Raw genomic sequence first — 144,179 nt, 5'->3', positions numbered from 1 at the left:
ACCAGCTGCCAACTCCTTCCTGACTCCAGACCAGAAGGGGAGCTTCCCTATAAGTTCTGGCCTGGGGGAGGGGTTAGTGAGGGGAAGAATGGAGGAGTAGGGAGAGAGACCAGCCTGACGTCCTGAGGACCGGAGTCACTGAAGGACTCACTCCAGTGAAGTGGAAGGCAAGTGAAAGGGAAGAGGAGAGTGAGAAGTTGAGAAAAGCCTGGGAAGCAGAGCGGTGACTGAGCTCACCCCAGAGCAGAGCGCTAAAGACAGGACCCCGGAGTCCTTGGTTGCGCTGGTACTGAAGTCCCGGTAGCTGAATCCGGAAGGTAGGAGACTGCATGTCTTCTGGCCACACAAGAGCAAATACAAAGAGCAGTCCAGCTCACCTGTTATAGTTCACTGGAGACCAGCAATTTTTGATCGTTCACGGACCAGAAGGAGAAAGCCAACTCCAAGCAAATAAGGAGATACATTTGTAGGATTGTCCAGCAAATGGGTCCAAAATTTAAAAGTAAAAATATGTATTCTTTATTTCATCGTAGATAAAATTCCATCATGTCAAGTACAAAAACTATAGAGCAGGATGACGCGTTTCGGATATAACATCCTTATTCTGTCTCCATAGGATGGAGACAGAATAAGGATGTGATGTGATATCCGAAACGCGTCCCCCTGCTCTATAATTTTTGTACTTGACATGATGGAATTTTATCTACGATGAAATAAAGAATAATTGTTTTTACTTTTAAATTTTGGACCTGTTTGCTGGATAATTCTACAAATTTATGTCTTCTGGCCACACCAGACGTCCGGCGGCGCAGCAGCATACTAGAGCCCGCGCCGCTAGCAGAGGAGCGTCACCTGTAAAATTCTTGCGCTGCCTGCTATACGAATGGGAAACAATGCAACACCAGGAAGAGGGTCGCAGCATAGCTTTAAGCAGCAGGGACCTACACGGCACAGCGCAGAAGGAAGGCCTCCGAACCCACCTGGCTAGGTGGATCCCCAATTGCTTCCCGGCTGCCCGTACCTCCGATACCATCTGAACTAGTTTCCCTGGCCTGCACCATCCACTACCAAGTAAAAAAGGTAAAGGAAACTACAGTCCCTGTGTGATCCAGTTATTGGCTGTATCTTCGTTACTGCACCCCAATGATAATTCCTCCATCATAGACTATACTGATTGCCCTGGGGCCTTGCTCCACCTGTGGGGAGCTGTTCTATCATTGCTGCATCACCATCTGCCCCAACGGTCCCATCCAGCAGCGTTGGCCATACATTGCCGAATACCACAGGTGGCGTCACAACTCATCCCATGTAATTATCCCTTATTTAATGACAATGCCAGGATCACAGAGTCGGGCCCTGCTGCCGTGACTTCCCAACAGAACTGGCCCGGACCTGAGTGCCCCACGACCCTGGTGGGCATGTCATATGTAGTTTTCTAGATTGCTGTATATAAAAGCTCACTGGTAGGGGCCAAATCTGGGGACAGGTTCCTTTTAAAAAATCTCAAATGCTGAATCAGGGCCAAAGTTTATTGGAAAGTTGCAAAGTTTTCATCATATAAAAGTCCAGTACGTCTCTTGGATATTTAGTCGACAGAGTCAAAATGCCGTGGCGTGCTTACAACACTTCCTATTTCGTACAGGCATTCCTGTATAACTGAAAGCCGGCGGCTGCTGGGAAGAATAAAGATGCTTTTCTTCCAGCAGCTGAACTTTCGGAACAACGGGCAGGAACCTTTTTACCTGTATTAAACTGCAGATTAACCCTTTATTTTTGAGTTAAGCTTCTGACCTGACCAGTTCCCTTTAAAAGTAGATGAACCTCTCATCATTAGAAATAAATTGTGAACCCTCGGTATTATAACTGTCCAACAATTTTTTTTTCTCCATTCATTGCCATAAAAGTGTTTTTGCACATGTCATCAGTTTACAATTGGCTTATTTCGATAAAACACAGTTGTCTCTATTACGAGAATGAAAGGTGTGATAAGATTTAAGGGGAAATATCACCAAAACCTTCATGGCAGCTGTATGCAAAATATTCCTCCATGGTTCAAAGTTCTTGTAACTCGAGCAGCTATTTTTAACTAGCGGGGCTACAGTACCTTTTATTGCTGTCAAGCCTGTCTTTTTTACTTAGCTGCTTTCCTGGTGTCAGACATACTGACTCCACTTAATAAACCCGCGCGCAGCACAGCAATGCTTAAAGGAACAGCGACGAGCAAACAAGGCATTTTAGTGGATTGGAACATGGTGGATTTTAGGGCCAAAAGGTGCTCACTGTGGTCAACAGTTTGGCATCGATGTCCCCATTTGCAGATGGAAATATTACTGGTACGTAATTGGATATGTCACAGTAATCATCGCCGGCAGCTGCGGTGAGCCGGCGGAGATCAGCACACGTCTGCTGATTTGAATATTGGACATGTGGGGCTAACAGGCGCAGGTGGATCCACGATCCACCTGTACCTGCTTGCCACTTAGATAGTGCAGTCAAAATGTGACAGAGCAATTTAAATGGCTGTAGCGGGGATCGCACCGTTCCCCTCTGCATCTGAGGTCCCATGAGGTGATCACGGGTAGCTGATGGTTGCCATGTGATGATCCCTGTTGTTATCATGATGTATTTCCTGTAAGAACCGACAGAGCAGTTACTCTTAAAGGAACAGTGGATTTTTGCTGATCAGAGCTGTGCAGCTCTGATCAACAGAAATGCACAAGTGATCAGACTGCTGATGCTTATAGTCCCTAGGGGGACTAGTAAAATAAAGAAAAATGTAAAAAAAAAGTTTTTTAAAATATGACAAGATAAAAAAAACTCTAAAATCACACCACATTTGTCCCATTGAAAATAAAACAGTTTAAAAAAATAAAAAATATACACATATTTGGTATCATCGCGTTCAGAAATGCCCGATCTATCAAATACAAAATCAGCTAATATGATCGGTACACGGTGTGGCGATAAAAAAAATTCCAATCCCCAAAATTACGTATTTTGGACGCAATAATTTTTATTTTAAATGCAATAACAGGCGATCAAAATGTAGCATCTGCTCAAAAATGGTATCATTAAAAACGTCAGCTCAAGACGCAAAAAATAAGGCATCACTGAGCCCCAGATCGCTAAAATTGAGAACGTAACAGGTCTCAGAAAATGGTGCCAAAAGTGTTATTCTTTTTTTGTACAAAATTCAGAATTTTTATTAATCCCTTAGATAAAAGTAAACCTATACATGTTTGGTATCTACGAACTCGCACCGACCTGACGCATCACAGCGACACATCAGTTTTACCATATAGTGAACACTGGGAATAAAATGTCCCCAAAACAATTGTGCAATTACACTTTTTTTGGAATTTCAACACACTTTGAATTTTTTTTCCTGTTTTGCAGTACACTATATGGTAAAACTTATGGTTTCATTCAAAAGGTCAATTCGATTTTCAAAAAATAAGCCCTTATATGGCAAGGTTGACGGAAAAATAAGAAAGTTACGGCTCTTGGAAGAAGGGGAGGAAAAAACAAAAATAAAAAAACGTAAAATCGCCCGGGGGTGAAGGGGTGTGCACTTGTCTGGAAAGAATAGAAAAGAATCAATGTTCTCCGCGTTTCACGTCAAGTGTAGGACATCGGTGAAGCGAGTACATTAGCGATACTGATACATGTGCGTGAATAGGTTTTTCTTCTTTCTTCGAAACACTCGGAAACAAAGTGTTTGCTTATTGCCATGATATATTAGCTCACAGTTAATGACAATGTAACTACCGCAGTGGATGCGAGCAGCACAATAGTGCCGCCCTCCCCTTATCCATGGAGAATTTGGCAGTGTACTCAGTTCAGGAGAACATTAAATCAGGAGCTGGGTGTCATTGATTAACACCGTGATTATAGAATAGAGGGTCAGCTCAGGTGCGTCGGGTTCAGAGAATTTGGCAACGCGTTTCGGTGATTTAAAAGGTATCAATAGTGTTTATTTGTAGAGGGTTGAAATATGACGCAGCTTTGTGATGAGACTATTTCATGAACTTGGTCCAAAACATAAAAACAGGCACAGTTCTTACGTTTGTCACTATAATGTAGTGCCTGCAAATACAGCGGAGCGGGATACATGTCAGAATACATTTAAAGGAACATTTCCCATTTTTAACTTAAAGGGAAACTGTCACACTGGATAATGCTGTTTGCTTTTATCCTGCAGATATGGGATTAAAGGGAATCTGTCATCAGGTTTTTGCTACCTAATCTGAGAGCAGCAGTCGCTAATGTAGAGACAGAGACCCTGATTTCAGCGATGTGTCACTTAGTTTACTCAGTGTAGCAGTTGTGACACAATCAGAGTTCTTAGATGTACGATGAAGTAGAGCTCAGATAGCTAACCCTATACACACCATCCCAGTGGTATCCATTTTTTACATAAACATTACCATTCTGTAGCACAGGATTGTCATGAGAGTATCTCGCTCGAGGGAGACCCCTGGGGAATCTGGTTCAGAAGGTCACAGCGCCTTGCCGCTGGCAGGTTCAACACTCTTATTTAATAACATCTCCTTGCTTGGCTGCTTGCTGTAGCTGCCAATCTCAGTTGCGTCTCTTTGGGATCACTCCCCTTCCCTATTTAAGATATGGGATCTGATCACATGATGCCTGTGATATTAACTGAATCCTCATTTCTATGTGGTCCACTTTGGAAGGAGCCTGCTCTGGAAGAGGTTTGTCTTGTTGTGTGCCGCTGTGGTATTTGCTGCACTGAAGCCGCCTGGAATGTTTTTTCCTTTTCATGTCTATTTCCCCTGTTTGTATTCCTGCCCTTGTGTTTCTCTATTGTAGTGGCGAGTCTAGTGATCTCTTGCGACAGGTTGCAAGAACCTGTATGGGGACCTTAGAGAGCTCAGGAGTCAGCTTGAGGTGAGTTCAGGAGGTGCCCCCTCACCCCTCTCCCTAGCGGGAGGGACCTCCGTTGAAACGTGAACCCTGTGTTCCCTGTGTGTTGTAATATCGTCTGGGGGTTTATCAGGTACTAGGTAAACCCTGCTAGTCACATGCGTGACAAAGACACTATAAAATGGTCTTGTAAATAAATAGCTGCCGAGAAAAAAAATGGATGGCATACAGATGCTAGATGAGAAAATAATTGCCAACTTGTATTGTACTCGCATTGTATATGGAATACTAAACATATTTCACTCGTCCCACTTTTCTAGATCAGAATAGGACTGATTTTTTTATACGTCAGTGTGAGCAAATCTTTAGATTGGCAGTCTTGTAGAAACCCTGCAGAGAACCAGGGGTTAATGTCCTATTAATCGAATCCATCTTAGGCTGGCAGCAAGCAGAAGCTAGGGGTGTATGGCTTGACTTTCTGCAGACAGGGCTGTGGGGGGAGGCTCCTGCTGCAGACAGTTGTCTTACAGCTATATACTGTAGAGGACCGTGAAAAGAAAAAGTGAACACAAATTGTAATTGGAGAAGAATAATAATAATAGTAAAGGAAATTAAGGGAAGAAGTAAAGCTCCAGATAGATAACTTAATTTCTATCTATCCAGAATTCTGTTTTTGGGATCAAAATGGCTCCCAATGGTTAGTTTTGTAGCAATCAGTAAATTATTCCCTTTTGTGCATAGGGAAAAATGTACAATGTTGGTACAACCCCTTTAGCAAGGCTGCTCATAGAGAAGGGTCTTGAGTCTGAGCAAATAACCTGATCTATGGCATCAATATACTCTATGAACAGGTGATGCCTTCATTAACATCGACATCTGGATTTGCCAATTATTGCAACTTTTTTGGGTCTTCTAGAAAGCAACAAAGGTCTTTGTTGAAAAGGTAACTTGTCATGCCGACGTCTCGCACTCCTCATCAGTACCGCTCTACTTACTGCAGTCAGACCAGCTTCCTGTGCTGCCCTGGAGTGGTACCTAGTGTCTACCGGCAGTCCAGCCTATCCTCACCATCACAGACACTAGTGAAGACCTGGTAGACATTTGGTCATGCCCCTCCAGAGTAAGCCCTGCCTATCCTCATAATCAGAAGCTCTAGTGAAGACCTGGTAGACACTTAGTCACGCCCCTCCAGGGTAAGCCCAGCCAATACTCACCATCAGTGGCCCTAGTGAAGACCCAGTAGACACTTAGTCACGCCCCTCCAGGGTAAGCCCAGCCAATCTTCACCATCAGTGGCACTAGTGAAGACCTGGTAGACACTTAGTCACGCCCCTCCAGGGTAAGCCCAGCCAATACTCACCATCAGTGGCCCTAGTGAAGACCCGGTAGACACTTAGTCACGCCCCTCCAGGGTAAGCCCAGCCAATACTCACCATCAGTGGCCCTAGTGAAGACCCAGTAGACACTTAGTCACGCCCCTCCAGGGTAAGCCCAGCCAATCTTCACCATCAGTGGCACTAGTGAAGACCTGGTAGACACTTAGTCACGCCCCTCCAGGGTAAGCCCAGCCAATACTCACCATCAGTGGCCCTAGTGAAGACCCGGTAGACACTTAGTCAGCCCCTCAAGGGAAAGTCCGGTCCGTGGCGCACTCGATCCACACCCACCTGCATTGCCAAAGTTACAAAACGTCATTCTAGTCTTTTTTAAAAAAAAAAAAGAGAAGGATTTTACTATTCCTCTCGGGATCCAGGAAATAGAAATAAATATATCCCTAGACTGCGACTAGTAAGTGAACAGCCCGGCTTCTTTACTTCAATTCTGAATATGTTTCTTTCCCCGGGACGCGCATCAAAATGTTGATTTCAAGAGAAGGACAGTTTCAACAAGTTACTTCTGGGACATGCCTTCCGGACAGGACAATTTAATCTTTAATTAATCTCCCCTGTACCATGGGCCAAAATGGTTTACAAAGGAGCTTCTAAAGGCTGAGCAAGGGGAAATGGAGCATGAAGGAATTGAAAGGCTGCTAACACCTCAATGTACAATTCGCACAATCCAAGCTTTTACCTATGAAAAAATAAAATGGAATAATAACAAACCATAAAATTGATTCAACATCTTGAACATGACAAAGTACTTGCACTTTGCACTCACGATTCCGATGGTGCCCAAGAGTAATGTTCAATGTTGGGATGGCCATGAAGTTCTTGGATGACCAAGGTCCCACGAGCAGAAGGTCAAATGATGAACAATGTTCTCCTGGACAATGCAGAATATTGCTAAATGTCTTCATGGAAAATTATACTATTATCGATCAGTTATAAAAAATGCCTTCATTCTTCAGCTATAATCCCTAATCCCAGATCCCGACTGCTGTTAGGTCAATTTCTGGTTTGTATACAACGTAGACTGTTTCGAGGTGTGCCGTCCCTGCAGCAGTCGGACTGCTCGGATCCGGGGGTTTTTGCTGTGGCTCGAGGGTCCCCGGACCCGGGGCTCAGCCGCCACTCGAATAAAAGGGGGAAATATTTACAAGGGGACAGTTTGTGATGCCACCAGTGGTGTGCGGTAAGGGAGTACCGCCACTGGCGATGGGAGTATCTGGGTTGGATGGAGCGGGGCAGCAAGATGTTGGTCCCTCCACTGGTAGGGAAAGCCCCAGGGCTCTGTAGGGATAGTGACTGGGATAATGGAGGTGATTTGGGCAGGTCAGGACCCAGGGAGGCAAGTGTACTCACTCAGGCGCTGCAGTTGTTAGTGCAGCCAATAAGCAGACTCTGACACAGAAGTAAACCAAGTCTCTGGGTGCCGCTGCCACACTAGGGAGCCCGTCCAGGTTTAGTGGTCCGGAGCCTACCTCCATGCACAATTGTGTAGATGTTCCTGAGTGACCCTTCGGCCTGAAGCTGTCAGGGTCCTGCTCCCTATAGTGAAATAGTGGAGCTGTGCTCTCGATGGCTGACACTTGAGATTTCAATGGGCTGCATAAGCTGGAAAGCCCTATCCCCCTCGTTGTGTTGATGCCTTCGATCTCTGAGCTCTTGGGGAAAGTTCATAAAGAGACTATCCTCCACAGGTGAATTATCAGGTTGCGTGAAGCTACTCCCTGATCTAGGGTCCTGTACCCCGCCGTGCTCGGTACCGGTCCGGTTACTGGACTTCTGGTGCCGACCATTCTCCAAAACTAAGTCTGCTACACCTCCTCCAATACCCTGCGACCGGGTCTCTGACTCCTCTGGTCCCAGACCACCGTCTGCGACCCAACCAAGGTCACACAGGGAGCTACAACTCCTTCAGCTCCTCACTCTTTGAGGTCTACTACTCTACTCCAGGGAGCTGCTACTCCCAGCTCCTCACTCTTTGGGAGCTACTGCTGAACTCTCCATGTCCCTCCCACCAGTCTGCATGACCCCTAGGCGGGTGGCCCTTTTCCAGCTAGACCACCCACTGGTGTGCCTGACAGGGTGTGGTGTGAGGTGTGGTTAGGATTTGAGTGCTGATGGAAGCAATACCAGTAGTTAGGATCCCAGAGCCATGAGGGTGAGTTCTGCACCAAGAGAAAGGAGAGTGCAGTTCCCTGTGACACCCTGATAGAGTCAGGGGCGTCACATAGACCAAGTGATTCCTGTGTCAGAATGAGAGGGGGGGATGGTTGATTGACTTATCCATGCCAATTGTTATACAGGGCAATCACTGTATTAGTGGGTCCACTGAACCAAAGGTACCGTTCACTTGCCTGGGGGAGCAAATTGGACCGGCCACCAAGTCTTCACTACTGCCACTGGAGGTGGCAGCAGGTACACACACTGGTAAGCAGCCAGCAGAGGGCAACCCATGAGATCTGTGGTACCTTGGCAGCTGGCACCATGGACACTGTGCAGTCTCTGGTAGTAGCGATAGCAGCAGCAGACAGAGTTGAAGATCCGTCCAGGATGGATGGTTACAGTAGCAGTAACCGACATGGATACTTGCAGCAGCTGGTATCACAGCAGACAGATGGCGCAGGTGATCATAGAAGCAGCAGATAAGGAGTGCTCTGAAACAGAGTTACAAATCAGCAATAGAACTCAGCACAATGACAGCAGCAGCACAATTGGATCTGAAAACTAGCAGCGTTGGGAACTCATTGCCCAGGCACCTTTCTTAAGGGGAAGGAGCCTTAAATACATGAAACCTCTCAACTGACCTGAGAGGCACTTCCAGGTCAGTATGCTGGCCTTTAAGAAAAGGGGCGTGGCCATGTGCACCCTTCGGGCAGTACCAGGAAGCCAGCGAGGTGTACACAGGGTCTGGGAGACAGCAGCAAGGATTGGGGATGGGGCAGCCACCACAGGATGGCTGGGCAGCTGACAGAATCGGTGTCTCTGCCAGAGGAGGAGGACAGGACAGCGCGGGGACTCTTGTATGAGCGTTATATAAATGTATAGACAGAGAAGGGAGCTGACTTATCAATTGAAAAAAGCAGTCAGCCAGACAAAGCTCCGGTTAAGTGTCGGCACAGAAACCGCTATCTTGAAAAAGGACCACCCGGTACTTGAGTTAGCAGCTAAAGAAAAGGGCACCTTCTGAATTATATTAGTACTGTAAATTGGATAATTTACTGATTTAAGCACACTTAAGCAGGTTTTACATGCTGCGACATCACTAGCCGATGCTAGCGATGCCGAGCGCGATAGCACCCGCCCCCGTTGTACGGCCGTTATGCGGTGCTCGCTGCCGTAGCAAACATTATCGCTATGGCAGCGTCACATGCACTTACCTGCCCTGCGACGTCACTGTGACCGGCGATCCGCCTCCTTTCCAAGGGGGCGGTTCGTTCAGTGTCACAGCGACGTCACAGCAGCGTCACTGAACCGCCGCCCAATAAAAAAGGAGGGGCGGAGATGAGCGACCGGAACATGCCACCCACCTCCTTCCTCCTCCTTTTCCGATGGAGGCAGGTAAGGAGATGTTTGTCGCTCCTGCGGTGTCACACACAGCGATGTGTGCTGCCGCAGGAACGTCAAACAACATCGTACCTGTCGCTGCAGCGATATTATGGAAATGAGCAACGTGACAACGAGCAACGATTTTTGACGTTTTTGTGCTCGTTGATCGTCGCTCATTTGCGTTACACGCTGCGATTTCGGTAACAGCGCCGGATGTGCGTCACTAACGACGTGACCCCGACGATATCTCGTTGCCGATGTCGCAACGTGTAAAGCCCGCTTTAGACAATTATTTTTTAGCTGGAAAACTTCTTTAAGGTCAAGGCTTGAATAACAAAGAACGGTTGCTTTTAGAAACTTTCTTTCATGAGTAGCCATGTTTGGTAAAAGATTGGCTTTGACCCACCTAAATCCTTCCACGTAACCAAAATGTAAAGGAATCTAACTCTTTGGAATAGTTCAAGAGACAAGAAGACTATAATGACTAGAAGGACTTTATATACATAGAAGAGTGAGATTTTTAACATACCAGATGTTAAACACCTGTCCCAGATTGGTGCTTTGTTCCCCTCACTCTGGTTTGCTGGAGTTTTGTGCTTCACAGTGGGTTTTGCTTGTGGCCTGGCATGCTCCCATGTCATCATCTCCCTGGGCCTATATAGGGTTCAGCAAAACACACACCTGAGTCTTGGTATTAAGACTTTAGTGTTCTTGAGTCCTGTCTGTCTGCCGGTCATCTCCAGGACCTCTGCTACCTGTCTGCAGTCTCCAGGACCTCTGCTACCTGTCTGCAGTCTCCAGGACCTCTGCTACCTGTCTGCAGTCTCTAGGACCTCTGCTACCTGTCTGCGGTTTTCAGGACCTTTGCTACCTGTCTGCATTCTCCAGGACCTCTGGTACCTGTCTGTGGTCTTAAGGACCTCTACTACCTTTCTGCATTCTCCAGGATCTCTGCTACCTGTCTGAAGTCTCCAAGATTCCTGCTACTTGTGTACAGGCTCCAGGACCCTTGCTACTTATCTGCATTCTCAAGGACCTCTGCTACCTGTCGGCGGTCTCCAGGATCTCTGCTACCTGTCTGCGGTCTCCAGGACCTCTGTTACCTGTCTGCGGTCTCCAGGACCTCTGCTACCTGTCTGCGGTTTCCAGGACCTCTGCTACCTGTCTGCGGTCTCCAGGACCTCTGCTACCAGTCTGCGGTCTCCAGGACCTCTGCTACCAGTCTGCGGTCTCCAGGATCTCTGCTACCTGTCTGCGGTCTCCAGGGTCCCTGCTGCTTGTGTACAGGCTCCAGGACTTCTACTACTTGTCTGCGGTCTCCAAGACCTCTGCCACCTGTCTGCGGTCTCCAGGACCTCTGCCACCTGTCTGCAGTCTCCAGGACCTCTGCTACCTGTCTGCAGTCTCCAGTACCTGTGCCACCTGTCTGCGGTCTCCAGGAACTCTGCTACCTGTCTGCGGTCTCCAGGACCTGTGCCACCTGTCTGCGTTCTCCAGGACCTCTGCTACCTATCTGTTACCTCTGTCTGTGAGCATATGATGGAGGAGCACCGATCGGTCAATCTGTTTTGCCATTGAATTGAACTACAGAGCTAAGGCAGCAAACAAAATCCTTTTCCCCAGGTAAAATAAAACTAAACCTAATTATAACTTTACTTATCAACAATAATGCTTTCCATTCCATTATTACGGTGCTTTGATATTTTTCATCATCAGGCCAATCCATGCCGCTATGGAGAAGTGTCAATCATTAGGAGCACATCATCCTAAGCAAACAGGAAGCTCAGAAACAGGGGAGTGTGTGCTCCTATTGGCTTCTGTGCAAAGAGGTGGGCGGGATTATAAGCTTGGGGAGCAGTGAATATTCATATCCTTAAGCAGAGGCTGGCAATGCATTTCAGCTGGATGCACACCATTGGACGCACATCCAGCTGAAAAAAGGTGCTAGGGTTGGCGGGCCCCTGTACCCCTGGACCCGGTTGCTGCTCAACAGAGGGTGCCGAATCTTACGCTGCACAGCATGTCCCTAAATTTCCTGTAAGCAAAGTCTATGGCGCAGCAGAATGAAGCTCTACACACTTTGTTAGTCAGAATTCCTGGACTACGTAGGACCAGCTAGAATTTTTTTTAGAATAATATGGTGAATGAGGGTAAGTATCTCAAAATGATATCAGCCCCCAGCTGTCTGCTTTACCTTTGCTGGTTATTAAAAATGCGGTACCATTAATGGCCACCACACATCATTTACTCTGGGTGCTTCTGTCGCGGGCAGAGGAGGGGACGCTGCGCTCTCCCACTGCTCGGTTCCCCGGCTGCTGCTGCCGCTGCTGCTCGGTGGTGGCTCGAGCGGTGGGCCGGATCCCGGGGACTCAAGCGGCGTTCCTCACCCGTGAGTGAAAAGGGGATTTGATTGTGGGGATTTGGTTATTGTCCGTAACGCCACCCACGGTTGTGGTGATATTGGTGACACCACCGCTGCTCTGTACGGGGATCCCGGGAGCGATGACAGGGAGCAGCCTGGATGTTAGTTCTCCCCTCCGTGGGTAGGGGGTTGGTTGTCCCGGGGCCCAGTGATGGGGTAGGGATGGATGGCAGGCGGGTTACGGGGCCTGGTGAGGTGCAGGGTCGCGGGGGCAGCGCTGTGCCGCACGGCACGGTGGTACTCACTCAGCCAATGATAAGGACACAGTTCTCGGTAAAACACACGGCTGGATGTGTGGCGCCCTGGACAAGCCAGGGGCCACAGAGCACAACACCCACAACACCCCACACTCCCAGCAGGCACACCGAGGTCAGACACAAAACCCTTGTTGCCTTCCTCCAGGGGCTGATGATCACACCAGGGGGTGGGCCAGGCGGTTGGTCCCGCCCACCGAGGAGTTCACAGTCCTGGAGGTGGAAAAAACAGGCAGATGAGTTGTGGAGTTTGAAGTGGAAGGAGGAAAGTAGTAAGAGAGCAGCCTGAAGTTGGTCCGGGTGTGTGACCCGGACAGATCAGCAAGGTTGGCAGACGGTGGTGACCGTCTGCAGGAGTGGCCTATCCGAGTTACCGTAAGGACCGTGGACGGGCGGTGGCCCGGCGGTACCGGACCGGTACACAAAGAGAAGCCAGCACCATCTGGCAGGGGCTTTTCGGACCCCGGCAAGGCTAGGAGTCGCCGTGAATTTGCCGAATCCGTTAGTGAAGGGGACCTCCTGGGTTTCCAAACAGTCAAGTCCTGACAGAAGGCAACAGTCCAACCAACAGAGGGAGACACCGCCACCGCCAAGGCAACCGTTTCTCAGGGCCAGCGCCTGCGGGCAAAGAGGGGCTCCTCCAGCCCATATCCAAGCTGGGGAGCAGGTTACCGGTGGGAACCCATCGGAACCATCAACCGTACTTAGGTGCAGGGAAAGGCAGTCACCATCAACCTGTCGGGAGAAACAACACCGCAGCCGTCTGTGGGACCCGTCCATCCAGCCGAGTGTTTTACCGAGAACTGTGTCTTCATCCTTGGGCTGAGTGAGTACCACCATGCCGTGCGGCACAGCACTGCCCCTGCGACCCTGCACCTCGCCAGGCCCCGTAACCCGCCTGCCATCCATCCCTACCCCATCACCGGGCCCCGGGACAACCAACCCCCTACCCACGGAGGGGAGAACTAACAGCAAAGCTGCTCCCTGTCACCGCTCCTGGAATCCCTGTCCAGAGCAGCGGTGGTGTCACCATTATCACCACAGCCGTGGGTGGCGTCACGGACAATAAATCCCCACAATCAATCTAATCCCCCCCCTTTTCACTCACGGTCGAGGAGCGCCGCTCGAGTCCCCGGGATCCAGGCCCACCGCTCGAGCCACCACTGAGCAGCAGCACCAGCGGCCGGACCCGAGCAGTGGGAGAGCGCAGCATCCCCTCCTCCGCCTGCGACAACTTGGCGTCATGAACAGGATCTTACCGCTCTGCCATTGAGTAGAGGTGCGCCTTGTTATTGCCGGAGGTGTCCGGCTGAAAATGTGCCGAAGCCGCTATCTTGGGCGCGAAGAGTTCCCGCTCGAGCGTCTCCTCGAGTAGTAGAGGCGCAAAGGCCAAAACCCCGCCCCGATAGAGGAGGAGCTGGAAAGAGGCTAAGGGGGACGCGGATGGAGAAATGGCGGCGTCCTCGAATTGGAGCGCGGGAATACCCGCCACCGGGGCATCCAAGCTCTGGGGGAAACGAGGAGGAGTAGCCTTTGAGGACTGCGGCCCGGGTGAGCTCCCCGCCGGGACAGCTGCGTGGCTGGAGCGAGAATTGGGCCGGTTCTGCTTGAAGGTGAGGGCGCAGAGCCTGCAGCAGTTGATGGAATGGAAAGCGGAGATGCGCAGAATGGTTGCCGTAGTAGGGGCCCGTGAGCAAGGGGCCGCTGCAGCCGTGCCGCGTCGTGATCAGTCCACCCAAACCCCAGAACCAACCCTGATTGAGTGGGAGACAGAGGCCAGCACCGTAGCCGGGGGTCCGGAGAGAATGCCGTTGATGGAGGAGGAGGTCCCAAGTATGCTGCCTCCACCGCCGTTCCTAACGGCTGTCAGTGGTTCGGGGTTGAACTGCCAATGGAGGGAGAACCCCATGTACCGCTCAGTCCCTGAGTGGGCCGACCCCCTGCGGTGGTAGCCGCCTCAAGGTCAGCGAAGTCCCACTGCAGTTGTCCCCGTTGGGACCACCTGAGTTAAAAGTACTGTTTAAAGTTTTGAAAGTTTTGTAAAAATGATAAGTAAATGACACCGTGAAGATTCACCTGATTACTGCTGATTGAAACCGGTTGTTGCCGGCACCGTTGTCCCCGTGGTGACCGTTCAAAAAGTTGCATAAAGAACTCTTTATGAACAGGCCCGAGAACTAGCAGGGCAACCACAAACTAGTGGCATGTAAATAATGTTGTTGTGGCTTCTACCGTTGCCACCTCCGGAGAGGCAGATTGGAGGAAGGGCACGCAGTGGAGCAGGCTGGGGCCCAGCCACCACCGGATCCGGTGGCAATCCTCTGGGGGTTTCAGGGGTTCCCCATGGACGTGGGTCCCCTGAAAAGGACAGAACCCGCTCGGGCAACTTGTGCAGGACTGGGGTCAAGGGGTGCTGCCTGTTTGCTTAGGGGCAGCATCAGGGCCAGGTTGCTTGGGTGGGAGAGAGCGGAAGCCGTAACCGTTTGCAACCGTAACGTTTAAGTAAGAGTACCTCCCGATGTGGGAAGATGTTATTATAATTGTATGTCTGTTACCGTTTTCTATCTTTTTCAGTTGGTGAAAATAAAACCGGTGATGGACGGGCAGCCCGCGGACGGTCTGCATTTAACTAAGGGGGAATGTGGCGCCTTGGACAAACCAGGTGCCACAGAGCACAACACTCACAACACCCCACACTCCCAGCAGGCACACCGAGGTCAGACACAAAACCCTTGTTGCCTTCCTCCAGGGGCTGATGATCACACCAGGGGGTGGGCCAGGCGGTTGGTCCCGCCCACCGAGGAGTTCACAGTCCTGGAGGTGGGAAAACCAGGCAGATGAGTTGTGGAGTTTGAAGTGGAAGGAGGAAAGTAGTAAGAGAGCAGCCTGAAGTTGGTCCGGGTGTGTGACCCGGACAGATTAGCAAGGTTGGCAGACGGTGGTGACCGTCTGCAGGAGTGGCCGTAAGGACCGTGGACGGGCGGTGGCCCGGCGGTACCGGACCGGTACACAAAGAGAAGCCAGCACCATCTGGCAGGGGCTTTTCGGACCCTGGCAAGGCTAGGAGTCGCCGTGAATTTGCCGAATCCGTTAGTGAAGGGGACCTCCTGGGTTTCCAAACAGTCAAGTCCCGACAGAAGGCAACAGTCCAACCAACAGAGGGAGACACCGCCACCGCCAAGGCAACCGTTTCTCAGGGCCAGCGCCTGCGGGCAAAGAGGGGCTCCTCCAGCCCATATCCAAACAGGGGAGCGGGTTACCGGTGGGAACCCATCGGAACCATCAACCGTACTTAGGTGCAGGGAAAAGCAGTCACCATCAACCTGCCGGGAGAAACAACACCGCAGCCGTGTAAACGGTCCCAATAGGTTCCCACCAGTAACCCGCTCCCCAGCTTGGATGGGAGCTGAAGGAGCCCCTTTTGCCCGCAGGCTCTGGCCCTGGGAACTTTAGCCTTGGCGGTGACTGTGTTTCCCTCTCTCGGTTGGACTGTTGCCTTCTGTCGGGACTTGGCTGCTGGGAAACCCAGGAGGTTCCCTTCGCTAACGAATTTGGCAAATTCACGGCGACTCCTAGCCTTGCCGGGGTCCGAAAAGCCCCTGCCAGGCGGTGGCCCTTTGCATACCGGTCCGGTACCATCGGGCCACCGCCCGTCCACGGTCCTTACGGTAGACTCCGATAGGCCACTCCTGCAGACGGTCACCACCGTCTGCCAACCTTGCTGATCCGTTTGGGCCACACACCCGGACCAACTTCAAGCTTCTCTACTGCCACTTTCCTCCTTCCACTTTCACTTCCAACTCTAATCTGCCTGCTTTTCCTGCCTCCAGGACTGTGAACTCCTCGGTGGGCGGGGCCAACCGCCTGGCCCACCCCCCTGGTGTGAACATCAGTCCCTGGAGGAAGGCAACAAGGGTTTTTGTCTGGCTTAGGTGTGCCTGACCGGAAGTGTGGGGTGTGTAGGTGTTGTTCTTTGTGGCCCCTGGCTTGTCCAGGGCGCCCCATTCCCCCTTAGTAAAATGCAGACCGTCCGCGGGCTGCCCGTCCATCACCGGTTTTATTTTCACAACTGAAAAGATAAACGGTAAAACAGGGATTACAAGTATAATAACATCTTCCCACATCGGGAGGTACTCTTACTTAAAACGTTGCAAATGGTTACGGCGTTCGCTCTCTCCCACCCAAGCAACCTGGCCCTGATGCTGCCCCTAAGCAAACAGCCAGCACCCCTTGACCCCAGTCCAGCACAAGTTGCCCGAGCGGGTTCTGTCTTTTTCAGGGGACCCACGTCCATGGGGAACCCCTGAAACCCCCAGAGGATCGCCACCGGTTCCGGTGGTGGCTGGGCCCCAGCCTGCTCCACTGCGGGCCCTTCCTCCAATCTGCCTCTCCGGAGGCGGCAACGGTGAAAGCCATAAACATAATTATTTACAAGCCACAAGTTCGTGGTTGCCTTGCTAGTTCTCTGGCTCATCCATAAGGAGTCCCTTACGCAAAACTTGAAAGCAGTCCCCACGGGGACAATGGTGCCGGCAACGACCGGTTTCAATCAGGCTGACAATCAGGTAACTTTCTTCTGTTAATTGGCTTATCATTCATAAAACTTTAAACAGCACTCTGGTGGTCCCAACGGGGACAACTGCAACGGGACTCCGCTGCCGTTATTCGGATTCCTCGGCATCGGTCGGGGGAGGGGGCGCGGTATACACACGGGCCTCTTGGCTGCCCCTCAACTTTGCATCTAGCGCAAACCACCCCCTCTCCCCGCAGTGACGGGTGTACTGTACCAGGTCTCCGGGCATTAGATTGCGGCCTGGATGCTCCTCTGGCAGGTGGGCATTAACATCCCGCCGGGCTATAAAGACCTCGGCCTCCAGGCCCGGTTCGTAGATGAAACCATAGCCCCGGCGGACATCAAACCGCCTCACCTGCCCTTCATACAGGGGGCCCCGGACACGGAAGGTCGCTTGCCTCAGACTCTCCTTTTCCCGGATCGTACGGGCCACCATCTCCGCCTTCTTCCTCTCCCTCTCGGCAATCTCTGGGCCCAGCGGTGTCGGCTCCCTGTCCCAATACGGAGCTGCTGCGAGCTCCGGCGCACAGGTTGGGCCCAGCGAGACCTTCTGGACACTACCCACCACTGGTGATCTGGGTGGAAGGTCCCATGGTGACTTGGCCTGGGGTGCTGCCTTGCAGCGGCAACCCGACGCAACCTCAGCCGAGGTGTGGGGGATGGGCACAGGGGTCCTCTTCCACCGGGCCTCCTGCACGGAGCGGCCTGTCGGCTCCGGCTCGGGAAGTTTTTCGGGGGATGCCTCCGGCTCAGGCTTCTGCACCTTCCAAGGTAGCACTTCCGGTCGGTCACGGGCTCCGGCTACAAGTCGATCTGCCTGGGCGGACATGAAGGGTACCGCTACCGGTTGCGGGGGTAGCGGGCCTAGTGGCGGGGCCGCGGCGGCCAGTATGGGTAGCGAGGGAGGTAGCAGGGCGAGCGGGTTCAGACCGGGTCCCGCAGCCTCAATGACCAACCCACTAGGGGTACCGGGGAGTGGGTCACTCACCCTCCCTTCCGAAGCTCCCTCTTCCTCGCGTCTCCGCACGGTCGCGACAACCTCCGCCATGTCGGTCTCCCACTCCTCCAAGAGGAGCTGCATCTTGACCTGCAGCCGTTGTTGGAACTGCGCGGTCCGGCTCTCCACCCACGCCGCGGTTCCAGGTGCGGGGGCTACGGTGCTACGGGACGGCATAAACATCTTTCTGGCGGCCTCTTCCAGGAACCAGCAACAAGATTGCCGCAGGGTCCTGGCGTCCCTGCTTTTATAGCCGCGAGCTACATGCAGCCAGACGCCATCAGTCCCCCTTAGTCTCTTTCCGGCTCCTCCTCTACAGGGGCGGGGTTTTGACCTTTGCGCCTCCACTACTCGAGGAGATGCTCAAGCGGGAATTCTTCGCGCCCAAGATGGCGGCTTAACAAATTTTTCGGCCGGACACCTCCAGCGGTTACACAAGGCGCACTTCCACCAGTTGGTAGAATGGTAGGATCGTGTTCGTGACGCCAAGTTGTCGCGGACGGAGGAGGGGACGCTGCGCTCTCCCACTGCTCGGGTCCAGCTGCTGCTGCCGCTGCTGCTCAGTGGTGGCTCGAGCGGTGGCCCGGATCCCGGGGACTCGAGCGGCGTTCCTCGCCCGTGAGTGAAAAGGGAATTTGATTGTGGGGATTTGGTTATTGTCCGTGACGCCACCCACGGTTGTGGTGATATTGGTGACACCACCGCTGCTCTGGACTGGGATCCCGGCAGCGATGACAGGGAGCAGCCTGGATGTTAGTTCTCCCCTCCGTGGGTAGGGGGTTGGTTGTCCCGGGGCCCGGTGATGGGGTAGGGATGGATGGCAGGCGGGTTACGGGGCCTGGTGAGGTGCAGGGTCGCGGGGGCAGCGCTGTGCCACACGGCACGGTGGTACTCACTCAGCCAATGATGAGGACACAGTTCTCGGTAAAACACACGGCTGGATGGACGGGTCCCACAGACGGCTGCGGTGTTGTTTCTCCCAGCAGGTTGGTGGTGACTGCCTTTCCCTGCACCTGTGTACTGTAAACGGTCCCAATGGGTTCCCACCGGTAACCCGTTCCCCAGCTTGGATGGGAGCTGAAGGAGCCCCTTTTGCCCGCAGGCTCTGGCCCTGGGAACTTTAGCCTTGGTGGTGACTGTGTTTCCCTCTCTTGGTTGGACTGTTGCCTTCTGTCGGGACTTGGCTGCTGGGAAACCCAGGAGGTTCCCTTCGCTAACGAATTTGGCAAATTCACGGCGACTCCTAGCCTTGCTGGGGTCCGTAAGCCCCTGCCAGATGGTGCTGACTTCTCTTTGCGTACCGGTCCGGTACCGCCGGGCCACTGCCCGTCCACGGTCCTTACGGTAGACTCCGATAGGCCACTCCTGCAGACGGTCACCACCGTCTGCCAACCTTGCTGATCCGCCCGGGCCACACAGCCGGACCAACTTCAGGCTTCTCTACTGCCACTTTCCTCCTTCCACTTTCACTTCCAACTCTAATCTGCCTTCTTTTCCCGCCTCCAGGACTGTGAACTCCTCGGTGGGCGGGGCCAACCGCCTGGCCCACCCCCCTGGTGTGAACATCAGCCCCTGGAGGAAGGCAACAAGGGTTTTTGTCTGGCTTAGGTGTGCCTGACCGGGAGTGTGGGGTGTGTAGGTGTTGTTCTCTGTGGCCCCTGGCTTGTCCAGGGCGCCACACTTCAATCAGTTGATCGATGGGATTGATGGGAGTAGAATCTTCACAAGTTTCTCTCCTTTGGCTAAGTCATCAATCATAAAGTGCAACCCCGGCCACCGAAGTCAATGAACTTTTCCCAATGAGTAGTGCTCCAGGCTATAGGTTTCTGTTAAATTAGATTTCTAATCAACACGAACAAACCAACTACAGCAAAATCACATACATCAACTAAGTTATTATGGCACTTTTACGGTACAATGAATGTAAATGTCAAGTGCGAAATACAACAATAATCTCCTCCTGGCAACGCTGTGTTATCCTGGAAGTAGCTGTGCGGTCGGCGTTACATAATTACAAGCTTTGCGCTACAAGGTAGAAATTGTTAATACATTTTCAGCACGGGTTTACATTACCCACACAGATCTTCAATTTGTAATAACATCCCCTGCGCTGAACATTATTGACTTGTGTGTCTTGCAGAAAGAAAAAAGGTCTTTGTTCATTGTTTGGCGAGAAAATGCCTAAAGCTTTCAATAGAAAACCGCACAATCATTAGCCAAGCCACTTTCAGCTTCTCCATGGTGGCTATTTGCCAACATTCCCCAGCAGGTGTCAAATAGCACCAGATAGGAATAATGACACGCGGGAGACATGCTGCCCAGCTGCCTGCCTTGGCCAAAGTCCCCTGTGGTATTCTTCACTTTGGCTAAAGCATCGCTTAACGCTCATTTATTAGAGATGGGTATTGTGAATGAAAGCATTAGTACAAATACGTTTCATTAAATGGCTTTCAGCTCAATCTTGGTCTATGGCGACTTGATGGAAAAATGCTCTGTAGGAAGATGGATCTTCCTACAGAGCATTCTAAATAGGTCGACCAGTGTTTTCTCTGCCTAGATAGGTCCACCAGGGTCTTCTCTGTTTAGATAGGTCTACCAAGGTCTTCTCCACCTAAATAGATCCACTAGTGTCTTCTCCACCTTGATAGGTCCACCAGGGTCTTCTCTGCCTAGATAGGTCAGGTCAACCAGGATTTTCTCCGCCTAGATAGGTCCACCAGTGTCTTTTCCACCTAGATAGGTCCACTAAGGTCTTCTACACCTAGATAGGTCCACCAAGGTCTTCTACACCTAGATAGGTCCACCAAGGTGTTCTCCACCTAAATAGGGCCACCAGGGTCTTCTCCGCCTAGATAGGTCCACCAGGGTCTTTTCTGCCTAGATAGGTCCACTAAGGTCTTCTCCACCTAAATAGATCCACCAGGGTCTTCTCTGCCTAGATAGGTCCACCAGTGTCTTCTCCACCCTGATAGGTCCACCAGGGTCTTCTCCACCTTGATAGGTCCACCAGGGTCTTCTCTGCCTAGATAGGTCCACCAGGGTCTTCTCTGCCTAGATAGGTCCACCATTGTCTTCTCCACTTGGATAGGTCCACCAGGGTCTTCTCCGCCTATATAGGTCCACTAAGGTCTTCTCCGCCTATATAGGTCCACTAAGGTCTTCTCCGCCTAAATAGATCCACCAGGGTCTTCTCCACCTAAATAGGTCCACCATGGTCTTCTCCGCCTAGATATGTCCACCAGTGTCGTCTCCGCCTAGATATGACCACCAGAATCTCCTCCGCTATTATCTTCATAGTATCAAGCCATCAGGTTGCTGGTCTTCCTCTTTGCCTTTTCTTCTATTCTTCCAACCATGGTGTCCTTCTCCAGTGATTGCGCGCTTCGTATGATGTGTCCAAGCTAAGCAAGTCGTAGTTTGGTGATCCTTGCTCCGAGTGACATTCCTGGCTTGATTTGTTACAGAATTGATTTGTTTGTTCTTCTTGCCAGCCATGGTATTGATAACATCCTTCTCCTGCACCACATTTCGAAGGCGTTGATTCTTCATCTGTCTTGTTTCTTTATCGTCCACACGCTCTATCTATCAGTGTGCTGCAATCATTCATACCCTACAATACACTTAGTATGGTAAAAAGAGAAGCCATAAACTTTAGGATTAAGCCTGGCTTACCCATATAGTACATGTTAGATGGCTGGTTCAGCTGAACGATGTTTTTGAGCAATCATTCAGCAGGCATCTATCGTGCCCGACTCTCTCAGACACAGGAGTGTTAAGGCCCCGTCACACACAGAGATAAATCTGTGGCAGATCTGTGGTAGATCTGTGGTTGCAGTGAAATTGTGGACAATCAGTGCTAGGTTTGTGGCTGTGTACAAATGGAATAATATGTCCATGATTTCACTGCAACCACAGATCTGCCAAAGATTTATCTCTGTCTGTGACGGGGCCTTTAGTTTGGCTGAGTGCTCCTGTGTTCTTCACGAGAGAGCTGTGGTTCCAAATATGTCAATACAATTGACAGTCCAAAATTGGACATGCTCGACCAACATCTACCTTGAGAAAGGTACAGGGCTCACATACACTTTAGACTGTTGGGTGAACCCATCGATAACAGCAAGTTGGGCTAATATCATTATAATGTATATAGTGAGGGCTTCATACTGAGAGTAATTGACTACTCTTTAAAGGCTCATATATGCACTAAATATCCACGCTGATGTGGACACTTCCACTAATTTAGTTCAGGGGTTTTAACCACACCATAAAATCAAGCACACAGTAATCTCCATAGACAAACACTGGTAATAGTGAGGGTTGTCCATGGCAGTGGCACTGTGATAGGTTGCCACCTTTGGTACTGTGTGAACTGTCTGATTTAATATTTCTTCCCTGGTCTGCCAAAAGTGTTTTTACACTAAATAGGATAAATAACAGTTCAGTCACAAAATAGAAGACCACAAATACAAAGTAGGTGTAATGCTTGTGTGACGCCCTAGCAGCAGTCGGACTGCTCGGCAGACACTTTGATGAAAAACAAAAAGGTTTTTTTACGGGGGAGAATATTTGTGACGCCACCTGCGGTGTGCGGTAATAAGGAATACCGCCGCTGCTGTATGGGAGTGCCGGGGCTGATGGTGTTGGGGCAGCCTGGTGGTGATTCCCTCCGCAGGTAGGGGCCCCGGGACTCAGGGTAGGGAATAGGTAGGAACAGCCTATATTGATATAGGGCCGGCAGGGCGCTGGGGAGCCAGGGTACTCACTCAGGTGTGATGACGCATTCAGTGGACACAGACTCTGAGGTAAACAAAGTCTCTTGGTACTGCTGCACTCGGTGACTGCACGTGCGGTGGTCCCTTTCAGTGATTCTGTGGTGGACTGGAGCCTTCCTCCATACACTGTATACTGTGTGTGTCCCTGGCCCCGTTGGCTTGAAACCTTCGGGTCCCGTCCCTCTTTTTAATTGGGACCTGCTCTTAGCAGCTGGCACGTGGGATTTTCTGTGACTGCTCTGTGTGGGAAGTCCTATCCCTCCGCTGTGCTGACGCCGCTAATCTCTGAGCCGTCAAGTACAGGCCACTGTCTGCGACCCAGCCAGGCTCTCCTCAGGGAGCTCTTAATCCCCAGGTCCTCTCTCTTTTTCAGTTACTACCAACTGTCTAACTGACTCCTCCCACCAGCCTGTCTGACTCATAGGTGGGCGGTTCCTTTCCCAGCTGGAACCACGCCCCTGGTGTGCCTGACAAGTGTAGTGTTTGGGTGACTAGGATTTGTGCTGTTAGTACAGAATCACTGTTGCGGACCCCGGAACCAAGGAGGGTGGGCCTTGCACCAAGGATAGAGAATAGTGCAGTTCCCTGTGACACCCTGGACTAGTCCAGGGGCGTCACATTCCCCCTTGGTTAAACGTAGCTCGTCCCCGAGCTACAGTGCACCCAGAGTGTTTATTTTTATCTGCAAAAAGTGAACATTTTAATAAGAAAAACATATCTATCCATCCCACGCAGGGGAGGCACTTGAACCCAACGTTTCGCTTTCCCAATCCTTCATCCCACCCCCAAAGTTCCAAAAGGAGGCAAGCCACCGCTCCTGTTGGTGGCCAGACCTGGGCCATATGTCTCCCAGGTCTCTCCTCCACCTGTGTCTTCTCCTGTAGGTGGGGATGCAGTCCGTGGCTATGAATGGGAAATAACCATTTACAATAGCACCAGTTCGTGCTGGCTACCACCAGTCCTGTAGCCAAAGGTCCATTTTCAATAAAACTTATCATTGGTCGTCAATCAGGTCATGAATCCAGGTAATTAAAATAAAATCAACATTCTTCTTATCAACACTCTATATCAACATGTCTTACATGACTATCTTTAGCATGGAAAATAGTAGAATTAAAAGCATGGAAAATACTAAACATTTTTAAATTTACTCTATATTTAGACTATTTACATTAGGGTAGAGTAGCCGGGTTCCGCTACCATTCCTCATCTCTGAACCTATGTGGGGGCTGACCAAAGTTCACACGGGTGGACCTTCTCAGCTCCTGGCTTCCCTCTAACCCTTGTACTGTGGTGTTTGCTACTACCTGTTCCCCACTACTGGTGCTAGGTGTTGTAGGTGGTAATCTACGTGTTCGTGGTGCTGGTATGGGTACTTCTCTAGGTGCAATGATTTCAGGCCTCCTTGGTTCTGGTTCTTCCGCGGGTTGCGGGAATGTGAGTACAGGCACAATCACTGCTCCATTGTACATAGGCCAATCTTCCGGGAAGTCACCTAGGATGGTGTGGATCACTCTCTTCTTTTTCTCAGCCACTTGAGGTTGGGGCTGTTCTTCCTTCTGGATGTTCAGGGGTTCAGGGCACTTTTTCAAGTGGTCACGGGAAATTACAGCTGTGGTTCTTCCTTGGTCCTTGCTGACAAGACAGGTCTTCTGGTTGTTGAAATTGGAAGGCTGGACCACATATGGCTCTCTTTCCCACTGGTCGTCCAGTTTATGCATCTGTCTTTTTCTTTTTAAGACCACTTCTCCTGGTGAAAATGGAGGGGCTTGGGCTTGCTTGTTAAAGCTTCTTTCTTGCTTTTCCCTACTTTGGTCCAGATTCTCCTCGACATACTCTTGAATTTGCCTGTATTGAGCTCTACGCTTGGTATCCCAATCTGCATTTGGGGAATAAACTTCAGGCATCTCAACTTCCATCTCCAGATCCACTGGCAGTCTCCCAGGTCTAGCCCTCATGAGATAAGCGGGTGTGCATTTAGTGGAACTCACAGGAATACTATTGTACATGTCCACAAGATCTGGCAATTTTTCAGGCCACTCGTTCCGCTCCTCAAGGGGTAGAGTTTTCAGCAGGTTGATGACTACATAGTTCATCTTCTCACACATCCCATTTGTTTGTGCGTGGTAGGGGGCAGTGCCTATCTTCTTACACCCATACAATTTACAAAATTCCTGGAAGATTTCTGCTTCAAAAGCGGGACCTTGATCTGTTAGGACGTGATCTGGGTAACCGTGGGGTCTGCAGAAATGTGCCTGGAAAGCCTTCGCCGCAGTGCTGGCAGTTAGATCTTTGACAGGTACCACCACCAGGAATCTTGAATAGTGATCTACTATGGTGAGTGCATAGGTGTACCCATTCCTGCTTGGTGTGAGCTTGACGTGGTCTAAGGCAACGAGTTCTAGAGGCTGGGTAGTTACTATTGGTTGCAATGGCGCTCGCTGACTGGTGCTATCTTTTCTCCTTAATGTACATGGACCACAGTTCCTGCACCAAGCTTCTATGGTATCTTTCATCCCAGTCCAATAAAAGCGACTTCTCAGCAACATTTCCAACTTCTTCCAACCAAAGTGCCCAGCTCTATCATGATAGGCCTCCAACACCACTGGTGCATATGCTGTGGGTATTACTATCTGGCATATTCTCTCATGCGTTTTTGGATTAATGAGACTTCTGCACAACTTGCCTCCATGGAAACACAGACGACTTCTTTCTTTCCACAATTTCTTAGCTTCTTCTGGAGCATCTGGTTCAAGGTGTGAATCAGCCTCGGATATCAATGCCTTTATCAATCTGATTGCAGGGTCATTATCTTGGGCTTCTTGCCAACCATGGTGGGGCAATGGGTTGAAGGTCGCCTCTTGCTGATCACTATAATATCGGGGTTTCACTCTATCAGTAGGGCGATGGAAAGCAGGTATCTCAATCTCCTCCAGGTCATCTTCATGCCTCCCATCATCACACAACTGGGGCATCCTGGACAACGCATCAGCGTTAGCGTTCTTGCGACCAGCCCTGTACTTTATAGTGAAATCGTAATTTGCCAGTCGTGCTACCCACCGCTGCTCCAAAGCTCCAAGCTTCGCCGTGTCCAGGTGTGTCAACGGGTTATTGTCTGTATATACGGTGAATTTTGCAGAAGCCAGGTAATGCTTAAACTTCTCTGTCACTGCCCAAACAAGTGCTAAGAACTCCAGCTTGAAAGAACTATAGTTCTCAGGATTTCTTTCTGTTGGACGGAGTTTCCTGCTGGCATATGCAATCACCTTTTCCTTGCCATCCTGTACCTGGGATAGAACAGCTCCCAGCCCCACGTTGCTGGCATCAGTGTACAGCACAAATGGGAGGTTATAGTCAGGATATGCCAGAATCTCATCTCCTGTCAAAGCTGACTTCATCCACTTGAAGGACTTCTCCTGCTCCTCACCCCATGTGAATGGAGAGCCAGAAGTCTTGCCGTGCTTTCTTTGTCCGACTAGGAGATCTTGTAAGGGGGATGCCATCTTGGTATAGCCTTTCACGAACCTCCGGTAGTACCCCATCAATCCCAGGAATTGGCGCACCTCTTTGATGTTCTGAGGCCTGGGCCAGTTCTGGATAGCTGTGATTTTCTCAGGGTCCGGAGCCACACCTTCGGCACTTACCACATGCCCCAGGTATTGGACTTTGGGCTTCAGCAGGTGACATTTGGAGGGTTTTAGTTTCATCCCGTACCTGGAAAGGGCTTCAAATACTTCTGCCAGATGTCCCAGATGCTCCTCATAGGTCTTGGAATATACAATTACGTCGTCCAGGTACAGCAGGACAGTCTCGAAGTTGCAATGGCCTAAACAGCTCTCCATGAGTCGTTGAAACGTACCAGGTGCATTGCACAGCCCGAATGGCATGCTGTTAAATTCACATAATCCCATCGGGGTGGCAAAAGCGGTCTTCTCGCGATCCTCCTCAGCAACGGACACATGCCAATAACCACTAGTGAGGTCAAGGGTAGAGAAGTAATTTGCAGATCTTAATGCAGTCAAGGACTCTTCAATTCTGGGCAGTGGATAGGCATCCTTATGTGTGATGTTGTTAATTCTCCTATAGTCCACGCACATCCTCATAGTGCCGTCTTTCTTCTTCACTAGGACTAGCGGGGCTGCCCAGGGGCTGCAACTATCACGGATGACCCCAGCCTCCTTCATACTTCTCAGCATGTCTTTGGCACACTGGTAGTGATCAGGTCGTATGGGCCTATACCTTTCCTTTATAGGTGGATGAATGCCTGTGGGTATATGATGCTGAACCCCTTTCACCCTCCCAAAGTCTAATGGGTGTTTACTAAACACTTGCTCATACTCCTGAACCACCCTGTAGACCCCTTGTTTTTGATGTAGTGGAGTGGAGTCAGTACCTACATGTAACTCTTGACACCACTGTTCTTGCTGAATCTGGGAACTGTCTGTGGCTGACTGATCTGGTGTGGCTGAGGACTTTACTGTCTGGATGAAATTCTCACTCACAGTGTACAATTTGGCTATGGTAGCATACCTGGGCAGTCTAACCTCTTCCTCCCCGCAATTCAACACTCGCACGGGCACTCTCCCCTTACGGACATCGACTACCCCTCTGGCTGTCAGTACTGTAGACCAGTGCTCTGAAGGTAGGGCCTCTACCACTGCCTGGTAATTCTGTCCACGGGAGCCTACAGCTGCCCTGCACCATATCATCATCTCACTCCGTGGGGGCACTACCACAGGAGCTGCATCCATTACCCGTACACCGCCAATTTCCCCACCAGACAAATTTACCTGTTGCCTCTGCTGGAGGTCTCGAATCTCTCTTTGCAGGACCCTCTGGCGTCCCGTTCCTGCAGTTTCAGAGAGCTGTTGGAGAAGAAACAATACTTCCCCCATACAATTCTCAATAACATTAGTCCCCAAAATCATCTTAGGGTTCCGGTCACTAGGGTCATTCTGCACTACTATGAGTCCTTGGCGTGCTAACTCCACCCTGCCCACCTTGATGGTTACCTCCTTGAACCCGAGTTGTGTTACTGGTAAACCATTTACAGCATAAATGGTGAGGTCATTGTCCGGTGGGGCGAGTTCCTCAGTTGACCAGAATTTGGTATACAGTACTTGGGGTATAGTTGTTACCTGGGAGCCGGTATCAAGAAGTGCTGAAGTCGGAATCCCATCCAAGGTGATGGAAACGATGGTCCTTCCTCCAACATACCGCTCCCGCCAGTCTGCTGGGCCTTGTTGATTTAGTCCTGGGGAGTGGCCCTTGGCCCCAGGGGTGGCCCGTTTAAAGGACAATAACGGGCGTAGTGACCAGTCTTGTTGCACCTATAACAAACAAGGTTTTCATACCGGTCACGGTTCCTTCCTCTGTATGTCGAGGTCCTCCCTCTCATCCAAGGGACGTCATCTGGGCAGTTAGCAAGCTGGATCTTCTCCGCCGGCTTGGTCTTGGGCTTGAGCTGCATTGCCTCTAGGATCCTTGCAACATCACTGCTCAGCTGCTGCACCTGTAAAGACAAATCACTGGTATCGCCTGCAGGCGCTGCTGGGGTCTTTGGCTCTGGCAGTGCTCTAACAGGAGGTGGCACATGTAGAGGAGAAGTGCCGGCTTGCCAGGACGTAGCAGGAGAATCAGTTGGCTCTGGGGTTTGCAAAGCCTTGATGGCTCGGTCTTTTAAAACAGCAAAGTCCATTGCAGGATATTCCAGAGTCCACAGCCGTAGCTGCTTGCGGTCCTCCACTGACCCCAGGCCTTGCAGAAACTGTTCAACAAGCACCTTGTTTCCTTCAGCTTCACTGATGGGAATGGTTAGTTTGAGAGTCCGTAGCGCTGATTGCAGCCTCAGAGCATAGTCTCTAATGCTTTCTTGTGGGCGCTGCTTGCAGTTGTAAAACTTTATCCGGAGTTCTGCCTCAGTGCGGTTTTCAAAGGAAAGTCGCAGACGTTCAAAAATGGCAGTTACTGAGGCCCGGTCCTGATCTGTCCAGGTCTCCGCCTCCAGCTCTGCGGCGCCTGATAACTGGCCGAGTAGTACAGACGCTTGCTGCCGGTCATTCATCCCAAACATATCCAGGAGTGTGCGGATTTTTCTTTTGAATCCTTGCAGAGTGTCAGGGGAACCATCATATTGTGGTAGCCAGGTAGCGCCTGGCACATACGGTAAAGTCATTGGCATTATCTGCGCGGTCGCTCGTGCGTCCATGTCACCTTGATCTTGAGGGGGAACTGCCGCTGCGCTCGCTTCACCCGGCGCCGACATCTTTCTATGCCCCCTTGGTTTTCAGCAGCAAGATGGCGGCAACTGAATTTTTTTTTTTTTTTATTCACTTTGGGCTCAACAGTTTTGGAGAAGGCGCACGTCACCCAGGTTAGTGGGTCCAGTCCAATCCTGTTCGTGACGCCAAAAATCAATGTGTGACGCCCTAGCAGCAGTCGGACTGCTCGGCAGACACTTTGATGAAAAACAAAAAGGTTTTTTTACGGGGGAGAATATTTGTGACGCCACCTGCGGTGTGCGGTAATAAGGAATACCGCCGCTGCTGTATGGGAGTGCCGGGGCTGATGGTGTTGGGGCAGCCTGGTGGTGATTCCCTCCGCAGGTAGGGGCCCCGGGACTCAGGGTAGGGAATAGGTAGGAACAGCCTATATTGATATAGGGCCGGCAGGGCGCTGGGGAGCCAGGGTACTCACTCAGGTGTGATGACGCATTCAGTGGACACAGACTCTGAGGTAAACAAAGTCTCTTGGTACTGCTGCACTCGGTGACTGCACGTGCGGTGGTCCCTTTCAGTGATTCTGTGGTGGACTGGAGCCTTCCTCCATACACTGTATACTGTGTGTGTCCCTGGCCCCGTTGGCTTGAAACCTTCGGGTCCCGTCCCTCTTTTTAATTGGGACCTGCTCTTAGCAGCTGGCACGTGGGATTTTCTGTGACTGCTCTGTGTGGGAAGTCCTATCCCTCCGCTGTGCTGACGCCGCTAATCTCTGAGCCGTCAAGTACAGGCCACTGTCTGCGACCCAGCCAGGCTCTCCTCAGGGAGCTCTTAATCCCCAGGTCCTCTCTCTTTTTCAGTTACTACCAACTGTCTAACTGACTCCTCCCACCAGCCTGTCTGACTCATAGGTGGGCGGTTCCTTTCCCAGCTGGAACCACGCCCCTGGTGTGCCTGACAAGTGTAGTGTTTGGGTGACTAGGATTTGTGCTGTTAGTACAGAATCACTGTTGCGGACCCCGGAACCAAGGAGGGTGGGCCCTGCACCAAGGATAGAGAATAGTGCAGTTCCCTGTGACACCCTGGACTAGTCCAGGGGCGTCACACTTGTAGGTGCGAGCAGGGAGTGGAGCCACTGGGCAACAGCACATGGAAAACCTATAGGGGCGTGACTATGTTTCTCACCAGGTTTTCACCTAAAAGTGAGCAGGTAGTAACTAGATGACACTCAGGAACAGGGCTGTATTTTGCCTTTGTGCTGCCCTAGGCACTTTAAGTGGTCGCGCCCCTTAGTGACAACGTAAAACTGAGTTTTCGCACACGACATCTGTTTAAGGCAGATCTACTTTGTAAAACACTTGAAAAAGTATCAATGAGAAATGAAGGGCACTAACCCCCCCCCCCCAATGGGGATCACCACGGGCACATCAAAACATAGCATGAGTATAAAATATTCCCACCGTCCCCACTTATATACTGTGACTGTGACACTGCCCCTAATAAACTAGACACTGCCCTCCCTTATAAATTATACCCACCACACCTTCCTCAATTATGAAATATGATCTGCACATTGACCTCACATCATGCTGCCCCCTCCTCACAATGTCCCATGCATGCTGCCCCCTCCTCACAATGTCCCATGCATGCTGATCCCTCCTCACAATGTCCCATGCATGCTGCCCCCTCCTCACAATGTCCCATGCTTGCTGCCCCCTCCTCACAATGTCCCATGCATGCTGCCCCCTCCTCACAATGTCCAATGCATGCTGCCCCCTCCTCACAATGTCCCATGCATGCTGCCCCCTCCTCCCAATGTCCCATGCCTGCTGCCCCCTCCTCACAGTGTCCCATGCATGCTGCCCCCTCCTCACAATGTCCCATGCATGCTGCCCCCTCCTCACAGTGTCCCACGCATGCTGCCCCCTCCTCACAATGTCCCATGCATGCTGCCCCCTCCTCACAGTGTCCCATGCATGCTGCCCCCTCCTCACAGTGTCCCATGCATGCTGCCCCCTCCTCACAGTGTCCCATGCATGCTGCCCCCTCCTCACAGTGTCCCATGCATGCTGCCCCCTCCTCACAATGTCCCATGCATGCTGCCCCCTCCTCACAATGTCCCATGCATGCTGCCCCCTCCTCCCAATGTCCCATGCATGCTGCCCCCTCCTCACAATGTCCCATGCATGCTGCCCCCTCCTCACAATGTCCCATGCATGCTGCCCCCTCCTCACAATGTCCCATGCATGCTGCCCCCTCCTCACAATGTCCCATGCATACTGCCCCCTCCTCACAATGTCCCATGCATGCTGCCCCCTCCTCACAGTGTCCCATGCATGCTGCCCCCTCCTGACAGTGTCCCATGCATGCTGCCCCCTCCTGACAGTGTCCCATGCATGCTGCCCCCTCCTCACAGTGTCCCATGCATGCTGCCCCCTCCTCACAGTGTCCCATGCATGCTGCCCCCTCCTCACAGTGTCCCATGCATGCTGCCCCCTCCTAACAATGTCCCATGCATGCTGCCCCCACCTGACAGTGTCCCATGCATGCTGCCCCCTCCTGACAGTGTCCGATGCATGCTGCCCCTCCTCACAATGTCCCATGCATGCTGCCCCCTCCTCACAGTGTCCCGTGCATGCTGCCCCTCTCCATGAGCTCCTAATGCTGCCTTCCTCTTTTCCATAATGACATCTCCATGCTGCCCCACTCATCATACTAAGACCACCACACTAGTGCTTATGCTGAGACACACACACACACACACACACACTACCCCACTCTTGATATTGACTCCCCTACATTGTTCCACTCCATACTGAGCCCACACATGCTGCCCCTTCTCCATAATGAGCTCCTAATGCTGCCCCCCTCTTATTCTGAGTCCTTACACTCCCCCCCATCAATATTGTCATTGCTCTATCCCTTAACCCTTGTCATCTGTCTCTAGCATTGGCCCCTCTCTTCCATTCCCCCAGCAGCAGCCTCTCTCCCCCCGCCTCCAGCAGCAGCCTCTCCCCCAGCATCAGCCTCTCTCCCCCCAGTCTCCCCCAGCATCAGCCTCTCTCCCCCCAACCTCCCTCAGCATCAGCCTCCCTGCTCCCAGCTTACCCCAGCATCAGCCTCTCTCCTCCCATGCTCCCCCAGCATGAGCCTCCTCCAGCATCAGCCTCTCTCCTCCCAGCCTCCCCCAGCATCAGCCTCCTCCAGCATCAGCCTCTCTCCTCCCAGCCTCCCCCAGCATCAGCCTCCCTACTCCCAGCTTCCCCCCAGCATCAGCCTCCTTCCTCCCAGCCTCAGCCTCCCTCCTCCCAGCCTCCCCCAGCATCAGCCTCCCTCCTCCCAGCCTCCCCCAGCATCAGCCTCCCTCCTCCCAGCCTCCCCCAGCATCAGCCTCCCTCCTCCCAGCATCAGCCTCCCTCCTCCCAGCATCAGCCTCCCTCCTCCCTCAGCTTCCCTCCTCCAAGCCTCCCCCTCCCAGCCTCCCCCAGCATCAGCCTCCCTCCTCCCAGCCTCCCTCAGCATCAGCCTCCCTCCTCCCAGCCTCCCCCAGCATCAGCCTCCCTCCTTCCAGCATCAGCCTCCCTCCTCCCTCAGTCTCCCTCAGCATCAGCCTCTGTCCCCCCAGCCTCCCTCAGCATCAGCCTCCCTGCTCCCAGCTTACCCCAGCATCAGCCTCTCTCCTCCCATCTTCCCCCAGCATGAGCCTCCTCCAGCATCAGCCTCTCTCCTCCCAGCCTCCCCCAGCATGAGCCTCCTCCAGCATCAGCCTCTCTCCTCCCAGCCTCCCCCAGCATCAGCCTCCCTGCTCCCAGCCTCCCCCAGCATCAGCCTCCCTCTTCCCAGCCTCCCCCAGCATCAGCCTCCCTCTTCCCAGCCTCCCCCAGCATCAGCCTCCCTCTTCCCAGCCTCAGCCTCCCTCTTCCCGGCCTCCCCCAGCATCAGCCTCCCTCCTCCCAGGCTCCCCCAGCATCAGCCTCCCTCCTCCCAGGCTCCCCCAGCATCAGCCTCCCTCCTCCCAGGCTCCCCCAGCATCAGCCTCCCTCCTCCCAGGCCCCCCCAGCATCAGCCTCCCTCAGCATCAGCCTCCCTCAGCATCAGCCTCCCTCCTCCCAGCCTCCCCCAGCATCAGCCTCCCTCCTCCCAGCATCAGCCTCCCTCCTCCTAGCCTCCCCCAGCATCAGCCTCCATCCTCCCACCATCAGCCTCCCTCCTCCTAGCCTCCCCCAGCATCAGCCTCCATCCTCCCAGCATCAGCCTCCCTCCTCCTAGCCTCCTCCAGCATCAGCCTCCCTCCTCCCAGCATCAGCCTCCCTCCTCCTAGCCTCCCCCAGCATCAGCCTCCCTCCTCCTAGCCTCCCCCAGCATCAGCCTCTCTCCTCCCAGCCTCCCCCAGCATCAGCCTCCCTCCTCCTAGCCTCCCCCAGCATCAGTCTCTCTCCTCCCAGCCTCCCCCAGCATCTGCCTCTCTCCTCCCCAGCCTCAGCCTCTCTCTCTCTCCCCAGCCTCCCCCCCAGCCTCAGCCTCTCTCTCCCCCCAGCCTTAGCCTCTCTCTCCCCCCAGCCTCCCCCCCAGCCTCAGCCTCTCTCCCCCCAGCCTCCCTCTCCCTCCAGCCTCCCCCAGCATCAGCCTCTCTCCCCCCAGCCTCCCCCAGCATCAGCCTCTCTCCTCTCAGCCTCTCCCCCCAGCCTCCCCCCCAGCTTCAGCCTCTCTCTCCCCCCAGCCTCAGCCTCTCTCCCCCCAGCCTTCCCCCCAGCCTTAGCCTCTCTCTCCCCCCAGCCTCCCCCCAGCCTCAGCCTCTCTCCCCCCAGCCTCAGCCTCTCTCTCCCCAGCCTCAGCCTCTCTCTCCCCCAGCCTCTCTCTCCCCCCAGCCTCAGCCTCTCTCTCCCCCCAGCCTCTCTCTCCCCCCAGCCTCAGCCTCTCTTTCCCCCCAGCCTCTCTCTCCCCCCAGCCTCAGCCTCTCTCTCCCCCCAGCCTCAGCCTCTCTCTCCCCCCAGCCTCCCTCTCCCCCAGCCTCAGCCTCTCTCCCCCCAGACTCAGCCTCTCTTCCCAGCCTCCCCCCAGCCTCTCTCTCTTCCCAGCCTCCCCCCAGCCTAAGCCTCTCTATCTTCCCAGCCTCCCCCCAGCCTCATTCTCTGCCCAGCCTCTCTCTCTTCCCAGCCTCCCCCAGCCTCAGCCTCTTTCCCCCCAGCCTCCCCTTGCATGATTATAGTGGACAAAAAGAGGCATTGCATCGATCATCAACTAACCTGTAAGGAGCCCATACATTCTAGGCTCTGCCTCTGCCTTACCTGCTCCGGGGCCCGCCGCCCTGCTCTGGTGATTATCCTCTTCTGCCGGCTGGCTCCAGCTTCAGACGCGTCCTCCTCCGTGGCGTGTGTCGTCTGCAGCATTGGACGCTGCAGCACGGGGCAGTCAGCTGATTGTCGCGCCCGCGCGCCTCTGACCCCGGAAGTGCAGGCGATGGAACTTCCGGGGCTAATCAGCTCACCATGCCTGGCGCCCGCCATGTATTTAAATAGACAGAAGTGCGCCTCCCCTCCCTCTCACCCCCCCCCCCCCGAACACAGCCGAGTGTAACGGAGGGAGGGACGGGGGGCGGGTATGTAAAAAAAAAAAAATAAATAAAATTATATAAATTTTTTTTTTTTTTTTGCTGCCAGAAAGTGCCGCCCCCCGCCACGTGCCGCCCTAGGCACGGGACCACGGGTGCCTAGTGGCAAATACGGCCCTGCTCAGGAAGACTACAGCTGCCACAGCTGGCCCCAATTGTGTGGACAGAGACAGTTACTGTTTGGTAGGTGCAGCCAAGATGGCTGATGCGGCAAGCTCGGCCGATATGGGATGATGCAGCACTGTCCGGTAAAGCATCCTTGACCAATAGGGTGCGATGCAGCAGCGACCGATATAACAGACTTGGCCGACAGGGTATGATGCTACATCAGGACAAGACAGGTGAATTGAGAGCTTCATAAAATGAGAGCACCCTGCTAACTATTACAGCTTACACTCTATAGCAGAGGCAGGTGACCCTACTGACCATAAGAGCTTACACTCCACAGGAGAGCGAGAGAGACGACCCCATTGATCATAAGACCATACACTCTATAGGGAACAGAGAAGACCTCGGTGACCATGTGGCACCCCTGAGTACATCAGGGTGCCACAGGGTACTGCATCCTTACCCAGGGTTCAAGGCCTTCCCCCCATGGTTCCAGGTTCCTAAGAAACCGGTGTCACTACCAACAGCACCACAAATCCCAATCAACACCTCACATCATGATCTGTCAGACACACCAGTGGGTTGGTCTAGCTGGTAAAGGGCCACCCACCTAGGGGTCAGGCAGATTGGTGGGAGAGAAGCGAGTCAGTTGAGTTGAGTCGAGTAGAGGACAGGAGAGAAGGAGAGAAGTAAGAGCCCTCGAGGAGAGAGGAGCTGGGGAGAGTGAGCTCCCAGGGAGCTAGACAGTGGTTGGGTAGCAGACGGTGGTCCACACCAGAGGAGTCGGGGACCGGTGGCAGTGACATTGGAAAGGGTGTGACGGACATAGTCTAGGAGGTCTGTCGGTACTAGCAAGCCCAAAAGAAACTGACCAGTACCGAGCACAACGGGGTACAGGACACTAGGTCAGGAGTCAATTAAACGTGCTGGTAATTAACCTGTAGAGGAAGGAGACCTTCAGGGACTTTCCCATAGAGCTCAGAGATTGGGGGCATCAGCACAACTTGGTGGACAGGGTTTTCCAGCCAAAAGCAGCTCACTGAAGTCCCAAGTGCCAGCCCTCAATAGCACAGCTACACTTCACAAAGGTAGCCAGGCCCTAATAGCTTAAAGCCGAGGGGCCACAGACAGACAACTAAATTGTGCACGAAGGTGAGCTCCGTTCTATCAAGTGACACCGGTTGGACCGGACACCTGGACGGGCTCCCCCATAGTGACTGTGGCACATAGAGGACTTGGTTTACTTGCAGCATTCGTGTCTACTTTATAATCCTCATCCTGCACCACGATTACCCACAGTGAGTACCCTGCTCCCCTGCACCCTGCTCTCCCAAGCAAACACCAACACCCCTGAGCCCGGGGTCATCCCTACCTGTGGAGGGACTAATATCAGGCTATTTAACTCCATCTGCCCAGGTACTCCTTACAGCAGCGGCGGTACTCCCATTACCGCAACCCACAGGTGGCGTCACAAACTTTCCCCTTGTAAATACCCCCTTTCACGGATCAAGGTGTCCGCCAAGCCGGGTCCGGTCCCCTCGAGCCACCACGATCCCGGATCCGAGCAGCCCGGGGCGGTACAACCAAAAGAGCTTACACTCTACAGGGGAAAGAGAGAGAGATTGAGAGAGAGGACCCAACTGACCATAAACGTTTACACTCTACAGAAGATACAGATAGAGGATCCTGCTGACCATAAGAGCTTACACTCTACAGGAGAGAGAGAGAGGACCCTGCTGACCTAAGAGCTTACACTCTACAGGAGAGGGAGAGTATCACACTGACCATAACATCTTACACTGTACAGGAGAGAGAGAGAGGACCCTGCTGACCTAAGAGCTTACAATCTGCAGTAGATAGAGAGAGGATGCTACTGACCATAAGAGTTTACACTGTACAGGAAAGAGAGATTAACCCGCTGACCATAACAGCTTACACTCTACAGGAGAGAGAGAGAGAGAACCCACTAACCATAACAGCTTACACTCTACAGGAGAGAGAGAGGACCCGCTAACCAAAACAGCTTACACTCTACAGGAGAGAGAGAGAGAGAACCCACTAACCATAACAGCTTACACTCTACAGGAGAGAGAGAGGACCCGCTAACCAAAACAGCTTACACTCTATAGGAGAGAGAGAGAGAGGACCCCGCTGACCATAAGAGTTTACACTATAGTCTACACGATAGAGAAACTCACCAGTGATTCTGGTAATGACTCTGCTGTAGAAACTGTGCTCCTCAGGGAATCTCAAATCTGCGATGTCCCAAGCACTGACCACCACTGTACAAGGTATGATAATCCGCTAAATGTCATAGCTGCAGGGTATTATGGCAAGGAAGCACAGCGATGCTAAATGATGATTCGGCACTGTGGGAAGTGGTGCTAGAAATTTTTTTTATTTTTTTTTGCAAACATTGAATCTAAAGGCCCCGTCACACTAAGCAACATCGCTAGTAACATCGCTGCTAAGGAACAACTTTTGTGACGTTGCTAGCGATGTTGCTGTGTGTGACATCCAGCAACAACCTGGCCCCTGCTGTGAGGTCGTTGGTTGTTGCTGAATGTCCTGGGCCATTTTTTAGTTGTTGCTGTCCTGCTGTGAAGCACAGATCGCTGTGTGTGACAGCGAGACAGCAACAACTAAATGTGCAGGCAGCAGGAGCCGGCTTCTGCGGAGGCTGGTAACCAATGTAAACATCGGGTAACCAAGAAGCCCTGTCCTTGGTTACCCGATATTTACCTTTGTTACCAGCCTCCGCTGCTCTCACTGTGAGTGCCGGCTCCTGCTCTGTGCACATGTAGCTGCAGGACACATCGGGTTAATTAACCCGATGTGTGCTGTAAGTAGGAGAGCAGGGAGCCAGCGCTAAGCAGTGTGCGCTGCTCCCTGCTCTGTGCACATTTAGCTGCAGCACACATCGGGTAATTAACCCCATGTGTGCTGTACTAGGAGAGCAGGGAGCCAGCGCTAAGCAGTGTGCGCTGCTCTCTGCTCTCTGCACATGTAGCTGCAGCACACATCGGGTAACTAACCCGATGTGTGCTGTACTAGGAGAGCAGGGAGCCAGCGCTCAGTGTGCGCTGCTCCCTGCTCTCTGCACGTGTAGCTCCGTGCGCTGGTAACCAAGGTAAATATCGGATTGGTTACCCGATATTTACCTTAGTTACCAAGCGCAGCATCTTCCACGCGGCGCTGGGGGCTGGTCACTGGTTGCTGGTGAGCTCACCAGCAACTCGTGTAGCCACGCTCCAGCGATCCCTGCCAGGTCAGGTTGCTGGTGGGATCGCTGGAGCGTAGCAGTGTGACATCTCACCAGCAACCCCCTAGCAACTTACCAGCGATCCCTATCGTTGTTGGGATCGCTGGTAAGTTGTTTAGTGTGACTGGACCTTAATCTCATGTTAATCTCATAATCTCATTGAATCTAATCTCAAGAATGATAAAATTCATGTGAAACCGCGAATTTCAGGAAATTTGACTTGAACTTGATCCTCTACGAATCAATCTGCTCATCTCTACTCTTTTGCTAAAAGTAGGCAGTGACACCGTGACACGGGTGCTGGATGAGTAGGAATTACATTATTGGAGTCTTACTACATATTTCATCTAGGATCAGGAAACTCGTTGCTTCTTTACCTGCGTTCCGGATAAGGAAGGCAGAAGATAAAGGAGAACGGCTCAGTGTAGAAAGGTGTGAATGATCGATGATCACTTTCCACCAGGGAACCTTAGCCCTTTGCCAGCCCTGTTCTTCATCTATTATAATTTTTATTTCTTCAAATTTTACATTTTGGAAGAACCACAGGAACCAACCAATGTGCTGATCTGTTAATCCTAAAAATACACACACAATTTGCGGGGCTCTTGGCTGTTGGCGATCTCCGAACAGTGATGCAATAAGTTCTCCGATCCAATTATAGAGCAGATGGAGAGCATGTGTTGGTCCGTATCCAGGAGCTACATCTCATAAAGGCTGGCCTGTCTGCTTCAATAACTTTAAAAGTGCAGATCGTAATTGCAGTTTCCTCTCTCTTGAATAGGCTTTACACTCCACTTACAGGAAGGTACGGAACACTTGTGCCCAGCTCTCGTGAACACGGCACTCTCGTGGAAAGGAGCCTCTATTATACTTGAAGACCTAAAGACTCGTGGCCAAGAATAATGCACACATGTTGCAGACTGGAACCCACCATTTAACTCTTTGACGACGTATTATTCTTACATTGTCATACCTCAATCTTGAGGATATGTTCCCATCGTATATATTATGTCGCCCATTACGGTACCAAAAGTGTTGATTGTATTTCACTAAATTTCATGCACACGCTCAGTGAAAATTGACTGCCCCTGTACATTTAGAATCAATGGGTGAATTGTGTGAGTCTGCAGCACTTAATGGTGTTGTCCATTACTATTTGTATGGACTAATACCATATATACAGTACAGACCAAAAGTTTGGACACACCTTCTCATTCAAAGTTTTCTTTATTTTCAGGACTCTGAAAATTGTAGATTCCCATTGAAGGCATCAAAACTATGAATTAAATCATGTGGAATGAAATACTTAAAAAATTGTGAAACAACTGAAAATATGTCTTATATTCTAGATTCTTCAAAGTAGCCACCTTTTGCTTTGATTCCTGCTTTGAACACTCTTGGCATTCTCTTGATGAGCTTCAAGAGGTAGTCACCGGAAATGGTTTTCCAACAGTCTTGAAGGAGTTCCCAGAGATGCTTAGCACTTGTTGGCCCTTTTGCCTTCACTCTGCGGTCCAACTCACCCCAAACCATCTCAACTGGGTTCAGGTCTGGTGACTGTGGAGGCCAGGTCATCTGCGTAGCACCCCATCACTCTCCTTCTTAGTCAAATAGCCCTTACACAGCCTGGAGGTGTGTTTGGGGTCATTGTCTTGTTGAAAAATAAATGATGGTCCAACTAAGCGCAAACCGGATGGAATAGCACGCTGCTGCAAGATGCTGTGGAAGCCATGCTGGTTATGTATGCCTTCAATTTTGAATAAATCCCCAACAGTGTCACCAGCAAAGCACCCCCACACCATCACACCTCCCCCTCCATGCTTCACGGTGGGAACCAGCCATGTAGAGTCCATCCGTTCACCTTTTCTACAAAGACACGGTGGTTAAATCCAAAGATCTCAAATTTGGACTCATCAGACCAAAGCACAGATTTCCACTGGTCTAATGTCCATTCCTTGTGTTCTTTAGCCCAAACAAGTCTCTCCTGCTTGTTGCCTGTCCTTAGCAGTGGTTTCCTAGCAGCTATTTTAGCATGAAGGCCTGCTGCACAAAGTCTCCTCCTAACAGTTGCTCTAGAGATGAGATGGTGTGTCCAAACTTTTGGTCTGTATTTTTATTTTTTTATATATATATATATATATATATATATATTGTATATATATATATATATATATATATACATATATATATATATATATATATAAACTGAATCTAACCTCCTAGACCCACACTGCTCCTTTTACTGCTTCTAGTATTGCCTGACAGTATCTCAGACTTCCTTTTCTGGAAGATGAGCATCAGTGACCACTGTAGCCAATCAGCAGCCAATAATTGACTGGGTAAGCCAAAATAAACAGTCTGCAGCCAATCAGTGGCCATTTAATGGGTGCAGTGGTCACCTGATGCCCACTGCAGCCAATGAGCAGCCAATAATGGGCTGGCTAAGCCAATATAAACAGTTTGTAGACAATCAATGTCCATTAAATGGGTGCAGTGGTCAACAGATGACCGAGTCCAGAAGAGGAAGTTGAGGATACTGTAGCAGAAAGAAAAGAACCGGCAAGGGTCAGATAGGTGACCATGTCATTTTTTTTATTTTAGGACCACAAAAGGCTTATTTTTCCACCAATAAAATATAGTGGACACCGCTTTTCACCAACAAAGTCTGCAGGTTATTGTGCTGCAAAATTTCCCATTGTAATATACCTCAAAGTGTCATTGGTGTGCCCCGCTATGGGGGCACTTCTGGAGAGTCTAGGATCAGAAGGTCACAGCTCCTTATTGTGTTCAGGTCTGCATCTTATGATAAAATGTATTTGTTTTCTTTTGTGGTTGTAGGGTTAAGGACTCTTTCCTATTTGGCTATCCTTTTGGTAGCTTAATCTCAGGTACAGCTCTTTGCGTCCATTCCCCTTCATAATAAATAGTCACTTGTCTTACCATCTGTTGTCGGTTATAGATTCTCATTTCTGAGCTGTCCACTTTGGAAGGAGCCAGTCTCTTGAAGAAGCTGAATTTTTGTGACAATTGCAGCTGTGGTGTTAGCTGTCTTGGAGTTGCTTGGAGTGTTTTCCTTTTTGCTTGTCTTCCTACCCTTATGTTGAAATATTGCAGTGGTGAGACTACTGCTCTCACTGGCCTTCTCACTCACCAGGGTGAGTTCAGGGCAAAGAAGAGCCTCGACACATGATCACATGAAAGAACCCGTATAAGAACACTGGGATGTACAGGGAACAGCCTCAGGTAAATGTAGGAGGTATCGCCTCTCCCCTTTCCCTAGCATCAGGGCCTACTGTTGTAGTGTGTTCCCGGTGTACCATGTTTGTTAAGGCCCTTGATAGGGGTTCATTTATTTCTGATGGAACCCTGGTAGTCACTGCATGATACAAAGACGTTGTTTCAAGACAATCAAAACTGTTATTTTCTATTAGGACAATGAGAGGGAGCAAGGAAGGGAATCAAATTTTTGTGACCCTCCTTTATGTGCTAGAATAGAAAGTGGCATCTTTGAGATCTGCTTAAACTCTGGTGGACCCAATACTTCTGTCACATGGTGTGTTGCTCTAAACTCGCCCAGTGTCATGGCAGCATCAGACGCTGTTCAGACCACAGACTGACACTTCTCATTATACTTTCTCTGGTGCTTCTGAGTTGCACTGGCAGGCTCGAACATCGACCAGCTGTGTGCTCATTAGTGATCATACTAGCAGGAGTTAATTTCTGCTAGTCTGCTGCTTACTTTTTGGATCACGTTGCCGGAGACCTATCACAAGTACTCCTTGCCTTTTTAAGAAGGAGGAATTTGTCTTCCTATGCCGACTATAGTTTTTTGTTACACTAGCCCGTTCACGTGCTGTTGTTTTCCAGTCTGGTGACTTACTGGGTGTTGCTTGATGTGCTGTGGAATTCGTCCTGTTGTCTGGTTGTTTCCTCCCTGCTTCAGTTTCACTCCTTAACACTTGTTTTGATGCTCTGTGAGCATGCTGTGTGATAGAGCTTTGGTTTCCCATTTGTCTTGTGATTGTTGGTGTTTACGGGCTCCTGTCCTGTCCCCTTCCATCCTGGGTAGACAGGGAGGTGGTACTAAATCAGGGCTGGTCAGGAGCAGGAGTAGGAAGGCAGACCAGACTTCGTCACCCTCAAACGTATCTCTGGGATCAGGGACAGCTGGGGTTCCTCTAACCTGAGAGACAGTTTAGGAGCCCAGGTTCCCTATTATCTCCTGCCACCCCGTGACAATTTCCATGCATTATACAGTATAAACTTACACCCATTTACATGACTAATATGTAAGGGTATATGGATTTGGAGCCCTTCTTCTCATCAATGGTGAAGGCCACAGAAGTTGGACCTCTTTGCAGCCCTTACCTAATCAGGAAAAAAGTATACTCTTTCTATAGCGGAGGACCACTTTAATCAACGGAGCTTGGTTCTATGAAACATGAAAATCTAAATTGTCTGCACAAGCTATGGAATTGTTTAGCCAGTGAAAAAAGTCTTATACTCTGCATGAGTCAAAATCATAGACAAAATATTAAATCACAGTATATAGAGTACTGATCTGGCAGAATCAGTTAGGTAGTAAAAGGAGATGTTTCTCTATATTGCACATTGTAAAAATAATCCAAAAACCAGAATAAATCGTAATAAATAGGTATCACAAAGGTCCAGGATTTAAAATATGAGGACTATATTGCCCATTTGCGACAAAGTTGAGGCTTCTTTTAATCATAGATGCATATTTTAAGAGTCAGTATAAATGCTGGGTGTATACTGCTAATCCCTGCCTAACCATCCCTGTATACACTAGCATAGATAAAGGGATCTATAGAAAAATTATTTCTAAAGATCTTTTATCATATGCTAATGAGGATTGGGACTAGTCCCCTGGGTGTTAGATCCCCGGCCAGTCGCCCCTCTTTAGCATGATAGTACGCTCCTGCCCCTAATGAATACTCAGCATCACACGATGAGCTCACTCACCTCTCCGCCGCCATCGCTGGATTTTGGCTCAGTACGCATGACCCTGGAGTTTCGGTCATGCGCACTACTTCAATTTGAAGCCAGGCTGGTACACCCGGCTTCAAAGTGCGCATGACCCAAACTCCAAGATCATGCGCACTGAGTCGAAATACCCCGGAGGACGTGCTGGTGGTGGAGAGGTGAGTGACATCATCCTGTGACGCTGTGTATTCATTAGCATGATAGCACGCCTACAGGGGCCTACAGGGGTGTACTAACATGCTAATGGGGGCAACTGGACAGGGAACTAACGCCCTTGGGGCTACTGCCCTCGCTCATTAGCATACGGTAGAAGATCTTTAGAAATAATTTTTCTAAAGATCTCTTTATCTATGCTAGTGTATACAGGGGCGGTTAGGCAGGGATTAAGAATATACACCCAGAACTGGGTGCTTATTGGACCTGACAGATCCCTTTTTAATAAAAAAGCGATATTACCCCTATTAATGAGCAAGCACTAAAGTGCTTGAGTGCTCGGATCCACTCGATTCGAGTAACGAGTATAATGGAAATCTATGGGGAACTTCAGCATTTTTATGGCAGACACCCCCCTAGGAAGTCTGGGGTGGGGGCAGAAAAATGCTGAAATAGATGGAAACAGAGCTCAAAATTAATTTGGAACAGTATGGGGAAGACGCCTGGATTCATCTCTGACTCCGAGGTCACTGCTGTTTAGTTAATTAAAAAAAAAAAAGAAAAAGCTTTGTGTCCCCCTCATTTTTAATAACCAGTGAAGGTAAAGCAGACTTGTCTATTTTCCTTATGCTGGCTAGCAGAAATAAAGGGGACCCCAGGCCATTTTTTTTAAATGATTTATTTACAAATAAGTAAATAAATAATTTAAAAAAGTAGGGGGTTTTCCTCTATTGTTGATAACTACCAAGGTAAAACAGATAGCTGGGGGCTGATATTATCAGGCTGGGAAGGTACTTGATTATATATATAGCAGCCATCAGCCACCAGAGAGAGTCGGGGTGAAGCACTAGAATTGGCGCATCTAATGGATTTTTCCAATTCTGAAGCGGCTGCAGGCTGCTATTTTTAGGTTGGGAATGGGCCAATAACCATGGGCCTTCCCAGCCTGATAATGCCAGCCCACAACTGTCTGCTTTACCATGGCTGGTTATCAAATATAGAGGAGAACCCAGGTCATTTTTTGAAAATATTTATTTACAAACAAATACTTAATTTAAAAAATGTACTGGGGTCACCCCTATTTTTTTGATAACCAGCCAAGGTAAAGCAGACAGCTGGGGGCTGATATTATCAGGCTAGAAAGGTCCATGATTATTTTGCCCTTCCCAAGGTAAAAATAGCAGCGATCAGCTACTAGGGAGAGTAGCGGACGAATCACCTGAATTGGCTCATCTAATTGGTTGGCCAATTCTGGGGCGGCTGCGGGCTGCTACTTTTAGGCTGGGAAGGGTTAAATAACCATGGGCCTTCCCAGCCTGATAATACCAGCAAGAAGCTGTCTGTTTTACCTTGGCTGGTTATCAAAAATAGGAGGACCCATGCTGATTTTTGACATTATTTATTTATTAAATTAAACCAGCTTAAAGGCATTAAAGGGTTCAAGATTAATCCTGCGTATATGTATTCTCTAGTCTAAGCTGTCCCTCCTACATTAACTCTTCCTGAACTCCCTATGTCAAGCATTGCGCTTCCGCATCTCCTATTAGACCCGATGATGTGTTGAGGCCAGCCAATCACAGAAATTACAGTAGCCAACATGGCTATGGCATTGCCATGATTGGCAGGCAATCTTTGCATGTTTACTGGCTGAAAAACAGCCTTAAAACATATGGTGCGGGGCCTCAAGCATAGTCCTCAAGCACCCCCGATACTTGGCCGAGTAACGAGTAGTGCCGAGCACCCTCATTCATCAGTAATTACCACCTTAAAAATGTAAAATTAAATAAACTAATAAAATCAACAAATATAATTATAAAGAACTACTAAAGTTATAGGGTTTTTGAAACATAAGACCTGACATTTCTGTACAAGGCAAAGATCATACATTCATTTAATTGGACACCAGGTAACTCTGTTTTTGTAACGGGTGTGTCCCAGGTAACAGACAGTCATGTGGTTTCTGACTATAGAAGGTCACAGCGTTTGGCTCGCAAAATGCTCTCTGACTTTCCATTGTTCCTGCTGTTAGTATTCATTGGTATTGGTAGCCTTCCTGCTGCATTCATCTCTCTCTCTTTTGGACCCAGCAGGAGCTCGACTTCCACCCAGTTGCTGATCATCAGTATTCTGTTATTGCTTAAATAATCCCTTCTTCCCTGGACTGGTGCTGGTGATATTATTCAGTTAATTCTAGCTCTGGTTGCAAGCAGGTGGCTTGCTCTCCTTTGTGGTATCAGTGCTGGACCTTGCTAAACTCCTGCCTGAGTCATCTGTGGATAGGTAGTTCATGCGTTTTCCCTTGTGTAACCCTCTTGTGTCTTCCTTTAGCATTTAGTGGGGTTGACGAAGAGCTCATCTCACCCACTCCCTATTCAGGGCCCAGCACTACGGATACCTATGGTGCATAGGTGCAGAACCTTTCTAGGGTGGTAAGGGACCCCAGGGACCAGCGGTAGGTTTGGTCAGGGGTCACCATCCCCTTCCCTTGACACAGGGTACCCCTTCCCTTACCTTTCACGGCTCGCTTGGTACTTCCCCGTACCTAGCGTGATAGTTTTCTCCTGTTGAGATGCTTTAGGGAAATGAAACACTTGATCCAGCCGATCACTGGAGGTCTCAGCTGCAGGACTTCCAATAACATCAGTTGGCAGAATTAAAAGAAAAAAACAAAAAAAAAAAAACATTTTTTAAATAATAATTTTATTATAAGCCTTAAGCTCCCTAACTATAATACTAGTGACTATTATTCAGCAACCATTTATTACATTTTCCCATTGCCTTTGATGTTCACTTCTTGTGAATTGGAGGCTTTTTCATTGTAAGCTTAATGATCGTATATCAGGAAAATAGATCAACAAGTCTGCGGAGCATAGCAATATTACAGCAAGATAAAAGAGACTAGGTTGTTGATTAAACTGTAATTACCCCAATTACTGCGCTCACTGAAAGTGACATTGAGAGCTGAACTTGGCCTGACATCCACGCAGGGTACGTCACGGCTGTCCCCTTGGATCTGCATTCCTTGGTGTAACCACTGCGGCCCCTACAATTAATACTGTCAATGGAGCACCGGCTGTCCGGCCTCGGCATGGCTAGCTTTCTGTATAACAAGAATGGGACACAGGCACTGGATTTCCATTTAGTAGGTAGAAAACAAATAGAAAGTCTCAATATATTTGTCAAAAAATTGGGATTTGGACCATCCCTACTTGTTAGCAGGATCCTTTAAAGGGAACCTGTCAGGTCCAATATGCACCCAAACCCAAGAGCAGTTAATCCCTGCCTAACTGTCCCTGTATCTAGTAGCATAGATAAAGAGATCTATAGAAAAAGTATTTCTAAAGATCTTTTATGATATGCAAATGAGCGAAGGGACTAGTCACAAGGGCGTTACTTCCCCCGACTAGTCCGCCCTCTTAGCATGTTAGTACACCCACAGGGGCGTGCTAACATGCTAATGAATGCCCAGCATCAACCATGAACTGTCCCCTGGATGAGATCTCCATTGATTAAGGCCGGCGTCACACGCGCCGATATGTCGTGCAATCGCATGAGCGATCGCACCCGCCCCCATCGTTTGTGCGTCACGGGCAATTTGTTGCCCGTGTCGCACAAAGTCGTTAACCCCCGTCACACGTACTTACCTCCCGAACGACCTCGCTGTGGGCGGCGAAAATCCTCTTCCTGAAGGGGGAGGGACGTTCAGGGTTACAGCGACGTCACACAGCGGCTGCCCAATAGAAGCGGAGGGGCGGAGATGAGCGGGACGTAACATCCTGCCCACCTCCTTCCTTCCGCATTGCCGGCGGCCGCAGGTAAGCTGCAGTTCGTCGTCCCCAGGGTGTCACACGGAGCGATGTGTGCTGCCTTGGGAACGATGAACAACCGGCGCGCAGAAGGAGGAACGAGTTTTTGAAAATGAGCGACGTGTCAACGAGCAACGATAAGGTGAGTATTTTTGCTCGTTAACAGTCGCTTGTAGCTGTCACACGCTACGATATATCAAACGATGCCGGATGTGTGTCACGGAATCCGTGACCCCGATGACATATCACCCGATATATCGTAGCGTGTGATGGGGCCTTAACTTTAATTAGTTGAGGAACCAGGTTCTTCAGTTTTCCTACAGCACTCCCACAGGGGAGATAAGGTATTACATAGTATCCATATAAAAGCAATGAACTGCCTGTGCAATGTAGGACAAGACGGGTCCTCCACTGTGAGAGACGCTCTTTGAAATTACTTTCTACTGCAATTATTTTCCACTTTGTGTAAGACAGAAGAATGGAAGACCCCTCTTTATTAATGTAAAATTCCTAAACAACTTCTTTAAGAAAAAATGTTGAAAATTAAAACTCATACCCAGTATAGTATTCAACTCCATTTACAGATTTACAGGGGCCCATCATAAGACAGACTAATACGTCCCAAATCGAGGGGTAATTGGGAGCCATGTTGGAGATTTTGTCTTGGAACCCAAGAGACTCAAGTTGAGCCCCTTCTTACAGGCCTAGGTTCTGATACAACAATGGGCTAAAAAAGGTCCAGAAAAAGACAACTAAATTCGGAGCTGTGTTTGGAAATATTTAGTTATTACTAGGATCTATTTATTAAAGGATAATGATAACTAACCTTTATTAAAGATCTTGTCCTGTGTTTACTATGATAAGAACAAAGATTATGATGATATGATTATACCTGGACGTGCCAATGTTATGAACAGATGGACCCTCAATGGTGTGACGCCGTAGTCGGCATCCCCTCACTGTCCCGCTGCCTCCTCCCTTCAGGGACACTGGCTCATTTACCTTCCCAGCTGCTCCGCGGTGGCGTCTGCTTCCTTCCTTCCTGCCTACTCCCAGGGCCTGCACACGTTGCATAGGTCTCCCAGGAGCGCATTTAAGGGTGTGCATGTCTCCCTGCTCTTAAATGGCCAGCGGGCCATAATCTGGAAGTGCCTCTCAGCCTATTGCTGAAAGTCACTATGTAATTAAGGCATCCTTCCCCTATGGGAGGTGCCTGAGACATGTGGTTTTATTGCTAGAGACATGTTGCTAGTTGTCAGGTCCTGTTTCATGTTCCCTGTATCCTGTATCCATACCTGTGCTTGCTAACCTATACCTGTGTTCTAGTACCTGTCTGTACTTGCCATACTATCCATTCCAGCCGTATCTGCTGCACCTGCGGTTCTATCTTTGCCTGCTTTACCTGCCGTACCATTTGTGCCCACCGTACCAGCTGCACCTGCTGTTCCATCCGTGTTTGCTGTACGTGCTGTACCATCCGTGTGTGGTGCCCCTGAGGCTTTAGTCGCCACAGAGGTACTGCACCACAGCCAGAGGTGCGGTATCCCATCCTGGGTACGGAGGAGGTTATCCACTGGTATGCACACAAAACACACAACACCCCAATTAGCAGCTCTCCACTGGGTCAGGGTTAGGGCTTGGTTCCATTAATGCTATGTATAGCCACCACAAGTGATTTTTCCTCCCTCCCCTTAATCCGACAGGTCCTGGGGATGGAGTCTAGTGAGTTGGGGATGCTGTCGTGTGGGACAGTTGGACAGTCGTGAAGTAGCAGTGGAGGAATGAAGACCTGTGGTCTGGAGCTGGTGCAGCTTGACCCAGGCACAAAACAGAAAGGATCCTAGAGCCCACGGGAAGTGCGCTATACTGATGTGGTCTCATTCCACATACAGTATTTGAGTGGAAGGACTTGGCCGCAGAACGAGGACTGGTTCCTAGGTTAGAGGAGAAGGACCAACGTGCTCCTAAAACCAGAGGCTAAAGACACATTTGGTACCAAAGCCAATTTCGCACACGAATCCGCTGGAAGGTGACCACATAGGGCCAAGGGATAGAGCTTCAAGCCATCCAACAGGGCCCATGGACACTGGTTCAGGGCACTGTGTGCGTAGGCGGTCACTGGCATGTTGTGTTACCTTGGAACCTGCTACAGTGAGTAAGAACATTGAGACTGCATCCCTGTGTCGCTCCGTTATTCACCTGCGCCTCCGACCCTGCACCCTCGCCATCACCTACTACTACCCCCAACTGCCCTGGGGCCCAGCTTTACCTGTGGAGAGCTATACCAACAAAGCTGCGTCACCATTTGCCCCAGAGGCCCCACCCTGCAGTGGCGGCACCTAACTTGCATACCACAGTCACAAACTACCATCCCCATCATCTCCCATTTAACTGACACCGCCGGGGTCACAGAACCGGGCCTTGCCAATACCGCAGCATCCCAGAAATGGAAACCACAGCCCGGTAACGAGTAGCCCCACGGTCCCGGCATGTCACGTGCCTGCTGTACATGCTGTTCCGTCCATGCATGCATGTTCCTGCTGTACCATCCATGCCTACTGTACCTGACGTATCAAACTGCCTACTGTACCTGTGACGCCCTGGCCTATCAGGTCGTCACACGGTATTGTGCAACCTGCCCTTCTACACAGCATTGGCATCCTCCTTAGTTATGGATCCCTGTTCTTTGGTGTTGCTAAAACCAAACCCAGTAAAAACCCAAGGAACACTTTGCACCACACCCACCAGACATGCCATTGGGGGGCCTGAAAGGAATAGGTCCATCCAGGTGGGGGTTGGTAAGGGGAGGTGAGAAGTGTCAAAAGGAGGACAGAGTGAAGTGACCTTTGAGAAGAGAGGTCACAGGGCAGGAGCTGGGATCCTTGGAGACTACTAGGTGGCAGACGTTGGTCTGGGCCTGGTAGGAGCTGGCACCCCGGTCACAGGGGATCGTGTCAAGGGGCACAGACTGCCGAGGAGGGCAGCCGGTGGCCTTGAGCCATCTCCAGGCAGGGGCCAGGGCACGACGGGGTACGTGGACGCTAGGCCGGGAAGTAGCTTCACGCAGCCCGGTAATTTACCTGACGGTGATGAAGTCTTCAGGATTCATCCCTCACCCGTTCTAAAATCGGGGTACTAGCGCACCGATGGGATAAGACTTTCCCAAATACAGTCCAGAAAATCAAGAGCGTGAACCCTGAGAGCAAGATCACTCAGTTAGCCACACGGGTGAGTGGGACCTGATTAGTTTCAGGCTATCGGGTCCAACAGTGAAAAGGTGCTGTGACGCCCTGGACCCCAGGGGTCACAGGTAATTACATCAGCCACATACACACACACCTCCACCCCGTGTGAGGTCACACACATGTCACCCGATAGGGAGACCTGATGCCTCCCCCAGGGCAAGTAGAGCACACCAGGTGGACGGAGTCAGGCGGAAAGACACGCCCACCGAGGAGACTACTGTCCTGGGGCAGGAAGTTCAAGAGAGTTAAGTTTTGGAGTTTGGAGTGGACAGTGAAGTGGGAGTAGAGCAGCTGTCAGGGACCCGGGTAGGAGCCTGGGCCCCTTTGGAAAACGTCAGGCAGGCAGGCGGTGGTGGCTGTCTGTAGGCATACCGGTACAGCAACCGACAAAACCGTACGGACCGGGCCTGGGTTGTGGCCTGCCGGTCCCAAACCGGGGAGTCAAACGTGTACCGGAGCACCACACAGAAGGGTAGTCAGACCCCGTCCTAGCTTAGAAGCCACTGAGTATAGGCGAATTGACTGATTGCTGGCCGTACCTCACGGGTTCACCCACAACCAAAGTCCCGAAAGAAGGCAAAAGCCCACCGAGACCGGGTGAGCGCCACCGCCAAGGGCCAAGCACCCGACGGGCCAGCGCCTGCGGACAACTAAGGGCTCCTCCGGCAGCTCAACGCCGGGGAGCGGGCTACCACTGCTGAAGCAGGGGGGGGCAGAAACACAAACATCCAGAGGTGCACGGGAAAAGGGGCCACCATCAACCCCACAGGGAACATCAGCAGCCGGCCGCGGGGACCGACCACTACCGAACTTTGGTTTACCAGTGCCTCAGTGTGGATTAATCGTGAGTACACCAGTGCCACCGGGGCACGACACACTACACCGCGGCACGGAGCCCTGCACCCCAGCGACAACATCAGCCCTAGCAGTCCCCCTCTGGGCCCCAGGACACACCGCCCCTACCCACGGAGGGGCTAACATCTCGGCTGCGGCCGCAACACCGATCCCGGACGAGCCCGCCATCACTACAGCCGCAGCGGTGGTGCATTCCCCCGTCACCTTGACCCGTGGGTGGCGTCACGACCCGTTACACGACCACCAACAACCCCTCCCCAACCGCCTTCCCTTAACAAGAGCGACGTGGCCCCCGGTCCGGAGGCGCTCGTGCCACCAACCACCCGAGCCCGGACCTCGAGCGGCTCGGCCCGAGCAAGTGGAGGAAGCGGCCGGGCCCCTCTCAGGGCGGTACAGTGCCACAGAAAAGGCCACAGGCTAACAAGTAACACCAAGGACATGGATCCAAGTGTGCTCCCTCCTTGCTGCAGCGGTGCTCAGAATTCTGGTTTACAAGCTGTCGGTGTCAGTATTCTTGGACTGAGTGAGTACGCAGAAAACCCTTCCTTTTTCCAACAGCATCCCCATCACTGCCGCCACCGTGCCCTGGGGCACAACCCCCTACCCACGGAGAGGTTAAACACCTTGCTGCCATAACACCGCCACCGGGCTCCCCCACCAACAGCAGCGGTGGTACACCACCTTACCACGCACTGTGGGTCGCGTCATGAACTCCTAACTCCCCTGTACATAACCCCTTTTCAAACTCGAGTGTCCTCGCGAACCCCCCCGGGTCCGGAGACCCCTTGAGCCACCGCGGCTCCAGGTACAAGCGGCTCGGCCGCTGGAGCGGGGGCACTACATTCCTGCCGTACCAAAATACCTACTGTACCTGCCGTACTTGCTGCACCCGCTGTTCTATTCGTGCCTGCTGTATCTGACCTGCTGTTCCATTTGTGCCTGCTGTACCTGCTATACCTGCTGTACCTGCCGTACCTGCTGTTCCATTCATGCCTACTGTACCTGCTGTACCTGCAGTGTCTGCTGTGCCTGACCTGCTGCTACATTTGTGCCTGCTCTACCTGCCATACCTGCTGTACTTGCTGTTCCTGCTGTACCTGACCTGGTGTTCCATTCATACCTGCCGTGCCTGCTCTACCTGACTTGCCGTACCATCCGTGCCTTCTGTACCTGCCATACCTGCTGCACCTGCTGTTCCATTTGTGCCTGCTGTACCTGCCATACGTGCTGTACCTGCTGTACCTAGTATACCTACTGTACCTGCTACACCTGTCCTATCCGCCATACCCTCTGCACCAGCCTGAACCAACCGCCAGTCTGCACCAGCAGTCCTATCTGTACCTAAGCTCGTCCCTGCGTCCTCGACCCCTGGAGTCAACTACTGCAGCTCCGGGATTTCCCCTGAAAGATTAACACCTGGCGGCTACCTTTCAGCACAAGCCTAACCTCACCATCAGAGGCTCTAGTGAAGACGAGGTAGTGGCTTAGTTATGCCCATCCAGGGTGACCTGCTGCTGTAGCACAGTGAGTCCATATTCACCAGTGTAACAGATGGTGCTGGCTTTCCATAGCCAAAGCCTAATAGATTAATCTGAATGAGGATTGTGATGACAAGGACTCTGTCAGTGCCTAGCATGGGTTAAGTTTCTTAAAATTAAGCCAGACATGATGATATCTTGTTTATAAATGGGGATAAGCCTCTTATTAATCCTACAAGATTCTTAGGAGTCCAGTGTTAAAGTTCTTGTTGACTCATGTAATTGCCTTGGCCAGTGAAGGTCAGACACCCAGACAAATCAATTATGCGAACCTCCCATTGTATTGCTAGATGTGATGTAAGGCTATGTGCGCACGTTGCGTACAGTCACTGCAGAAATTTCTGCAGCGATCTGAAGAGCACACGTGCGCTTCAAATCGCTGCAGAAAATGTCCGTAGTGAAAAAAAAAAAGATTCCATGCGCTCTGCCTGCAGCTCCTGCCATAGACAGAGCAGGGGCTGCCGGCAAAGTGCACGGAAGAAGTGACATGTCACTTCTTAGAACGCGCGCTTCGGGCAGCAGCCGAAGCGCTGCGCTCTAAGACGCCATGCGCGCACGGCCCCTGCACAATCTCCATAGATTATGCAGGGGATGCAGGACGCATGCAGTTACGCTGCGCTACAAAGTGCAGCGTAACTGCATGTAATTACGCAACGTGCGCACATAGCCTAACTTAGCTGTCTCTCCCTTGTCTCTGCCAGAGACCATTACTACTAGGGATATTTCTTATACAGCTTGAAATCTAGTCAATAAGAGCCCAGTCTTATCCACCAATCGGGAAGACCCCAATGGTCTGAATGGAGAGCTCAGGAGTATAAGTAGGAGGACTGTTCATTGCTCAGAGAGACTCTTGCTACATGCTACCAATCTAGGATCTGCGGATCCGATTGGCAAACCATAACCGAACTTGGATTATAATACTACATGGACATCAGCATCGAATGCAATGATTCGGCTGAGCTATCAAAGACTACCTAAGGAAGGAATCCAGCTTGGGACAATCCAATCATCTGACTACAGGCTTTGCGGTCCTCACACAGGTTCCTAAATCTGGCATTATTCCATTTTCGGTCAGTTCCCGCCGAAAGCGGGGTGCTGCTGGCTTGGAGTTAGTAGCCCTGGAAGCTCTGAGTCACGGACATACTAATCCCCAGTGAGCCAGCGGAAGGGTGAGAAACTGTTGCCGGTTACATTCAGTGGTTTTGCTGGTTATGTGCTATGTGCCGTTAATTGTTTGGGGATCCAATAAAGTCTAATTATTGTGGTTCCCTCACCCTGTGTTGTCTGAGTAGTGTTCCGCCCACGGTTAAGGAGGTCGGGCGTTCAGTTGGGATGAGCCATGCTGTCTTTCTAAAGGCGGCCGGATCAGCGGACAAGAGCACCCATTGACCCCCCGTGTCTGCACAAGGATCACGGCACTCTGAGTAAGTGGCGCACTGGTATGGTAACCCTTTTAACAGATCTAAAACAACTAGGTACTCCATCGTTACATTGAGGTGATATTTCTTTGCAATCCAATATGCGCATCAATTTTACATTCGACTTTTCAGTCAATAACCCAGACCTTCTTCAGGTGACAGATTGCATTTAGGAAAAGTTTCCGTGTCTGGTTCTTCAGATCTAACAAATAAGAGCAAGAGAACTTACCCCTCTCATCTAGATTTCTATCCTTTGTAGAAAGGGTAACATTTCTCCTTTTGGAGAGAGCCATGTTGGCGTAAGGAGACTTGTAGGCCACGTAATGCTCCTCTGGAAATTTTCATATCCATTGTATAGTAAAGGCTACTTTACACACTGCGATATCGGTCCCGATATCGCTAGTGTGGGTACCCGCCCCCATCTGTTGCGCGACACGGGCAAATCGCTGCCCGTGCCGCACAACAGCCGTCACACATACTTACCTGTCCGGCGACGTCGCTGTGACGGGCGAACCGCCTCCTTTCTAAGGGGGCGGTCCGTGCGGCGTCACAGCGACGTCACTGAAGCGTCACTGAACCGCCGCCCAATAGCAGCGGAGGGGCGGAGATGAGCGGGACGTAACATCCCGCCCATCTCCTTCCTTCCTCATAGCGGCCGGGAGGCAGGTAAGGGGAGCTTCCTCGTTCCTGCGGCGTCACACGCAGCGATGTGTGCTGCCGCAGGAACGAGGAACAACTTCGTTACTGCTGCAGTAACGATTTTTAAGAATGGACCCCCATGTCGCCGATTAGCGATTTTGCACGTTTTTGCAACGATGCAAAATCGCTTATCGGTGTCACACGCAACGGCATCGCTAATGCGGCCGGATGTGCGTCACAAAATCCGTGACCCCAACGACTCTGCATTAGCGATGTCGCAGCGTGTAAAGCCCGCTTAACAGTTCCTCCTTAATTACTTACACATTGCCTTATTTCTCTTACATAAATCTAGCCGCATTTCTCCCATTCTTCCAGTGCTCATGTAGTTTATCTTTCGGTGCCATGACTTGGCCCATTCCAGTACTAAAACCATTATAAATATTTCCAGTAATGTAATACCTCTGAGGAGTAAGTGGAGGGCACAGATTTAATGTCCACTGTTAGACATCCGTGTGTATAAATTACATAATGTTCCTATAACTGTCATGTCCGAAGAAACCACTTATTGCTATGTCTGTGGTAATACAATACCGTAAGACGGCGCTGGGCCATAAAAGCAGCAGATGTGTCTGCCTCGACTGTCGCTGCATGACCCTTGCCTCAAAGTAATACATCCCACCTGGTGTACTCTCCTAATACAAGCTTTTTCAGGATTTTTCACAATAAAGTTCCAAATTTGTTTTTGTTCCAAGAGTTGACTCCAGTGCTTGTGCCCGATGGAGCTAAAAATCTAGTGAGAACATTGAACTGAGTGGGTCCCACAGAGAAGATTAAGATGGTGCCACCTTCTTATGCTCCCTAGCCACCTTGGAATGGAGAACTTGATGATATCCGATTCCTCAGCCCTATTTTCTTTCATTAGAGTTTTTTTCAATACTGGACCCCATGAATCCTTCACCTATCTTATACTATTTATCACACTGTTGACTTTTTGTGTCGTAGATGTGCTTTTAGGCTGCCTCTTGTCCTGGTGTAACTGGTACCTCTTCCTCTACTATAGCAACAACCACCCCTTTGGAGTAAAGGATCTCAACCCCTTCTCTTAAGATTCATCATAGTAGCCAGCTGAGCTGCCTCGATAGGACTGGAAAAGGGTGGAGGCGGACGTCACCCTCCTTCTAAGGATTTTGTCCTTGAATTCTGCTGGATCATTCCCACTAAAATTTTACATGTTCATTTTCTTCTGTAATGTTGGAACTGATCGTTGGACATCAATATACTGTAGCTGTACTGAATTATTTGATTCCCTGTATATCATGGCACAGTGGTGATTGTTGGTATGAAGGTTATTTAATTGTCAAAACCAAACAAAATGGGGCCACTGGCCTGAGCACTGTGGCTCATGGGAATCTGCCAGGGGACTGGAGAAAAGGACTGTCATGATTCTGATGAGTGGTTCCTGCTCTCCTACAGAGCCTGTACCGGGCCTCATATTTTCCTCCAGTGAATTTGTTGCTCCCGATCTAGGTCCTGTGTGGTGTGGTAAGAGTCTGTTCTTTGAAGCCTTGATCTGGGGTATGGCTTTGCTTTATCCGGGAGCCAGTCCCCCCATAACGCTGGCAGTGATAATTCCTGTGTAGCAGTGCACGTCTCTGGTTCTCGTAATTGAATGACCTGATCTTGTCCCGCTTTCTAGTTCCTCATACCCCGTCCTGTCTCCTCCCCTACTCCGTCTTGACTCCCTGCCTCCCTGATCTTCGGCTTCTTCCCGACAACCAGATCCACTCTCTTCCTTGTACTTTACATGACTTCCTGGTTTACGGACTGTCAGCTCGAACGCTGACTTCGGCTTCTCTCTCTCCCCCTCTGTTACTGATGTAATCTCCCAGCTCCTGATACCTGGCTTCTTCAACTTCCCTGCGTATCTCCTCCACTAGGGTATCTAGCGACTCCTAGTGGTCTAGCATCTAATTACATCTGGGGGCTTGGCATTACAAGGACATTGTGGGACAGAAATGGACCAAGGGCCGGAGGTTCTCCACTCCTGGTATAAACAGAGCACATGACACACCAGGGTATTTTGAGTAGGTTTTTCCTTCATTCGTGGTCAGTTACGAAGAGTGAACAGAGGTTGTGTTGTTTAAGCCATAACTGCTAGATGGGCTGTAGGAACAAATGCAATCTTTCCTCTGTAACCTGGGACAACAGAATTGTCTGTTTTCCCTGGTTACAGAGGAAAGATTATCTCTGTCACTGTTCAGGGAAAAAGAGCCATTTTCACCTATCTTAAAGTAGCCAATAAGTGAAAGGTTATACCAGAAGATTTGCCCTCTAGAAGGACAGCAAGTGAGAAGCAAGCCACAGCAGGAACATTGACCTGAGGTGCACCACAGGTTGAAAAGGCTTAGAGAATTGTACAGTGACAATTGTGTTTCTGTCGTAGGTGACAAAAGTGCAAAAATGTCTAAGGTACCACCAAGGCATGTTGCGTTGGACTTCTTTGCACTTTTGATTTCTTGGTGGGCTTAGGTGGAGCCCACACCCGATACAGTACAGTCATGGCCAAAAGTTTTGAGAATGACACCAAAATTATATTTTCACATGATCTGTTGCCATCTGGTTTTTTATTGTGTTTGTCTGATGCTTACATCACATACAGAAATATAATTGCAATCATATTATGAGTACCAAAAGGTTATATTGACAGTTAAAATGAGTTAATGCAGCAAGTCAATATTTGCAGTGTTGACCCTTCTTCTTCAGGACCTCTGCAATTCTCCCTGGCATGCTCTCAATCAACTTCTGGACCAAATCCTGACTGATAGCTGTCCATTCTTGCATAAGCAATGCTTGCATTTTGCCAGAATTTGTTGGTTTTTGTTTGTCCACCCGTCTCTTGATGATTGCCCACAAGTTCTCAATGGGATTAAGATCTGGTGAGTTTCCAGGCCATGGACCCAAAATCTCTATGTTTTGTTCCATGAGCCATTTAGTGATCCCCTTTGCTTTATGGCAAGGTGCTCCATCATGCTGGAAAAGGCATTGTTGGGCGCCAAACTGCTCTTGGACAGTTGGGAGAAGTTGCTCTTGGAGGACATTCTGGTACCATTCTTTATTCATGGCTGTGTTTTTAGGCAAGACTGTGAGTGAGCCGATTCCCTTGGCTGAGAAGCAACCCCACACATGAATTGTTTCAGGATGCTTAACAGTTGGCATGAGACAAGACTGGTGGTAGCGCTCACCTCTTCTTCTCCTAATAAGCAGTTTTCCAGATGTCCCAAACAATCGAAAAGAGGATTCATCTGAGAAAATGACTTTACCCCAGTCCTCAGAAGTCCACTCCCTGTACCTTTTGCAGAATATCAGTCGGTCCCTGATGTTTTTTCTGGAGAGAAGTGGCTTCTTTGCTGCCCTCCTTGAAACCAGGACTTGCTCAAAGAGTCTCCGCCTCACAGTGTGTGCAGAAGCACTCACACCAGCCTGCTGCCATTGCTGAGCTAGATCGGCACTGCTGGTAGTCCGATCCCGCAGCTGAAACAGATTTAAGATACGGTCCTGGCGTTTGCTGGTCCTTTTTGGGCTGAGGTGCAATCTTTGTAGCTACGATACTCTTCCCTGTTAGGCCATTTTTTGTGCAGAGCAATGATGGCTGCACATGTTTCTTTAGAGATAACCATGGTTAACTGAAGAGAAACAATGATACCAAGCACCAGCCTCCTTTTAAAGTGTCCAGTGGTGTCATTCTTACTTAATCATGACTGATTGATCGCCAGCCCTGTCCTCATCAACACCCACACCTGTGTTAATGGAACAATCACTAAAACAATGTTAGCTGCTCCTTTTAAGGCAGGAATGCAATGATGTTGAAATGTGTTTTGGGGGTTGAAGTTCATTTTCTTAGCCAATATTGACTTTGCAAGTAATTGCTGTTAAGCTGATCACTCTTTATGACATTCTGGAGTATATGCAAATTGCCATTAGAAAAACTTAAGCAGTAGACTTTGTAAAAATTAATATTTGTAGCATTCTCAAAACCTTTGGCCATGACTGTACATCATCCTTAGACCTGCTGCATGTGTCGCGGGCGGAGGGGACGCGCTCGCCACGCTCGGGTCCGGGGCTTCTGCTGCTGCTTGGTGGCTCGAGCTTTGGACTGGACCCGGGGACTTGAGCAGCGCTCCTCGTCCACGAGTGAAAAGGGGGTGGTTTGTTTAGGGACATAGTTCATGACGTCAGCCACGGGTTGTGGTGATAAAGGGCACCACCGTTGCTGGTGACTGGGATCCCGGGAGCGATGGTATGGAGCAGCTAGGATATTGTCCCCTCCGTGGGTAGGGGTTGGTGGTCCCGGGGCCCGGTGGTGTAATGGGGAGGCTGGATGGCTGGGATGCAGGGTTGCATGGGCAGCGCGGCGCGGTGTCGGATGGCACTGGTGTACTCACTCAGGCAGTCAATGACAGAGTCTCTGGTAAACCAAACGGCTGGATGGACGGGTTCAGCAGCCAGCTGCAGTGTTTGTGCTCTCTCCGGACAGTGTGATGGTGGCTGTCTTTCCCTGCACCTGTTAGAATGTTCTGACTCCTGTGGTTGCCCACTGGTAGTCCGCTCCCCGGTGTATAGGTACCGAAGGAGCCCGTTTTGCCAGCAGGCACTGGCCCTTGGATCTCTAGCCTATGGCAGTGGCTGTATATCCTCACGGTGTGGACTGTTGCCTTCTGTCGGGTCTTGGTTGTTGGGAAACCCCTGGGGTTCCGGTCACACTCGGATTTGACCGTTGTCGGCGGCTCCAAGCCTAGTCGGGGTCCGATGGCCCTGCCTGTGTGCTTAGCTTCACTCCACTCCCCGGTTCAGTACCGGCAGGCCACCGCCTGACCCCCGGTCCTACAGTTTTGCAGAGATCCACTAACTGCTGCAGACGGCCACCACCGTCTGCCAACCTTGCTGTTTGTGTCTGGGCTCTGACCCAGACACTTGCAGTTTCTACTCCTCACACTTTCAACTCTCAAACTAGACTGACTGCTTTTCCCGCCTCCAGACCTGTGAACTCCTCGGTGGGTGGGGCCAACCACCTAGCTCCACCCCACCTGGTGTGGACATCAGACCCTGGAGGGAGGCAACAAGGGTTTTTGTCTGACTGTTGTGACTGTCTAGGGAAGGGGGTGTGTGTGGTGTAATGTCTGTGACTACCTGGCTAGTCCAGAGCGTCACACATGCAACATCCACTTGGAGATTAGTAGATAGCTATATGTGAAAACAGGGGCATCAGGAGTGTAGAAATTGGGAGGAGGGTCACAAATGAGCACCATAGTTTTTCCTGTAAGTGCGTCTCACAAGTCACGCGACATTGTCTGATGCCTTTATGAGAGGCCTAAGTTATGGTGCCTATTACAGGAAGTCTCTACTCACAGAGACCTGATCTTTTTGCATTCTTTCGCTTTTAACTAGGCATTCATATAGTTTAATAAGAATTCTTCACCAGAGGTTTTGCAAGTAAATATACCACGGTGAGGACGCAGCAGAAATGTGATGGGATTGTAACGAGTTTACACGTTACTCAGTAACAAAGGCGTCCATAGATCGTTGCTTTGCAACCTCTCGACATCTACTGCTGCTATGCTTGTAACATTCCTGCAGGGAAGTTGATTTTCACCATATCCATGTTACCATCAGGACTTACATGGACTTACATGGAGCTTTATACGGTTTTTAAAGCCCAAATCAATTAATGGGAAGTGGACGGCACGTAGGCGGTATAGGAAGATAAGATAAGATTACAACTTTTTTCTACAAATGCAATGTGACCATCATTAGAAATCTAATACGGTCGTCATATTCCAATCAGGCTGGAATTGGGATTGGTTTTGCTAGGTTACCTAAAGGCTCCGTCACACGCAGCGACGTATCTAACGCTATATCGCCGGGGTCACGGATTCCGTGACGCACATCCGGCATTGTTAGCGACATCGTTGCAAGTTACAGCAAGGAACGACCGTTAAAGATGGAAAATACTCACCTTATCGTCCATCGTTGACACGTCGTTCCTTTTTAAAAAATTGTTTATTGTTGAGCACACAGGTTGTTCGTCGTTCCCGAGGCAGCACACATCGCTACGTGTGACACCTCGGGAATGACGAACACAGCTTACCTGCGGCCGCCGGCAATGCGGAAGGAAGGAGGTGGGCGGGATGTTACATCCCACTCATCTCCGCCCCTCTATTTCTATTGGGCGGTCGCTAAGTGACGCCACCGTGACATCGCACGAACCGCCCCCTTAGAAAGGAGGCGGTTCGCCGGCAACAGCGACGTCGCTAGGCAGGTAAGTCCGTGTGACAGCTCCAAACGATTTTGTGTGCCACGGGCAGCGATTTGCCTATGACGCACAAACGACGGGGGTGGGTGCTTTCACCAGCGATATCTCTCTGTGTAACACCCCCTTTAGTCTCTGTTGTCTTTAAAATGGGGTCCAGTACGACTTTGGTTTGTTATTTTGACCGGAGAAATTTTGCTATACACAAATTTATAGATGTGATATACTTTTTCACGTTCTTAAGATTTTCCTAAAGGAGTTCTCCTCACTAGACAACCCTAGAAAATATGTTCCTGTTTATGGATATAGAGGCTATAGAATTTGGTCCTCTGTTCATATGTAATTTTATCCGATGTGACAAATTCTTCTGCTCTTCTGGTCATGGTGGCAAATTGGTTCCTACAAATAATTTTACTCAATCCTCTGGGCATTAGGAAACTAGCAAAGAATCTGTAATCAACCCCTATGGAACCTCGGTTATATCTTTTTGGTTTATACAAATGTCATAGAAGATGGTTCACTGATAATATACCTTATTTTTAGCTTATGGATATTATAGAGGTGAGTTCGCATGAGTGTTAAAGTTCAGGCATTGGAACACCAGTTCACAGCAGGAAAATGGGACAGTAACATGATAAAAACAAGCATTTTTTTTTTTACTCCAATGTTTGAAATGTGGCTATGACTGACAATGCGTCTTAGCTTGGCAGTTATAATCTATAGTATGGAACTTGGAGATTACAGTCTTTGGTACAGTGTTGTGAATGTCAGTTATGTTTTTGCTGCTGTGAGGTTCCCTCTTGTGGCCAGGAATGGTTTGGACAGAGACCAGGTGTGTTGGAGCAATGGGCGTTTCCATTGCTAACTCTCTGCCTATTTAAACCTTGATCTGCTGGCAGTCTGAGCCGGTTGTTATTTGTTCTTTAGTTTACCAGCCTTCTCATCTTGCTCCAGACCACATCTACACCAGATAAGTGCTTGGTTCTTTCTTATGTTGTTTTTGTTTTTTTGTTCTTATCTGGGTTGTCAATTATTGTGGTTATTGTCAGTTTATTTGCATGCAGGAATCTTCCCTCTCTGTTGCTTGGCTGGGGAACTCCCTGCAGTTCTGTTTGGAGTATTGCTTCTATTAGTCCATGTGTTTGTTGCTTCTTGAATTTGTAATCGTTCCTGTTTTCCGTTCATTGGTTTGACAAGAGCGCCTGGTATAGGACGGAGTTGAGATCCAGCAATCTGAGGGCTTTTTGTACTATCAGGTATTTGGATTTTTGTAGGGTTTTTCTCTGGCCACCATCAGTCCCTTTCCTATCCTTTCCTATTTAGTCAACGGGGCCTCACCTTTGCTAATCCTATCATCCATCTATGTATTGTGTTTTCCTATATCACCGTAGTCTTTGAATGTGGGCGGCTTGCTATACCTTTGCGGTCTATTTCTGAGGCAGAGAGTTATTCATCTTTCCTTCCTTTAGGATAGCTAGTTCTCCGGCTGGGTCCGCAGTGCATAGGATGTTAGTTCACCCCTCGGCTACTTCTAGTGTTGATGGTTAGTAAGGGGATGGCGGCCAGATTAGTTGCCAAAGCTCGTCACCTTTTTTGCCAATGATCTATTGTGATCTTCCATGGTTCCGGATCATAACAGTACAGCTTGGAAGTTGAGCTTCTAAAACATGCAACCAGAAAAGTGTGCAGTTGAGTGCAATAACTGTCTGCAGAGAGCATCTAAGGCTGCTTTCACACATCCGGCTTGAGCTCTGCGGCTCAATCCGGCTGTGCAAGCTATGCAACGGATGCGGTGAAAACACCGCATCCTTTGCATAAGTTTTTCCCATGCGGCCCGTCCGGTTTTTGCCGCTTGTGGCATGCTACTGAGCATGCGCAGTGGCAAAAACCGCATGCGGCGGCCGGATGCAGTTTTTGCCGCATCGCGCCGCATCCGGCCGCCATAGGCATGCATTAAAAAATGTGCCGCATCGGCCGAATGCGGCGCGATGCGGGTTTTTTTGCCGCATGAAAAACGTGCTAGGCAACGTTCCATCTGGCCGCCGCATCAGCTAAATCTGCCGCATGCGACAAAAACCGGATGGAACGCAAGGCCTTGCGGCACAATGTGGCACTAATTAAAGTCTATGCAGAAAAAACGCAACCGGCAGCAAAAAATAAACGGTTGCGATTTTCCTGCAAAGTGCCGGAGTGTGCCGCATTGCAGAAACCGGAGGTGTGAAAGCAGCCTAAGGGAGATCTTGAAAATAACTATGTATCGTTCTGAGAGGTCGTGGGCAACTTCCAGCGAAAATGTTTTAACAGCAGATGAAGACCAGTATAGCAAGACTATACCTGTGAGTTACTGTGAGTTAATTAGTTGTGCTACCGATGGCTACTTGTCACCACCCAGCTGTGTACTAAAGACTGTAACCTCCATGTTGTGTACCAAAGACTGTAACATCCAGTCTGTGTACCAAACACTTTAACCTCCAAACTGTGTACCAAAGACTATAACCTTTAGTCTGTGTACCAAAGACAGTAACTTCCAAGATGTGCTTCAAATATTATAACATTTAAGCTGTGTACCAAATATTGTAACTTCCAAGCGGTGTCCCAAAGACTGTAACCTCCAAGCTGTGCATCAAATACTGTAACCTCCAAGCTGTGCATCAAAGACTGTAACCTCCAAGCTGTGTACCAAAGACTGTAACTTGCAAGCTGTGCATCAAAGATCCAAGCTGTGCATCAAAGACTGTAACCTCCAAGCTGTGCATCAAAGACTGTAACCTCCAAGCTGTGCATCAAAGACTGTAACCTCCAAGCTGTGCATCAAAGACTAACCACTAAGCTGTGTATCAAATACTGTAACCTCCAAGCTGTGTACCAAAGACTGTAACCTCCAAGCTGTGTACCAAAGACTGTAACTTCCAAGCTGTTCATTAAATACTGTAACTTCCAAGCTTTGCATCAAAGACCGTAACCTCGAAGCTGTGTACCAAAGACTGTAATCTCCAAGTTGTGCATCAAAGACTGTAACCTCCAAGCTGTGTACTAAAGACTGTAACCTACAAGCTATATACCAAAGACTGTAACATTTAGTCTGTGTTCCAAAGACTGTAACTTCCAAACTATGTATCAAAGATTGCAACTTCCAAGCTGTGCATCAAAGACTGTAACCTCCAAGCTGTGTACTAAAGACTGTAACCTACAAGCTATTTACCAAAGACTGTAACCTCTAAGCTGTGTACCGAAGACTGAAACTTCCAAGCTGTGTACCAAAGACTGGAACCTTTAATCTGTATATTAAAGACTGTAACCTCCAAGCTGTGCTTCAAAGACTGTATCATCCAAGCTATGTACCACAGACTGTAACTTGCAAGCTGTGTACTAGAGACTGTAACCTCCAAGCTGTGTACCAAAGACTGTAACTTGCAAGCTGTGGACTAGAGACTGTAACCTCCAAGCTGTGTACCAAAGACTGTAAACGTTAATTTGTATACTAAAGACTGTAAATTCCAAACTGTGTTCCAAAGACTGTAACCTCCAAGTAGTGTACCAAAGACTACACATCAGGGGGACAGAGGTACAGTGTCCATTCACTCTCAGAATGGTTTATTATTGAAAGTGGCCCAAAACCTCTCAGTACAATACACAGTTCTTCTAAAAATCTCTTTTAGGGCACGTGCAGATGTCCGTATTTTTGGTCTGAGTTTGTGTTCCGTCAAAACATTGGATCACTCGGACTAATGTTTCTCTATAACAATGCACGATCTGCGTCAGTAAATCAAATGGCACTCAGTGTGCAGTTCAGTTTTCACAGACTGATATAATGGAAAAGATGGATACTTTTTTCATTATTATTCTCCACATCCGAGAAAAACAAATTCCTCTATGATCAATCTCCGATCTGACTGATTAGCATAATTGGACTTATTTGTCTTTACTTTCTCTTTTCTCCTGTATGGAGAGAAGCCAAATTAAAGCTCCTCTCCATACAGGACCTGCCTTACTACAGTCAGTTAATGGGCGCTCTTCCCACAAGGGACACGTTTCTCTAGCTGATACATACCGGTACTCTTCTAGGTCAACTCTTTTCAACCAGCAACCTGTCATTGCTGGCATCGGTCTCTTAGCTGCCCATGTCTTGATTCTGACCTACCCCAATGGTGAAGGGGTTATGCAAACCACATGGGCACACCTAAACCAGCACTGGTGGTGTCAGAATACTCTTATTTATATGTACCTTCTGCCATATCAACAACATACTTGTCTATGTCAAAGATCTAAAAATCTAATCGGGATTAAACGTCCTACACATACAACCCAAAAGCACCAACATCTACAATTCAGCCCACATATAAAAGCACAATACAGCCAACCTAAAGCATTGAGTCAACCGAAAAGTGTAATGTCAAACATTCACATACTCGAGTGTCGAAAATCAGGCCTAAGATCACTTTGCTTCTTTCGAGAATTTTGTATTTATTTAACTCGCACTCGCACCAGCATTTTCTATGCACGTTACAAATAGAGATGAGCGATCTTGTTCAGCAAAGATCGAAAAATGTTAAAATCGTACGATCTTTGGCCAGATCATGTGCGGCTGCAGGCTGCTATATTTAGGCTGGGGGGGCCCAATAAGCATGGGTCTCTCCAGCCTGAGAATACAAGCCCCCAGCTGTCAGGCTTTATCATGGCTGGGTATCAAAATTGGAAGGGACCGCACTATTACGGGGGACCGGCAGATTAGGACCAGGGGGTATATATCCCAATCGCCAGTTGGGGCCCACCGTGCTCCAGATGGTAATGGAGCTGCTGGCACCCTGTGGGTTAGACGGAGACTATAGAGCTGGATGGCTCTGAGATAACCCAGGGAACCGGTCACGTGTGTAGGGACACATCAGACCGGACGACAACCCAGTTAGCGTGTCGGTGGAATTGGCGCAACCCCGGCCACATGTGCAGGGAACATCTCAGACAGGATGGTGACCAGGTAGCCTTGACCGAGAAGACCGCTGCTACAGCGCCCTGTCGGCCCCGTGTGTCAGACACGACAGGCCGAGCGGTCTTTCGATAAGCGTTTCTGATCACTACTCGAATGGCCACGTGTGTAGAGGACACGTCAGGCCAAGGGATCACACCAGTAGCTTAGACTGGGAAGCCAAGGAGGATAATAGGTTCACACACCCAATCCTGGAACACCCTGTTAACGCCATAGGGGTCCTGGGGTATGCTGTCCGTGCGCGTAGGAGGCACCACCGGACAGGTGGCACAACAGGTGCGTTGTCCGTGTGCGTAGAGGGCACTCCCGGACAGGTGACGCAGCAGGTATGTGTCGCGGGCGGGGAGGAGACGCTGCGCTTACCACGCTCGGTGCGGTGCGGTGCTCCTCGCCCGTGAGTGAAAAGAGGAATGGTTTGGGGGATTTATTGTCCGTGACGCCACCCACGGTTGTGGTGAGGTTCTGACACCACCGCTGCTCTGGACGGGGATCCCGGGAGCGATGACAGGGAACAGCTTGGATGTTGTTTTTCCCCTCCGTGGGTAGGGGAGTTGGTTGTCCCGGGGCCCGGTGAGGGAGGAATGGCAGGCGGGTTACGGGGCCTGGTGAGGTGCAGGGTCGCGGGGGCAGTGCGGTGCCTCACGGCACGGTGGTACTCACTCAGCCAATGATGAATGCAAAGTCTCCGGTAAAACAAACGGCTGGATGGAAGGGTCCCACAGACGGCTGCAGTGGTTCTTCTCCCGGTAGGTTGTTGGTGACTGCCTTTCCCTGCACCTGTGTTATGTTCTCGGTTCTGGTGGCTTTCCACCGGTAACCCGCTCCCCAGCTTGGATGGAGGCTGAGGGAGCCCCTTTTGCCCGCAGGCTCTGGCCCTGGGAACTGTAGCCTTGGCGGTGACTGTATTTCCCTTCACGGTTTGGGCGGTTGCCTTCAATCGGGTCTTGACTGCTGGGAAACCCCGGAGGTTCCCTTCGCTAATGGATTTGACCGGTTTTACGGCGACTCCAAGCCTGGTCGGGGTCCGTAGGCCCTGCCGAATGGTGCTGGCTTCTCTTCGCTCCCCGATCCGGTACCGGCGGGCCACCACCCGTCCCCGGTCCTTACGGTTCACGTCAATCAGCCCCTCATGCAGACGGTCACCACCGTCTGCCAACCTTGCTGTATGTGCCCGGGCCACGTTCCCGGACACCGTCAGTCTGCTCCGCTACCACTTCACTCCTCAACTCTCAAACTCAACTCTCCACTTCAACTCCTTCCTTTTCCCGCCTCCAGGACTGTGAACTCCTCGGTGGGTGGGGCGAACCGCCTGGCTCCACCCCCTGGTGTGGAGATCAGCCCCTGGAGGGAGGCAACAAGGATTGTTGTCTGACCTGGATGTGCCTAGCCGGGGTGTGGGGTGTGTTGTTGCAGTGTCTGTGACGTCCTGGCTTGTCCAGGGCGCCACATATGCTGTCCGTGTGCGTAGGAGGCATAACTGGACAGGTGACGCAGCAGTTGCAGGCCAGTTAACGCCACTGGACTGATATAGCACAACAGGAATGGTAGCAAGGAAGCGTGACAGGCACCGTTCGCCTAGCCCTACCTACCGCTTCCAACAAGGCCTATGCCACCATGAATTCTAAGTGAATATGAGTGAAGACTGCGCCTCCATGCTGTCTCCAGCCCCTTTTATAACCTAGATTCGCCCCAAACCCAGGGTGGAACCACCAAGGTCCAATAGCAGAGTGCCATATCATCAGCGACGTCACCAGCGGCCTATCCGTAACCGATACGTCATTGATGACATCATAGCAGCCACGCCCCAAACACTTCACCAGTCATCGTCTGACGACCAATGGTGAGGTGCCAGATCATAGGGGCGGGCCTCTGCGAGCCAGTGCAGAGTGGCCACGTCATCAGGACACCTGACACCCTCTGCCCTATCAGGGCCTGCCACCTCACGGACATGCTCAGTGAGGTCCTTACCGGACCTAGCCTCTGATGCACTAAGTGCCTGAGCATGCATAGTAGCCTGAACAACAGACTCAGAAATCAGACTATCTGCCTGAGCATGCTCAGTAGGCACATCCCAGAACTTAGACACAGCACGAAGTCCAAGTACCTGTGCAAAGAGGCTGTTAGGATGAATTGTGGGAGCATGCTCAGTAGTCTGAACTGGGGACTAAGGCGGGCTTTGCACACTGCGACATCGCAAGCCGATGCTGCGATGCCGAGCGCAGGACTGTATTTTGCCTTCGTGCTGCCCTAGGCACTTTAAGTGGTCGCGCCCCTTATTGACAACGTAAAACTGAGTTTTCGCACACGATATCTGTTTAAGGCAGATCTACTCTGTAAGACACTTGAAAAAGTATCAATGAGAAACGAAGGGCACTAACCACCCCCCACCCCCCAATGGGGATCACCACGGGCACATCAAAACATAGCATGAGTATAAAATATTCCCACCACACCGTCCCCACTTATATACTGTGACTGTCACACTGCCCCTAATAAACTACACACTGCCCTCCCTTATAAATTATACCCACCACACCTTCCTCAATTATGAAATATGATCTGCACATTGACCTCACATCATGCTGCCCCCTCCTTACAATGTGCCATGCATGCTGCCCCCCTCCTCACAGTGTCCCATGCATGCTGCCCCCTCCTCACAATGCCCCATGCATGCTGCCCCCTCCTCACAATGTCCCATGCATGCTGCCCCCTCCTCACAATGTCCCATGCATGCTGCCCCCTCCTCACAATGTCCCATGCATGCTGCCCCCTCCTCACAATGTCCCATGCATGCTGCCCCCTCCTCACAGTGTCCCATGCATGCTGCCCCCTCCTCACAATGCCCCATGCATGCTGCCCCCTCCTCACAATGTCCCATGCATCCTGCCCCTTCCTCACAGTGTCCCATGCATGCTTCCCCCTCCTCACAATGTCCCATGCATGCTGCCCCCTCCTTACAATGTCTCATGCATGCTGCCCCCTCCTCACAATGTCCCATGCATGTTTCCCCCTCCTCACAATGTCCCATGCATGCTTCCCCCTCCTCACAATGTCCCATGCATGCTGCCCCTTCCTCACAGTGTCCCATGCATGCTTCCCCCTCCTCACAATGTCCCATGCATGTTGCCCCCTCCTCACAATGTCTCATGCATGGTGCCCCTCCTCACAATGTCCCATGCATGCTGCCCCCTCCTCACAATGTCCCATGCATGCTTCCCCCTCCTCACAATGTCCCATGCATGCTGCCCCCTCCTCACAGTGTCCCATGCATGCTGCTCCCTCGTCACAGTGTCCCATGCATGCTGCCCCCCCTCACAATGTCCCACGCATGTTGCCCCTCCTCACAATGTGCCATGCATGCTGCCCCCTCCTCACAATGTCCCATGCATGCTTCCCCCTCCTCACAATGTGCCATGCATGCTGCCCCCTCCTCACAATGTCCCATGCATGCTGCCCCCTCCTCACAGTGCCCCATGCATGCTGCCCCCTCCTCACAGTTTCCCATGCATGCTGCCCCCTCCTCACAATGTCCCATGCGTGCTGCCCCCTCCTCACAATGTCCCATGCGTGCTGCCCCCTCCTCACAATGTCCCATGCATGCTTTCCCCTCCTCACAATGTGCCATGCATGCTGCCCCCTCCTCACAATGTCCCATGCATGCTTCCCCCTCCTCACAATATGCCATGCATGCTGCCCCCTCCTCACAATGTCCCATGCATGCTGCCCCCTCCTCACAGTGCCCCATGCATGCTGCCCCCTCCTCACAGTGTCACATGCATGCTGCCCCCTCCTCACAGTGTCACATGCATGCTGCCCCCTCCTCACAGTGTCCCATGCATGCTGCCCCCTCCTCACAATGTCCCATGCATGCTGCTCCCTCCTCACAGTTTCCCATGGATGCTGTTCCCTCCTTACAATGTTCCATGCATGCTGCCCCTCTCCATGAGCTCCTAATGCTGCCTTCCTCTTTTCCATAATGACACCTCCATGCTGCCCCATTCATCATACTAAGACCACCACACTAACGCTTATGCTGAGACACCCCGCACACACACACACACTACCCCACTCTTGATATTTACTCCCCTACATTGCTCCACTCCATACTGAGCCCACACATGCTGCCCCTTCTCCATAATGAGCTCCCAATGCTGCCCCCCTCTCATTCTGAGTCCTTACACTCCCCCCCCCATCGATTTTGTCATTGCACTATCCCTCAACCCTTGTCCTCTGTCTCTAGGATTGGCCCCTCTCTCCCATTCCCCCAGCAGCAGCCGCTATCCCCCACCTTCACCAGCAGCCTCTCCCCCAGCATCAGTCTCTCTCCCCCCAGCCCCCCCAGCATCAACCTCTCTCCCCCCAGCATCAGCCTCTCTCCCCCCAGCCCCCCCAGCATCAACCTCTCTCCCCCCAGCGTCCCCCAGCTTTCAGCCTCTCTCCCCCAGCCTCCCCCAGCTTCAGCCTCTCTCCCCCAGCTTCCCCCAGCATCAGCCTCTCTCCCCCAGCTTCCCCCAGCATCAGCCTCTCTGCTCCCAGCATCAGCGTCTCTGCCCCCAGCATCAGCCTCTCTTCTCCCAGCCTCCCCCAGCATCAGCCTCACTCCTCCCAGCCTCCCCCAGCATCAGCCCCCCCAGCATCAGCCTCACTCCTCCCAGCCTCCCCCAGCATCAGCCCCCCCAGCATCAGCCTCCCCCCTCACAGCCTCTCCCAGTATCAGCCTCCCCCAGCATCAGCCTCTCTCCTCCCAGCCTCCCCCAGCATCAACCTCTCTTCTCCCAGCCTCCCCCAGCATCAGCCTCTCTCCTCCCAGCCTCCCCCAGCATCAGCCTCCCCCTCCCAGCCTCCCCCTCCCAGCCTCCCCCAGCATCAGCCTCCCCCAGCATCAGCCTCTCTCCTCCCAGCCTCCCCCAGCATCAGCCTCCCCCAGCATCAGCCTCTCTTCCCCCAGCCTCCCCCAGCATCAGCCTCTCTCCTCCCAGCCTCCCCCAGCATCAGCCTCCCCCTCCCAGCCTCCCTCAGCATCAGCCTCTCTCCTCCCAGCCTCCCCCAGCATCAGCCTCCCCCTCCCAGCCTCCCTCAGCATCAGCCTCCCTCCTCCCAGCCTCCCCCAGCAAAAGCCTCCCCCCGCCTAGCCTCCCCCAGCATCAGCCTCTCTCCTCCCAGCCTCCCCCAGCATCAGCCTCCCTCAGCATCAGCCTCTCTCCTCCGAGCCTCCCGCAGCATCAGCCTCTCCCAGCATCAGCTTCCCTCAACATCAGCCTCTTTCCTCCCAGCCTCCCCCAGCATCAGCCTCCCTCAGCATCAGCCTCCCTCCTCCCAGCCTCCCCCAGCATCAGCCTCTCTCCTCCCAGCCTCCCCCAGCATCAGCCTCCCTCAGCATCAGCCTCCCTCCTCCCAGCCTCCCCCAGCAGCAGCCTCCCCCCTCCCAGCCTCCCCCAGCAAAAGCCTCCCCCCTCCTAGCCTCTGCCAGCATCAGCCTCCCTCAGCATCAGCCTCTCTCCTCCGAGCCTCCCGCAGCATCAGCCTCTCCCAGCATCAGCTTCCCTCAACATCAGCCTCTTTCCTCCCAGCCTCCCCCAGCATCAGCCTCCCCCAGCATCAGCCTCACTCCTCCCAGCCTCCCCCAGCATCAGCCCCCCCAGCATCAGCCCCCCCAGCATCAGCCTCCCCCAGCATCAGCCTCCCCCCTCCCAGCCTCCCCCCTCACAGCCTCTCCCAGTATCAGCCTCCCCCAGCATCAGCCTCTCTCCTCCCAGCCTCCCCCAGCATCAGCCTCTCTCCTCCCAGCCTCCCCCAGCATCAGCCTCCCCCTCCCAGCCTCCCCCTCCCAGCCTCCCCCAGCATCAGCCTCCCCCAGCATCAGCCTCTCTCCTCCCAGCCTCCCCCAGCATCAGCCTCCCCCCAGCATCAGCATCTCTTCTCCTAGCCTCCCCCAGCATCAGCCTCTCTCCTCCCAGCCTCCCCCAGCATCAGCCTCCCCCTCCCAGCCTACCCCAGCATCAGCCTCTCTCCTCCCAGCCTTCCCCAGCATCAGCCTCCCTCAGCATCAGCCTCGCTCCTCCCAGCCTCCCCCAGCATCAGCCTCCCCCCTCCCAGCCTCCCCCAGCAAAAGCCTCCCCCCTCCTAGCCTCCCCCAGCATCAGCCTCTCTCCTCCCAGCCTCCCCCAGCATCAGCCTCCCTCAGCATCAGCCTCTCTCCTCCGAGCCTCCCGCAGCATCAGCCTCTCCCAGCATCAGCTTCCCTCAACATCAGCCTCTTTCCTCCCAGCCTCCCCCAGCATCAGCCTCCCTCAGCATCAGCCTCCCTCCTCCCAGCCTCCCCCAGCATCAGCCTCTCTCTTCCCAGCCTCCCTCAGCATCAGCCTCCCTCAGCATCAGCCTCCCCCAGCATCAGCCTCCCTCCCCCAGCATCATCCTCCCCCAGCATCATCCTCCCCCAGCATCATCCTCCCCCAGCACCAGCCTCCCCCAGCATTAGCCTCTCTCCTCCCAGCCTCCCCCAGCATCAGCCTCCCCCAGTATCAGCCTCTCTCCTCCCAGCCTCCTCCTCTCTCCTCCCAGCCTCCCCCAGCATCAGCCTCCCTCAGCATCAGCCTCCCCCCTCCCAGCCTCCCCCAGCATCAGCCTCTCTCCTCCCAGCCTCCCCCAGCATCAGCCTCCCTCAGCATCAGCCTCTCTCCTCCGAGCCTCCCGCAGCATAAGCCTCTCCCAGCATCAGCCTCCCTCAGCATCAGCCTCTTTCCTCCCAGCCTCCCCCAGCATCAGCATCAGCCTCCCTCCTCCCAGCCTCACCCAGCATCAGCCTCTCTCCTCCCAGCCTCCCCCCTCCCAGCCTCCCTCAGCATCAGCCTCCCTCCTCCCAGCCTCCCCCAGCACCAGCCTCTCTCCTCCCAGCCTCCCCCAGCATCAGCCTCTCTCATCCCAGCCTCCCCCAGCATCAGCCTCCCTCAGCATCAGCCTCTCTCCTCCGAGCCTCCCGCAGCATCAGCCTCTCCCAGCATCAGCTTCCCTCAGCATCAGCCTCTTTCCTCCCAGCCTCCCCCAGCATCAGCCTCCCTCAGCATCAGCCTCCCTCCTCCCAGCCTCCCCCAGCATCAGCCTCCCTCCTCCCAGCCTCCCCCAGCACCAGCCTCTCTCCTCCCAGCCTCCCCCAGCATCAGCCTCTCTCCTCCCAAATTCTCCCAGTGTCAGCCTCCCCCCATCCCAGCCTTCCACAACATCAGCCTCCCCCCTCCCAGCCTCCCCCAGCATCAGACTCTCTCCTCCCAGCCTCCCCCAGTATCAGCTTCTCTTCCCCCAAGTCTCCCCCAGTATCAGCCTCTCTCCTCCCACCCCATACGCAGATCTCCAGTCTGCATTAGAGACACCCCCACGCTCCTTATGAATCTTCAGCTCTGCGAGCAGTTACCTACTCCAGGGCCCGCCGTCATCTTCCTGGCTCACGTGAGTATCCTCTTCTGACACCGGCTTCCATCGCGGCGTCCTGCTGTGAGCTCTGCATGTGAAATCCACACAGCATTGGACACAGCACAGAGGAAGGAGCTGATTGGCGCGCCTGTGACCCCGGAAGTGCAGGCGCCGGCAGTTCCGGGGTCAATCAGCTCTGTGCCCGGCCGCCGCAGTTTGTCTGCATTGGCGTCTTAATTGACGTGGATACAAATAAATAAAGGTGCGCCTCTCCCCCCTCCCCCCTCCGAAAATACAGCGGATTTAATGAATGTGTAAAAAAAAAAAATTATTTTTTTTTTTTTTTTTACTGCTAGAAGGTGCCGCCCCCTGCATCCTGCCGCCCTAGGCACGGGACCACGGGTGCCTAATGGTAAATACGGCCCTGGCCGAGCGCTATAGTCCCCGCCCCCGTCGCAGCTGCAATATCCTTGTGATAGCTGCCGTAGCGAACACTATCGCTACGGCAGCTTCACATGGACTCACCCGCCCTGCGACGTCGCTCTGGCCGGCGACCTGCCTCCTTATTAAGGGAGCGGGTCGTGCGGCGTCACTGCGACGTCACACGGCAGGCGGCCAATAGGAGCGGAGGGGTGGAGATGAGCGGGATGTAAACATCCCGCCCACCTCCTTCCTTCCGCATATCCTATGGGAGCCGCGGTGACGCCGGTAGGAGATATTCCTCGCTCCTGCGACTTCACACACAGCGATGTGTGCTGCCGCAGGAGCGAGGAACAACTCGGACCGTTGCGTCAGCGTAATTATGGATTACGCCGATGCTACACCGATGATACGATTACGACGCTTTTGCGCTTGTTAATCGTATCATCTAGGCTTTACACACTATGATGTCGCATGCGATGCCGGATGTGCGTCACTTTCAATTTGACCCCACCGACATCGCAGCTGTGATGTCGCAGCATGCAAAGTACCCCTTAGTCTCAGAAATGGATGGGGTAAATCGGCGCGCGCATGCGCACTAGCCGCCTCTCCACACTTAGACGTGGTGGAAGGAGCAGCCAACTGGACGACCCGAGGCACGGCCAAGAACGGCAGCCAGCGCCTGGGCGCAATAGGAAACGCAGCAGGCTGCTTGCGGCTACGGCGGCGCCGGTTCGTAACACGCACGTTGATTTTTTTTAAATCATTTATTTGTTTTTTTTGTTTTCTTTGTTTTTTTTTTTAAATGCATGCGGTTCCTCTTATTTTGATACACAGCCGCGATAAGTGCTGGTGGCTGCAGCCCGCAGCCGTATGCTTTATCTGTACTAGTATCAATATAGGGGGGACCCGACACCATTTTTATTTCTTTATTTCTTTCTTTATTTATCCCCAGTATAAGGACACACAGCATTTGTGATTCCGACCAATCACAGACGCTGTCTTGGGACGTGGTCCACCGGCAGCCAATCAGAGACACCAGTGGCCGGTTAATTCAGTGAATATGTATTAGAGATAATTATCAGACCCGGTAGTAGCGCTGCAGCCGTAGGGAGACTCAGGAAGTATGTACTAGTTTAACCCTTTTTCATTTTCTTTCTTTTACAGTCCACCTATACCATTTTACAACACATCACTTTTGCCTTTGTGGCGCCCTGGACTAGCCAGGTCGTCACAGATAACACACAAACACCCCCACCCCCATTAGACAGGGACACCAGCCAAACACAAAACCCTTGTTGCCTCCCTCCAGTGTCTGATGTCCACACCAGGTGGGGCGGAGCCAAGCGGTTGGCCCCACCCACCGAGGAGTTCACAGGCCTGGAGGCGGGAAAAGTGTCAGAGTAGTTCTGGAGTTTAGTCTAGGAGGTGGAAGAGAGAGGAGTAAACACTTGGGTGTCTGGGTTTGTGGCCCAGGCACTGACAGCAAGGTTGGCAGACGGTGGTGGCTGTCTGCAGGAGTGGTGAAGCAACGCGGAACCGTAGGACCGGGGTCGGGCGTTGGCCCTCCGGTACCGACCGGGGAGCGAAGTGAAGCCAGCACACACAGGCAGGGCCATTGGACGCCGACCAGGCTTGGAGCCGCCGACAATAGTCAAATCCGAATGTGACCGGAACCCCAGGTTGGTTTTCTAACAGCAAAAGTCCCGATTGAAGGCAACCGCCCCCACCGCACTAGCAGAGCAACACTGCTAACCACTGAGCTAACGTGCTACCCAATATGGCCTGGTTTTCCCAATGCAAGCCCAAAGAACAGATATGGCACAGTTTTTGGCCATATTTCTTCCAATATTGGACAGCCTTTCAAAGTTTTCAACAGGACATACAATTGAGATCTCATCAGTTTCCTACTTTTGAGAGGATGGAGCAACATTATTTCTAGGAAATAATCCAATACCTCAAATATTCGGCTTCGCGAATATCTGACGAATAGGTCGCCACTATGCGAATATTCGATGCGTAATGTAAGTCTATGGGAAGCCCGAATAGTTCCGAATAGTTGTTATTCGGGTTACCCATAGACTTACAATCCGCGAATAGTTGAATAGCGGCGACCTATTCGGCAAATATTCGCGAAGCCGAATATTTGAGGTTTTCGATCATTCCTAATAGACACCATGGCCAGAAGAACAGAAAAATGTGTCACATCAGATAAATGTACAGTAAACAGTCCCATTTTTTCAATGTCAAGAACTTTTGCCTAGAAATTACGTCTGCACTGACGGGGCTGTTTGCTGTAATAGGCTGGAAAAACACACACCAGCTGTAGCAGTGAAGCAGAAGACGAGCGCAGTCATACACAGAACACTTACTGTAGTGACAAGCGCTTGAACCAGGAGATAAATTACAAATAAAGTCACTTTCCATTGCAGGAACCATGATGGAAGGGGCTGACCGGGAGGACATAGTTCATTGCTATTAGGGAAACCTAAAAATAATCAGATTATTGTGCTAGAGGCCGACTCCATCTGAGAATTTGGTGTGTCTAAGATATTACTTAGAGGGGTCATCAGAGAGGTGAAACCATACAAAATAAAATACAGTCATCCATTAAATCCCCCACTTCTCCAATGCCACGACCCTTGCAGCGATGACTACCAATTAGTGATGGGGCACAGCGTACTCAACACTGCTCAATACTTGATCAAGCATCGGGGTGCTCGGGTACGCTCGGTACTCAATCAAGTATCCCTAGTACTCGAGGCCTCACATAAAGGCTGCTATTTTTCAAGGACTGGCTGCCATCAAACTAATGGCGTAGCTATATTGGCCATTGGATAACTGTGATTGGCTAGCTGCATAATGTCACCATCGGGTCTATATAAGACTCAGTAATGCGATGCTCGGCTAATGCTACTCCGGAATCAGTGTAAGGAGAGCTGCTGGAGAAGCAATAGTGTATTAGTCCTTGATGTTGCAAGGTAAAAAAAAATCATTTCTATTCTCTAATAATACTGTTGTTAGCTGCATTTAGTGTAGGGAAAGCTGCTGGAGAAGTTATGGTGTATTCGAGGAATCTAGGCAGGGATTATAGTCTGATAGTTCTTGTTACTGCAATGTAAAAAAATCTATTCTATTATTTAATAAAACTGTTGGTAGCTGCATTTAGTTTAGAGCTTGCTGCTGGACAAGGAATAGTGTATTGGAGAAATCTAGGCAGAGATTATAGCCTAAGGGGTACTTTGCACACTACGACATCGCAAGCTGATGCTAGCGATGCCGAGTGCGATATTCCCCGCCCCCGTCGCAACTGCGATATCTTGTGATAGCTGCCATAGCGAACATTATCGCTGCGGCAGCTTCACATGCACTCACCTGCCCTGCGACGCCGCTCTGGCTGACGACCCGCCTCCTTCCTAAGGGGGCGGGTCGTGTGGCGTCACAGCGACGTCACATGACAGGCGGCCAATAGAAGCGGAGGGGCGGAGAATAGCGGGACGTAAACATCCCGCCCACCTCCGTCCTTCCATATAGCCGGCGTGAGCCGCGGTGACGCAGGTAAGCTGATGTTCCTCGCTCCTGCGGCTTCTCACACAGCGATGTGTGCTGCCGCAGGGGAACGAGGAACAACATCATACCGTCGCTGCAGCTACATCATAGAAATGATGCACCTGCAATATCGTAGTGTGCAAAGTACCCCTTACAGTCCTTGCTGCTGGAACTATAAAAACAAAAGTGCTTTTCAGATCTAAAGGGGGCTGTACACGCTATGATATCGCTAACGAGATATCGTCGAGGTCACGGTGTTTGTGACGCACATCCGGCCTCGTTAGCGACATTGCAGCATGTAACACCTCTGAGCGACCTAAAACAATCGCAAAAGAGGTAAAATCGTTGGTATTGGAGAGGTCGCTCCAAAACCAAAAATCGTTCTCTGGTAAGTAGCGATGTTGTTCCTCGTTCCTGCGGCATCACACATCGCTATGTGTGACACCGCAAGAGCGACGACCATCTCCTTACCTCCGTCCACCAGCAATGCGGAAGGAAGGAGGTGGGCGGGATATTCCACGCGCTCATCTCCACCCCTCCGCTTCAATTAGATGGCTGCCGTGTGACGTTGCTGTGATGCCGAACATCCCTCCCCCTTCAGGAAGAGGATGTTCGCCACCCACAGCGAGGTCGCTATGGAGGTAAGTACGTGTGATGGGGGTTACCGACGTTCTGCGACACGGGCAGCGATATGCCCGTGACGCACAACCGACCGGGGTGGGTACGGTCGCTAGCGATATCGGTACCGATATCGCAGCGTGTAAAGTACCCTTTAGTCTAATAAATTCTATTCTCTAATAATACCACTCTAAGCTGCATTTAGAGTAGGGCTAGCTGCTGGAGAAGGAATAGTGTATTAGAGTTATCTAGGCAAGGATTATAACCTTACAGTCCTTGTTGCTGCAACGTAAAGCCAATTCCTTCTCAGGGCTAAGTTTAATCTATTCTATTCTCTAATAAGACTGGTCATAGCTGCATTTAGTGTGGGGCTATCTGATGGAGAAGGAATAGTGTATTAGACTCATCCAGGCAGGTATTATAGCCTTACAGTCCTTGCTGCTGCAAAGTAAAGATTCTATTCTATTTTCTAAAAAAAAGTGCTGACCCGGTGACGCGTCGCTTGGCTCATGCTACTCCACCAACAGTGAAGGGAGAGTTGCTGCAAAAGGGATAGTGTATTACAGTGATTATTGCCTTACATTCCTTGCTACTGCAATGCAAAAAGTCTATTCTATTCTCTAACAATACTGCTGCTAGCTGTATTTAGTATAGCAATAGCTTCTGGAGCAGTGATAGTGTATTAGAATGATCTAGGCAGCGATTAGCAAGCGAGAATATAAGTCCGAAACAATCAAACCGTCCTCAGCTAAGGGTACTTTCACACCTCCGGTTTTTCTTCTGCGGCACAATCCGGCACTTTGCAGGAAAATCGCAACCGGTTTTTTTTGCTGCCGGTTGCGATTTTCCTGCATAGACTTTAATTAGTGCCGCATTGTGCCGCATGGCCTTGCGTTCCATCCGGTTTTTGCCGCATGCGGCAGATTTAGCCGATGCGGCGGCCGGATGGAACGTTGCCTGGTACGTTTTTTCGTGCGGCAAAAAAAAACCGCATCGCGCCGCATTCGGCCGATGCGGCGCATCTCGCAATGCATGCCTATGGCGACCGGATGCGGCGCGATGCGGCAAATACCGCATTCGGCCGCCGCATGCGGTTTTTGCCACTGCGCATGCTCAGTAGCATGCCGCAAGCGGCAAAAACCGGGCGGGCCGCATGGGAAAAACTTATGCAAAGGATGCGGTGTTTTCACCGCATCCGTTGCATAGCTTGCACAGCCGGATTGAGCCGCAGGGCTCAAGCCGGATGTGTGAAAGTAGCCTCACAGGGCTGTCTGGATAGCGTGCTCTGGCTACTGAGGTCTAAGCCATGTTGTACAAAGTGCGCACAATGATATGGACTCACGGTACCGCTGCCGAGGAATCAGTCCAACTCCTGGGGTTTCGGTTCGGGTGTATTCGTTGGCGAAAACTTCTCCAAGCCGGGCAGGGGAAATTTCACCTCTGTCACAGACCTGGCCTCTCTCTTGGGTCCTAGGTTGGGCTTTACTTGCCTTGGGGACGTCTTCTCCTTTGGTATTCACACCACTTCGACCAGGGGTCACTCACGGTCCAGCTCGCAGTAAAGTTCTCGCATCGGTTCTGTGCCTCTACCAACACCGTAATCCTAAAGGCTCCCATGTTGGTAAGATCCCCTCTTGTTATATTTCACAACACACACCAGCTCTTCTGACCCCACCTAAGCCTCTCTGCGCTTCTTCCTTCCTTTTCCCATAATTTTTAGGCTGGGCAAAACCAATGGTTCAGCTATGGGAGAGGAAGAAGCTCAACCGGCCAATCCATGAAAACGGGATCAAGAGTACTGTCTCTTAAAGGCAAAGTGTTTCCTTTCATTTGTAGGGCAGTCCCCTACACATGCTCAACCACGCTCCATTCATATCACTCAGCTTTTCCTGGCAGCCCTGTAGAGAATTAAAGGAGCAGGGGTCAGGCATTGAAACTGCCATGTCTTTTTTCAAGGGGGATATGCAAATTGACTCTTCGCAGAGGAAGAGGACTTGTATCTAGTGTGCCACCTATTGGAAGAAGTATTCCTAAGAGTCAATATCAACCTTTTAACAAGCCTTTGCTATATGACCTAAAGAAGAGGCAATTTGCATATTTAATTTCCCAGAGGAGCATTGCATGGCTTATAAGCCTCCTTATACTGGCATGTCACGTATGTCACTCTCCACATGGAGAAACATTACCCCTTAGATTCTACAATCTCCACGATGGAGGGGAGTCCCAGTAGTAGAGCACCCACCAGTCAGGAAAATATCATCAGTGCCCTATGGACAACCCCTTTTAGTGTATGTAAACTTCTGACTACATAGAGTATAGACAGGCAAATGGCACAGATAACTTCATTGTCATGATTCCTCTGTGCAGAGCATCTTGCACACAGGTGATGCTCTGCTGTGCCTTCCTGAATTAGGGAGCCAGCAGTGACATTATTCCTTTGTGCAGAGCATCTTGCATTTGGAGATGCTCTGCTGTGTTTCTTTGAGCACTAGATGACAGGTTGTTGCCAGCACGGGATTCCACGCAAGTTCTGGGAGGTACTTTTACTCAGTTCTTCCATCTTCCTGGTGATTGCTCTGTTTCATTACTGAACATGGTCTCCCAGAAGCTCGCCGGTCGTACTCTCTGGTTCTGCAGTTGTGCTTTTGGCTTGTGTTGGTGCTTATGTTCTAATCTTAGTTTTTTGATCCCAGATCGTTCATTGACTCCTCTCTGCTTGCTCCTTGTTCTTGTCGTTACCTCCTGGCTTCTGACATTGGACCGTTACCTGACCACGTCTCTGTCTGTTCCCTGAATTTAATACATACTCTCCTGGAATTCTGACCCTTGGCTTGTGACTTGACTGCATTTCTGCCTACTCTCTGTGTCCTGTTGTGTCCTCCTGTTTCCTGACCCCGGCTTGTCTGGCTACCCTTTTGTCTATACCAGGGTTCCCCAACTCCAGTCCTCGAGGGCCGCCAACAGTGCATGTTTTCAGGATTTCCTTAGCATTGCATGGGTGTTGGAATCATCAACTGTGCAGGTGATTAAATTATCACATGTGCAATACTAAGGAAATCCTGAAAACATGTACTGTTGGGGGCCCTTGAGGACTGGAATTGGGGACCCATGGTCTATACTATCCGTAAGTAGTGACTAGCATCACATTCATGTACATATGCAATCCGGGTATATGATCAGCAGAGATGACACTAGGTTTGTCACCCAGCGTATCACTCTGTACCGTCTCTTGATATTACGGATTTATTTCAGTCTACCGGTGACACTCTCTGTAAATTGTCGCCCCCTCCGCTCTCTTTTCCACGCTTTGTCTCCCACTCTCTTACTATTTAAAGTGCCTGTGAGACAAGTAAGGTGATTCACCAGAGATAAGGTTTTCCCGGGACAAGCTTCCTACGGAATGCCACAAGAAGTCTTCTACATGTTCTGTTTGCAAACAGTCTCCGCAAATCCCTAAAACAAACTCCGGGGCGATCTGTTTCTCCGCTCCATCCTGTTGACATATTGTATATTGCCAATAATGTCTGTAAAGAACGCGCAGCTGAAAGACGGCTCCTTTATTATCAGTTAGGGAGAACATCTGCCGAAAACGGCTGCGTCCTCTGTGGTGATGATTAACCCTTTATTCTTGGGGAGTCATTCAACTCTGTCTTATGGGGCGAAAAAAAAATGATTCTTCGATACTATATAGTGTGAGAATTATTCCTGTTCTATCACTCTTTGCTCTCTTCTTTCTGTCTCAGTCTTTTATGCCCATAACTGTCTAATTATTCAGATTTCAGTAATTCAATACAAAAAGGCAAATGCATATATTATATAGAGTCATTACACACAGAGGGATCTATTCCTATATATTATATAGAGTCATTACACACAGAGGGATCTATTCCTATATATTATATAGAGTCATTACACACAGAGGGATCTATTTCACGTGATTTATTTCTGTTAATGTTGATTATTATGGCTTACAGCCAATGAAAACCCAAAAGTCGTTATCTCAGAAAATCAGAATAATTACCACAAAACACCTGCAAAGGCTTCCTAAGAGTTTAAAATGGTCCCTTAGTCTGGTTCAGTAGGCTACACAATTATGGGGCACTCTGCTGACTGGACAGATGTCCAGAAGGCTGTCATTGACACTTTCCACAAGGAGGGTAAGCCACAAAAGGTCACTGCTAAAGAAGCTGGCTGTTCACAGAGTGCTGTATCCAACTATATTAATGGAAGTTGAGTGGAAGGAAAGAGTGTGGTAGAAAAAGGTGCACAAGCAACCGGGATAACCTCAGCCTTTATAGGATTCTTAAAAAAGGCCATTCAAAAATTTGGGGAAGATATACAAGGCATGGACTGCTGCTGGAGTCAGTGCTTCAAGAGCCACCACACACAGACGTATCCAGGACATGGGCTACAAGTGTCGCATTCCTTGTGTCACCACTCATGACCAATAGACAATGCCAGAAGCGTCTTACCTGGGCCAAGGAGAAACAGAACTGGACTGTTCTCAGGGGTCCAAGGTGTAGTTTTCAGATGAAAGTAAATTTTGCATTTCATTTGGAAATCGCGGTCCCAGAGTCTGGAGGAAGAGTGGAGAGGCCACAATCCAAGCTGCTGAGGTCTAGTGTGAAGTGTCCACAGTCAGTGATGGTTTGGGGAGCCATGTCATCTGCTGGTGTAGCTCCACTGTGTTTTATCAAGATCAAAGTCCGCGCAGCCGTCTACCAGGAAAGTTTACACCACTTCATGCTTCCCTTTGTCGACAAGGTTTTTGGAGATGGAAATTTAATTTTCCAGTAGGACTTGGCCCCTGTCCACACTGCCAAAAGCACCAATACTTGGTTTACTAACCACAGTATCACTCTGCTTGATTGTCCAGCAAACTCACCTGACCTAAACCCCATAGAGAATCTATGGGGTATTGTCAAGAGGAAGATGAGAGACACCAGAGCCAAAAATGTAGATGAGCTGAAGGCGGCTATCAAAGCAACCTGGGCTTCCATACACCTCAGCAGAGCAACAGGCTGAACGCCTCTATGCCACATTACCGCATTGATGTAAAAATTCATGCAAAATTAGCCTCGACCAAGTATTGAGGCATTTACTGTACAGACTTTTGAGTAGGCGCCAACATTTCTGAGTTTAACATCATTTTTTCAGTTGGTCTTATATGATATTCTAATTTTCTGAGATAATGACTTTTGGTTTTCATTGGCTGTAAGCCATAATCATCAACATTAACAGAAATAAACACTTGAAATAGATCCCTGTGTGTAATGACTCTATATAATATATAGGAATAGATCCCTCTGTGTGTAATGACTCTATATAATATATAGGAATAGATCCCTCTGTGTGTAATGACTCTATATAAGGCCTCTTTCACACGCCTGTGAGAATCACGCTCGTGTTTCACGGACGTGTTAAAGATGCGTATTGCCCTCGGTGAGCTGTGTATGGCACACTTGTTTTCTCCGTGTGTTATCCTTGATAACACACGGAGAACGGGAACTTTCTACTCACCTGTCCCTGACGTCGCTGTCCGTGGTGCTGATCTTCGGTCTCCGCTCCTGCCGACTCCCCGCTGCTGCTGCTTCCGGCCGCAGTGAAGTGAATATTAAATGAGCATAATGAGCGGCGGTCGGAAGCAAGTGACAGCAGCGGCAGAGACCGGAAGGCAGGAGAAGGTGAGTAAAGGTTTGTTTTTTTTTAATAGACACATGTCTTTTCTCCGGTGCATGTCATACGGAACACATCTGTGTGGTCCGTGTGTGTTACGTGTGACACATTTGCGTTCCGTTTGACACCCGTGATGCCGAAGAAAAACGGACATTTCGGCGTGTGTAGCACACGGGCACACGAAAGTACGGAACGGACACACGTTCCGTGCAAAAATACTTACTTGTGCCCGAAACTATAAGTAAACATATGTCAACGTGTGCCCGTGTCTCCGGTACGTGAGAAAACTGCCAAACACGTACCGGAGGCACGAACGTGTGAAGGGGGGAATAGATCCCTCTATGTGTAATGACTCTATATAATATATAGGAATAGATCCCTCTGTGTTTAATGACTCTATATAATATATAGGAATAGATCCCTCTGTGTGTAATGACTCTATATAATATATATGAATAGATCCCTCTATGTGTAATGACTCTATATGATATATAGGAATAGATCCCTCTGTGTGTAATGACTCTATATAATATATAGAAATAGATCCCTCTGTGTGTAATGACTCTATATAATATATAGGAATAGATCCCTTTGTGTGTAATGACTCTATATAATATATATATGAATAGATCCCTCTGTGTGTAATGACTCTATATAATATATAGGAATATATCCCCCTGTGTGTAATGACTCTATATAATATATAGGAATAAATCCCTCTGTGTGTAATGACTCTATATAATATATAGGAAAAGATCAGTCTGTGTGTAATGACTCTATATAATATATAGGAATAGATCACTCTGTGTGTAATGGCTCTATATAATATATAGGAATAGATCCCTCTGTGTGTAATGACTCTATATAATATATAGGAATAGATTAGTCTGTGTGTAATGACTCTATATAATATATAGGAATAGATCACTCTGTGTGTAATGGCTCTATATAATATATAGGAATGCATCCCTCTGTGTGTAATGACTCTATATAATATATAGGAATAGATCACTTTGTGTGTAATGACTCTATATAATATATACGAATTGATCCCTCTGTGTGTAATGACTCTATATAATATATAGGGATAAATCAGTCTGTGTGTAATGACTCTATATAATATATAGGAAATATTAAACCAAAAAAGGAAAAACCGAACAACAAGGTCTTAAATAAGTTATATCTTTATTATCAAAATTAAAATTACACATAAAACACACACACGACTGTTGACTGGAAAAAGGCGTCAAGAAAAACCTGCATAGTATGTATGAATAATTATCAATCGAATATATGACGGTAGCGATAGAAAGTTCAGGAATGGTCATAAAAAATGGTAATAATAAGTTACTGCCAAGAACTACCAATAATAACTAGCAAGCACTGAAATATAGCTGAAGTTGGTGCCATGTATTTATAATAGGCAAATTGCAACTGGTAGCAAATACATTAATAGGTACTACCGATGGCCTCAAAAAGGCAGGAAAATATAAAGGGAAGACACATGGCTCAGGGGTTATTTAGATTAATTTAATCCTAGGGAATTTGTCAGAGTCGACACAATTCAAACACTAAATAGTGGTATATACTCCAGGGATAAGTAGAGCACAGCCTCTTCACAATATATAATACCTGCCCTGGCAAGAGGACATCAGGTACCGCTTTAAGATACAATCATCAAAGGTATGGCTGGTAGTAGGTAGGTAAATAAGTAAAGCAAATAAATAAAGAAAATACCATTCCAAATAACCACTAACACTAAAGCCGCCAACCACAGAAAAGCAGGTAAAGTAGGTAAAGCAGAGAGTGAGAGATAGCTTTCACAGATTATAAACCCGTAGAGGGAAGGTGTAGATGCAAATAGTCCTAATCCTAAAGAGGTGTCAGAATCGGCACACTCTAATCACATAAATAGTGATATATTCACCTGGGGTTTGTGGAGCACAGTCTCCTCTCAGTGTACGGCGCCTGCCCCGACGCGCGCACGTTTCGTAGCGACCCCCTGAAGAAGTCGCTACGAAACGTGCGCGCGTCGGGGCAGGCGCCGTACACTGAGAGGAGACTGTGCTCCACAAACCCCAGGTGAATATATCACTATTTATGTGATTAGAGTGTGCCGATTCTGACACCTCTTTAGGATTAGGACTATTTGCATCTACACCTTCCCTCTACGGGTTTATAATCTGTGAAAGCTATCTCTCACTCTCTGCTTTACCTACTTTACCTGCTTTTCTGTGGTTGGCGGCTTTAGTGTTAGTGGTTATTTGGAATGGTATTTTCTTTATTTATTTGCTTTACTTATTTACCTACCTACTACCAGCCATACCTTTGATGATTGTATCTTAAAGCGGTACCTGATGTCCTCTTGCCAGGGCAGGTATTATATATTGTGAAGAGGCTGTGCTCTACTTATCCCTGGAGTATATACCACTATTTAGTGTTTGAATTGTGTCGACTCTGACAAATTCCCTAGGATTAAATTAATCTAAATAACCCCTGAGCCATGTGTCTTCCCTTTATATTTTCCTGCCTTTTTGAGGCCATCGGTAGTACCTATTAATGTATTTGCTACCAGTTGCAATTTGCCTATTATAAATACATGGCACCAACTTCAGCTATATTTCAGTGCTTGCTAGTTATTATTGGTAGTTCTTGGCAGTAACTTATTATTACCATTTTTTATGACCATTCCTGAACTTTCTATCGCTACCGTCATATATTCGATTGATAATTATTCATACATACTATGCAGGTTTTTCTTGACGCCTTTTTCCAGTCAACAGTCGTGTGTGTGTTTTATGTGTAATTTTAATTTTGATAATAAAGATATAACTTATTTAAGACCTTGTTGTTCGGTTTTTCCTTTTTTGGTTTAATATATTCTATACCCGAATGGTCTTCATTGATCCTATATATCCCCACATTTTTGATTATGTTCTAGCATTTCTCTATATACATCTTTATATTCATGAATCTTATGTGGTATGGATTTTGTCCTCTAACTATTGGTGTTTTTATAATATATAGGAATAGATCCCTCTGTGTGTTATGACTCTATATAATATATAGGAAAATATCCCTCTGTATGTAATGACTCTATATAATATATAAGAATAGATCCCTCTGTGTGTAATTACTCTACATAATATATAGGAATAGATCAGTCTGTGTGTAATGGCGCACTTCGATCTCCCCTGAGCAGGGCAAATCAAAGTATTGTAGTGCGCTTTCGCAGGACCTCAATGCCGGCTAGTGTGGATGACGTAGGACGTATCATGCACCCAGGCTTCAGAAGAAGGAGGACAAAGATGGCCAAAATAGGAGGCACCGGTACCAGAGAACGAAGACACCCACTGGGCCAGTCTGTACCGCAGCGCCTCTTAGGTGAGTATTATAAAGTGATTTTTACGTTCTACACAGCGGCCTGGGCTCTTATATACAGTATGTTAGAATGCCGTATATAAGAGCCCACTGGTGGTGGCCGCAGCTTATAGTCACCAAATCTGGTGACAGGTTCCCTTTAACCCATAAAACTATGTAATCTTATGTATATGTGGCGCCCTGGACAAGCCAGGACGTCACAGGTACTGCAACAACACACCCCACACCCCGGTTAGGAACATCAAGGTCAGACACAAATCCTTGTTGCCTCCCTCCAGGGGCTGATGTCCACACCAGGTGGGGCGGAGCCAGGCGGTTGGCTCCACCCACCGAGGAGTTCACAGTCCTGGAGGCGGGAAAAGGAAGACAGATCAGTTTTGGAGTTGAGTCAGGGAGGTGGTAGTAGAGGAGCTGACTGGCCGTGTCCGGGTACGTGGCCCGGGCACAGAAACAGCAAGGTTGGCAGACGGTGGTGACCGTCTGCAGGAGAGGCCAATTGACGCACAACCGTAAGGACCGGGGACGGGCGGTGGCCCGCCGGTACCGGATTGGGGAACGAAGAGAAGCCAGCGCCATCCGGCCGGGCCTACGGACCCCGACCAGGCTAGGAGTCGCCGTTAAACTGGTCAAATCCGTCAGCGACGGGAACCTCCGGGGTTTCCCAGCAGTAAAGACCCGACTGAAGGCAACCGTCCAAACCGTGAGAGAGATAAAGCTACCGCCAGAGCTAGAGCTCCCAGGGCCAGAGCCTGCGGGCAAAGGAAGGGCTCCCTTAGCCAACATACCGCTGGGGAGCGGGCTACCAGTGGGAAGCCATTGGGGCCGAGAACAGAACACCGGTGCAGGGAGAGACAGTTACCGCCAACCTACCGGGAGTGACCGTCGCAGCCGTCTGTGGGACTCGTCCATCCAGCCGTTTGTTTCACCAGAGACTCCGTGTACGTTACTGGCTGAGTGAGTACCACCGTGTCATCTGACACTGCGCTGCCCCGCGACCCTGCACCTGGCCAAGCACCGCAACCCACCTTCTGACCTCAGCCACCGGGCCCCGGGACCACCAAACCCCCCTACCCACGGAGGGGAGAAAACATCTCAGCTGCTCCCTGTCAACGCTCCCGGGATCCCCGTACAGAGCAGCGGTGGTGTCCCAACCTCACCACAAACCGTGGGTGGTGTCACAGACAATATCCCTAAACCAAACCACCCCTTTCACTCACGGGCGAGGAGCGCCGCTCGAGTCCCTGGGATCCGGCCCACCGTTCGAGCCACCGACCGAGCGAGCAGCAGCAGCAGCCGGACCCGAGCAGTGGGTGAGCGCAGCGCCCTCCCCGCCCGCGACAACTTGGCGTCATGAACAGGATCTTACCGCTCTGCCGTCTGGTAGAGGTGCGCCTTGTGTCCCGCCGGAGGTGTCCGGCCGAAAATTTTCGGAAGCCGCCATATTGGGCACGAAAAGTCCCCGCTCGAGCGTCTTCCCGAGCAGTGGAGGTGTGGCGCCCCTGAGGCTTCCGTCGCCACAGGTCATTGCACCCCACCAGCGGTGTGATGCCCCATTCTGGGAGAGGAAGAGAGTGAACTCCGGTCCCCTGGTAAATCCACACTACACCCATTGCTAGGGACACACAGGACCAGGGAAAGTGGCAGGCAACCCTCCCATGCTGCATGCTGAGAGGGGCTGTAAGACCCATCCCTGCTCCCATAGGGTGGTAGCTTAGCAACTGGGGAGGTGGGAGGAGCCACCAGAGAGCAGATAGAGAAAGGAAGGTCAAGTTAGTTTCAGTTTACCTCAGGGAGTGAGAGAAGCAGCATGTAGTTGGAGGAGAAGAACGAGAGAAAGGAGGGAGGAGGAGGCCTGCTGAGGCAGGCAAGGAGGAGAAAGAAGAGAAGGAAAGAAAGGGTCGCAGGGCCGCGGGTAGTCCTGTAGGTCCCACGAGCTGTCCTTGTTGGGTACCGAAGCCGAGGGCCCAGAGGCGCTACGAGTAGCTGCAGGCTGCGGTGGCCTGGTCCACAGTGACATCGGTGGAGTGATTAGCTGCGACAGGGGACGGTCCCTAGAAACTGGAGGAGTGAAAAGACAATCTCCAAACAGTAAAAACCGAGGCCCAGGGACGTTGCAAGCTCCCAGGGCCAGAACCCAGAGCAGCCCTTCAGAAAAGGGGTAATCAGCCGACAGGTGACCCCCCAGCCTGGAGACTGTAATGGAGGCCAAGCCAAGTCCATCTTAACAAGGCAAGGCTAGTGAAGACAGCAGAGAAAGAGACACTAAGAGAGAGGGTACCGGATTTCACACTCTGAATCACCCAGAAGACGGAGGTCCCTGACAGCGGTCCCAGCAGTCCAAGGGTTCTGCCTGCCTGACAAGAACTGTGAGTAAAAGAACTTGAACTGCACCTCTGAAGTTGCCTCAGTTATTTCATCTGCATAGACATTCACGAGCACCAACTGTGCCCCGGGCATTGCTCCACCTGTGGGGAGCAGTACTACCATTGCTGCCATAACATCAACCCGGAGGCCTCACACAGCAGCGGCGGCTTATTAGCCGCATGCCACAGGTGGCGTCACGAACACAAACTTTAACTTAAGCCACATACTCTACTGACACCCACCAGGGCCACGGAGCCGGGCCCAGCCACCACTGACTACCACCGGACTAGTCCGGCCCGGCACCGGGTGTCCCATAGCCCTGGGGTGGGCGAGTCAACTTTTGGCGTCACGAACAGGATTTCGTGCCCGGTCCCACCGGGTACTGTGCGCCTGCAGGAATTGTGCTTAAAAGACTGTGTACTGGTTGTAAATTGCCGCCGCCATTAGCGCTGCTGAGAGCGGGAAGAAGGGGGGCGTGCAAGAAGAAAGGGCGCGAAGAGAAGCCCCGCCCCCTTGTCCAAGAAAAGCGCGCGAAGCGGTGCCCGCCATAGAAAACGGAAGAAAAAGAAGTGGTGACCAAATAAGCTGGCCGGCTGGCAGACAGAGTTTAAAAAGCCAGACCAGCAGACAACGAAAATGTACCTTATCGCAAGCGGAGTGATGCCGGTCGTGGTGGGCTGGGCGCCAGTCTGGCGCCAGATGCAAGTGCAGCCTCCGGCCCCGCCGCCGAGAAGGGAAAGGGAGAAGCCGAGTGGCGTGGTCGAGCACCCGAGCAGTAATCCAGCAAGCGTTCCCCAGGTCGGCAGCATGGCAGAGAGGCTGCAGGAGTGTACACCTGGGACCGGGAAGATGGATCCCGAGCTGGACCTGCTCCGGGAGGAAATGCGAATCCTGGCTCGGAGACTGCGTAACCTGCAAGCAGAGGTGGACCGGCGGAGTGAAACACCGATGGTGCCGGAGAGTGTGGGCCACAGGATGGAGGCCGCGGAGCAGCGACCGGGTGAGCAATGTGAAGCCCCGACCCGTCCGGACCCACTGACCCACCAAGCGCCACCGCCCTGTCCCTCCACTGTCCCGCAGGCCTTCCCCGCCAGCCCCGCAAATGCTCGGTGGGGCACCGGAGGCCTGCCCGAAACCCCCGCAGACGGAGCCTGGGGAGGGGTGGACCCCGACCAGCTAGTGGGCCCCCTACCGAGTCCCCCTGTGAGTCTCCTGGGAGCGACATCCCCGGGAGTGCACTGGGACGCAGCGCCCATAGAGAGTAGGGGACTGCAAAAGCCCCTGCGCCCCAAGGAAACCGCACTGGCAAACGAGCTGACCTGCCGGAGATTGGTGCAGGAGTACCAGCAGGAGCGGGAGGCCCGGGAGGAGACGGCCTCAGAAGAACCGGAGTGGCGCCGCACTATGCCAGCGTGCGGCGTCTCTCCTGTCAGCAGCAGCCGCAGCACTACCTCAAGGCAGACCCAGGTCACAGAACTGAGCAGAGGTCCTGTGACAGCCACGCAAGAAACGCAGACCAGGATCTCCATGGCCTACATGCTGCCCAGGGCCCTGCCAAAGAAGGACCCCTGCAATGAAGAGTAAAGATGAAGAGCTGCTGAACTGTAAATAGCCCCTGTTTGCCCCTTATTCTTTTCGAAGATGACACCCTTTCCTGCTGTACTGCCCCTGATGCTTTTTGAAGACGTCACCCCCCATGCTATGTGTTACCGGGCCACTGAACTGGAATGTGGGCCCCGGTGGAAGTGTATGTGTTGTGTCCTACCAGGCCATTGGACTTAGTGGCTGGTATGTTGTTTATGTGTCCTATGTAACCAGGCCATTGGACTTAATGGCTGGTTGATTTGTCCCATTAGTGTTAATTGAAAGAAACGAACTGCCGGGCTACTGGACTTGTAGTAGCCAAAAATGTAATTAGTTGCACCCGTTGTGCCCCCTACCAGAATTATGGGGGATTTGTTTGAACCGTGCAATGGACTGGAAGTGCACACTTAGAGTTTTCTTTATAAGAAGTTCGCAACGTTCATGATATGTGCCTCCCATAAAGGGAAGAAATGTTTTATTGTTTTATGTTTTGCATAACAAAAATTTTGCAGTTTCTCCACATGTTTTTGTTGTTTTTCAGCCCGAGGACGTGCTGGGATTTGCTGTGGGGGAGTGTGGCGCCCCTGAGGCTTCCGTCGCCACAGGTCATTGCACCCCACCAGCGGTGTGATGCCCCATTCTGGGAGAGGAAGAGAGTGAACTCCGGTCCCCTGGTAAATCCACACTACACCCATTGCTAGGGACACACAGGACCAGGGAAAGTGGCAGGCAACCCTCCCATGCTGCATGCTGAGAGGGGCTGTAAGACCCATCCCTGCTCCCATAGGGTGGTAGCTTAGCAACTGGGGAGGTGGGAGGAGCCACCAGAGAGCAGATAGAGAAAGGAAGGTCAAGTTAGTTTCAGTTTACCTCAGGGAGTGAGAGAAGCAGCATGTAGTTGGAGGAGAAGAACGAGAGAAAGGAGGGAGGAGGAGGCCTGCTGAGGCAGGCAAGGAGGAGAAAGAAGAGAAGGAAAGTAAGGGTCGCAGGGCCGCGGGTAGTCCTGTAGGTCCCACGAGCTGTCCTTGTTGGGTACCGAAGCCGAGGGCCCAGAGGCGCTACGAGTAGCTGCAGGCTGCGGTGGCCTGGTCCACAGTGACATCGGTGGAGTGATTAGCTGCGACAGGGGACGGTCCCTAGAAACTGGAGGAGTGAAAAGACAATCTCCAAACAGTAAAAACCGAGGCCCAGGGACGTTGCAAGCTCCCAGGGCCAGAACCCAGAGCAGCCCTTCAGAAAAGGGGTAATCAGCCGACAGGTGACCCCCCAGCCTGGAGACTGTAATGGAGGCCAAGCCAAGTCCATCTTAACAAGGCAAGGCTAGTGAAGACAGCAGAGAAAGAGACACTAAGAGAGAGGGTACCGGATTTCACACTCTGAATCACCCAGAAGACGGAGGTCCCTGACAGCGGTCCCAGCAGTCCAAGGGTTCTGCCTGCCTGACAAGAACTGTGAGTAAAAGAACTTGAACTGCACCTCTGAAGTTGCCTCAGTTATTTCATCTGCATAGACATTCACGAGCACCAACTGTGCCCCGGGCATTGCTCCACCTGTGGGGAGCAGTACTACCATTGCTGCCATAACATCAACCCGGAGGCCTCACACAGCAGCGGCGGCTTATTAGCCGCATGCCACAGGTGGCGTCACGAACACAAACTTTAACTTAAGCCACATACTCTACTGACACCCACCAGGGCCACGGAGCCGGGCCCAGCCACCACTGACTACCACCGGACTAGTCCGGCCCGGCACCGGGTGTCCCATAGCCCTGGGGTGGGCGAGTCAGAGGCTCGAAAGCCGAAGCTCCGCCCCTGAAGAGGAGGTGCCAGAAAGACACCAAGGGGGCACGGATGGCATCTGGCCGCATGTAGCCGGCGGCTATAAAAGCGGGGATGCCAGGACCCTGTGGCCATCTTTTGGTTCCTGGAAAAGGCCGCCGCAGCGATGCACCAACCGTCCGGCAGCACCGTAGCCCCCGCGCCCGGGACCGAGGCGTGGTTGGAGGTCCGGACCGCTCAGCTACAACAACGGCTGCAGATCCGCGTGCAGCTCCTCTTGGAGGAGTGGGAGGCCGACATGGCAGATGTGGTGGCGGCCATACGGAGACGCGAGGTGGAGGGAGTTCTGGAAGTGCGGGTAGGTGACCCACGCCCCTGTACCCCTAGCGGGTCGGTCATCGCGGCTGAGGGGCCCGGTCTACACCCGCTCACCCTGCTACCTCCCCCGCTACCTGTGTTGGCTGCTGCTGCACCGTCACTAGGCCCGCTACCACTGCAATCGGTAGCGGCACCCAGCCAATCCGCCCAAGCGGACCGACTTGCAGCCGAGGTCCGTGACCGTCAGGAACCGCTTCCGTGGAAGAAACCGAAAGCTGAGCCCATCAGCCGAGATGCACCGGAGGCACCTGTAGAGGCCATACCCGGGCCCAAACCGACTGCGGCAGCTTGTTCCGTGCACGAGGAGACGGCGGTCGAGCGGGAGAAGATCCCTGTGCCCACCCTCCACGCCTCGGCTGAGGCTGCGCCGGGTCGCCGCTGCGAGGCAGCGCCCCAGGCCATGATACCGCGGGACCTGCCGCCCAGAACGCCAGTAGTGGGCAGTGTGAAGGAGGTCTCGCGGGGCCCGATCCGTGAGCAGGGACCTACCATAGCCCCCTAATGGGACAGGGAACAGACCCCGCTGGGCCAGGAAATCGTGGAGAGAGAGAGGAGGAAGGCAGAGCTGGTAGCCCGCACGATTAGAGAAAAGGAGAGCCTCCGCCAGGCCACATTCCGCGTACGGGGCTCGATCTATGAGGGGCAAGTTAGGAGATTTGATGTCCGTCGGGGGGTATGGATTCATATATGAGCCGGGCCTGGAGGCCGAAGTCTTTATAGCCCGACGGGACGTCAATGCCCACTTACCGGAGGACCACCCGGGCCGTAACCTGATGCCAGGGGATTTGGTCCAGTACACTAGGCATTGCGGGGAGAGGGGTTGGTTTGCTCTGGACGCCAAGCTGAGGGGCAGACATGAGGCCCGAGTACCAGCTCAGCCCCCTCCCCCAACCGACACCGTGGATCTGAAGTGAGTCAGCGGTCCACCGTTGCCGCAAGTTGTCCCCGTTGGGACCACCAGCACCGTTGCGATGTTGTTAAATGTTGTTGAATGATAAGATTGAATCAACCGAAGAAGTTTATCAGATTGACACCGTGATTGAACCAGCCGTTGCCGGCAACTAGTCCCCATAGAGACTTTCTGCAACCGTTGCGTAAGGAACTTCTTACGGACAAGCCCGAGAACTTGCAGGGCAACCACAAACTTAGTGGCATGTAAATATATTTGTTGGCTTAATACCGTGACCGCCTCCGCAGAGGCTGATTTGGGAGGATGGGCCTAGAGGAAATGAATGGCCCAGGCCCTCCACTACCGTAACCGGTGGCAATCCTCCGGGGGTCAGGGGTCCCCCATGGACGTTGGTCCCCTGAAAGAGACCGTACCCGCTCGGGCAATTTGGTTCTGGACTGGGGCAAGGGGTGCTGCCCACTTCTTAGGGGCAGCATCAGGGCCAGGTTGTTTGGGCAGGGGGAGAGCGGAAGCCGTTACCGTTAATAAAAATTGACTACCGTTTAGTAACATTAAAAGAAAGTGCCTCCCGTTAAGGGAAGTTTTATAAGAATGCTTGTGTTTTATATGTTTTACCGTTTTCTATTTTTCCTAGTTGTGAAAATAAAACCGGTGATGGATGAGCAGCCCGCGGACGGTCTGCGCTTAACCAAGGGGGAATGTGGCGTCCTGGACAAGCCAGGACGTCACAGGTACTGCAACAACACACCCCACACCCCACACCCCGGTTAGGAACATCAAGGTCAGACACAAATCCTTGTTGCCTCCCTCCAGGGGCAGATGTCCACACCAGGTGGGGTGGAGCCAGGCGGTTGGCTCCACCCACCGAGGAGTTCACAGTCCTGGAGGCGGGAAAAGGAAGACAGATCAGTTTTGGAGTTGAGTCAGGGAGGTGGTAGTAGAGGAGCTGACTGGCCGTGTCCGGGTACGTGGCCCGGGCAGAGAAACAGCAAGGCTGGCAGACAGTGGTGACCGTCTGCAGGAGAGGCCGATTGACGCACAACCGTAAGGACCGGGGACGGGCGGTGGCCCGCCGGTACCTGATCGGGGAACGAAGAGGAGCCCGCACCATCCGGCAGGGCCTACGGACCCCGACCAGGCTAGGAGTCGCCGTTAAACCGGTCAAATCCGTCAGCGATGGGAACCTCCGGGGTTTCCCTGCAGTAAAGACCCGACTGAAGACAACCGTCCAAACAGTGAGGGAGATAAAGCTACCACCAGAGCTAGAGCTCCCAGGGCCAGAGCCTGCAGGCAAAGGAAGGGCTCCCTTAGCCAACATACCGCTGGGGAGCGGGATACCAGTGGGAAGTCATTGGGGCCAAGAACAGAACACCGGTGCAGGGAGAGACAGTTACCGCCAACCTACCGGGAGTGACTGTCGCAACCATCTGTGGGACTCGTCCATCCAGCCGTTTGTTTCACCAGAGACTCCGTGTGCATTACTGGCTGAGTGAGTACCACCGTGCCGTCTGGCACTGCGCTGCCCCGCGACCCTGCACCTGGCCAAGCCCCGCAACCCACCTTTTGACCTCAGCCACCGGGCCCCGGGACCACCAAACCACCCTACCCACGGAGGGGAGAAAACATCTCAGCTGCTCCCTGTCAACGCTCCCGGGATCCCCGTACAGAGCAGCGGTGGTGTCCCAACCTCACCACAAACCGTGGGTGGCGTCACGGACAATATCCCTAAACCAAACCACCCCTTTCACTCACAGGCGAGGAGCGCCGCTCGAGTCCCCGGGATCTGGCCCACCGCTCGAGCCACCGACCAAGCGAGCAGCAGCAGCAGCTGGACCCGAGCAGTGGGTGAGCGCAGCGCCCTCCCCGCCCGTGACATATACACAGTATATAGTCAGCTCCTAAGCTCCCTCTGCAATCATTTAAAGTCATTTAATCGAGGCTCTTCAGAGCCCTATTTTGGGGCTTGTTGGGGGTCCCATTGGTCGGACCTCCAGGGATCAATATGTCTTTCCTTATCCTATGGATTCAGGATCTCTTACTAATAAAAAAATGTATTTCTATGTTCTTATAATACAATATTAGAAATGAAGAAATGATCCCTTCTATAGCCACCAACGTTCACAGAGAGACCTATGGGCAATAAGAAGGTTCTGCACATTCTGTGACATCTTTGATATTTATAGTATAGTTTATATTTAATTACCTAATCTATGGAGCTGTGGAGGAAGTTTCATCAACCTGCTGAATCCCAAGTGTTCCCGGCCTCTTTGGCTTGTAAGTGATCCTGTATCCTAACAACAGCTGTAAAGCCGCAGGTTGTCTCCACTCTCGGGTCACGCTATTTGGACGCTATAGGCATTTCTTGTGCGAAAATATTTACATTACGAGAAGCCTTTCCAGGATTTTTATGGAGTGAACAGCATATGTGTTATAAATACACGCTCAGTTACTAGCAGGATTATATCTGTATACAGAGGCGATCTATGCAACAGACGACATAAGTATTTCGTGAGGTCCACAAGCAGGAGTTGGGGCGCTCTTCATTCTCTTTGGCCCATATCTTCAAGATATGGACGTTTCCACTGTCCACACTGCAACCTTATCATAGTTTCAAAGACGATCTCCTTTCATTGAGATGTACTGTATTTACTGAAGTGGTTTGTATAACTAACTAAAGCTTTATGGATATCAGCTGAATATACAGTACAGAACAAAAGTTTGGACACACCTTCTCATTCAAAGAGTTTTCTTTATTTTCATAACTCTAAAAATTGTAGATTCACATTGAAGGCATCAAAACTATGAATTGACACATGTGGAATGAAATACTTAACAAAAAAGTGTGAAACAACTGACAATATGTTTTATATTCTAGGTTCTTCAAAGTAGCCACCTTTTGCTTTGATTACTGCTTTGCATACTCTTGGCATTCTCTTGATGAGCTTCAAGAGGTAGTCACCGGAAATGGTCTTCCAACAGTCTTGAAGGAGTTCCCAGAGATGCTTAGCACTTGTTGGCCCTTTTGCCTTCACTCTGCGGTCCAGCTCACCCCAAACCATCTCGATTGGGTTCAGGTCTAGTGACTGTGGAGGCCAGGTCATCTGGCGTAGCACCCCATCACTCTCCTTCTTAGTCAAATAGCCCTTACACAGCCTGGAGGTGTGTTTGGAGTCATTGTCCTGTTGAAAAATAAATGATGGTCCAACTAAACGCAAACCGGATGGAATAGCATGCCGCTAAAAGATGGTGTGGTAGCTATGCTGGTTCACTATGCCTTCAATTTTGAATAAATCCCCAACAGTGTCACCAGCAAAGCACCTCCACACCATCACACCTCCTCCTCCATGCTTCACGGTGGGAACCAGCCATGTAGAGTCCATCCGTTCATCTTTTCTGCGTCGCACAAAGACACGGTGGTTGGATCCAAAGATCTTAAATTTGGACTCAGGCAAAAGCACAGATTTCCACTGGTCTAATGTCCATTCCTTGTGTTCTTTAGCCCAAACAAGTCTCTTCTGCTTGTTGCCTGTCCTTAGCAGTGGTTTCCTAGCAGCTATTTTACCATGAAGGCCTGCTGCACAAAGTCTCCTCTTAACAGTTGTTCTAGAGATGTGTCTGCTGCTAGAACTCTGTGTGGCATTGACCTGGTCTCTAATCTGAGCTGCTGTTAACCTGCGATTTCTAAAGGCCCTGTCACACACAGAGATAAATCTGCGGCAGATCTGTGGTTGCAGTGAAATTGTGGACAATCAGTGCCAGGTTTGTGGCTGTGTACAAATGGAACAATATGTCCATGATTTCACTGCCACCACAGATCTGCCAAAGATTTATCTCTGTGTGTGACGGGGCCTTTAGGCTGGTGACTTGGATAAACTTATCCTCCGCAGCAGAGGTGACTCTTGGTCTTCCTTTCCTGGGGCGGTCCTTATGTGAGCCAGTTTCTTTGTAGCGTTTGATGGTTTTTGCCACTGCACTTGGGGACACTTTCAAAGTTTTCCCAATTTTTCGGACTGACTGACCTTCATTTCTTAAAGTAATGATGGACACTCGTTTTTCTTTACTTAGCTGCTTTTTTCTTGCCATAATACAAATTCTAACAGTCTATTCAGTAGGACTATCAGCTGTGTATCCACCAGACTTCTGCACAACACAACTGATGGTCCCAACCCCATTTATAAGGCAGGAAATCCCACTTATTAAACCTGAAAGGGCACACCTGTGAATTGAGAACCACTTCCGGTGACTACCTCTTGAAGCTCATCATGAGAATGCCAAGAGTGTGCAAAGCAGTAATCAAAGCAAAAGTTGGCTACTTTGAAGAACCTAGAATAGAAGACATATTTTCAGTTGCTTCACACTTTTTTGTTAAGGATTTAATTCTACATGTGTTAATTCATAGTTTTGATGCCTTCAATGTGAATCTACAATTTTTAGAGTCATGATAATAAAGAAAACTCTTTGCATGAGAAGGTGTGTCCAAACTTTTGGTCTGTACTGTATATTGATCCTTGCGACATTTTAAGTGCCCAGGTAATCAGAGAAAGAGTGCTTTGTACTCCTAACGAGCAGTCGGACGTCCGAACAAGGCTCAACTCGTGTACCAAGTATAATGGAAATGGGGAACGCAAGCATTTTTCCAGATCAAAATCCGACTGCTTGTTATGAGTACCAAGCACCCGAGCATGGTAGTACCCGCTCATCAAGAGTTACGAGTACCGAGCACCCGAGCATGGTAGTGCTCTCTCATCACTAGTTACGAGTCCCGGGCACCCAAGCATGGTAGTTCTCGCTCATAAAGAATATGTTATTGTCGCGGGCGGAGGAGGGGACGCTGCGCTCTCCCACAGCTCGGGTCCGGCTGCTGCTGCCGCTGCTCGGTGGTGGCTCGAGCGGTGGGCCGGATCCCGGGGACTTGAGCGGCGTTCCTCGCCCATGAGTGAAAAAGGGGAATTGATTGTGGGGATTTGATATTGTCCGTGACGCCACCCACGGTTGTGGTGAGCTTGGTGACACCACCGCTGCTCTGGATGGGGATCCCGGGAGCGATGACAGGGAGCAGCCTGGATGTTAGTTCTCCCCTCCGTGGGTAGGGGGTTGGTTATCCCGGGGCCCGGTGAGGGGGTAGGGATGGATGGCAGGCGGGTTACAGGGCCTGGTGAGGTGCAGGGTCGCGGGGGCAGCGCTGTGCCGCACGGCACGGTGGTACTCACTCAGCCAATGATAAACACAGAGTCTCCGGTAAAACAGACGGCTGGATGGACGGGTCCCACAGACGGCTGCGGTGTTTCTCCTCCCGGCAGGTTGATGGTGACTGCCTTTCCCTGCACCTGTGTAGGGTGTACGGTTCCAATGGGTTCCCACCGGTAACCCGCTCCCCAGCTTGAAGGTTGCTGAAGGAGCCCCTTTTGCCTGCAGACTCTGGCCCTGGGAACTTTAGCCTTGGCGGTGACTGTGTTTCCCTCTAACGGTTGGATGGTTGCCTTCTGTCGGGACTTGGCTGCTGGGAAACCCAGGAGGTTCCCTTCGCTAACGGATTTGACAAATTGCCCGGCGACTCCTAGCCTTGTCGGGGTCCGTAAGCCCCTGCCGGATGGTGCTGGCTTCTCTTTGCGTACCGGTCCGGTACTGCCGGGTCACCGCCCGTCCACGGTCCTTACGGCTAGCTTCAATAGGCCTCTCCTGCAGACGGTCACCACCGTCTGCCAACCTTGCTGTTCCGTCCGGGCCACACACCCGGACGATTTTTTGTCTGCTCCTTTACCACTTCACTCTCCTCTCACTTTCACTTCCAAACTGCACTCCTTCCTTTTCTCGCCTCCAGGACTGTGAACTCCTCGGTGGGCGGGACCAACTGCCTGGCCCACCCCCTGGTGTGAACATCAGCCCCTGGAGGGAGGCAACAGGGGTTTTTGTCTGACTTTGGTGTGCCTGACTGGGAGTGTGGGGTGTGTTGGTGTAGTGCTTGTGACGTCCTGGCTTGTCCAGGGCGCCACATTATCACAGCTCAACTAGATCTATATGTATCCCAAATGGTGGACGGTGCCAGGGACATCAGGCCAGATCCTGGTGTAACAGCGATGATCATGAGACTTGGAAAAAGCCAGCAATGATGTTGGGAAAAACTTTGAAGCTTTATTGTGAAAAATCCATAAAAAACATACAGTGGATAAAAAGCTCTGTTTGTAGACAAGGGTCTACGCATATCAGGCCTAACATGACATGATTAAAGGCTAGTTTCATGTTAAGCCTGAAACGCGTAGACCCTTGTCTACACTGAGCTTTTTATCCCCTGTATGTTTTTTATGGATTTTTCACAATAAAGCTTCAAAGTTTTTCCAAGATGGTTGTGTCACGGGTGGGGAGGGGACGCTGCGCTCACCCACTGCTCGGGTCCGGCTGCTGCTGCTGCTCGCTCGGTTGGTGGCTCGAGCGGTGGGCCGGATCCCGGGGACTCGAGCAGTGCTTCTCGCCTGTGAGTGAAAGGGGTGGTTTGGTGTAGGGATATTGTCCGTGACGCTACCCACGGTTTGTGGTGAGGTTGGGACACCACCGCTGCTCTGTACGGGGATCCCGGGAGCGTTGACAGGGAGCAGCTGAGATGTTTTCTCCCCTCCGTGGCTAGGGGGTTTTTGGTGGTCCCGGGGCCCGTTGGTGGAGGTCGGAAGGTGGGTTGCGGGTCCTGGCCGGGTGCAGGGTCACGGGGCAGCGCAGTGCCAGACGGCACGGTGGTACTCACTCAGCCAGTAATGCACACGGAGTCTCTGGTCAAACAAACAGCTGGATGGACGAGTCCCACAGACGGCTGCGGTGGTCACTCTCGGTAGGTTGGCGGTAACTGTCTCTCCCTGCACCGGTGTTCTGTTCTTGGCCCCAATGGCTTCCCACTGATAGCCCGCTCCCCAGCGGTATGTTGGCTAAGGGAGCCCTTCCTTTGCCCGCAGGCTCTGGCCCTGGGAGCTCTAGCTCTGGCGGTAGCTTTATCTCCCTCACGGTTTGGACGGTTGCCTTCAGTCGGGTCTTTACTGCTGGGAAACCCCGGAGGTTCCCGTCGCTGACGGATTTGACCGGTTTTATGGCGACTCCTAGCCTGGTCAGGGTCCGTAGGCCCTGCCGGATGGTGCTGGCTTCTCTTCGCTCCCCAGTTCGGTACCGGCGGGCCACCGCCCGTCCCCGGTCCTCACGGTTGTCCATCAATCGGCCTCTCCTGCAGACTGTCACCACCGTCTGTCAACCTTGCTGTCAGGTGCCCGGGCTACGTCCTCGGACACGGCCAGTCAGTTCCTCCACTACTACTTCCTCACTCTACAGCTCCTAAACTGTTCTCTCTTCCTTTTCCCGCCTCCAGGACTGTGAACTCCCCGGTGGGTGGAGCCAACCGCCTGGCTCCGCCCCACCTGGTGTGGACATCAGCCCCTGGAGGAAGGCAACAAGGATTTGTGTCTGACCTTGATGTTCCTAACCGGGGTGTAGGGTGTGTTGTTGCAGTACCTGTGACGTCCTGGCTTGTCCAGGGCGCCACAGTTGCTGTTTTTTTCCACTTCTCTTGAGTTCTCGCTCATCACTAGTGATTAGTACCGAGCAGCCGAGCATGGTAGTTCTCGCTCATCATGAGTTACGAGTACCGAGCACCTAAGCATGGTAGTGCCCGCTCATTACTAGTTACAAGTACAGAGCACCTGAGCATGGTAGTGCTCGCTCATCACTAGTTACGAGTACTGAGCACCCGAGCATGGTAGTGATCGCTCATCACTAGTTATGAGTAATGAGCATCTGAGCATGGTAGTGCTCACACATCACTAGTTACGAGTACTGAGCTCCCGAGCATGGTAGTGCCCTCTCATCGCTAGTTATGAGTACTGAGCACCTGAGCATGGTAGTGCTCGCTCATCACTTGTTATGAGTACTGAGCACCAGAGCATGTTAGTGCCCGCTCATCACTAGTGAAATAATTAGTGAAAGGTGATTGCATCTCTTTTACAACGAGCAAACATTATTTTTGGTCTTAGAATCCTAAGAATTATGTGCCTTATACATTTTGAATGTGCCTTTGTGACGCCCTGGCAAAACCAGGTAATCACAGATAGGCCCCCGCATAACACCATCCCTCACTTAGGTGACACACAGCCGACCTGAAACCCTAGTCACCCCCCCTTAGGGAAAGATAGACACACCAGTGGGTGGGACCAGGCGGTTGGACATGCCCACCTAGGGGTCTAGACAGCCCAGGGTGGGAAAACGAGCAGTGAAGTTTAGTAGTTCAAGTTGAGAGGAGTGTGGGCTGGAGCTAGGTGTAGCTCCAGCAGAGGAAGTTCAAGTTGAACAGTGCCAGGGTCGGAGCCCTGGTGCATTTGCCTAGGTTGCAGACAGTGGTCTCCATCAGCAGGAGACGGGAAGATGGCTCGGCAGAGCCGAGGTGGACCGGGACAGGGTTGTAGCCCGCCGGTACCGACACGTAGAACTGACCCGGAAACCATAGCACAGAGGGGATACTCGGACCCTGAAGCCAGGACCGAAACCAGTGGCCTGGCTAATTAACTGATTGAGTGCAGGATTATAGGTCCTGTCACACCTAAAGTCCCTAAAAGAAGACAACAGCCTACCGATAGGGATAAGGTCACCGCCAGGGCCCATAGATCCCACAGGCCAGCGTCTGCGGGCACGGCTCCTTAGGCCACATCCAGCCGGGAGCGGACTCCTGAGTTCCAGACCAGGCAGTTCACCATACACAAAGCAAGTGCAGAGGGAAAAGACAGTGACCATCAGCCCGGGTGGGGGACCTGAATGCACCCAGCCGCGGCGGCCGCCACCAGCGCCTTGGTTTACCAAAAGACTTGTGTGATTCATTTACTGTGAGTAACCAACCATTCCCCCGCACGTCTTGGGTGCGCCGGCCCTTGCCATCGCCATACCCTGCACAAGGACATTGGGCCCCGGGGCAACCATCCCTACCCACGGAGGAGTTAACATCAGCTGCCACTACATCTCCCCCGGGTGCCCCACAACAGCAGCAGTTGTGTCCCACCTCACCACACACCGTGGGTGGCGTCACAAACTTAATACGGTCTAGCCCGTACATCTACGCCCCCCCCTTTTATTCGGCGTGTTCGCGAGACCCCCGGGTCCGGAGAACCTCGAGCCACCCGTAGAAGGGCCGGATCCGAGCAGCAGCGGCTGCTGGCACGGGGGCGGCACATCCCTATACATTATGAGGGATAATGAGCAGCCCCGGAAGTAGTGTTACAACCATGCGAGAGTCTGGTATGTATAATGTACCGCCCCGTGGGCTCAGCTGCGACCGCCGAGCCGCTCGGATCCGTGCTCGTACTGCGGGTGTGGTGGCTCGAGCCTCTCACGGACCCGGGGGTCACGTCGCTCTGCAAGGGAGTTGGCGCTACACGCGGGGATTTGGGTGAGGAAGTCCACGGCCGGGGCCACGGTGGTTTGATTTGGGATGTTAGTTCGTGACGCCACCCATGGGTTGTGGTGATTGTAGACACCACCGCTGCGGTGAGGTAAGGGGGCTCCCGGGAGCGGTGTAATGGCGCAGCTAGGTGTTGACCCATCCGTGGGTAGGGGGTGTTGGTCCCGGGGCCCGGTAGGCGAGTGCCGGGGTGCAGGGTGAAGTGTTGCGGTGCAGTGCCTGATGGCACTGGTGTACTCACTCTGACACAAGACACTGGAGTCTCTGGTAAACTAAACGAAGTGATGAACGGGGCCCGCAGCTGGCTGCAGCTTCTCCCGGAATCGGTTGGTGGTTTCCGCCTTTCTTCTGCACCTCTGTGTGTAAATGTTTGACTCCTATGCCTAGACACCGGTAGTCCGCTCCCCGACTTGTATATGCCGTAGAAGCCCGTTTGCCCGCAGACGCTGGCCCTCTGGGTCTCTATGCCTTGGCGGTGGCTTTGTCCTGTATGGTTGGGCTGTTGTCTTCTACAGGGACTTGTGTGGGATAGGTCCTTAAATCCAGTCCGCAATCAGTTGATTCGACTCGGCCCTGTCGGTTCAGGGCTTTGCACTGGGTCTGAGTACCCTGCCTGGACCTCCGGTATCCAGTTGGCTCCCCGGTTTGGTTCCGGCGGGCCACTACCCTGTCCCGATCCCTTACGGTTCCACCGGTTGTTTTCCCGGTCTCCTGCAGGCGGCCACCACTGTCTGCCTCCTTGCCAATGGTGACTGGGCTCCGACCCAGCCACCGGAGTAGTCTAGGGCAGGTCTGAGCGCAGGTGTGCCTGTGAACTTGTCTGCTCTCCACTAGTACTTGAACTTGACTCCTCTCGAGCCTGAGCTAGACTATCCTCACTGTTTTCCCGCCTCCAGGCCTGTGAACTCCTCGGTGGGCAGAGCCAACCGCCTGGCTCCGCCCCCCTGGTGTGGACATCAAACCTGGAGGGTATTGACAAGGTTTTTAGTTTGGCTGGTGTTACCTAATCGGGAAGAGGTGTGGTGTTGTGTGTGACTACCTCGGACGACCCGACTAGTCCTGGGAGTCACATATAACGCACCTGCTTTGCCCTTTTTTTCCCTTTATTTTTTCATTACCCGATTTGCCAGATTCGGATAGTTACCCAGAGTTCCCTGATAACTCCGGGCCTTGGGTTGGTGCACAAGTTCTTTTGGCTCGAGCGGATTTGAACTTTTACAGTCTGGGTCCCCCATCACTATTTTTGATCGATGATCTTGCCAGACTCTCCCATACACAGAAATGGTCTCTCCGCCAAGCACTGCAGTGTTGCCAGACATCTCTGCCAGGGGCTTATCTCTTAGAAAAAAAATAGAATGACAGTCCAAAATCTGACATGCCATTCCCAGGGCAGAGACCATGACTGTGGCAGCTGACCCTAGGGCAGGGACGGACACAGGTTAAGACATTCAGAGTGGTAGACAGTGTAGACTGTATAATGTAGACAGGAACCACTAGAATGTCTCAGTCAGATAGCACGGCCAGGTTGGACAGGCAGAGTCACTAGTAAAGCTGTGGGGCATGTCAGTGGAGCTACACTGAATGCACCCTGACTGCTGAGCCCCGTATATAAAGGGTTAAATCCATCTCCCATGTCCGAATCCGTCCCCCCTTGTGTTTGTCCAATCCCACTGTTTTTCCCCTCCTACTGTTTCTCCCTATATAATCCCCCTACTTCCTGGTTTCTGTCTCTCCTCAGCCTGAGACCCGGACGCTGCTGTGCTGCTGGATACCCGGACACACTTGCGCTGCTGGTGAGAGATGGCCGACAATTTGGCTGCTGCCATAAGGGACAGAATCAGGAGGGATGGTGACGCCTGGCTTACCACTTTCTTAGATGTGCCAGGTCCCGTCCCTCCTGATGCTCAGGCGGCGATTCCCAGCGGTAGGCGGTCCGCTCGGCGTACCCGTCCGCCGGAGCGCCTGAGTCCTCCACCAATAATGTCGCGGGGCGTGCACACTTCTCGTGCGCGCGCCTCGCGACTAGCCCCCCAAAACCCACCTCGGTTCCCGACCGCAGGGCCTACACGCCAGTACTGCCCCTCTGGTAGCGTGGACCTGCGGTCGGTAGCTGGGAAGTTGTCGGGCGTGCGCACTTCTTGTGCGCGCGCCTCGCGCCGACTACCTGACATTTCAGCCCGGCTCCCGGCCGCGGCGGCTGTGAGCCGGGACTTCCCCCCTGGCCGCGTGTATCCGCGGTCGGGAGTTATGGCATCGCGAGGCGTGCGCACTTCTCGTGCGCGCGCCTCACGCCTAGTGCCTGACCCTTCAGCCCGGCTCCCGGCCGCGGCGGCTGTGAGCCGGGACTCCCCCCTGGCCGCGTGTCTCCGCGGTCGGGAGCTATGGTATCGCGGGGCGTGCGCGCTTCTCGTGCGCGCGCCTCGCGACCAGTACAGCCCACTTCCACCCAGCTCCCGACTGCAGCGTCTGTGCACCGGCGGGATTACCATCCTGGCTGCGTGGATCTGCAGTCGGGAGCTGTTAACCCCACTGTAACACCAATGCATGTGGATCCCCCCCTCCTCACCCCCTCCCAGCTCCTCACCTCCTCTCAGCTTCCGGCCGTGGCTGATGCACGCAGGCACTGTTCTCCTGTCAGTGTAGAGCCACGGCCGGTGGCAGTTAACCCCTGCCTACCCGAAACACCATTCCTACATCCTCCATCACCACTTATAATGCAGGGTCGCCATGTCTGCGGCCCCTCGTCTATCGAGGGGTCTGCACACATGGTGCACCCCCACGGGCCACCCCAGTCTCCCCAACATGACGCACCCCTGGCTGCCAGGGCGTTAATAAGCCCTTCCACCCCCCTTTCACAACCCCCACTGCTGGCCTTGCCGCCATTACAGCAGGAGGCTGCAGGTGTGCACCCTGCAGTGCCTGCCCCCACCCCACAAGCCCTATTTGCCCCAGTCTGTCAACCACCATATCTTGCTGGTCCAACGCAGGTGGTTGCTGGAACACCGGCCCTCGGTCGTAGCCACCGTGGGCGCGGTATCCGCTCCTCCTCGCTTTCCTCGCCGTCACCCCCTCGCACCCCTCGCCGGCACGGACGCTCTGTTGGATCACGTGGCAGACGTAGCTGCCATTCCGCCCGTCGTTCCCAATCCGCTTGGAGGAGCCGCCATTCTCGTTCATCGGGGTGGCGTTCTACTTCCACTACACCGGATTCCTCAGTCGTGCCCCATGGGCATCACCGCCGTCGTTACCAACCTTCTCAGGGGGAGATTGTTATTCCCTCAGCACGTCGGCAGCCTGTGGCATTTGTTGATCCTGTACAGGAGCCTTCTGACGCTCCCCTCCCGGATGCTGGTGAGTATCGATACTCGGGGGCCGGGGGGGATAGTGCGGGTATGGCAGCGGCTATTAAAACATTTTTAGATAATTTGAAGCCTGCGGCGGGGGGGAATATTTCCGTTGGCCCTTCATCTCCTGGTCAACCTCTTATACAATCTAACCCTCCGCCTCGCTCCGATATTCATAGGGACGCATTCTTTTGTGGCGTTTCTCCTTTGGGATCCCACTTGACTGACGAGACCGTCCGGAAAATTTGGGCGAACGATTATGTTGATATATGGTCTTTAGTTTCGACCGATCAGCATACAATTGATAAGGAGCGGCGTCCATCTGATCATCCTTTTGTTGGGACGCAAAAAGTGGCGAAGTCTATTAACAATTGGCTTCAGGCATTTTTTGTCATGGGTTGTGTCATGGGACAAAAGCACCCTGAGCGCTGTGCCGAGATGTTTATATATCTTGACACCATATATAATTCTTATAAAGCTCATGGGGGATCAGCCTGGTGGCGCTACGATGAGGATTTTCGTCGTCGTTTAGCCCTTCAACCCCAGTTGGGCTGGGGAGTAAAAGCCACGGACACCTGGCTGCGTTTAATGTTGGCCCAGACAGATTATAACCCCTTTCATTCTGTGCCTCATAGCACCTCTTCCGGCTTCGGTCCAGTGGCCGGTCGTAGACCTGCCACGTGTCGGTTATTTAATGAAGGATACTGCCGCTTCTTTGGCCTTTGTAAATTTAAGCACGAGTGCTCTGCTTGTGGTGGACCGCACGCATCAGCCCAGTGCCCCCAGCCATCTGCAAAACTGCCAGCAACGCCACTTCACAGGCCAAATAACGATGCCAGTGAGCCTTATGATGGCGACATGGCTTGACCGATACCCAATAAAGGAGCAGCTGCTCAGCGGTAATTTGGCTTCACTTTTGTTGTAATTTTCATCCGTTATCCTTTCCTAGGAAACCTTCGTTTGCTCCAATTCATAAGCGGATTCGGATTTTTCACCGTATTCCTTCAAATGCGGTACGTTGAATTGCAATTGGCGGGATCCTGTTTTCTTTTCCTGACACCAAGTCATTTTTTCATATTTTACAAAGTTCACCTGTCTGCCATCAATTTCTTAGTTGTTTTCAACCCCCTTTTTGGATGATTTTCTCTTGTCCGCCCAGTTTTGCCGACTCATGTACACCCTTGCCCACATGTGCGTAGTTATTGCCATAACATTTATGTATTCACCCCTGGTAATTCAGTCATTTCAAGCATTAGCGCTTAGATGCTTGACCTAACATCTGTTTTCGCATCTGTTTTCGCACCCGTCATGTTCTCGGTTTGTAATTCTATTGCTGATACTTTGCCCATTTGGTAGTGCGGCGGTTGGGCCATTCTTATATTTTGAATTGGTCAGGGAGCGGTGCAACGGACGAGGCCTCCAGTATGCAATTTTATTGGGCACTCAGGACGGGGTTGTGCTATCAATCATGGGTGGGGGTCGGAGCGCAGTCTAGCGACTTTTGCTCCTCCGTGGCGGTCAGTGGTCGAAAATGGTGGATGTTAAGCGAAGGCTGATTGCGCCGGGAGTCCGGCCTGGCATTACGCCTCGTTGACATGGTATATTTGGTTGGTTAATTATACCTGTTATCTCAAAAGCTGTGACCGACCCTAACCCAACAAAATATGAGAGTCTGTACATATTCGGTTATCTCTCCAATAAAGTTCATTTTTGGTTTACTACATTGGTGTGTTTTGTTCGGGCATGGGACACTCGATACGGTGGTGGGGTCTCGGCAGTCTGTGGGGCATGTCAGTGGAGCTACACTGAATGCACCCTGACTGCTGAGCCCCGTATATAAAGGGTTAAATCCATCTCCCATGCCCGAATCCGTCCCCCCTTGTGTTTGTCCAATCCCACTGTTTTTCCCCTCCTACTGTTTCTCCCTATATAATCCCCCTACTTCCTGGTTTCTGTCTCTCCTCAGCCTGAGACCCGGACGCTGCTGTGCTGCTGGATACCCGGACACACTTGCGCTGCTGGCCCACCCCCCCTCCCCTTTTTGTGGTATGTTATATTGTTTAAGTCACAGCGGTCAGTGGTCGAAAATGGTGGATGTTAAGCGAAGGCTGATTGCGCCGGGAGTCCGGCCTGGCATTACGCCTCGTTGACATGGTATATTTGGTTGGTTAATTATACCTGTTATCTCAAAAGCTGTGACCGACCCCAACCCAACAAAAGATGAGAGTCTGTACATATTTGGTTATCTCTCCAATAAAGTTCATTTTTGGTTTACTACATTGGTGTGTTTTGTTCGGGCATGGGACACTCGATACGGTGGTGGGGTCTCGGCAGTCTGGGACCACTGGAGTAGGTGAGGCAGATGGCATGGCTGGGGTGGACAGACACAGTCACTAGTAAAACTGGGGCCACCGCGTAGCTGAGACGAATGGCACAGCTGGGGTGGAAGGACACAGTCACTAGTAAAGCTGGGAGCACTGGGGTAGCTGAGGCACAAGGCATGGCTGGGCTGGATGGACACAGTCACTAGTAAAGCTGGGACCAATGAGGTAGCTGAGGCAGACAGCAAGGCTAGGTGGGACTGACACTGGTGTATAGATAGGACCAGGAGACAGGCAAGGACATGGTACACTAAAACAGGAAGCACACAGCGGACAAGTGGACCGAACAACTAGCTGGCTAGGTAACAAACCACTAACTAACCAATAGTGTTGATCAGGCACCTCCACTAGTGGGAGACTGTGTTAAATACCCAGTGCCTATCAGCAATAAGCTGAAAGGCACTTCCAGGAATAGCGTGCTGGCCCTTTAAGAGAAGGGTGGCGCTGCACGCGCACACCCTAGGAGCACTCCCCGGAGGTCCTTTACGGTGCTCACAGGCCCATGGAGGGAGAAGCAGTGAACGCCCATGTGGAGGACTGCAAGAAAGCCGGGTAGCAAGGTGTGGACCGGCTGCGGAGGTGAGTGAGTGAGCGTGGGCATCCCTGTGGGGAGGGGAGCAAGGAATTCAGCATGGACACCAGTGCTACTAGCAGCCAACACCCAACAGGGTACAGTGGATGGTTTTTATTTTTCCCCAAAGTTGGTCATGTCTCCCCAGAATACCTCGAATCAAGAGGACACTTATTAAGGACATGCTGTACTTGAGCATGATTGCTTAGGCTAGTTTCACACTTGCGTTGTGTGGCATCCGTCGCATTGCGTTGTGTGACGGATGTAACGGATGTGTTGCACATAATGGCCAAATTGATGCGATGGATCCTGCAAAACAACACAATCCGTTGTAGCTTTTTTTCAGCGATTTACTCAACTGAGCATGCTCAGTTGTGTAAAGATGGATCCGTCACAGGAATCCATCAAATGACGGATTCCGCCGGATTCCGCCACCTTAGGCTTCCATTATAAAAATATCGGACGCCGACGGAATCCTGTACATTGCGTTTTTTTTTACTCTGGGAGGCGCAGAAAAATGCTACATGCTGCGTTCTTTCCGCCCGGCGGATGCAACGCAAGGCCATCCGTCGCAATGCGTTGTCAATACAAGTCTATGGGAAATAACGCACATCCGTTAACAGATTGCGCTGTTTCCCAAAGCGGCGGATTGTGACGGCTTCCAAACAACGCTAGTGTGAAAGTACCCTTAGTGATTTGCACTTTTTTTGCAGCCCAGGGTTCGAATCCAGCTAAACTTGCTTTCAGTGTTTATGTTCTTGTTGTGTCTGTATTGGTTTTCTTCATAATTTCTGGTTTCCTTCTACATAAGAAGAACATATTGACAGGTCAAAAGTTTATGACTTCTGTGATTTTTGGCCCTTTTATCTAAGACTAGACTGCAGGCTATGTATTGGTACGTACGGTGGTAGCCATGCATCGGAGCTCAGATTGATCCAGATTCCCTCCTGTTTGTGTTTTCCCGGATCAGCGCAGCGCCCACATCATCACACTATTAGAAATACACAGGATGATATTACAGTGTAGCATCCCGTCCTTGGCACAGAGATACGGGGCTGGATCTGCAGGGTGGAACATGTTGCTCTCCCTCCGAGGACAATCTCTGCAAATCTCTGTTTTTATAGGAAGACCTGCCACGAGCTTCTTCACAAAGCACAATAATCCATCTAAGGTGGTGTTGAGATATGAGTTTCCTAAACAATTTGTTGCTGGATTATGACTCTCTTGGAAAAGGATCAGGGAAGACCTTGAATAAATAAGATTTTCTACTAAGACTTTAAGGAGGGAGGCATCCTTCAGATGTAGAAATCTTAAGACGTCATATAAAAGCAGCGTAATGAAAATATTATAATAATAATAAACCAATATATCCTCCAAGACTGAAGAGGAGCTTCATAGATTTCTATTTAAAAAGGACCTCATGGTAAAAATTGATGAGGAGACCAAAAATGGTGAAAATAAATAATATCTGAAGAAGGCCTTAAGCCTGCTTTACACGCTGCAATGTATCTTACAATGTGTCGGCGGGGTCACGTCGTAAGTGACGCACATCCGGCATCGTAAGGTACACTGCAGTGTGTGACAGGTACGTGCGATTGCGATTGAACGGTAAAACGTTCATCGCATAGACATCGTACCTTTCTCTAGAATTGCACGTCAGATTGTTCATCGTACCCGGGGTAGCGCACACTGCAATGTGTGACAGCCCGGGAACAATGAACAGATCTCACCTGCGTCCTGCGGCTACCGGCCCACAATGTGGAAGGAAGGAGGTGGGGGGATGTTTACATCCTGCTCAGCTCCGCCCCTCCGCTTCTATTGGCCGGCTGCCGCGTGACGTCACTGTGACGCCGAACGTCCCTCCCACTCCAGGAAGTGGACGTTCGCCGCCCACAGCGAGGTTGTATGGACGGGTAAGTACGTGTGACAGGGGTTAATCGTTTGTGCGGCACGTTCAACAAATTTAACGTGCCACACATACGATGGGGGCGTTGCAAATCACATACAAGATCGTATGCGAAATTGCAGCGTGTAAAGCGGGCTTTAGACAAACTGCTTGGATTTCAGTGAACCATCACCTGTGGGAACCAATAGGTCGGCAGGAGGTTTCAGCACATTTTGACATTTCAGTGCGAATATTAGCGACTCTCCCTTAGAAATGTAATTTATTGTCCATTTTATTCTAATTTTGCAAATGATTAAAAGTTGAATAAATTGAAATGGAGGCGCGTAAATTAAATATAATTAAATAATAAATAAATACAAACACCAGAGTTCAAGAGCGCTCCTCCTAAAATATCAGAACAACAGCAACATTCATTGTTAATCTCCCTCAGACGGACTGCAGCTTTAAGAGCCATAAAAAGATAGCAGGCGCATGCCATAAAGAGGTTTATTGCGGGCCATAAAGATTTCAGCGGGGCCTGAGCTATCGGCACAGTAACATACATAAATAGTATGAGCCTATTATCTGTTTATTGCGCACTAACGTCCACAGATAGATTTCAGGCCTGTGGTACACTAGATCCGCCCCATAAAACAATTTACTTGGCGCGTGTTATGTTTTCCTTACTTGGATTCTAGTAATGGATGGAATATTTTGCTGTGTGCAGGTTAATGGGGTAGACAATGCAATGCGGCCTCATGTACGACCAGTTAGACATGACAGTTTTACTACCATTATATTATACAGTCAGTGTAACCTGAAAGGAATATACAGTACTAGAAGGTGGCCCGATTCTACGCATCGGGTATTCTAGAATTTACGTATTGTGTAGTTCATGTATGATTTTTGTTATATATATATATATATATATATATATATATATATATATATATATATATATATAGATGTTGTTGTGTGTAGTTACCAAGTGTTTGTGTAGGGCGCTGTACATGTTCTGGGTGTTGTCTGGGTGTGATGGGGGGTGAGAGCAGTGTTGTTTGTGTGTTGCGTTGTTTGTGGAGCGCTGTGTGTGTAGCGTTGTGTGTGTGTTGCGCGGTTTGTGTGTGTGTGGTGTGTTTTGGGGGGAGGTATGTTTTGTGCAATGTGTGTGTTGTGCGGTATGTGCGTATATTTGTGTGTGCAGCGTTGTCTGTGTGTGGGTGTCTGTGTAGGGCAGTTGTTTGTGGTTCCCAGTGTGTGTGTGTGGTGTGTTGTGCAGTGCGCGCGCGCGTGTGTGTGTGTGTGTTGGGGGGAGGTGTGCACTTCCCATCGTGCTCCATCCCCCATGCAGCGCACTCCCCATCATGCTCCATCCCCCATTCAGCGCACTCCCTATCGTGCGCCATCCCCTATGCTGCGCACCCCCCATCGTGCTCCATCTCCCATCCTGCGCACTCCCAAACGTGCTCCATCCGCCATGCTGCGCACTCCGAAACGTGCTCCATCCGCCATGCTGCGCACTGCCAAACGTGCTCCATCCGCCATGCTGCGCACTCCCAAACGTGCTCCATTGGCCATGCTGCGCACTCCCCATCGTGCTCCATCCCCCATGCTGCGCACTCCCAAACGTGCTCCATCCGCCATGCTGCGCACTCCCCATCGTGCTCCATCTCCCATGCTGCGCACTCCCAAACGTGCTCCATCCGCCATGCTGCGCACTCCCAAACGTGCTCCATCCCCTATGCTGCGCACCCTCCATCGTGCTCCATCTCCTATCCTGCGCACTCCCAAACGTGCTCCATCCGCCATGCTGCGCACTCCCAAACGTGCTTCATCCGCCATACTCCGCACTCCCCATCGTGCTCCATCCCCCATGCAGCGCACTCCCCATCGTGCTCCATCCCCTATGCTGCGCACCCCCCATCGTGCTCCATCTCCGATGCTGCGCACTCCCAAACGTGCTCCATCCGCCATGCTGCGCACTCCCAAACGTGGTCCATCCGCCATGCTGCGCACTCCCAAACGTGCTCGATCCGCCATACTCCGCACTCCCCATCGTGCTGAATCCCCCATGCTGCGCACTACCAAACGTGCTCCATCCGCCATGCTGCGCACTCCCAAACGTGCTCCATCCGCCATGCTGCGCACTCCCAAACGTGCTCCATCCGCCATGCTGCGCACTCCCAAACGTGCTCCATCCGCCATGCTGCGCACTCCCAAACGTGCTCCATCCGCCATGCTGCGCACTCCCAAACGTGCTCCATCCGCCATGCTGCGCACTTCCAAACATGCTCCATCCGCCATGCTGCGCACTCCCAAACGTGCTCCATCCGCCATGCTGCACCAGCATCAGCCTCTCTACCCGCAGCATCAGCCTCTCTGCCCGCAGCATCAGCCTCTCTGTCCCCAGCATCAGCCTCTCTGTCCCCAGCATCAGCCTCTCTGTCCCCAGCATCAGCCTCTCTGTTCCCAGCATCAGCCTCTCTGTTCCCAGCATCAGCCTCTCTGTCCCCAGCATCAGCCTCTCTGTCCCCAGCATCAGCCTCTCTGTCCCCAACATCAGCCTCTCTTCTCCCAGCATCAGCCTCTCTCATCCCAGCATCAGCCTCTCTGTCCCCAGCATCAGCCTCTCTGTCCCCAGCATCAGCCTCTCTGTCCCCAGCATCAGCCTCTCCTCTCTGTCCCCAGCATCAGCCTCTCTCCTCCCAGCCTTCCCCAGCATCAGCCTCTCTCCTCCCAGCCTCCCCCAGCATCAGCCTCCTCCAGCATCAGCCTCTCTTCTTCCAGCCTCTCCCAGCATCAGCCTCTCTCCTTCCAGCCTCCCCCAGCATCAGCCTCCATCTTCCAGCCTTCCCCAGGATCAGCCTCTCTCCTCCCAGCCTCCGTCCTCCCAGCCTTCCCCAGCATCAGCTTTCCCCTCCCAGCCTCCCTCAGCATCAGCCTTCCCCAGCATCAGCCTCTCTCCTCCCAGCCTCAGCCTCTCTCCTTCCAGCCTCCCCCAGCATCAGCCTCTCTCCTTCCAGCCTCCCTCAGCATCAGCCTCCCCTTCCCAGCCTTCCCCAGGATCAGCCTCTCTCCTCCCAGCCTCCTTCCTCCCAGCCTCCTCCTCCCAGCCTCCTTCAGCATCAGCCTTCCCCTCTCAGTCTCCCCCAGCATCAGCCTCCCCCTCCCAGCCTTCCCCAAGATCAGCCTCTCTGCTCCCAGCCTCCTCCAGCACGCCGTGCTCCTCTGCCGACACTCACACACACGATCGCATACACTCACACACACCCGATCCCGACACTCACACACACCCGATCGCATACACTCACACACACCCGATCGCATACACTCACACACACCCGATCCCGACACTCACACACACCCGATCCCGACACTCACACACACCCGATCGCATACACTCACACACACAGACACTGACGATATCGCACATACGCGCTCACAGTCACAACATCCGGAGATACCACATGCTTCTGGCCATGTGATCCTCCGTCAGGTCCTGGAAGGTCACAACAGCACAGTATCGAGGCTGAGAAGCAAGCGATATCGCCGGATGCTGTGAGTGTGTGGATGCGATGTGATGTGTGTGTGATGTGTGTGTGACGTGTGTGTGTGAGAGTGAGTGTGATCTGATGTGTGTGTATGTGTGTGTGTGTGCTGTTATGAGTGTGTGGATCTTCCGCCGCTGCAGGACCTTGATGCGCTTGTAACCATGCCAACGTATCCCGTCCCCCGCTCGCACGGGAGCCCACACCACTCCCGTGCGAGCGGGGGATGGGGGACGGGGGGGGGGGAGCACAGTACTCACCTCCGTGACAGCCGTGTCAGTTCGGGGAATGCGCGGGGGGGGAGAGGGGTGGGGAGTACAGTACTCACCTCCGTGACAGCCGTGTCAGTTCGGGGAATGCGCGGGGGAGGTGGGTGGGGCCAGAGCTAGCATGCGTTGCGTGAGGGGGGCGGGGCGTGGCGTGGCCGAATTGCCAATGCCTGCAGGGTGCCGGGGCGAGAGGCCAATCTGTGGGGGGGGCGGAGCCTGGGCGAGCGGCTGGCCAATCCGTGTGGGGGCGCAGCCTGGGCGAGCGGCCAATCGGTGTGGGGGGCGGGGCCATGGCGAGCCCAGCGGCCAATCAGCTTTGTGTCACCGTAAGGACACAATGTCACCGGAAGGACACAATTTTGAAGCATGACAGACAGACAGACAGACAGACAGACAGAATAAGGCAATTATATATATAGATATATAGGGGTGGACACTACCCCACCCCAGTACATAACTCGCACATATACACGCACACACACAAACATATACACATACATAAATATATACATTAAGCACACATACACATATAATATATATATTAAACACCCACACATACAGTAACAGTATATAGAACATACACAGTTGAAACTAGAAGTTTCCCTCCACACCGAGAGAGAGAGAGAATGTTTTCAGGCATTTTTATTACATTCTGCAAAGTCAAACGTTTCCCTCCATTTCATTAGTATTTGGTGGCATTACCCTTACACTGTATGACTTCGATCACATATTTTTGATCTCCTTCCACAGCTTCTCACAATAGTTGATAAGAATTTGGGTCCATTCCTCCTGACAGAACTGGTGTAGCTGAGCCATGTTTGTAGTTCGCCTTGCTTGAACCGGCCTTTTAAGCTTTGCCCATACATTTTCTATAGGACTGAGATCAGGGCTTGTGATGGCCACTCCAAAACATTGACTTTGTTATCCTTAACCACTTTGTAACCAGTTTGGCAGTATGCTTCAAGTCATTGTCCATTTAGAAGACCCATTTCCGCCCAAGTTTTAAGTTCCTAGCAAACGTCTTGAGATGTTGCTTCAGTATTTGCCACATAATCTTCTTTTCTCATGATGCCATCTATTTTGTGAAGTGCACCAGTCCGTCCTGCAGCAAGACAACTCCATAACATGATGCTGCTACCCCCGTGTTTCACAGTTGAGATGATGTTCTTAGGCTTTAAATCTTCTCCCTTTTTCCTCCAAATGTAACAATAGTTATTATGGCCACACAGTTCAATTTTAGTTTTGTTAGACCACAGAACAAGTCTCCAAAAATTAAGGTCTTTGTTCCTGTGTGCATTTGAAAACCTTAGTCTCTCTTTTTTTGTTTCTTTTGGAGTAATTGCTTCTTCCTGGCAGAGTGACCTTTCAGCCCATGTTGATGCAGTACTCGTTTTACTGAGGATAATGACACAATCTTACCAGCTTCCACCAGCATCTTCACAAGGTCTTTTGCTTTTGTTCTTGGGTTGATATGCACATGTCTGACCAAAGCACATTTATCTCTGGTATACAGAACTCATCTACTTGCTGAGCGGTATGATGGCTGGACATTCCCGTATTCTTTGTACTTACGTATAATTCTTTGTACAGATGAACGAGGCACCTTCAGGTATCTGGAAATTGCAATCAAGGATGAACCAGACTTGTGCAAGTCCACAATTCTCTTCCTGAGATCCTGGCTGATTTCTTTGGACTTTCCCATGATGCTACAAAAAGAAGCCGTGTGTTTCAGGTGTGCATTAAAATACATCCACAGGCATGTCTCTAATTAACTCAGATGTTGCCAATAAACCTATCAGAAGCTTCCAAAGACGTGACATCATCATATGGGCTGTTCCATATTGTTTAAAGGCATGGTACTCTGAGTGTATGTAAACTTTTGACTTTGCAGAAAGTAATAAAAATGCCTTAAAACATTCTCGCTCATTATTCTGGCATTTGGCAAATATAAATAATTTTGGCTCCTAATTGATCTAAAATGGGAAAGATTTATTCTGATTTCATGTAAGATAGTGAGTAGAGTTGAGAGAGAGAGAGAGAGAGAGATCGTGCACCCCGGGTACTGGTCGGACTCGGATCGTAACCTCCGCTCAACACTAATAGTGAGAAAAACCTGCAGATGTGTCTTTATATAGTGTACAGTATGTAAACTTCTGGTTTCAACTGTATGTTACTGTTACATTCAGATTAAGTATTTTCACGGCTTTGGCTTATATGCAGAAAAATGTGATAATTTTTTTCTCATTTGTCATCCATGCACAATCTTGTTGCGATTTTTACTGACATACAAATTCTGTCAGTGAAAAAAATTGTTTCTCTGCACCTTGGTCCAAGTGCTGTCCATTTTGTTTGAGGATAGCACTGGTACCAAAAAAGGTCATGTTCATGAGCCCTTAGGCTATGTGCGCACGTGTGCGTAATTCATGCAGTTACGCTGCGCTTTGTAGCGCAGCGTAACTGCATGCGTCCTGCGTCCCCTGCATAATCTATGGAGATTGTGCAGGGGCCGTGAGCACGTGGCGTCTTTGAGCGCAGCGCTTCGGCTGCTGCCCGAAGCGCTGCGTTCAAGAAGTGACATGTACTTTTTCCGTGCTCTTTGCCGGCAGCTCCTGCTCTGTCTATGGCAGGAGCTGCAGGCAGAGCGCATGGAATCGGCTTTTTTTTTTTTTCTACGGACATTTTCTGCAGCGATTTGAAGCGCACGTGTGCTCTTCAGATCGCTGCAGAAATTTCTGCAGGGCTAGTACGCAACGTGCGCACATAGCCTAAGGCTATGTGTCCACGGGAGAATGTTGCTGCGGATTTTTCTGCATGAAAATCCGCGGCTTTCCCGCAAAAGCCGCACCTTTTCAAAGGTGCGGATTTACCGCGGATTTACCGCGGATTTGCCACGGATTTTGGTACGGATTTTTTTTTTTTTCCCCAATTCTGAAGCCAAAATCCGGATCAAAATCCGCAACAATAATTGACATGTTGCAGATTTTTCCGGATCAAAATCCGCACCAAATCCGCCGCGGAAAAATCCGCAGCATGGGCACAGCATTTCCAAAAAGCCATAGAAATGGCTGGGAAGTGCCGCTGCTGCAGATTTTCGGGAAATCCGCGGCTTTTCCGCGAGAAATCCGCGGCAAAATCCGCGCATTTTCCGCAGCGTGGGCACATAGCCTTATAGTTTCTGCCTCAATACTTGGAAGAAAATCTTTATGAGGAGAATAGAGAACAGTGTCATGTGTCAGAAGCTACACATATATACTGTTAATTCCTTGTTGATAAGTTATTAATGGGCCCTTGGCCAGCTGAATTGGGTGAATATGTGGAGTGTCTGCCTCTGAGTATATGTGTATATACTTTTTTACATCCTCCACAAGATATAGAAAGCATCAATGACTATCATGTGGTCACGCAGTGAATACTGGGATTTCGCCAGGTACACGGTAACCCCTGGTGAGCGCCGCAACACAAAGGGTACACGATACAGCGTTGGGCCCTGGCGCTAGAGAAAGGGGAGTAGAGTCACCTTCTAAACACACCTGAGTCTGATCTTTGCACTCCCTAACGTTCCTATGTGGGTTCTTTCACCAGTCGATGATGACGTTGCTATCCCTGTCTTTCCCTGGACTCGGACCTGTATAGTGAGCAGGGCAGCAGGAACACTAGTCCCACTCTAGGTTAAAGACACAGAGAGGATAAGATAGACAAGGGAAAAACAAACAGCAATCATGCAGAGCACTCCAAAAAAGAGGTAACATATAGGAATTGACCAGAGGGGAAAAAAACAAAAAGGACTAAGGAAGGGAAAAACTCAATACAGCTTTGGCACACCAAATGTTCTCTGAATATCTTCCTGGTCCGTGGCTTACAGGTTCCCTCTAGAGGAAAGCTAAGCAGAAACTATCACCAGCGATTACCTGGGTTAGGAGGGATATCTTTATAGCAGAGCTGATTAGCAATAGACAACAGATGGCTATAGCTTTCATTCATAGTTCAGGAGACCAGAGGATCTACTTAACTCTACCAGCGCTGGATAAAGGAGAATCTGCATAGCCAGCAGTATTAACCTGAACAAGTGTGTATGAAGCCCTGCGCTTTGATCTCCTGACACAAGAAACAGGATGGACCACTCTCCATTGTAGTACCCTCGTGACAAATGCACTCACCGATATCACAAACTCCTAGGGTATGGAAATGGGTAAGAAAGTTTTAAAGAAAGGCCAGACCCAAGAAGAAAGTCACTAGGGAAAGCTATGATTGGATTTGTAGGAGAGAAAGGAGAAAAATTAAAGGAGGAGAAGATTATACTCTTACTGGCAGGAGATTGGTTGAGCGGGAGCAACCATTATCCACGTTTTTTAAAATTTGGTATGATTGGCTGTGAGGGAAAGCATGGATGTTGGATGGTCGTCTAGTCTCATGGAATGTTGTTGTTGTTGCTTTTGGGATGGTGATTGATAATCTGTTTGGTCCACCAAAATGATATAAACTATGGTCAATCTTATAAGGATGCAGCATGGTGGTTTCTTTGGAATTCTGGAGTCGCTGGAAGGTACAGAGCCTTGCGAAAGTATTCGGCCCCCTTGAATTTTTCAACCTTTTCCCACATTTCAGGCTTCAAACATAAAGATAAAAATGTTAATGTTCTGGTGAAGAATCAACAACAAGTGGGACACAATTGTGATGTTGAATGAAGTTTATTGCTTATTTTAAACTTTTTTAAAAAATAAATAACTGAAAAGTGGTGCGTGCAATATTATTAGTCCCCTTTACTTTCAATGCAGCAAACTCACTCCAGAAGTTCATTGAGGATCTCTAAATGATCCAATGTTGTCCTAAATGACTGATGATGATAAATATAAGCCCCTGTGTGTAATCAAGTCTCCGTATAAATGTACCTGCTCTGTGATAGTCTCAGTGTTCTTTTTAAAGCACAGATAGCATCATGAAGACCAAGGAACACAACAGGCAGGTCCGTGATACTGTTGTGGAGAAGTTTAAAGCCGAATTTGGTTACAAAAAGATTTCCACAACTTTAAACATCCCAATAAGCACTGTGCAAGCGATCATATTGAAATGGAAGGAGTATCATACCACTGCAAATCTACCAAGACCCGGCCAACCATCCAAACTTTCATCTCAGACAAGGAGAAGACTGATCAGAGATGCAGCCAAGAGGCCCATGATCACTCTGGGTGAACTGCAGAGATCTACAGCTGAGGTGAGAGAGTCTGTCCATAGGACAATAATCAGTCATACACTGCACAAATCTGGCCTTTATGGAAGAGTGGCAAGAAGAAAGCCATTTCTCAAAGATATCCATAAAAAGTGCAGTTTAAAGTTTGCCACAAGCCACCTGGGAGACACCAAACATGTGGAAGAAGGTGCTCTGGTCAGATGAAACCAAAAATTGAACTATTTGGGCACAATGCCAAACGATATGTTTGACGTAAAAGCAACACAGCTCATCACCCTAAACACACCATCCCCACTGTCAAACATGGTGGTGGCAGTATCATGGTTTGCGCCTGCTTTTCTTCAGCAGGGACAGGGAAAATGGTTAGAATTGATGGGAAGATGGATGGAGCCAAATACAGGACCATTCTTGAAGAAAACCTGTTGGAGTATGCAAAAGACCTGAGACTGGGACGGAGATTTGTCTTCCAACAAGACAATGATCCCAAACATAAAGCAAAATCTACAATGGAATGGATCACAAATAAACGTATCTAGGTGTTAGAATGGCCAAGTCACAGTCCAGACCTGAACCCAATCAAGAATCTGTGGAAAGAGCTGAAAACTGCTGTTCACAAACGCTCTCCATCCAACCTCACTCAGCTCCAGCTGTTTACAAAGGAAGAATGGGCAAGAATTTCAGTCTCTCGATGTCCAAAACTGATAGAGACATACCCCAAGAGACTGCAGCTGTAATCGCAGCAAAAGGTGGCGCTACAAAGTATTATCTTAAAGGGGATGAATAATATTGCACGCCATAATTTTCAGTTATTTATTTTTTTAAAAAGTTTAAAATAAGCAATACATTTCGTTCAACTTCACAATTGTGTCCCACTTGTTGACTCTTTGTGTGTGTGTGGCGAGTGGGGAAGTGTCGGGCTTCCGGCACACGTAACCAGGGTTCCTTGGTTACCCGATGTGTACCCTGGTTATGGGTGGAGGGAGCCAGAGAGACCATGCGCAGTGAAATCCAAAGGATTCCGCTGCTCAAAAAACACGTTACATGCTGCGTCCCTTCCGCCCAACGCAGCGTCAAAATAACGACGCTGCGTCATCCGGCGGATGAAACGCTGACACTTGCGTTACAGTGCGTCATCCATACAAGTCTATGGAGAATAGCGCAGTGCGTTAACGGACTGCGCTATTCTCCATAGTGACGGACTCCGCTGAACGCAATTGTGAAACTAGCCTAAGGTATGAAAGTGGTTATAAACACTTGTAAATTTGAGTCTTAAATCATGAATTTTAGTTTTCAATTTCTGTACGTAATCATAGAATTGTTGTACTAACAAACTTTGTTCTCTGCCTTGAGCATTGATGTCAAGGATGGAACTTATCTATTCAACAACCTTGAGGAGAAGGCTCAACATCAAATCCAACCTTCAGCCCTATGATGTTGACGTGCTAGCAGTCAATGTTCGTTAAGTCATCAAATCTTGGTCATTAAGAACCTCGTATTGAAATACAAAGTTAATAATAAAGGAGACGTATTACTAGAAAATCATAGCCAATCTTTGAACGTGCAAATATCCCCTAAGAGGTAAAGATAGATGCCCCAGATACATAACTTGAAGATCCTGATCCCTAATAAAAAGTATGTAACACAACACACCTTATTCTCTCCATTCTGAATTTGTATACCAAAATGGAGGGCTAAGCTTTCTATGCATCTTAGGAAGAACAGCATAAACCTCTGGTGAGACGCCATATCTATTTGGGTGCTGGTGGAGAGAGATACCCCGAACAGGTACAAATGAACAAAATTGCACCTCAGAGCCCCACCCTGACACCTCTAATACATCGGAGCCACGTGATACGGCCTCATCATTTCGGCCAACACTTGATGTTCCGCAGATATCCACCCCAACACTGAAAATATGGGATTAAGTATAGCTAGGGAGAGATCAAATAATTTTAAGTAGAGGAAGAACCAGAAAGATAACCCTACATCTGGCCCCTGTTCATCTATGGCCACCTGGTGTGGACTGGAAATTACAGCAGAGAAATGCTTAGAAACAAGACAGCAAGACTGAGATTCATTTACGCAGAGGAGGAGAACTGCCTTCCTGGACATAAGTTTCCTCTCATCAAAATGTGACGCCCTGGACTAGCCAGGTAGTCACTGGTAGCCCCTTGCATAACACCAGTCCCACACAAGGTAACACCAGCCAAACACATACACCCTAGTCACCTCCCTCAGTGTTTAATGGACACACCAGGGGGGCGGAGCCAGGTGGCTGGCCACGCCCACCGATGAGTTCAGAGGGCCTGAGGCAGGAAACAGTTGTAAGTCAAGTTCAGTCAGTGCTGAGAGGAGTTTGTAGTGTTGAGGAGTGAAGGAGAGTGCAGCAGGCCTGTGGTGACAGGTCTGCAGCGGGAACTGACAGGTGCCAGGGTCGTAGCCATACGGTGGCCTTAGCCTGCAGGAGCCGGGAAGACGGCCAGGTGGACAGGGTAGTGGCCCGCCGGTACCGACCCGGGGAACCGACTGGAAACTGGAGCACACAGGTGGGTACTCAGACCCTGAAACGAGGTCCAGAAGCCACTGGACTGAGTTAATTCACTGATTGAGGTCTGGACTATAGGTCCTTTCCCACCCAAGTCCCGACTGAAGACAACAGCCCACCGAGGGGGATTGAAAGCCACCGCACAGGCAGAGAGATCCTATGGACCAGCGTCTGCGGGCAAACGGGCTTTCCCGACACACATAACGCCGCAGAGCGGACTCCTGTCGCTGAAGCGAAGGCAGTCTACATACACACTACACGGAGCAGGAGAAAGGCAAAGACCACCAAACCGGGTGGGGGACCAGACGCAGCCGGCTGCGGGCACCAACCACCATCATCTTGGTTTACCAGAGACTCTTGTGCATCAATCATAGTGAGTACAACTGTGCCCTCGGGCCGCACACCGCCAAGCACTGACATACCATCCCAATCGGGTCATGGGGCCATCACCCCTGCTCATGGAGGGGTTAACACCTTTGCTGCGCAAAATCTTCCCTGGGTGCCTAGTAAACAGCAGTGGTGGTGCCCACATTCACCACAGCCCATGGGTGGTGTCACGAACTTAACTAAAAACCACGGCCCAGGCCGTAAACCTAACCCCTACGTAGCGCCAGCATCCTTTCAGAGCGAAGTGACCCCGGGTCCGGAGGCGCTCGAGCCACCCACCAATGAGCCCGGATCCGAGCGGCGCGGGGCGGTACAAAAACATCTTTGTAGACACTCTGTTTCCGATATCCAAATATGAATATTAGGTTTTGTATTATTCCGATATTTATGGGAGTCACATTTTTGGCATCGCAATCCCAAAGGGAAGAACATGCATACTTTTATATAATGGTGTGATCAGCACAGCTCCATATTAATATTGGTCAGATAGATGATGATATACAGTACAGACCAAATGTTTGGACACACCTCCTCATTCAAAGAGTTCTTTATTTTCATGACTAAAAATTATAGATTCAGATTGAAGGCATCAAAACTATGAATTAAAACATGTGGAATGAAATACTTAAAAAAGTGTGAAACAACTGAAAATATGTCTTTATATTCTAGGTTCTTCAAAGTAGCCACCTTTTGCTTTGATTACTGCTTTGCACACTCTTGGAATTCTCTTGATGAGCTTCAAGAGGTAGTCACCGGAAATGGTTTTCCAACAGTCTTGAAGGAGTTCCCAGAAATGCTTAGCACTTGTTGGCCCTTTTGCCTTCACTCTGCAGTCCAGCTCACTCCAAGCCATCTCGGTCTGGTGACTTTGGAGACCAGGTCATCTGGTGTAGCACCCCATCACTCTCCTTCTTAGTCAAATAGCCCTTACACAGCCTGGAGGTGTGTTTGGGGTCAATATCCTGTTGAAAAATAAATTATGGTCCAACTAAACGCAAACCGGATGGAATAGCATGCCGCTGCAAGATGCTGTGGTAGACATGCTGGTTTTGTATGCCTTCAATTTTGAATAAATCCCCAACAGTGTCAGCAGCAAAGCACCCCCACACCATGACACCTCCTCCTCCATGCTTCACGGTGGGAACCAGGCATGTAGAGTCCATCCGTTCACCTTTTCTACAAAGGCACGGTGGTTGGATCCAAAGATCTCAAATTTGGACTCATCAGACCAAAGCACAAACTTCCACTGGTCTAATGTCCATTCCTTGTGTTCTTTAGCCCAAACAAGTCTCTTCTGCTTGTTGCCTGTCCTTAGCAGTGGTTTCCTAGCAGCTATTTTACCATGAAGGCCTGCTGCACAAAGTCTCCTCTTAATAGTTGTTCTAGAGATGAGAAGGTGTGTCCAAACTTTTGGACTGTACTGTACATATCATATTTCATATCTATAGAAAGGTAAAATCGTGATAAGAAGCATGACCATGATATCTACCTGGGAACAGGGATGAAGATATGCTGAAAGTTGGGGATGTTATTATTTTCTGAAGCCCATAACCAGCCCTGTTATTAGTCACCAGAGTGTAGGTATGTGGGTGTACCTTGTGTTAATAAAAGCAAATACCAAATTATGTTGCTTGTACTATGCCCGGAAGATACATTACTGTATAGGATTGTTCCACGTTCCATTTGAGTTCTTAGGTTTAGTAATTTTCATCGTTATTTCTTTTTATTTTATGTGACTGTATGTGCTGTATCATTTTGTCCCTTTTGTAACATCTTTTGGAGATTTTATAACCACTGCCTACTTTTCAGATTAAATATATAAGATTTAATAGCTTTGTTCCTCTTGCTCTATAAATCACATGCCTGAAGCCATACGCTACCTCCGCGGGTGTCCAATCTGCCTGTAAAACGATTGGTGTTGGCAGCTAGTAGTTTTTCTTTCTTGAAGTGTTTTGGAGTTTGGCAGTAATTGTATCCAGATAAATACAGTGCTGGCTAAAAGTATTGGCACCCCTGCAATTCTGTCAGATAATACTCAGTTTCTTCTTGAAAATGATTCAATCACAAATTCTTTGGTATTATGATCTTCATTTATTTTGCTTGCAATGAAAAAACACAAAAGAGAATGAAACAAAAATCAAATCATTGATCATTTCACACAAAATGCCAAAAATGAGCCATACAAAAGTATTGGCACCCTCAGCCTAATACTTGGTTGCACAGCCTTTAGCCAAAATAATGGCGAACAACCGCTTCCGGTAACCATCAATGAGTTTCTTACAATGCTCTCCTGGAATTTTAGACCATTCTTCTTTGGCAAACTGCTCCAGGTCCCTGAGATTTGAAGGGTGCCTTCTCCAAACTGCCATTTTGAGATCTCTCCACAGGTGTTCTATGGGATTCAGGTCGGAACTCATTGCTGGCCACTTTAGTAGTCTCCAGTGCTTTCTATCAAACCATTTTCTAGTGCTTTTTGAAGTGTGTTTTGGGTCATTGTCCTGCTGGAAGACCCATGACCTCTGAGGAAGACCCAGCTTTCTCACACTGGGCCCTACATTATGCTGCAAAATTTGTTGGTAGTCTTCAGACTTCATAATGCCATGCACACGGTCAAGGAGTCCAGTGCCAGAGGCAGCAGAGCAACCCCAAAACATCAGGGAACCTCCGCCATGTTTGACTGTAGGGACCGTGTTCTTTTCTTTGAATGCCCCTTTTTTTTCCTGTAAACTATGTTGATGGCTTTTCCCAAAAAGCTCTACTTTTGTCTCATCTGACCACAGAACATTCTTCCAAAACGTTTTAGACTTTCTCAGGTACGTTTTGGCAAACTCTAGCCTGGCTTTTTTATGTCTCGGGGTAAGAAGTGGGGAAGTGGGGTCTTCATGTGTATCCTACCATACAGTCCCTTTTCATTCAGACGCCGACGGATCGTACGGGTTGACACTGTTGTACCCTTGGACTGCAGGGCAGCTTGAACTTGTTTGGATGTTAGTCGAGGTTCTTTATCCACCATCCGCACAATCTTGCGTTGAAATCTCTCGTCAATTTTTCTTTTCCTTCCACATGTAGGGAGGTTAGCCACAGTGTCATGGGCTTTACACTTCTTGATGACACTGCGCACCGTAGACACAGGAACTTTCAGGTCTTTGGAGATGGACTTGTAGCCTTGAGATTGCTCATGCTTCCTCACAATTTGGATTCTCAAGTCCTCAGACAGTTCTTTGCTCTTCTTTCTTTTCTCCATGCTCAATGTGGTACACACAAGGACACAGGACAGAGGTTGAGTCAACTTTAATCCATGTCAACTGGCTGCAAGTGTGATTTAGTTAGATTAAAAATCCTTTTTTATTGAAAATAAGGTATTAAAAATCCAGCAGATACCATATTAGATGTCAGAAGGTTGGCAGAACAACGCGTTTCGACGCTTCAGGTCTTAGTCATGTTCTGACTTAATGTATAACAAACTCCCTTATATCGGATCCCTAGTCCACTGATTAAATTCACATGTGTGGTTTCACTAGAGGCAACTCCTCAAGTAGTAGTTACGAGGGATCCAAGAAAATGGAGGTATACAATGGCAATAGATATATGTGATGTAGTATAACTATACAAATATACACAAATACAAAAAATATATACAGAAAACATATATACACAATATACACAAAAATTGACAAAAAACACATTAAAATAATAATTATTTATGAACCGGATTCCCTTAATATTTTTAGTATACCTACAAATTTAATATGCAGTGATCCAACAAGACATTTACCACATAATAGTGTAAATATATTTGTATATCTCAATAAGTGTGAAATCCTTGACAGGATAGATATCTGACATATAGCTTTCCACATATATATAATATATACTAGCCTTGCAATGGTGTACCAAATTCAATAAGAAAATTTGTTATATACCAATCTAACATTCCATGTATTGTTATTTTTTATTAAACAGGCGATATTCCAATAATGATTTTTAGTTACAAGATATGTGGGAAGGAAATAAGAAACCGCATGGTGTGAATAAGGGTGCCGGCATGTTAATCCCATTAGGTGTAAAACCAGTAGGAGTAAAGGAGAAAAAAACAGGAAGGTATAAAAGCCGATTATATTTAGTAATGTAATATCAAATCTTGGCGATTGTTCAGACCCTCCGGATGTCTAGAATTGAGAGTAAAAATCCAAAAGGATTCTCTGTTTAGTAATTTCCTTCTATGGTCTCCACCTCTGATCGGTCTAGATATCTGTTCTATCCCCTTAAATTGAAAACCACTAACATCACCCTGGTGAACCAAGGCAAAATGTTTGGAAACCGCTGATATAGCAATTGCATTCGGCTTAAAAACATCAGAGAGGTGTCTTCTAATTCTTACTTTCAAGGGGCCCGTCGTGCAACCTGTGTATTGGATGTTGCAGGTCCTACATGTTATTAGATATACAACAAAGGTCGTGTTACAATTAATTAAGGTATTTATGTGGAATGTTTTTTGATTTGAAGTGGACTGAAAGGTTTTTCCTTTTTGTGCAAAACCGCACGCTTTGCATTTATTCGCACCACATTTGTAAAAACCCTTCAAAGTAATCCAGGAGGATCTCTCTCTATGGTCAGCTTCACTCAAAAAAAGACTCGGAGAAAGAATGGTACCAAGAGTGGGGGCTCGTTTGGCAACACATCTAATATTATTTTTAGTTACTGGTTTTAAAATTGGATCCTCACCAAATATTGGTAGATATTTATTCACTATTTTTGTGATTAAATCAAATTGTTTACTATAATTAGTCGAAAACACAATGTTATTACTTTGTTTCAATTTATTTTTATATATTCCTTTCCTTGAGTTTTTTCCTAGTAAGTCTGATCTATCTATTTTTGCCACTATGGATTTGGCCCTATTGAGAACCCAAACAGGGTACCCTCTGTCTGCGAGTCTGTCACAAGTCAAAGTCTCTTCCTTAAAATAATCATTAGGTTGGGAACAGTTTCGTTTCATTCTAATTAGTTCTCCTACAGGAATATTATGTTTAGTCCGTGAATGATGACATGAATCTGCTGTAAGGATAGAATTAGTAGCAGTAGATTTACGGTATGGTTTGATAATAACTCTATTCGTATTCTCAGTACATAATGTAATGTCCAAGAAGTTCATAGTTGTCTCATGAAAAGAAAATGTAAATTTCAGATTAAAATCATTGTCATTAATGTAGGTAAGAAAGTCTTGTATGGTATCAGTAGGGCCCGACCAGATCATAAGCAGATCATCCAGATACCTGCCATACCATTGCAGATATCCGGAGAACCTATTCTGTTCGGCATATAGAAAATCCTCCTTCCATCTCGCCATCACAATATTTGCAAGCGAGGGGGAGAAGCGGGCCCCCATGCTAACTCCTCTACACTGTAAATAGAACTTTCTGTCAAACGAAAAATAATTGTGGTTCAAAAGAAAATCAATTGAGGAAACTATGAAATCCTTGAGACAGGTATCATAATCACTGAATCTATCCAGATGCTGAGACAGACATCGTAATGCAATGTTATGAGGTATGGATGGATAAAGGGATATTACATCACATGATAGCCATAAAAAATGATTTTTCCACTCATATCCATCCAATGCTCTAACGACTTCTTTTGTGTCCCTAATGTAACCCGGTAATTCAGGTATCAGGGGTTGAAGAAATTGGTCTATCCAACCCCCCAGATTTTCACCCAAAGATCCAATACCCAAGACAATTGGTCGTAATGGAGGGGGAAAAGGGTTTTTATGGATCTTTGGGAGGCAATGGTAAATTGGAACAACAGGATTTTTATTGAATAAAAAATCCTTTGTTTTGTCATTAATAGCACCAGTACAATAACCTTCCTCCAAATTTTTTAACAATAGATTATTATAGTGTCTAGTTGGATCACCATTCAATTCAATATATGTATCTGGATCCTGTAGATCCTGTAATACCAATTTTTTGTATAAACCCTGTTTGGGTTCTCAATAGGGCCAAATCCATAGTGGCAAAAATAGACAGATCAGACTTACTAGGAAAAAACTCAAGGAAAGGAATATATAAAAATAAATTGAAACAAAGTAATAACATTGTGTTTTCGACTAATTATAGTAAACAATATGATTTAATCACAAAAATAGTGAATAAATATTTGGTGAGGATCCAATTTTAAAACAAGTAACTAAAAATAATATTAGATGTGTTGCCAAACGAGCCCCCACTCTTGGTACCATTCTTTCTCCGAGTCTTTTTTTGAGTGAAGCTGACCATAGAGAGAGATCCTCCTGGATTACTTTGAAGGGTTTTTACAAATGTGGTGCGAATAAATGCAAAGCGTGCGGTTTTGCACAAAAAGGAAAAACCTTTCAGTCCACTTCAAATCAAAAAACATTCCACATAAATACCTTAATTAATTGTAACACGACCTTTGTTGTATATCTAATAACATGTAGGACCTGCAACATCCAATACACAGGTTGCACGACGGGCCCCTTGAAAGTAAGAATTAGAAGACACCTCTCTGATGTTTTTAAGCCGAATGCAATTGCTATATCAGCGGTTTCCAAACATTTTGCCTTGGTGCACCAGGGTGATGTTAGTGGTTTTCAATTTAAGGGGATAGAACAGATATCTAGACCGATCAGAGGTGGAGACCATAGAAGGAAATTACTAAACAGAGAATCCTTTTGGATTTTTACTCTCAATTCTAGACATCCGGAGGGTCTGAACAATCGCCAAGATTTGATATTACATTACTAAATATAATCGGCTTTTATACCTTCCTGTTTTTTTCTCCTTTACTCCTACTGGTTTTACACCTAATGGGATTAACATGCCGGCACCCTTATTCACACCATGCGGTTTCTTATTTCCTTCCCACATATCTTGTAACTAAAAATCATTATTGGAATATCGCCTGTTTTAATAAAAAATAACAATAAATGGAATGTTAGATTGGTATATAACAAATTTTCTTATTGAATTTGGTACACCATTGCAAGGCTAGTATATATTATATATATGTGGAAAGCTATATGTCAGATATCTATCCTGTCAAGGATTTCACACTTATTGAGATATACAAATATATTTACACTATTATGTGGTAAATGTCTTGTTGGATCACTGCATATTAAATTTGTAGGTATACTAAAAATATTAAGGGAATCCGGTTCATAAATAATTATTATTTTAATGTGTTTTTTGTCAATTTTTGTGTATATTGTGTATATATGTTTTCTGTATATATTTTTTGTATTTGTGTATATTTTTATAGTTATACTACATCACATATATCCATTGCCATTGTATACCTCCATTTTCTTGGATCCCTCGTAACTACTACTTGAGGAGTTGCCTCTAGTGAAACCACACATGTGAATTTAATCAGTGGACTAGGGATCCGATATAAGGGAGTTTGTTATACATTAAGTCAGAACATGACTAAGACCTGAAGCGTCGAAACGCGTTGTTCTGCCAACCTTCTGACATCTAATATGGTATCTGCTGGATTTTTAATACCTTATTTTCAATAAAAAAGGATTTTTAATCTATTCCTGGCGCTGGAAATTTCTCTTTTTACTTCTAATCTGGATGGTTACCGAGCCTCACTCCGTGCGCAGGATCCCTGATTGCAACCAGCAGGTCAGTCCCTGGTGAGCTGGACTTTTTCTCATTTTCTGTGATTTAGTTATTGCCAGCACCTGTTAGGTGCCACAGGTAAGTTACAGGGGCTGTTAATTACACAAATTAGAGAAGCATCACAGGATTTTTCAAACAGTGCCAATACTTTTGTCCACCCCGTTTTTTATGTTTGGTGTGCAATTATATCTAATTTGGCTTTATGACAATTTTTTTTTTCATTGAAGACAAATTAAATGAAGATAATAATACCAAAGAATGTGTGATTGCAATCATTTTCAGGAAGAAACTGAGTATTCTCTGACAGAATTGCCAATACTTTTGGCCAGCACTGTATATACTGTATATATATATTCCATGTGTTGTTGGAATTTATTGCATATTTACAATACACTTAATGTGAGTTCCCCAATAATCGGCCTAGTAGTGGAAATAGCCACGGCCTCATCCATGGATTGTCAGTCAATTGCACATTTGCCCTGATGATAGGGGGCCGCAGAGTGCTGTTCGTGACAAACTCCATTCACCCATAAATTCTGGAAAAGCAAACTGTGCCTCCCTTATTGATGAATAGGTCTCAAGATAATATCATCCTATGAAATATTTGCAGTTTATTGTTATTTTATGCATTTATTTAGTAAATTAGTTCCTTTGGGTCTCATATTAATCCAAGCCAAGAATCTTCACACTAAAAATTACATCTGTGAAGCTGAACTTCCCCTTCCTTGTGTCATATGCGGAGAACATTCTGAATTGTGGATATAGGATGGGAAATTATAGAGTCCGGTATGTAATATTCATCATATCATAATAACACCTGCAGCACAGATGTGAGGCCAATAAGTCTCCTGGGCTTGTCAAGATCAAGGAGAGAGGCTCGTTCGTAAACTAAATTAAAATTCCCCTCCAGTATATCTCGGTCTGCTACACAGTGTAACTTCTCAGCGGAAAAATAGCAAATAATAACCAATAGAAGTTGTCTAGGATAGGAAAACATGGATGCTTTGTTCCAAAAAAAAGTGCACCCCTGTCCTCAGAGGTGTTTGCTATTACAGCTGTGCCCCATTAACTTCAATAGAGCTTAACTGCAAATAGCAGACACAATGCACTGTCAGACATGGTGCGTTTTTTGGAGCTAAAGCAACAATTCTGGATTAACCTTCAAGAATCCTTCTAAGTCCCCCTTTTCTTTAATATTTTAGAATCTGAATAGCACAATTTTTCACATTTCCCAAAGTTTTAGTACAAAAGACCTAACACAAATCTATGAAGCATGCAAGGAAGGTTTCAGAGAACTGCAAACTAAGAAAATGCCCATTTACTTAAAGGGAACCTGTCACCAGATTTGGGGCCTATAAGCTGCGGCGACCACCAGTGAGCTCTTATATACGGCATTCTAACATGCTGTATATAAGAGCCCAGGCCGCTGTGTAGAACGTAAAAATCACTTTATAATACTCACCTAGGAGGTTGCTCCGGTGCACAACAGTCAGATGGGTGGTGCCGTTCTCCGGGACCGGCACCTTCTTTTTTGCTCATCTTGTTCTTCCTTCTTCTGAAGCCGGCATGCATGACATGTCCTACGTCATCCACACAGGCCGGAATTGAGGTTCTGCACAGGCGCACTTTGATATGCCCTACTCAGGGGAGATCAAAGATTGTAGTGTGCCTGCGCAGGACCTCAATACCGGCACGTGCGCATGACGTAGGATGCATCATGCACCCAGGCTTCAGAAGAAGGAAGACCAAGATGGCCGAAAGAGGAGGCGCTGGTCCATGAGAACGGCGCCACCTATCTGACTGGTGTCCAGGAGTGACCTTCTAGGTGAGTATTCTAAAGTGTTTTTTATGTTCTACACAGCGGCCTGGGCTCTTATATACAGTATGTTTGAATGCTGTATATAAGAGCCCACTGGTGGTGGCCGCAGCTTATAGGCCCCAAATCTGGTGACAGGTTCCCTTTAAGAATCTTCTTAAGAAAATACCCAAAGGAAACTAAATTTACTATCCACCCCTTTAGACCACTGAGAAAAGTAAAATTAAACTCTTAGCTTCCCTAGACCACCAGGGAATTTACAATTATTGGTTTTACTGCCCTGGAACACAAAGAAATGTACATGTCTTCTTTTCACCATTCTGAAATTACTCCCAAAATTTGACAAAAATAGGAGGGTGAGAGGCTCTATTTCACATTACATTAAAAATTTTACTTGACTCTTAACTACCACTAGACTACCAGGGATGCATGAGACAGTAGTGTATTATGTAGATGTTATATTTAAGTGTCTTATAAATGATGTTCTCTACACAGCACCTTGAAAAAGTATCCATACCCCGTGAACTTTTTCACATTACCATACCAAACTTAAATGTATTTTATTGGGATTTTATGTGATATACCAACACTAAGAAGCAAGTGTATGTGAAGTGCTAAGGAAATGATAAATGGTTTTCTAAATATTTATATCAAACTATATTTATCTATTTATATCTAAAAATATGAATCTGAAAATCGGGAGGTTCATTTGTATTCAGCCCGCTAATTACTTTGTAGGGTCGCCTTTAGCTGCAGTTACTGCTGCAAGTCTTTTGGGTGAGGTCCCTCCAGCTCTGATCATCTCGAGGCTGAAATTTTTGCCCATTCCTCTTCGTACACTCGCTCTCTCAGAGAGATTGGATGGAGACGTTTGTGACCAGTAATTTTCAAGTCTTGTCACAGATTCTCAATAGAATTCAGTCTGGATTGTGACTGGACCCATCACTCACAGGGATATGCTTTGATCCAAACCCTCCATTGTAACCCTGGCCGAATGTTTAGGGTCATTGTCCTGCTGGAAGGTGAACCTATGTCCGAATCTAAAGTCTTTTGAGACTTTAACAGATTTTCCTCCAGGATTGCCCTGTATTTAGCTCCATACATCTTCCCATCACCTCTGACCAGCTTCCCTGCCCCTGCTGTAGAAAAGCCTCCCCACAGCATGATGCTGCAACCACTGTGCATGACGGTGGGGATGGTGTTTTCAACGTAATGTGCAGTGTTAGTTTTCCACTACACATAGTGTTTTGCATTTAGACTAAAAAGTTGTAATATGTCCTCATCTGACAACACCTTCTTCTACATGCTCACTGTGTCCCGTACACGGGTTTTTACAAATTTCAGACTTCTTATGGCTAGTTTTAAAAAAATGCTTTCCTCTTGACACCCCTCCATAAAGGCCGGATTTTTGTAGCATACGACTAAGGGGTACTTTACACGCTGCGACATCGCTAGCAATTGCTAGCGATGTCGTGTGCGATAGCACCCGCCCCCGTCGTTGTAACGATATGTGGTGATCGCTGCCGTAGCGAACATTATCGCTACGGCAGCGTCACACGCACATACCAGTTCAGCGACGTCGCTGTGACTGCTGAACAATCTCTCCCTCAAGGGGGAGGTGCGTTCGGCATCACTGCGACGTCACTAAGCTGCCGGCCAATAGAAGCGGAGGGGCGGAGATGAGCGGGATGTAACATCCCGCCCACATCCTTCCTTCCACATTGCCGGTGGACAGAGGTAAGGAGATGTTCGTCGCTCCTGCGGTGTCACACATAGTGATGTGTGATGCCACAGGAACGAGGAACAACATCGCTACTTACCTGACAACGATTTTTTGTTATTAAACAACTACTCCAAAACAAACGATTTTTGTCTTTTTTGCGATCGTTTTAGTTTGCTCCAGCCTTTCACACGCTGCGACGTCGCTAACGGTGCCGGATGTGCGTCACAAACACCGTGACCTCAACGACATCGCTTGAGCGATGTCGCAGCGTGTAAAGTACCCCTAAGGGTTTGCTCACATGGGCATGTATTCTTCCATGCGAGAGAATCGGGAAAATTAGGTCAATGATACTCAGGTCAAACTCTGATCAGAGTGTCATTTACTCTAATACAATTCTCTTGCATGTGAGAATCAGGGCACAGGGTAAGAGAAGATGGAGAACTCAATCTCTCCATCTTCTCTGACATCCGAGTGCAGTCTGATGTTTTGCACGCACCCATAATTTTGAATGGGTGCACGCCATCTGATATCACGGCATGCAGCGATTGTTTTCTCATTCTAAATTGGCATGAGAAAAAAAAGCGATGGTCGACATTGGCCCATCGTATAACATTGGAGACAGTACTGTCCGATAAAACATTGGCTAGTACTCGGCCATGTTATACACTCCCTCCTGAGCTGTGGATCTCTGCAGCTCCTCTAGAGCCACCATGGGTGTTACGGGGCTGCCTGGTATTTTAACTAATTACGAGTAAGAGGCAGTCAGGGCCCACCGTGCAACTGCTGCTAGTGACAGCAGAAAAGGGTGTCTGTACCACAGAAGTAGTACTTGTTCCTGTTACTTCACAGCAACACAAGGACTAGTACGACACACCCTGTTTAACTCACAGCGAGTACTGTATTAGCATACACTAATATGTGGTGGCAAATAAATAAGTTAGGGCGACTACCCCATACGAATAGGAAATACCTCTGTTACTTCACATAAGTAAGCTAGTAAATTAAGAAAGCATACACTATGCTCCTAGGAAAGGAGAGAATGAACAGGTCTCCTGTTAATGGTCACAGGCAAACCTAAGAACTAACCTCTATTATGCTCATAGAGGAAGTGTAATATGACAGCTGATAACAGAGAGCAATAGCTTTCTCTGAAATGGCTCAAGTGCAAGTTCCTGTCCAAGCCCCATGTGCTAACCGGACTATAAGGAGCCAGGGAACTCTCTATGCTATCCGCAGAAAGTAAACAGGAGTGAAGGGAGAGAAGTTCCTACCTAGCCCGACTCCCCTAAAACATGGGAAGCGGGTACAACGACGCCCAATTAGGTACTAGGTCCCTGCCTAACCCGATACCACAATAGAGATTGGTAGTGGGGATAGTATGCAGACTCGTATAGAGCATCCACACAAGCGCATGTAACGACTGAGAGCCGAGAAGCAGGCTCCAGGGCCCTTTATAAACTTGTCTCCGCCCACAAGATGGAGGATAATTAACAGGAACGACCCTGGACCAATAGTAACGAGCAACGACAGAAATCACGTCACCCTCGGCCAATCATGTAATGCCACGTCACATGCCGAGGACCATGTGATCCCCGCATCATCTGAAACATCACCCACGGCCAATCATGTAATGCCACGTCACATGCTGAGGACCATGTGATCCCTGCATCTGTGACGCCCTGGGCAAGCCAGGGGTCACAGGTCATCGCACCACCACACCCTACACCCCAGCTAGGCACATCTAAGCTACCAAAATCTTTGTTGCCTTCCTCCAGGAGCTGGTGTCCACACCAGGGGGTGGGACAGGCGGTTGGCTCCACCCACCGAGGAGTTCACAGCCCTGGAGGCGGGAAGAACCAGGCAGTTCAAGTTAGGGGAGTAAAGTAGAAGGAAGTAGTAGTGGAGCTAACGAGAAAAGCTAAAGTGACAGAAAAAAGACAGTAGTAAAGCCTGAAGTTAGTCCGGCTGTGTGCCCGGACAGTGACAGCAAGGTCAGCAGACGGCGGTGGTAGTCTGCAGGGGGACTGCTCGGAGGTTCCTGGAAGGACCGCGGACGGGTGGTGACCCAGCGGTCTGGAGCAGTGGACAAAGAACAGTTAGCACCAGGGCAGGGGCCTCTCGGACCCCGGCAAGGCTAGGAGTCGCCATAATTTGCCAAATCCGTCAGTGAAGGGGACGTCTGTCTCCAAACAACCAAGTCCCGATTGAGGGCAACAGTCCAACCATTAAGGAGTAACACCGCCACCGCCAGGGCACCAGTTTCTCAGGGCCAGCGTCTGCGGGCAAAGTAGGGCTCCTCCTGCCCAGATTGAAGCCGGAGAGCGGGTTACCGGTGGGAACCCATCGCAACCATCATCAACATAGGTGCAGGACAGAGGGACCGTCACCGTCACCTACTGGGGAAAGCAAGTGCAGCTGTCTGTGGGAACCGTCTTTCCAGCCGTGTGTTTTACCGAGAACTGTGTCATCGTCTCAGGCTGAGTGAGTACCACAGTGCCGCAAGGCACAGCGCTGCCCCCGCGTCCCTGCGCCCACCAGGCCCTGCATCTCCCACCTCATCACTGGGCCCCGGGATCACCAACCCCTACCCATGGAGGGGCAACACAACAACTGGCTGCCCCATACCATCACTCCCGGGATCTCCATACAGAGCAGCGGTGGTGCCAACAAATCACCACAACTGTGGGTGGCGTCACGGACAATAGACTATATCCCAAAACCCAATCCCCTTTCACTCACGGGCGAGGAGCGCCGCTCGAGACCCCCGGGATCCGGCCCACCGCTCGAGCCACCACTGAGCAGCAGCAGCCGGACCCAAGCAGAGGGGTGAGCGCAGTGCTGACACCCTCCTCCCCGCCCGCGACACATCATCTGTGACATCACCCACGGCCAATCATGTAATGCCACGTCACATGCCGAGGACCATGTGATCCCCGCATCATCTGCGACATCACCCATGGCCAATCATGTAATGCCACGTTGCAGACATGCTCAGAACAGAGTACACACCTAGCCTCAGAAATGACTAAGTCCATGAGCATGCTCAGTAGCTCAAAATTGGGACTTAGACTCAGGAAGCTAAGAAGTTCCCAAACGACTGGAACGACGCAAACGAGAAGCAGAAGGAGAAGAAGGGGAACATGGTGCAACAGACCCAGGGGCCGTAACAGTGGGCATCTTAGCTGCTTCTCTAATTAGTACTCTCGTTCCTTGGGATGTTAATCTAGGTTGACACCCATGTCTTGCTAGGTTTGCATATGTTTCATAATCCTTCCATTTTTCAATGGTGGATTAAACTGGGCTCCATGAGATATTTTTATTTAACACCTAACCCTACTTTACTCTTCTCCACAACTTTATCCCTGACCTATCTGGTGTGTTCCTTGGTTTTCATGATGCTTCAAACAAACCTTTGAGGCCTTCACAGAACAGCTGTAGTTATACTGAGAAAAAAAATACACCCAGGTGGAGTCAATTTACTAATTATGTGACTTCTGGAGGCAATTGGTCACTCATAATTTTTTTACAGGTATCAGACTACAGGGCGTTGAATACAAATGCACGTCATTTATGGGTGTAATGTGAAAAAATGTAGATAAATGATAATGGGTATGAATACTTTTTCAAGGCACATCATTGAGCCACATTTCGTCACGTATCATGATATAGTAAGCATGATATAGTAAGCATACCCTGCAGTAAAAGCTAGAATGATCTACATGTCTCTGAAACTGGATAAATGATTGATGGATCTGTCTTTGAGGATTCTTACATTTCCTGGAAACTGCGTCACCATCAGCAATACAGATAAAGGAACATTGATGGAAATTCAAGACATTACATTTCTTCAGCTTACGAGATACTGTGAATCGGGCTGGAATCTGGAAACCCAGGAGCGCAGCATTACCACAAGTCACTGGTGAATATGATACACAGTGTATTTCCCAGTCTGATGATCCCTTGGATGAAATCTACCAGGTCATCCATTGTTAATAAGGCTTCTATAAGTACACAACATATATCTATGTCTCCAGACGAAATAAGATTCCATTCATTTATTTATGACATAATACTTTCAGAAATCCCTATACAGGGTATAAAGTATTGCGTGTAACAACGGGGGCCCAGAATCTGGAAAGAAAGAAATTAATTGTTAACCCATAGCCCAATCCATCTCCGGGTCCTAACTATTTGCTGTCATTTCGAAAAACTTTGCATAATTCAATTGTATGAGCAAATAAAAGAAACTTTTTGTAATATATTACATATAGATATATATTGTAATGCTCACGGCCAATATAGAGGCAGCGAGCCGGATTAGTGGACCCACTGTACCACAGGGGGCCCGGGCTTACCCTTTAGTGGAAGGGACTTAACTAAACGACCACCGCGAGGCAGATGCCAGGTACCACTCCCAGGGCAGTGACCGGGACTGTGGAAAGACAAGTGACGGACTCAGGTGTAGACGAGTGCAAGCAGGGTGACTGAGGCAGGCTGGACAGACAGGTAGGCATGGCAGAGATAGACAAGTATGGGAAAGCAGGTAGAGGAGATGAACAGAGGGGTAATGGGACCTGACAACTGGCTAGCAGACTGGTTTACTGACTAACTGAATATGTTGCACATGCACCTCCCCTAATAGGAGGGTGCCTTAAATACACAGTGCTTTTCAGCCATAGGCTGAGTGGCATTTCTTGAAAATAACGCGCCAGCCCTTTAAGAGGAGGGCCAGTGCGGCCATACTAGGTGGTTAGGTGTGAGGAGAAGATAGCAGGACACATGGATGGCCGATGAGGTGCAGGGCAGGACGCGATCCGGCCAGGGCAGTGAGTAAGTCGGCGACCCTTCAGGGGACGTCGGTGATACATACTGTATGTAGACATACATGTATGTATGTATGTTCTTTTTTTCTCCACTTATGAGCCACTTCTTTCCCTCCACCTGTCTCCTAAACTAATAATTCACTCTTAAAAAAACAGCTAAAAAACATCTTGTTCAAAACAAGACAGACTGGCAGCTCGCTGAGAGAACGGGTGAATGATTTCTATTGGAGTCAAAAGAGAGGGAAGGAGCAGGTGGAGACAGAAGCAGAATGAGAGACAGAGGTACTGAAACAGACAGACCTATACTCTTACTTTCCAGTAAGTGTTTTGTCTCACACAAGATCTGGGTTCAAAGCTACACTGCTTAATATTGTTGTAAAATGACCTTCATGTTACTGTTCCTTTTAAAAATGTGCTACATAGAGATGGGAGAGTAGTAATCCCTCTCATCTGGTGTTCTGTCTATGGGAGAGATCATAGCAGGTAACGTGCTCCAACCAGCTAAGAGACAACTGGAAATTAAATGTTTTAGATAAGGTGTTAGCAATGTTAAGCCTGCTTTACACGTTGCAATTTCGCATACGATATCGTATGCGATTTGCAACGCCCCATCGTATGTGTGGCACGTTCAATTTGTTGAATGTGCCGCACAAACGATCAACCCCCATTACACGTACTTACTTTCCATACGACCTCGATGTAGGCGGCGAACGTCCACTTCCTGGAGTGGGAGGGACGTTCGGCGTCACATCGACGTCACGCGGCAGGGGCGGAGCTGAGCGGGACGTAAACATCCCGTCCACCTCCTTCCTTCCGCATTGTGGGCCGGGAGCCGCAGGATGTAGGTAAGATCCGTTCATCGTTCCCGGGGTGTCACACACTGCAATGTACGATGAACAATCTGACGTGCAATTCTAGAGAAAGGTACGATGTGTATGCAATGAACGTTTTACCGTTCAATCGCAATCGCACGTACCTGTCACACACTGCAATGTACCTTACAATGCCGGATGTGCGTTACTTACGACGTGACCCCGCCGACACATTGTAAGATACATTGCAGCGTGTAAAGCGGGCTTTAGATTCAGGTTCGGCAGGTAGATATTGAGACACCGGTAGTAAATGAATAGGCAGGCTGGGTTGCGAGAGCCGTTTACCTCGGCCGCATCCCACAGCAAGTGCACCAGGGGTTAAAGAAAAGTTTTAGCCTTTGGGAGGAGCTTGGGGAGTAAGTTCCTGGGACAGGGAAAAGTTGGAGGAGAAGAAAATGTCTGCCTCGGGAGCAGGGTGTGAGTTGTGAAGGGGCCGGATCAGTCCCGCTATGAGCAGTTCCTCGTTGTCGGCGGGACGGCTGGGCTAACACAGGACCCTGAGGAATGAAACAGAGCAGAAATGGGACCCTAGGTACTGGTCAGGGATGGACCAGTCTGGTGGGAGAGAACACAGCCAGTAGAGGAGACAGCAATCGAGTACAGAAGTCTCAGTGCAGTGCAGGAGTGCCCAGAAAGTGATGAACAAGAGAAAGGAAGATAGCAATTTCAAATTATTCCTCTATAACCAATCTGAAGACCAAGTAACGTTGTGTTTACGAAAAAGATACCCTGAATTTTGTCGTCTTCTTGCTTGAATCCGGGCTCAGAGAAGAGAAGGAACCGAAGTATCCCCAGGGGCAAGTAAGTGGATGAACCCCAGACGCTCACCAACCTGACAACCTGTAGCTGGGAGATAAGTATGGTACAGGGGCTTCTCGGCTGACTCTAAAGGGGGCTTTACACGCTACGATATCGTTAATGTTTTATCGTCGGGTTCACGTTGTTAGTGATGCACATCCGGCGTCATTAACGATATCGCAGCGTGTGACACGTACCAGTGACCTTAAGCGACCTCAAAAATGGTGAAAATCGTTCACCATGGAGAATCGTCCCAAAACCAAAAATCGGTAATGGTTGATTATCGATGTGGTTCGTCGCTCCTGCGGCAGCACACATCGCTGTGTGTGACACCACAGGAGCAAGGAACATCTCTTTACCTGCCGCCGGCCGCAATGCAGAAGGAAGGAGGTGGGTGGGATTTTACGTCCCGCTTATCTCCGCCCCTCCGCTTTTATTGGCCGGCTGCTTAGTGACGTCGCAGTGACGTCGCTGTGATGCCGAATGTCCCTCCCCCTTGAGGGAGGGATTGTTCGGCAGTCACAGCGCCGCCGCCGACCAGGTAAGTGCGTGTGATGCTGCCGTAGCGATAATGTTCGCTGCGGCAGTGATCACACGAAATCGCATGCACGACGGGGGCAGGTGCTTTTGCGTACGATATCGCTAGCAATTGCTAGCAATATCATAGCGTGTAAAGCCTGCTTAAGACCGGAGTCCGTGTGTTGTCCCTTATCTTGATGGTACATTTAATGGTAGTCTCCTGTCCCGGCCCTGATTACTATGTTACCACCACCCAGGGAACAGACCGGGACAGAGATCCCAAGAACCCACGAACTCAGAATGACTAACAGGGGTAAAATAAAACTCAGACACCCCTAAAACCTGCACCAGAGGTTGACCAAAGGAGGATGGGATAAGGGTACAAAGAAAAGGCGGTAGAGCAACAACTTACAATAAACAGGAGATAGCAGCAGTAGTGACAACAAGTCCTCTTTGCTCCCTGGCTAGCTCCTAACTGAATAGAATAACCAGCAACCTCTCCAGGAAGAGGAGGGATTAAATACAGCCCGGAATTGCTCAACTGACGACAGCTGAGCAAGTCTGTTGCTGTTCCAGGGAAGAATTTAATCCTTAAGTGCCCAAAGGAAAAAAGCAACGTTAAAATGTGCATGGTCTCAGGTAGTAAACAAGAAAGCCAACCCTGAGCCTATCCTTATAGGCGTGACACAATCTGCCTATAGCAAGGCCTGGGGGTCGCACCCAGGCAAGACACAGACCACGACTATAGCGCTGCCTGTTGCCACTATTTACATAACGATCACCCACTACAGTTAGTGATTGCCTGCAGTGGTCACATGTGTACATCAGGAAGTCATCATAGCAGCAGGAAGTATAGAAAGTGCTGGTTGACCGGGAGGTGACAGAAAAAACTGTGTGGGGGATCGGTAAGGTGACTGTGACTTCTATAACTATTTTAACCCTTTCTGTTTTCAAAAATGATTCTTGACTGAATAACCTTTTAAATGATTAACATGACAGATGAATATTTTGTAAGTTAATGGTAAAGATTGTGCGTGATATCACAACTGATGCGGGCGTCACACGGTACGATGTTTCGGACGATATGTCGTCGGGGTCACGGTCACGGATTCCGTGACGCACATCCGGCATTGTCAGAGAAATCGTACCGTGTGACACATCTGAACGACTGTGAATGAGCAAAAATACTCACCTTATCGTTGCTCGTTGACACGTCATTCATTTTCAAAAAGTCGTTCCTCCTTCTGTGCTCCGGTTGTTCATCGTTCCCGAGGCAGCACACGTCACTCCGTGTGAAACCCCGGGAACAACAAACACAGCTTACCTGCATCCCGCCGGCAATGCGGAAGGAAGGAGGTGGGCGGGATGTTACGTCCCGCTCATCTCCGCTCCTCCGCTTCTATTGGCAGGCCGCTGTGTGATGCTGAACGTCCCTCCCCTTCAGGAAGAGGATGTTCGCCGCCCACAGCGAGGTCGTTCGGGAGGTAAGTACATGTGACGGGGGTTAACGACTTTGTGCGCCACGGGCAACTAATTGCCCGTGACGCACAAACGACGGGGGTGGGTACGATCGCTCGTGCAATCACACAATAGATCGTCCCGTGTGATGCCGGCCTTAGTTCCATCATCTGCGATGAAAGTGCAATACCAGCCTTAACCCATAGACAATTGCGGTATTGAATGCAGCCAAGATTTTTCCAATCTTTTACAACCACTTTCATTTTTTTTTAATTATTACTTGCATGTCCTGAATTCAAGACACGCCTCGTTCACTTCACCCGCCCGATCTCCTCCTTAAAGATTATGATTTTACATCTTTACTAACAATTGCCTGGATGGTAGATGAAAATAAACAAAAGCCGAGGACATTGTATACAAACGGTTTCATCCTGGCTTTAGCGGGAACAGCTAATCTTAAGGAAACAAAAGCAGAAATGGAGGCTAAGAGATGCCAAGACAATAAGTGAAGCGGCAGACGACGGCATTCTTCCTGCTACTGGCATTTGTTTGTTTTTGTTTTGTCAGTTCGGCTTTAATGGAATCATCTTGGAAACATCACAATGGAGGACAAACATGTACCCCGAAAACCCCCCAAAAAGCTGCAATTAATGGCAGGTAATCAAAAACAAAGAGAAATGTCTGGACTTGAATTAGGTATTTTAATAAAATCAATGCGGAGCTTCCTATGGTTCCATTAGTCAGCTTCAAAGAGAACTTTCATGAGTGTTAATAGAAACCTCCGAGGCTTCTTGTGTGGCCTTTTCCGTAGAAAGTAGAAATATGTACAAGGCACAGATGTATTTAAGGTCTTGACCTGTTTGGAGCACGTTCTTTGACCTTTTTCTTCTTCAACATCCATGAAAGGTTTCTGTCTGATTTCACATTATGTGA

Source organism: Anomaloglossus baeobatrachus, chromosome 1, assembly GCF_048569485.1.
Source record: "Anomaloglossus baeobatrachus isolate aAnoBae1 chromosome 1, aAnoBae1.hap1, whole genome shotgun sequence".
In the NCBI taxonomy this organism is placed as follows: Eukaryota; Metazoa; Chordata; class Amphibia; order Anura; family Aromobatidae; genus Anomaloglossus; species Anomaloglossus baeobatrachus.
The sequence above is the reverse complement of the archived record's forward strand: the minus strand, read 5'-3'. Positions refer to the sequence as shown.